We start from the raw sequence: 120,885 nt of genomic DNA, 5'->3' as shown, positions 1-120,885 counted from the left end.
GCTTGGGTTTTTCCCAAGGAGAAATCTCTCAGAGGTGAGATGACTTATATACTAAACCTGCCAAATGAGAAGAGCTGGGTGTGTGTGTAGCTGCTGTATACAAAACCTATTATCTCTCCATCAGCTGTCATCCTCTGTTGCAATCATTGAAAGGATACCAACTCAGTTTCCAAGGGAATGGCATAGGGCAAAGGTATTGGGGCCCTCCTTTTCTTCTTCTTCTTCTTCTCCTCCTTCTCTCTCTTTCTACATGCTCTGCTGTTTCCACATTGTTTCATTGTAAAAATGCAACAAACAAAAGAAGATAGGGATTGCGTACCTGAGAAAGGGTGTGGAAGATGGAGGTTGGGCACACCAACAGAAATAGGTCAATCCTGGGGGCACTTCAAAGGCACCAGCCAGGACTCATTAAAGGCTGATTAAAGATTACCCTACTCTATGGCATTAATTGGTGCTGTAATACCAAGTCACCCAACATTTTAAAAAGGCAGCTATGTGCATAAATGTGATGCAGTTCTCAACAAAGGAGCTGAAAAAGCTTCTTGGATAAGAAGTGAAATGTTTTCAAAGGAAGAAAAAAAAACCAAGAAAGTCCTGTTGTTATTTTGGAAAAAGCACCTTTGGGGGAGAGAGAGACAGGGAGGAAAAGGGAGGGAAGGAGGGGAGGGAGGAAGAGAGAGAGAGAGAGGATGCGTGTGTGTTTTCTCTCACACTCTCACTTTTTCTCACTCAAATAAAAATACTGCAGCTGCTGCTGCCATTAGAAAAGTTGTTCAGTAATCACTTCATATCTAACGACTCCTGAAACCAGCAGTCTCCTGGGTGATAGATTTAAACACAGTTCTGTCAGATTATGATTTTAATTGTTATTTTGAAATATGCTTTTCATGACTTTTCTTTTTTGGGGGGGGGGAAGAAAAAGGGCATTTATTTTATAAACAGGAACCTAAGAAGAACCATACTAGGGAAGACCAAAGGCTAGACTTGTCCAGGATAGTTTGATAAGTTAGGACAGGAGCACAACAGTAATTTCTTTTTCGTTGTCATCAGGAGCTAAACCTACTGATGGCAGTCGAGAACTACCATAACTGACAGTTATTGATAGCCATTACTTCCCCAAAATGTCTTTAATAAATGTCTTTAATAACCTTCAAGGGACCATCTCTACATCATATGGTTAAAAAAAAAGCTGCTATGTGCTTTAGAGGAAGCTTCTGTGAATGCATCTCATTTGACTTCATTGGACAAACTCTTATGGAAAAAAGGATAAAACATAATTTTTCTGCATTGTTTATTTATTTATTTATTTATTTGATTTGTCAATTGTTTACAAGATAATAAGTATAAGTGTATACATAGTTATGAATACATGAAATGGGTACATATAAGAAAAATAAAAGAAAAAGAAAAGAAATTAAAATAAAAGAAAAGAAATAAAAGAAATAAAAGAAAATGATATATGATTGGATATCCCTAGAAAGCAGGATCAAAGGCTTGTGTTCAACTTTCCTGACAGAAACATTCTTTTCCATCTGTTCCAGCAATAACAGAGGTACATGCCGGGACAGAGTTCTTCCAGCATGCCTAATAATTGGGAGAAGGAAAGAATGACTATTTGACTACCTAAGGTTATTCCACAGCTGTTTAAAGAAATGGAGAATTGTGGGAGGAGATAGATTTCCTAAGTTATTATGAGCAAGGCAATCTACATCCAAGCATCTCAGCTCACTACATATCTGAGTCATGACCAACAAGTGGCATCACCCTTAATTTGCTTGCACGTTAAGACATGAGTGTAGAGAGGTGTGTGTTTTTGAAAAAAATCAAAATGAATCATTTTACATTATACAGAAGTACATAAAGCAGAAAGTCTGTAAGTTGCTATTCAGGTGCATTTATTTTTACTGTAATGAAAAAAGGACCTTTCACTGCTGAATTTGTTAAATTTCTATCTTGCCTTAACTCCAGGAGATCTGAGAAATTATATGAGGATTACTGTTTGATTCTCACAACAATCCTCTAAGGTAGTTTAGATAAAAATGAGTGACTAGCCCTAAATTATTCACGGTTTGGGTGAGGTTGAAACTCAGTCACAGTCCAACACTTACACATACAATCCCAAGTAGGCAGAAAACTGCATTGGGGGGGATGTTAACCCAATTATTGATCTTGCCTCTGTTAGTTTTGGGCCCGGTCCTTGCAGTCACTTGATCTTCCTTTAGCAATGGATGATAAAGTTTAATAAATTTCTTAGAAGTCAAGAAAGTCCTTGAATAGTAACCATTACTCTGAAACTGGTATTTTAAAAAGAACTTAAGCCAGACCTGTTCATGTGCTTAAAATCAAAGCAACTTGATGGATGGGACAAGGCACAAAAGGAACATCTCTGAGGTATAATTAAGTAACCTAAGAAAGGCTTCAAATTTAAGTTACATTCATCCCATTCTTTATTTTAAATTATATGAATACTGGCAGTCCTCATTTAGCGACTGATGATAAAAATAATAATTTTCTAAAAAAACGCTCACATATATGACTTTTGCAAATCGATAAAGCCAAGAAAATTTGAAGTAAGATCATAAGCACAGTTTTGGCTTGACTTAGTGACTGCTTTGCTAAATGACCAAGTTGCTCGTCCCAATTGTGGTCCATTAAACAAGGACTACTTGTGTGTGGATAATAAAGTAGAGATTTTTAAATGTAACATATTTAATTTTATATCAATAATTGAAAGAACCTGTATTGAGTTATTGATCAAGCATAAGGCAATTATAAATGTCCCAAACATTCCTGCATCTGTTCAATTATTTATGGGTTTAAGATACTTAAAACTTGCTTTTAGCTTCCAAGCAAAACAGTCTCACAAAGCAGCTTACAAATATAAATCCCTAGAAATTATCCTTGAAATATGTTCACAATAAATAAAAATACCAAAGATAAAATATTCTTTTAAAAAAAAAATCTGCTGCAAGCAAAGCAAAAGTAGTTGAAGTATATATACAGCATAGGCAAATTAGCGGGAAAATATCCACAGTGGGGATAGTTTATATCCAAGGTTTAACGCAATAAGAACAAAGCAAATACTAGGATCAACTCCATTATTGTTTAAACTGTAGAAGCTAAGTTCAGAGAAGTTGCATTGGTGAAATACAGGTGAAACTTGAAAAATTAGAATATCGTGCAAAAGTTCATTTATTTCAGTAATGCAACTTAAAAGGTGAAATTAATATATGAGATAGACTCATTACATGCAAAGCAAGATAGTTCAAGCCATGATTTGTCATAATTGTGATGATGATGGCTTACAGCTCATGAAAACCCCAAATCCACAATCTCAGAAAATTAGAATATTACATGCAATCAATAAAACAAGGATTGTACATAGAACAATATTGGATCTCCGAAAAGTATAAGCATGCATACTCAGTACTTGGTTTGGGTCCCTTTTGTAGCAATTACTCCCTCAATGCAGCGTGGCATGGAAGCTATCAGCCTGTGGCACTGCTGAGGTGTTATGGAAGACCAGGATGCTTCAACAGCGGCCTTCAGCTCTTCTGCATTGTTCGGTCTCATGTCTCTCATCTTTCTCTTGGCAATGCCCCCTAGATTCTCTATGGGGTTCAGGTCAGGCAAGTTTGCTGGCCAATCAAGCACAGTAATTCCATGGTCATTGAACCAGGTTTTGGTGCTTTTGGCAGTGTGGGCAGGTGCCAAGTCCTGCTGGAAAATCAAGTCAGCATCCCCATAAAGCTCGTCTGCGGAAGGAAGCATGAAGTGCTCAAAAATCTCCTGGTAGACGGCTGCATTGACCCTGGACTCAATGAAGCACAGTGGACCAACACCAGCAGATGACATGGCTCCCCAAATCAACACAGACTGTGGAAACTTCACACTGGACTTCAAGCATCTTGCAGTGTGGGCCTCTCCATTCTTCCTCCAGATTCTGGGTCCTTGGTTTCCACATGAGATGCAAAAGTTGCTCTCATCAGAAAAGAAGACTTTGGACCACTGAGCAACAGACCACTTCTGTTTTTCTTTAGCCCAGGTAAGACGCTTCTGACGTTGTTTGTTGTTCAGGAGCAGCTTGGCAAGAGGAATACGACATTTGACGCCCATGTCCAGGATCCGTCTGTGTGTGGTGGCTCTTGATGCACTGACTCCAGCCTCAGTCCACTCCTTGTGAAAATCCCCAACACTTTTGAATGGCCTTTTCCTGACAATCCTCTCCAGGCTGCAGTCATCCCTGCTGCCTGTGCACCTTTTTCTTCCACACTTTTCCCTTCCACATAACTTTCTATTAATGTGCTTTGATACAGCACTTTGGGAACATCCAACTTCTTTTGCAATTACCTTTTGAGGCTTTCCCTCCTTATGGAGGGTGTCAATGGTGGTTTTCTGCACAACTGTCAGCAGTCTTTCCCATGATTGTGATTCCTACTGAACCAGACTGAGAGACCATTTAAAGGCTCAGGAACCCTTTGCAGGTATTATGGCTTAATTAGCTAATTAAAGTGGGACACTTTGAGCCTAGAATATTGAACCTTTTCACAATATTCTAATTTTCTGAGATTGTGGATTTGGGGTTTTCATGAGCTGTAAGACATAATCATCTCAATTATGCCAAATCACGGATTGAACTATCTTGCTTTGCATGTAATGAGTCTATCTCATATATCAGTTTCACCTTTTAAGTTGCATTACTGAAATAAATAAACGTTTGCACGATATTCTAATTTTTCGAGTTTCACCTGTAGTTCCTGTATCACCCATCCCTGCTTCCAAAAACAAAAAAACAACCTCCCCACCCCTACCAGCCATCCAGTGGCCTGCAACAAGGTGTACTGTGTTCAGTAGCATCACTAACCTCTTCCCTTTCACAACTGCTGCTTCACGCTTTCTTGAAACCAGTTCATCCAGTTTGTCTCCTTTACTCTGATTAAAGTGCTGTTTATAAGATTTGATGGGGAAAAAAATACAATGTTCTTAATCCTATCAACCTGCATACTCACTGCATTAATGACAGGGTCAAAATAGCTAACAGGAGGGTACTCGAAGTTAGTATGCATTTATTTTGAGCAATTGTTCTCAGTCATGATGGGGCCATGATTAATTAAACCGTCGATCTTCTGGTTCGTCATTTAATTAATCAAGGATTTTGTTCACCATTGCTAGACTATTATAGTGGAATGATTAAACCAGCAGTGAGAAAAGTGTGGCTTTCAGACGCTGTAGGTCTAAGATTTCAATTAGCATACCCAAACATCTGGGATAATAAGTGCTGCTATCCAACATATATGGAAATCATAAACTCAACTGTTGGTACCTTTAGCTTTCTTCTCCTTGACATAAGCAGAAGGATAACTGAACTTGTATTCGTGTTTTAGTGGTTCCAGAGAAGAATGAGGCTGGGGAGGGAAAAAGCCACCCAATTCCCAATTTGTGGTATTTTATAGTCTATGCCTATAGTCACAACACATCAATTGTTCTTTCTTCTGTACTCACTGTATTATAGGTAAGATCAGAAGTGTAGAACTATGTCAGACTACTAAGCTTTAGGACTATAGCTCCTGCTTCATTAGATTACTGTAATGCATATGAATGCTAGAAATGGCTAGTATTTCCTCTTCTTACAGGATATGATGAAGGAATAAAGCTGTGCAAAGGCACCTGGAGCAAAGAGAAAAGGTATGAAACATAGACCAATATCTGTAATAATTATTGTTTGGGCTCTTTAATCACCATGGATACAGTATATAAATTTAAAAGATTTTTCTATAGTGGATTTAAAAAATAATAATCTCAATAGAAACAAATATGTTTTCCAAAATATAAGCACATATGTACAGATATTTTGTACATATGGGTTTTTTTTCCTACTCTAATAGGCTAACTGGCTAAGGAAGACAAAGAGTAATATCAATGTTTTATGTTGCATTGTCTGCTTGACTGGCGAGGAGGGAAGGAGGAGGAGGAAGAGGAGAGGAAACAGATTTATTACTTTGGATAGTGTGGATGTCAATAGAGTTGGAATACAGAGCAATGGCTTCCAATTCTGTCTTATTGCCCAGCCCAAAACAGAAAACCAGTAAATTCTGCTTCAGATCAAAGCCAACTTCAGTACATTTTAATCTAAATACATGATAAAAAGTATTACTGCTTAATTAAGCATTAATTCTTCTGCCCATCTTTTTTTAATCTGTGATTTAATTCATTTTCTTAACATGAGCTAAACGGTGACTGTTCTGTTTTCAGTGCTAGCAGTTGCAGCCTCTTTTGTATTGTGAATGACCAATATTGTGTGTGAATTGTACACTCCAGTGGCAGTTGGTTTGTAAGTGTGTAGTGTTAAACTTACAAGTCAAACAGCAATCATTTTCTTGGGCTTTCTCCCTTGACACATCAGTTTCTATTTGAGGGGTTGGACTTTAAATTCAGTAGCTGGTAAATTTGATTCTAATAACTGTCACCCTTGTTTAAAAAAAGTTTGTTCTAAAAAGTCTCCCCCTCCCCCTTCCCATCATGGCAGCTCATAAACAGTAGTGGAAAGCAGAAGAGCAGATGAAAGCTGTGCCAAAAAGAGGAAGGAAACTGGTAGTCAGATTGTAGAAATATGGAAAGCTCTTAGAGGGACAAAGGAGGAGAAGAGAGGAAGAGAAGAATAAAGGAGTATTGTTAGATGAAAGGCATGGATTTTGGAGGCTGAAGGAACATATGGGAAGGGTGAAAAGAAAATGTGTTTAAAACATTTATATTAAGGAGATAAAATTTGTTAATGAAGAGAATAAATATAGGCAGGGCAAAAAGCCACAATATGGAAGGATGGGGAAGTAACTGAAATTTACAATATTTTGATATTTAATATTTAACTAATTGCATTTATATCCTGTATTTTTTTTTTTTAAGAAATAGATGGAAAACATAATGTTCTCTCCTCCTATTTTCCCTACAACTCTGAGAAGAGGGTTGGGCTGAGACATACTGACTGGTTCAAAGTCATCAAACTGATTTCTCTGCCTAAGGGAAGAACAGAAATAACTTTTATTAGCCCTTGTGCTTTCAAAAAAGGCAAACCAAAATCTTTCAGCCTATGATTTTAGAAGTTTATCATAAAAACAATAAACAAGTCTTTGTTGAACTGGGATGCAGAACTTTCTTTCAAGACTTGGCACAAGCAATGTTGTTCAGCAACTGACACCGAGTTTGAATGAGCACTTTTGAAGTATTGGAGAACAGGTTTGGTGTTTGCAACCTTCTTGAGAAAAACAGTTCATAGATCTCAAAATGCAGCTTGTTCCCTGCTCTTTCATTTTGTGTATTTATAGTTTGCAAAAGTGTAGTTTCTAATATATCCCTAGAATATGTGATGACCAAAAGTCCTCTGTCATCAAATTAACAGAATTATCTTGGTGATCATCAACTGATGCCTAGAAGGATCTCTAGCATAGCTTAAAGATAACAATTCTCCTCCTCTTTTAACACCTGTCTCTGGAACTAATCAAGCTAAATCAACAATATTTCAATTTGAGACTATCAGTATCTTGACAATAACTTTAAGTTTTGGGAGAGCATGACATTAATGCAGCAAATGCAAAATTATGGAAAAATGTATTATGAAGTGATTAATTTGAGTTATAATTAAATATGTATAATTCAGTGGTTTCTTAGCATAGAAGAAATTAAAGAATTTAATTAATTAAATAGAATATTTAAGTTAATTAAATATTATTCTCTTAAAAGCCAATGTCATTGGGATTTATTACAAATAAATCTTACCAGCACCAGAATTTGATGGCACTGAAAGAGTAACTGGATTATGTTTCCATTAAAGCAAGTGTTGGCCATGCAGCACCATGACATCCCTAAATGGTATGAATGATCACTTTGCAACATCTGCATCTATGTAAAGTTTTCCCTATCCAGTTGTGTCCAACTCTAAGGCACAGTTTTTTGGTCGAGGGAGCCAGCATTGTTCAAAGACATTTTTGTGGTTTTGTGGCCAGCATGGCTATATGTCAAAGGCTCATGGAATGCTGTTACCTTTCCACTGAAATGGTACCTATTAATCTACTCACATTTCCATGCTCTTGAACTGCTAGGTGGACAGGAGCTTGGACAAGTAATGGGAGCTCCACTGCCATGCAGTGGGATCTCGAACACAGGCCATCAGCTTCCCAACAGACAAGCTCAGCATCCTTAACCACTAAGCTATCACCACCATGCTCTCTATGCCATCACTCAATGTATCATGACTAAAATCACAGAAAGGACAAGTGTCAAAAATCTTTGTTTGGAAATAAGAATAATTGGCTACATTTGTGCAATGGCTAGAGTTTACTGGGATTGAAGCAATGTAACAGTTTCATAAATAAAAATTGCATAAAATCAGGACTGACTTATAGTCGAGATGAGATATAGCACGCTAAAGCTGAATCCAAGGAAGTCTGAAGGTTTATTGATTAGCATGGTTCTGTCCAATTGGAGAGAACTTTCTAGTTCCAGATGGGGTTGCATTCTCTGAAAGGTTCCCAGTCTGGGGTATTTATGGATCAGATTTTCATCAGGTTTTGATTTACCAACTTCATCCCCAACTAACCTGGCTTCCTTCAAGACTAGATTACCACAATGGACTTTATTTGGGGATACATTTGAAAGAAATATATAGAAATTGCAACAAATTCAGAATGTATTAGACTTTTGTTGGGTATTCCCTGTCAGAGACATATGAAACTTGTCCTATCTCAGTTGCAATAGCTACATCTCTTTACAGCTTGGTTCTTGCCTATCTGGAGAAACAACTTCCCCGTTATCAACTGAGAGCTTCATTTGTTTGCTTGATTTGGATTTATTATGAGTACTCCTAAGAAAGGAGTATCAGCTGGAAACATGTATGGTAAGGATCTTTTCGGTGGCAGTATTAAAACTGTGGAATTTCCTTTCACCCATGGTGTAGGCTTCATATTCCATCCTTACTGTTGTTTCTCATGTTATCAATATTAATGCTGTTTGGCAAGCTATATTATATATTTATATTTATAATATGTATATATTTTTGGGATGTCCTTTTGATAAAACTCGTCTGGAACTTTTTCAGTTTATGTTTTACAGAAAGAATAAATTATATTTTGGGTTCTCTAGGCAACGAAGAATTAGAATCCTCAAGTTTCAAACTTAAAACTTGGATCTGAACCTGATTTTGATCATATGCATGGAAAGTAACTCACGTACCTTAATTGCTATAATGTTCCCAGTTTCTAGCCACAGGAGTTTCTATCATTCCAAAAGAGCTGCTTGGTTTTGTTATTTGTATGGATGACATCCTAGTCTCAGCCCCATCATCACACTCATGCAAATTTATAAATTGCCTTGCTCAATGGAAACAGAGCATTGTGCTTTTAAATTAGAACAGAAGCATCTATCCACTTCTTTATCTAAACTCTGATGACTAATGCACTGAGCATGCGAAACCAATTAAAAATAAGTCTGTTGTTGGTCCAGTTCAAAACACTGTTAGAAATCTTTGGGGTTCAGATTATCTAATTTCCTGGGTAGGACACCTTTTTAAACCATGCTAACCCTGTCTGGAGTATGTATTTATTCATTCAATTTATGCAGCTGCCTGTCTCAAATAACACAACTCCGGGTGACTAACAACACTTGAAAACAAGATAAAAACATAAAGCAGTACATACTATAGACTGCAGCTGTAAGCTATCTGACACAATTGACACAACTGTAATACAGACTCAACCACACACCCGGGGCCCCAGGTTCAGTAACAAAACTAGCTTCAAGATCTGGCCAGGAGAGTCAGGGGAATGATATACCAGAGGATGGGCACCACAACAGAAAAGTTGCTCTTCCAGAGTTCAAACAGATGACACTCCCTAAGAGAGGAAGGGGATTTAGAGCATACCCCTTCTGTCAGAGTTTAAGTAGGTGGTAAGACAATTTTTTTTTCACGAAAGAAGCTGATTGAGAATTCCTATTTAGTGAGTACCCTTTAGCCTGCATTCTGAATAAATCATTTTGAGTATATATATTTTTACTTGTCTCTAGGCGTGGCTTAAATACGGCCCACTGACATCTTTTTTCTATCCCCATGATGTTGCCTTCATCCTGTGAGCAGGGATTTAAGTCATCCTTACTTATATACAGGGGGTGGGATTCTACCAGTTCTGTCCGGCTCTACAGAACCAGTAGCTCAGAAGAGCAGCAGACACAGAACCGGTTCTGTGTCTGCTGCTGTTTTGGCCCACCCGCCTGCCCGGGCTCTTACCTATCCTTTATTTCCTGCTTCTTCAACCTCAGCTGCTTTGCACGGCATAGCTGCAGTTGAAAAAGCAGAAAAAAGGGCTTTTTCAACCGCTGTGCACATGCGCGTAGTGCTGCCCAGCTGCCTGGGCTGCTCAGCATGCTGTAATGTGGACGCTCGCACAGTGATGCATAGCACCGAACCGGTAGTTACACCGGTCAGATACCACCCCTGGTTATATATTGTTAAATATAGCTATATTGTTAAAGCAGTATTTCCCCCAATTAATTCAGGCATTTAAGCGCACCCTCTACTTATCTAAAATCTTGCTAGGCTTTGTCACCTATTGCCTCAGGGAAGGCAATTGTAAAGAATTGGGACAAAGGTATTAGAACAGGACTGGGTTCAGAAAATTTCACACTAGTGTAGTTTTCTGCCACCTCAAGGATCGGTAATAATGCAAAAAAGCACATTTTAGCTGTTGGGCAAACTCTAAAGAGAGTGGAGAACATGGGAGACTGGTTACTGCGATCCATAGGTTCACAAGGAGTCAGACATGGCTTAGCACATGAACAACAAATATTTTAGCTGATGGAATTAGCATGTAAGAGGAACAGCAATCAAACTCTCTCCTCTTTCCCCACAAGGAACATAAAGAAAACAAGGATAGCTAGCCCATTGTTGTTTGGAGCTTCACATGCAAGCTTTCCCTTACTGAGGAGATGGGAGAAACTGATGGCTCTATTATGCATGACGTTTGCATCCATGACTGCTGATCCACTGTATTCCTATACAGTATTATCTTTCATAGGCAGTTAAGCTAATTTTCTTCCAGTTTAGTTAGTGCCATAGATCAGGGGTCCCCAATCACCGGTCCACGGACCGGTCCCGGTCCGCGGAACAAGTCCTACCGGGCGCTGTGTGGCGCCGCCATCTTTTTGATGAAAAATGCTTCCGGTGAGCTTTTCCGGTAAAAAGCTCACCGGAAGCACTTTTCATCAAAAGATCAAAGAAAGCCATTTTACCGAAAGCTCACGGCGCCGCTTTTTGATGAAAGCTGTGAGGTCACGGAAGCACTTTTCATCAAAAGATGGCGGCGCCCAGCTGATGCCGGTACCGGGCCGCGGCGCCAGCTGATGCGGTCGCGCGGCATAAAAAGGTTGGGGATCACTGCCATAGATGAAGGGGCAAAACCTTGATCTTGTCATGCTGGAATTCCACTAAGCCAAATGGGCCTTTTCTTTTTTTCTCCCTTTCAATTTTTTTTTTTTTTTGGTTTCATCCTGCCTCCCATAGTCTGGACTTGGGAGAACAGAATAGTGATGAGATTTTTTTGCACACTTTTGTTGGATTGGAGAAAATCTCTTTAGCTCATGGGATTTCCTGCCTGTTTCCAACCTTGTCAGATTACCTGGGTGGTAATACAATTGCCAAGCTGACTTCCAGATGTTTTGAAGGGATTACTGAATAAGAAACTCATTGATGAAAGGGCCTGGATAATATTCTTATTAATTTCATTTTTTTAGCCTTTAAGGAAGATCTGCAAGTCCATCAAACTAGCATTTTCCTTTTCCAACCTCAAGCTCAGGAATTAGGAAGAGAGATGAGGTAGCATCCCTTCCATTGAGGAAACAGAGTCACAGCCTTTCGAAGCAAACAAAATCTATCCTAGGAGCAGAATCAACTTTTCTGAACCAGAAATAAGTTGAATAGCATCTTCAGTAGTACCAACATAAGAGAGTTGGAGCTGTTTTCAAGTTGTCACAGAACCTTAATGTGGAAGTACCCTTAATCTCTGGAAAAAAAAGTATGATTTCCTAAATAAAACAGGACAGTGTTTGGTAATATTTGTCACTGTTGCTGGTGGTCTGAAAATCCTCTTTTTATGCATAATTACAGTAAATCACAGTACTGGTATGTTGGGGAAGGCCACTTATATAGCAGCCTCCGTTAAATAGACTGAGAAGCAGTGACAACTTTCACTACAGGGTGTGGCCCTGGTTTTGCCTGGCTTTCCAGTGTCTTCTAAATAGAGCGTCAGGAACAGTTTTAAGGGAAAAGAATATGCAAGATGCTTGATGTTATCTTGCTTAATCTACATCCATAGAGATGTTAAGAGTTAAGCCTTAATCATTTAGTCATATTTCACATAGGTCTCCATAAAAAAATCTTCAAGGGTCCAAGGCAATTTTTCTGAAAACAGAAGACTAAATACTGCTATGTAGACTCAGGATTTGACTGCTGTACAGGATCCAGAAGTTTCAAGGCTTAGCTATTGAAAATCTCTAATTGCATACTTAAGAATTCCCAGCACTGTATTGGCACTTGTACTTGGAAGGATAAAAACAGTGAAATATAAAAAGGCCCATTGTTGAACCTGGGTTATAGTAAGAATTGGCTTGCACACTGTACCAGGCTATGGTTTATTTAACCATTGTTGTTTGAATAAGTCATAAGTGGCTACATTTGCAAACCAAGGTTTGCACATCAGATTGACTGGATTTAAAGAATATGTAAACCAAGCAATTTACTTGATAGCTAATGAAAGCTTTCACAAAGCTTTTTTTTTTTAAAAAATGGGAATTTTTCACAATTTACCTATCATTCAAGATTTTCTAATTTTTATTTACATTTTTAAATTATTTTTTTAAATTGACACCACTATCTATAGGTATGCTTGTAACTCAATTACTTTGAGTGGAAAGTGGGGGGAAACCTATCATGGGTTGAATCAAAGAAGCCCATGACAATACATACCAAAATGGAGATTCTTTATCCTGGAGAACAAAGAAATGTATTTAAATTGACTTTTGCTAATTTAATTTAAGCCAGTTAGAAGTTTTTCAAACGAAGTTCAAAAGAAGTTATTTAAAATAAATGAATGATGCAATCCAGTACTTTCATGTAACACAGTGCAAATGTATAACATATATACTGTATAATATATGATACAGTTTATTTGTCTCACAAATAGTAAAAAGTAAAATCAGCAAAGATTGAGATAGTGAAGAAGATATGTTATATTTAAATTTCATTTCTTTGATGATGAAATGATCTTAATTGCCTACTAGATATTTACTGGCTTATATGTCAGCAACTAAAACCAAGAATATAGTAAACACAGAATATACTTGTGTGAACTGATTTTCACAATTTACCATGAAATCTAATAATCAAAGGTGTAGTAGTGGTGCCATCTTGTGTCTCAAAGCTTGAACATTCATCTTCTGATTAATGATAAAAAGTCTCCTGAGATGCTTAGGAAGATGCTTTCCTTCAATTTTGTAGATAAACCAGCAGCTTACATAAAGAGTAATACATGTTTTTCTCTGCTATATAATTAAATAACATCGTGGAGAAATACATACAGGTAGTCCTTGATTTGTAACTTGTTGCTTAATGACTGTTTAAAGTTATGATGGACCCACCAAAAGGAACTTGTGACCCAGTTTCAAAGTTCTGATGGTCCCTCCCCCATCACATTGCCACTTTTGGGGACCTTGGAAGTGGCCTCCATTTACAACCTTTTGCAGCATAAATGGACACAGGCTCCATTATGACTATAAGTTGAGGATTACCTGTATATGAAAGAAAGCCCAACTTCAACAAACTATTACAAGTATAGGAATCCTGTTTCTTTTTCTGCATTATCACACTATTCTCTAAATAAAGCTTTGCCATTTCAGATTTCCACTTTTGCTTATTGCCATCAATTGAATCCTCAGGGCAAAGACTAGAGAAAGGCAGTAATCCAATTATACCGTGTTTCTCATAAAATAAGGCCGGGCCTTATTTTTTTTTGAGCCCCGAAAAAACGGCTAGGCCGTCTTTTCGGGGGTGACTTAATTCCCCCCCTTTCATCCTCATCTAGAGTGCCCCGCAGTCAGCCTCGCCACCAGCTGCTCCTAATGGGTGATCATGGCAAAGTGCAGAGAGCTCCCTACTCCCACCAAACACCTTTGCTGCAGACCCAAGACCTTTGGCACCTGCCGCTGTTGCTTTCCCTTCTGCCCATTCAGCCGCCATGTTTGGAGCTGCCACTTCCGTGTTTGGAGCTGCTGCCGCCGTTTGGAGTGCCGCCATTTGGAGCACCGCCACGTTTGGAGCTGCCACTTCTGTGTTTGGAGCTGCCGACGCCGTTTGGAGCTGCCACTTCCGCGTTTGGAGCACTGCCGCTGTTTGGAGCACCACTGCCATTTGGAGCGCCGCCACCACTCCAAACAGGGTGGAAGCTCCAAACACGGAAGCGGCAGCTCCAAACGTGGCAGCGGTGCTCCAAATGGCGGTGGCAGCTCCAAACATGGAAGCGGCAGCTCCAAACGTGGCGGCGGAATGGGCAGAAGGGAAAGCAACAGCGGCAGGTGCCAAAGGTCTTGGGTCTGCAGCAAAGGTGTTTGGTGGGAGTAGGGAGCTCTCTGCGCTTCACCATGATCACCCGTTAGGAGCAGCTGGTGGCGAGGAATTGCTGCCCGCGGGGCGCTCCTAACGGCAAGTCCCCCCACCCTCCCCCCCATTTTGCATGTTTTAAACTAGGCCTAAATTTGGGGGGAGGGGCTTAATTTGATTTTATGCCTAGAAAACATGCTGGGTCTTCCTATTGGTGGAGGCCGTATTGTTGGAGAAACACGGTAGTTGGATTTTCTTGTTGATCACATAAAATCATTGTGACCAGTTGCTTGGTGGGGAAGATCCCAAAAGTTGTTTTCGCCTTTACAAATGCATAGCCTTCAACGATATCTTAAAATAGGAAGTGTATTGCAATATTTCCTTTGAATATTCCATAGAACCTTAGATCCAATTGAAAGCCCCACCCCTTCCTCAGATTGCTTCCTTTGTTAGCTGAATAAACTGAAAAGTGAGTTCATAACCAACATACTGCAAACTCCTTTGAATAAGAATTAGAACAGCAGTGAAAATGTGACTTTGGACGATACTGCACCATCCATGATATAAAATCAAAACAAGAATTTTCTTCTATCATAAACTTCTAAAAATCCATTTGTTTGTCTTGTATATGTGTGTGTGTGTATGTGTGTGTTTGGCATCTTTGTATTTTTTAGACAGATATGTGATAGCCAGATAGACAGACAGCTTTTATGAACAGTGCACAGTTCTTTGTAAGCTGAGGGCTGTAGGCAAGTAGGCAAAATCTTGACCAAGCATTTCTTCAAACTGAGAACCATTCCCTGTGATGTGATCTGCTAAGACCACAAATAATTTAAAAAGCAATTTTCTGCTCCCAAGATGCATTATAAATGACTCTCTGCATGAAAAGACAAGTTTTCTCTCTACACAAAATATGTATCTCTTTTTTTTTATCAAGCCTTGAGGAATACCTGGATTAGATCTTTTGACTTTTGAATCCAAAATTCTGCATTGAAAGAGGTACTTGTTTTTCTTAATACAAAAATTTAAACTACATTTTGTATAATATATTGTAAAATAACACATCTTATTGCACAGGCTATATTAGTTATACCCAAATGTTGCTTCATTTGAGGCTTTGTTGTAAGGATTTAAATTATGAAGATTTCAACAGCGCTTGACAATTTTCCAATTGTCCTGTCCTGCCCTAAAATCTGGAATCTCTGAATTTTTTTTAAAAAAAGTTGGGAAAAAATATTTTAAAATACCCAAATGCAAATGATGTGCAAAGGCTAGCCTTGATTGTAGGGAAAACAGCAAAAAGTCTAAAATGAATAGTGTGGTTATTATGACTAGTACTTAGAGAAGTGTAAAACTGCACAACTTAATTAAAATAGCTATGCAGTCACATTATTAATTTTTTCCCTTAAACACAGTGGAGTTTTTAAAATACTTGGGATGATTATTCATACATGTTAATTTTCATACATGTTAATTATAGGCACCTTTGGGTTGGATTTCACCAATTAGTTTGCTAAATTGTTGCCTTCAAGGGAAGTATCATACGCTACACACATTTCTACTCTCTTTATAGAAAACTGCAAGGAAGATGAAATCGGAAACCTCTCTTGTGGACAAAGAATCCTTTTTTCTTTATACTCACGCATATGTGTGATCTTATTACAAGAGCTAACACATTCACTGCAGTTCTTGGCTAAGGTTCAAAGGACCAAGTGATGCATTTCACTTTACCCACAGGGCTGATTCAAGTCCTGCATTCAACAAAGCCCATCTTGATAGTCAAAGAATTTTCCAGAGAAAAGTATTTGATGTATTATGAGGAGAGGGGACTGCAGCTGGAAGGGGAAGAAGTGACTATATACTGAAAGCATTTTGGTTCTTGGAATATTAATTTACCTCAAGTTTAAAGTCAGAAACAAATGAAAGAAAGGTCATTAATTACAGACAAAGCTTGAGGTCATATGTCACACAAATGATTGATTTTGATTTTGGCTTACCATATTGCATCCATATAACATACAATATTTTTTTATTTATGTCCAAACAATATATCTTTTATTATGATTGCTTACTTGAGATCTCACCTTTCTTGGCAATTGGTAGTTTGGAGGTAGGAATTATATCTGGTTATGAAGAGGGCGTGAAATCTTTTTTTTTTTGCCTGGGACCCAGGTACCATAAAATGACAGGAAACACCAATTTTGCCGTTTAGGTTGTCACTAGCTATTGAAGATTATACCTCCCCCAAAGAAATCGATGAATTTGTGCTTCCAATTCTGAAAAAAGAACCCATTGAAAATGTATAACTAAAGCAATAAGCCAATGTATTGATATGAGCAGGTACATTGAAAATATGCCTACTTTTTCTACTTGCTTTTGCCAAAAGCTATAAATTTGCTTCAACTGCTAAGCAGAGATTTCTCTTCAGCTCTTTAGGAATATAATTTATTCCTTTCATACTCTCCAAACCTTCTAAAACTGTTTCACACCAGGCATACTTTCTGCTGCCAATTTTATTCCTCAACCATTCATTGCAGTTTACACTTCATCAAAGGGACAGTGCCAATATTTGTACCCAAGCAATGTCCCACTTCTTTAAACACATTTTCATGTGAAGTATTTATAACTTGGAAAACAAGAATGAACTTTTTCAATGAGGGAGAGATGCCAAACATCCAAGATGCGATTCATCTCTTCAATTGAAAATCAGTTTTGAGGCACTCATAGTGGCTTGACAATACCACTGTTGGGAGTGGGAACAGCATATAAACTGAGAAGTGGAATGAAGTAAGAGTTACTTCCAATGGAAAAGTAGCTTGTCCTCAAACATTACAGAGCTCTAGTGCGTCTATTTGACAATTGGATCCGGAGAAACTCCTGTTATATTGCAATTAAACCAGAAATAATTAAACAAATTGGCTCAACTGCCCAAGAGAGATGAAAGCATGGGATTCTATGAAGATCTGATTGGGGAACAGCAAAAATATCACAGCATAGGTGCCTTGAAGTAACTTTGGAGTATATAAGGGATAGCATAATCTTATAAAGCTATCCACTGAGGTAGGTGGGGGTAAGGCTATCCAGTGAGGCAATGGAGGTTGAAGAAAGCAATGTCAAGTCATAAGCTCCATCACTCTGTACATGTGTCATGATATCCCATGCACATATGAAAGCAATGGACCTTGAATCTGGACATTACAACTCTGCTTTATTATTTCTATGAAAGCAGTTTAATAGATTTTTTTTGGGGGGGGGTGCCTGATCTTTCATGCTGATGAAGTAACAGAACAATTGCAGCATGTACTTCTGGTGCTGTGAAATGATAATGATCTGCAGGCAAAATATATCCAGATGACTCTTTTGGGTTCTGCAAACTATGCCGAGATACTGACAATTTTTATTTATTTATTTATTTGATTTGTCAATCGCTTACAAGATAATAGGTATAAGTATATACATAGTTATGAATACATGAAATGGGTACATATAAGAAAAATAAAAGAAAAAATAGGACAGGGATGGTAGGCATGTTGGTGCGCTTATGCACTCCACTGTGGACATCAAGCTTCTCTATGTGAACCCAATTCTATAAGCAATTTCTTTTCAGAATTAACTCTCTTCAAAATCCGGGTTTATGCCAGGACATTATGATTTAAAATATTTGACTATCTTTAAGAACAAAGATTAACATTTCAAAATCTAGTAAAGTCATACTATATCACTGATCACTACAAAAACGAAATGTCTATAAATGTTTGGGCTAAACTTAACACAGTGTTGGGGGGGGGGGCAGGTTTCTTGATGTTAATCTCTATAGTAATCTTACTACTACAAGAAAGGATGATATTCCCATTCTTAAATAGGGATGCCAGAATGTTGAGTGCTGGCAGAGTAAGAGAATTAAGATTTCTCAACACAAATGGTGGTGTCATAAAAGCTGCTGTGAGAAGGTTCAGAGGTCATGTCAGTTCAGCAGCACAATTAAGAATGGCCATGGAAAACAGAGACCATGACTGGAGGGAAGTCAAGGCATGCAGTCAGAAGTTAATAGGGCCCCAGTTGCTGATTCTGTCATCACTACTATTGCTGCCAAAATGCTAGAACTATTATTATACAGTATACAACAAGGTTTCTAGTGGGAGAAGATAAAAAACTTCATTTCTATATTAGATCAGCTAAGCTGAAATTTGGGGGGCTCTGCTACAGAGATGAGTTGAAAACAGTAACATTAAAACATGTCTTTGAAAAATGGCTAGTGAGGCAATTTTGAATTGCATTTGGGGAGGGGAGGAGACATGTGGATGAGCCATGAATCACATATTAAAACCACATAACTTGGGCTCATTCAACACACGCAACTCCAAATCCAGATATTTAGTTTGTGGTTCAGTGTATAATGCAAACATAGCCAGAGCTTCAGAATTTTCCTAAGCTTGGAAAGGATTGAAAATGTATTGCTGACAATTCCTATAAGACTCCTTGATATTGTTAATAGTTTTTAATTCTCCTATGGGCTTCTAATTTCTCTACATCTTCCCAAACAGGCAGGATCAGGAACTAGATGAGGGATCTTAAATGAGATCTGACTACTATATGTAGTTCTGCAAAACAAAGTGAAATTAATATTGTTCACAATTTGGAAACTATGATTGTATTATTGTATCATTAAATTATATTGATCTTATTTGCATCTCCCTTACGCTGCCAATTTATTTTCAGATGCCAGTTGTGATCCTTGTGTTTTGTTTGTAAAGTATCATATCTCTCCTTATAGTATGCGTTCATATAACAAATAAATCCCAAAAATTGGTTCACAGGCATCTCTCAACTTTCATATCTCCTTTTGTAGGCTGTATTTCAACAAATGTTTGAGGCTAATTGTATGTTAGACACCATTTTGAGTGTATGTATGTCGTACAGTGGCTACAAAGTCTGGTTTGTACAAACCAAAAATGGAGCCATTTCATATTCAAAAGGTACAACACACATCAAACCAGAAAACATTTTAGCAGCTTTCTGCACTGCATTATACCCTGCCCTACAACTTTGAAACCATTTTTATTCAGCACTATTACAATATTTGAAAACCAGAAACATAGATGCTAACAGATTGTCTTGAAGCCTGAAAAACATTCTTCCATTTCTTTGCCAGAGAAGTAGCCCAGGAATAGTCAGATCAGACAAAAAATGGTATTGAACTGGCATTGCTTTTCCATTGTAAATTTGATGCTGTTTCTGGAATTTTTTTGATCATAACCTTACTTTATGAATTTGACTTTTCCTGTTCCTTTTTCCAATCAATCAGGGCTATGGTAATAGTGCTCCATATTTATCACCAGATAGATGCCTGTGAAAGGTGGGGAAGGGTTGCCTTCCATTAACAAGAATCTATTGAAAACAAATAAAACAAGGGCCCAAGGTAAAAAAAAGCAGATACTGCCCTCTGAAAAGCATGAATGTCTTTGAAGATTAGCATAAGAATGGCCTGTTGAATTTTAACCCCCTTTGTTATGCTTTATATATGCTCTATTCTTTTCTTTTCTCCTACCTCTTTCCCTTCCTCTTTCACAAGAGCTACCTGTTTTCCTTGTTCTACCTCCACCGTTTTCTTTTTCTAGTGAAAAATATGCATTTGTACAAGTGGTTTTTACACATACATAGCATACCTTATTTATTCCATTTCTATCCCGAGGCAATTCAGTGATTCTTGAGTAACTGGTATTTTAATTAGTAATTATTAATTCATCATATATGCAGTTTTATCCTGACTTATCCTTTTGTGAAGTGTGGTTTCTTGCATGTATACACACACGCACATACAAGAACAAAGAAGCACTCCCATTTTTGCTGAGAAGTCAAGCCCTTAGAATTAATTTCAGGTTAGGTTGACAAGGATTGAAAAAGCAAGATAGTGTATATTTTTACCTATCTTCCGCTTCATCTTCTTTTGGGAAGAACGACTTATATCCCATTTTTTTTTTATTTGAGATAAACACAGTATCCATAAAAAATGCATGAATCAATGTGGGTGATGAACACAATTGTAAAGTTCCTTGTTTACCAGCGTCTGGCTTACCACACATTAACACTGCAATGTATGCACACATGCCTGGAAATCCTCTAAATATAAACACCAGCAGCTGAGTCAAGGTTGCAAACTGTAGTTCTCCAGAATTTAGCAAATGCCTGTTTTGTTTTGTTTTTTGTGGTGTTTTTTTTTTTTTTTTTGCATGGTCTCTATTGCTAGTCATCTCAAAAGTTTCTGGGCTTTTATGTTCTTGTGGTTGGCCCTAATCAGTGTTACCCAAATCATGAATTTTCTCTTCAAGAACCAACATAACCCCCTTTGTTACTTTATTATGTTTCTAAGTGGGGCCTTCTGTAAAAGATTTTTCCTGTCGTTTTCTCCCCCCCTTCGCCCCTCCAATGGTTTTCTCCTTTGTTGTTTTGGGTCTCACAGGAGTTACAGGAACTCTAGAAGTGTGACTAGTTTGAAGAGCTCGGTGCCCAAGCAAGCAAAATACACCCAACAAAGAAAAATCGCTACCACACATTCAAGAGTCAGGCGGGCGTGCAAAAGGGAACGTTGGTTGTTCAAATGACTTTTGCGCTCTTAAAATTGAGAGAGACGCTTAAGCCGACCTGTTTTTGTTTTTTTAAAATTTCAAAGAGTTCCTTCCCCTTTTCCTCTCAATGTTACTCCCGTCTCCGCCCCGAGGCAAAAGAGGAGAGATGAACTCCTCTTCGAAAAATAGGCCCTCTTTGTTTCGCCGACTGTCGAGATGGCGGAGGAGACGATATCCTTCCGCGGGCGGGCTTGCCTCTTCACTGCCGCGGAGGGAGAAGACGAACGGAGCGCTGATTCGAGGAGGCCAACCCGGCCTGAGGAGATTGTACCGTTTGGAGGGCGGGGAGGAGGAGGGGATGCTGCCGCCGCCGACGTCGCCGAGGCAGCTCCTTTGTCTTTCCCACAATGCACCAGCTTCTCCTCCGCGGGAAAGCAAAATGGCGAAGGGTTGTTGTGGAGCCGGGCTGCCCGTGAGGCTGCCTCGGGCTTGAGCCCCCTTGTTGGCTTCCCTCCCCCCCCCGCGCGGGTTTGCCCTTTCGGAGGGCGGCGAGAAAGCCCGGCCGAAAGGCGGCTTCTCGGGCTAGAGCGCATCGAGCGCCATTGATTTCCCTGCATGAAGCGAGTGGCCCAACTGGAGAGACCGAATGAGGTGAGCGAGAGGAAGGGTCAAGGGAGGAGGAGATCAGCGATCTATTATCGATCGCAGGGTGGGGGTGGGGGCAAGAGGAAGGGAAGGGAAACAGGCTCTCTCCCGTTTCCCGGTTTTTTTTTTTTTTTTGGATCCCGCCATCTATTGATTTTGAAAGGGGAAAGAAAACAGCGTTGCAACATTTCCGCTCTCCCGATCGGTTGATGTTAACGGGAAAGGGGACCGAGAGAATGCAACCTTCCTGAGACGTTTCGGCCCCGCTGGCCGTGTTTTAGGGAGGGAGATGTGGGGTGGGGGTGGGCATCTCTTGCGCTGCAACATGAACAGTAGCTGGGGTTTGCTGTATAAGTGTGTGTATAGACACACACACACACACATATACATATACATATATAGGGGGGCGTCTGGGTGTCCTAGGCAAGCCGAACAAAGGCGAGAATCTTCGCTCGTGATTTTATAGACAGATGTAATGTATATTCGGGAAATTGAGGAAGTTCTGCATTGCCATAATTTCGGTCTGCAAATGGGACTCGAAATCATCTTTTTCGTTTTTGTTTCCAGGGTCGATAAAAAGAGGTCGTTCCAAAAGAAGGGGTTGGTAAATTTGCTGCTATATTAATGCCAGTTTACTAGTTCTTGTTATTTTTATGATTTATTAACTGATTATTATCTTATTAATTATTTACCTAATAATAAAGGGGACCTAGGGCTAAAGATTTTACAGCACTGTTCCCCGAGACAGCATTTTATATTTTTAGTTCAGACAGCTGCTATTCCCTCCCCTCTCCTGCTTTATGTTGTACAACTGCTATATGTAACCCTTTGTGTGTGTTTGCACAGTTTGTTTAACATAATTAATGAATTTACCTTTTTAAGTTTACAAAGTATATTGAACTATGATCCATAAAGTGGGATGACACATCATTTTAAACCATATTTAAAAAATTGACCAAAATTAAAAGAATCAAGCTTTAGCACATTGTACAAAGACAGTTGCTGCCTTTGTAACTGGTCTGGTTAAATGTGTAATGGGGGAAGGGTCTATGAGTCAGAAGAAAAATGGTTTGGTAGTACTGATAAATGAAAAGGCAGCTTTGATCTTGTACAGTTGGGGGAGGGGAACAACCTGAGGCCACCTGCAGCCCCTGAGGCTTTCAGTATAGTCCCTAGCACTCTCTTCAACTGTTTCTGAAAAAATTTAGAATTTTTAATTACACAGGGAATAACCATGTTAACTATATTTTTAAAATGTTAAATTGAATATTATTTTGTTTTCATCCTGGCCACTTGTGCTTTGTACTATAGTCCTCAGCACTTCACACACACACAAAATCAAATGTGGCTTTTGATCTCCCCCTCCCCCAAAAGCTGCATTTCTCTAATGTAATGAGTTGTATATTTTCAATTTGCTTATACACTATACTTTCAAATTGCATTTGAATAGTAGTGTACTGTTAATGTCAACATTAACAATTACAATGATATATTAGGAACCCTAAATCTGTGATAGTCTACTAAAAAATATATATTATAAAGCTGATAAAAGGTGCAAAAAGACATAACTCTCCCCAGAGCAATTACTCTGTGATAAAAGAGTATAATATTTGATGATTCTTAGCTTAAAAATGTTGAGGGAGCACATTATTTATTTGCAGGATGTGTGTGTTGTGTTTATTATTCTATTTCCTATTTTTTCTTGTTTCCTGGCAAAGCTGTTTATACCTTTTAACAGCATTGTTGTTGCTGTTAAAAGAGCTTGTTACCTTTGCTCTTGCTCCTTTCAGTATTTGTGGAGTGTTAGCCAAGTGACATCATTTTTCATATTAGGAAATTGGAGTTCTCACCATTCACAACTATTCCTAGGCAGTCAAAATAGGTCTTGAAATTCCAGTCAAGAAATGTGGATAGAAAGAACTGGAATTCCACAAATGTAAGTAAATAAATTACAATAAGCTTGACCAGAATTTTAATCAATTGTTTAATTGGGACTGAGCTTATAGGGGGAATGGAAGAAGAGGGAAAAAGAAATCTGACTAAATAATTGAGACATATTGGTGATATATTAAAAGTGAATGAAATAATGTATGGCAGCCAGGTATAATTCTGTCATTGCTAACTACCACACTTAATAAAGACATTGCTTTTGCTGCTGTGTAGCCTTGCCTGTCACCTGAGTGTTTCACCTATTTGTCCTTCTTTCTCCCTCTCCCTCTCTCTCTCCCTCTGTGTGTGTGTGTGTGTTTGCTTGGTTATTAAGATGAGTATGCAGCTTCAGACTTCTGTTATATTGAATATGTTCTTGCAGGAAACAAGTTAAAAAACTAACTTGATGTGTTGTGCAACACCCACCCACCCCAAATTATAGTTATAACTTATAGTTCAGTGTTCTGTACAAATCCAGGCAATTAGATTAACTCAGTTAATTGAGATTTAGCATTTTATGCCAACATGATCTACCCCTGATAATATCTCTAAAGGCAAGGTATTGTTTCTCTCAGTTTAATAGCCTGTTTCTATTTTTGTCTAATTTTATATGAATTCTGTGGAATTTTAAAGTAAGCTTATGGAGTATATTTCCTGTGTTGCAAAAAGAATAGAACACTGAACTTCGCAATAACACTTTTGTTTGAATTCTTGCTTTCTGACCCCTCATCCTCAGCAAAATTAAAAAGATTCAGGGCCATGTTTATTTCTCTTCATATGTTTGCAAATGCCTTAGTTATGATGTATTGTTTCATTGTTTGTACAAGGGTTCAATGAACCAAGAGAACCCTGAGTTTGCATAGTGATAGAAATGATTATAGGTTGAATGCTGTGTTGTATATAAAAATATGAAAACCACTTACTAGTAACCAGTTGCTGCTAAATAATTTTACATAATGTATGTTACATAGACAGGTTTTTGATAATAGCCAGAAGTGTTTTTTCTTTTAATGCAATAAGATGTGCAGGTTTAATACAATTGGAAGTATACTGAGACAGTCTGAGAAAACCAAGATGAAAGCACATCTTTAGCCGATCAGATGAACAATGTAGAAATAATAAGCACACAAGTCATAGATTTAATAGTTTTTAGGATTATGGCATATTTCTGCAATGGATATTGAATTGCAATAAATTTCCAGTTTAAAAAATTACATACCGGCTTCATCTTCTTGTCTCAGATATGTCTGGAGGTTAAATATAAGTCTCACTCTCACTTAAATTTGTTGTGGTTTGAACATTAGCTTTTAATGTTTTAGAAGTTGCTCATGTTCATTATATATGTCTGTATTTTAGAGACTCTACGGGGGTGGGTAATTCAGTGGTCCACAAGCGGACTCCTTTGCACCGAAACCAAAAACCGCCAATATCCTTGACCAAACTCTCCTCACGGGATGGACAAAAATCCAAAAAGCCAGTGTGCAAATTTGAAGAAGGTCAAGATGTCCTAGCCAGATGGTCAGATGGCTTGTTTTATCTTGGAACCATCAAAAAGGTAATCCATTTTTAATTAGCCTAGCTTACAATGTCTTACAGCAAAATTACAAATTGGTATTATGGCTGCAAATTTATTTTTATTTCAGATAAACAAACTTAAGCAGAGCTGCTTCGTTATATTTGAAGACAGTTCCAAGTCCTGGGTTCTCTGGAAGGACATACAAACAGGCAAGTACATCATATCATGATGATGATGATTTGATCCTTTAGTAATTGATGTAAAACATGAATTTACTATACTATTTTCAGATTCCTTCCAGTTGTGATTCAGAGTGCAGCAGGGCATGATGAAAGGGTTAACCATTCTTCAGCTGTCACTTATGGTGGTGATTTGCTAAAGAGGACGGGGAGCTAGAAATGTAGTAGAGATGAAAATTATAAGGGAAGGAACAGGCTGAAAGCAAAATATGTGTAGCCCATATGTAGCCCAAAGACAGATGAGTTGCTGAATTTATAGACTACATAGGTCTCTTGTATAACTCTTGATCGCAAATATACTTCTCGAACTCCAGCTGAATTCAAACTGTCCTAAGTCATGGTTCACAGACCAGAGTGGCGGAGTTCACATATTATGCAAAGTAAAACCCAAATCACATTATGTCAGGAGTTAGCAATCAGTGTTCAAAATGTAAAATATAATTCATTTAATATGAAGCCATGCCTTTTTGTTGTTTTAGGAGCTACTGAAACGGGGGAAATGGTCTGTACAATATGTCAGGAGGAATATTCAGAAGCACCCAATGAAATGGTTATATGTGATAAGTGTGGTCAAGGTAATTTAAAAAAATAAGTATGTAGACATTTTAAAAACGTATTAGTATATTGTGTGCAGAGATAGTCCTCAACTTACAACTGTAATTGAGCCCGTAATTACAATCATAAGTTGTGGAAGTCATTAAGCAGGTCATCAATACTTGACTTGGCCCAATTTTGCAATCTTCACAGCAGTTAAGCAAATAGAGCAGTTGTTAAGCAAACCCACCATACCCAATGGGTGCTTTTTGCCATAATCCGGAAGTAAACACATGTTTTCTCACAAAATGCCATAAATCGTCCATAAATATGGATCAGTTGCCAAGTGTCCAAAATACAATCGCATGACCATGCGGGGGGGTGGCCATTGGAACTTCGAAGCTGGATTGTAGGTAGCTCTGGGAAGGTCTGCATAACTTCACATGGCTGCTAAGCGAATGGCTATAAGTCACAGACTACCTGTAAATGTAAGTGCATAGGCATTTCTGTTGATGCTTATTGCATTTATGCCATTCTCAACGTCTCATATTGTGTTTTCTAGCATCACAGGACATTTAATTTAAAATGTTTGGTTATGGGTTTTAATGTAACAGGACATTGCTCTATATCCACTTGCACCAACGTGCCTACCGTCCCTGTCCTATTGTTTCTCTTATTCTTTTATTTTTCTTATATGTACCCATTTCATGTATTCACAACTATGTATACACTTATACTTATTATCTTGTAAACAATTGGCAAATCAAATAAATAAAATAAATAAATAAATAAATAATAAAAGCAGGGCTGTCAAATTCCTGGCCTGTGGGCCGGATGCGCGCATGCTGGCCACACTCACGCCCGGTTTACTGAAGGGGGGGAAAGTCCTGGTATGTCACATGATGCTGCTGTGACGAGTGAGTGACACCCCTGACTTAAAAGAGGTTTTTTTTTTTTCCTTCTTAATTCAGGGTTGTTGTTTTTTTAATTTCAGGTTATCATCAACTGTGTCATACACCAAATATCAGTTCTAATGTGATAGATTCAGATGATAAATGGCTTTGCCGGCAGTGTGTCTTTGCAACAACAACAAAAGTAAGTTGATTACTTAAAGAAGTAATTGCAGTTGAAAATTGATTTTTGTACAGTGTTGGATATTAACATTTTCTGGTTTAATGCATTTTATTGTAGAGAGGTGGCGCGCTTAAGAAAGGACCAAATGCTAAAGCACTGCAGGTCATGAAGCAAACATTGCCTTACAATGTAGCTGACCTTGAATGGGATGCAGGCCATAAAACAAATGCCCAACAATGTTATTGCTACTGTGGAGGTCCTGGAGAGTAAGGAGTCTAGTCTGGGAATTTTTATTTTTATATGATATAGTAATATGTCTGTCTGTCTATCTATCTATCTATCTATCTATCTATCTATCTATCTATCTATCTATCTATCTATCTATATACACTTCTCAAAAAAAAGGAACACTTAAACAACACAATGTAACTCCAAGTCAATCACACTTCTGTGAAATCAAACTGTCCATTTAAGTAGCAACACTGATTGACAATCAATTTCACATGCTGTTGTGCAAATGGAATAGACAACAGGTGGAAAGCATAGGCAGTTAGCAAGACATCCCCAATAAAGGAGTGGTTCTGCAGGTGGTGACCACAGACCACTTCTCAGTTCCTATGCTTTCTGGCTGATGGTTTGGTCACTTTTGAATGCTGGCGGTGCTTTTACACTAGTGGTAGCATGTGACGGAGTCTACAACCCACACAAGTGGCTCAGGTAGTGCAGCTCATCCAGGATGGCATATCAATGCGAGCTGTGGCAAGAAGGTTTGCTGTGTCTGTCAGCGTAGTGTCCAGAGCATGGAAGTGCTACCAGGAGACAGGCCAGTACATCAGGAGACATGGAGGAGGCCGTAGAAGGGCAACAACCCAGCATCAGGACCGCTACCCCCGCTTTTGTGCAAGGAGGGACAGGAGGAGCACTGCCAGAGTCCTGCAAAATGACCTCCAGCGGGCCACAAATGTGCATGTGGCTGCTCAAACGGTCAGAAACAGACTCCATGAGGGCGGTATGAGGGCCCGATGTCTACAGGTGGGGGTTGTGCTTACAGCCAACACTGCAGGACGTTTGGCATTTGCCAGAGAACACCAAGATTGGCAAATTCGCCACTGGTGCCCTGTGCTCTTCGCAGATGAAAGCAGGTTCACACTGGTTTGTCAGACGTGACAAGGTCTGGAGACGCCGAGGAGAATGTTCTGCTGCCTGTAACACCCTCCAGCATGACCAGTTTGGCAGTGGGTCAGTAATGGTGTGGGGTGGCATTTCTTTAGGGGGCTGCACAGCCCTCTATGTGCTCGCCAGAGGTAGCTTGAGTGCCATTAGGTACTGAGATGAGATCCTCATACCCCTTGTGAGATCATATGCTGGTGCAGTTGGCCCTGGGTTCCTCCTAATGCAAGACAGTGCTAGACCTCATGTGGCTGGAGTGTGTCAGCAGTTCCTGCAAGACAAAGGCATTGATGCTATGGACTGGCCCTCCCGTTTCCCAGACCTGAATCCAATTGAGCACATCTGGGACATCATGTCTCGCTCCATCCACCAATGCCATGTTGCACCACAGACTGTCTAGGAATTGGGGGATGCTTTAGTCCAGGTGTGGGAGGAGATCCCTCAGGAGACCACCCGCCACCTCATCAGGAGCATGCCCAGGCATTGTAGGAAGGTCATACAGGCACGTGGAGGCCACACACACACTACTGAGCCTCATTTTGACTTGTTTTAAGGACATTACATCAAAGTTGGATCAGCCTGTAGTGTTTTTTTTCCACTTTAATTTTGAGTGTAACTCCAAATCCAGACCTCCATGGGTTGCTAAATTTGATTTCCATTGATCATTTTTGTGTGATTTTGTTGTCAGCACATTCAACTATGTAATGAACACAGTAATAAGAATATTTCATTCATTCAGATCTAGGATGTCTTATTTTTGTGTTCCCTTTATTTTTTTGAGCAGTGTATATACACACACACAAACACACACACACACACACACACACACATATGAATGATGTAATTTTATTAGTGATTTTATTCTAAAATTCATAATCATGTAACCACATTTAATGCTTTTCTGCTAGATTTACTACCAGGGTATTTTCTGCATAACAATCTTCAATTTTTTCTTACTGTTAATGAAGCTGGTATTTGAAGATGCTACAGTGCTGCAAATGTAAGCAGTGGTTCCATGAGGCTTGTGTGCAATGCCTGCAAAAGCCCATGCTGTATGGTGACAGGTAAGATGTTTTTCTTTTGATCTTCTGTTGTGTGTTATATATCCCATTTGGGAAGGGCTGTATTTAGTCCTGTACTCATACATTCTCTATGTCTGTAACTGTGATACTCTGGACAAGATCTTTTTAATTTGCACATATTTTCATCTTTTATATTTTAAACTTTATGTCCTATGGCCGTGATGGTGAATGCCGGAAGTGGCACGCAGAGCCATTTCCCCCGGCATGCAAGAGCTTGCCCAGAAGAGCTCCACTGCGCATTCACACGCCGCCACCCAACAGTTGATTGTCGGGTATCTGGTGCGGGGGGCGGGGATGCGCAGAGATGCAGAGCACGCGCTGGGGGGTCATGCGCGCATCCGCATGTGGATGGCACGGGATGATCGCGCACATAGGCGCAGACGCGCGACATCTGGTAAGAGGATCACAGGTGCAGATATGCGGCACGCTGCCGGGGGATTGCACATGCATGTGCAGGGGTGGGTGGGCAGGCCCAGCACGGATTGCCTTCTGGGTGCTGGCGTGCAAGCGCATGAGTGCGCGCACAATTATCGGCACGGGAGCCAAAAAGTTTGCCACCACTGTCCTATGGTATACCTTTATTTTAATTGTGATGCTTCTGACACAAACCCTGATATTTACATTGCTGCATTAATAAATAAGTATGCTACTATTTTAGTGCATTGTGGGAATTATTCTATTTATGGTCTTCCCTGAGTCAAGTTTTATCATAGGAGTAAAACATTAAAAAAAATGATAGGAACAAAAATGATAGAAAAATGATAGGATTTTTCACTATTTGAAAACAATCTTTTATTCACCACTTGTTGATGTACTTTAACTGTGAACACAGATTTGTTTTTTGTAGTCTTAAATACCTTGTATTGAATTACTGTCAGTACAATTTAAAAGCAAATATGTTCATATACTGAATATGCCTTTTAAACTTTTTTTTTAAGGTTTTATACATTCATTTGTTCAGTTTGTAGTTCTGGACCAGAATACCTCAAACGTTTACCCTTGCAGTGGTAAGTACAACTTAAATTAATCTTGGGCAAAACAAATATTCAGCATCTCATTGCACATCTCTGTAAAGATAGTTTTGTGGCTCCATTTTTTGAATTGACTTTGCACAAGTAATTAGAATATGGATATATTACTTTTGTTATCCTCTTCCCCTCTGGTTTCAATTGAGAAAATGAAAAACAAAATATTTAGAAAGCAGGATTTTTAGTGAAATAGACCTGCTGATTGTCAGCAGGTTATAGTTGTGCCTGTCACAGTATGGGACAACTTGCTGTGGCTGACTTGCCCTGGCCATCGCGCCACAGTTGTCTCACCGTGGGACAACTCGCTGCAGGACAATTCAACACAAGATAACTCAAGAGAGAACTTACCCCAGCCTCGAGGACTTCTAACCTGAGAAGCTTCAAAGTAAAGCAAGGCAAGGCACACTGCAATTCACTTATCCCTCTCTTGAGTTATTCCACATTGAATTGTCCTGCAGCGAGTTGGTCAGGGCGAGTTGGCTAGGGCGGGTCAGCGGCAGTGAGTTGTCCTAGACCCGTGATGGTGAACCTATGGCAGGCGTGCCAGAAGTGACACGTAGAGCCCTCTTTGTGAGCACACGTGCCGTCACCAGCTGCTCTTCTGGTTTCTGGTGTGCACATGTGTGCCAGCCAGCTGGTCTCCACGGGTGCCAGAGCACCAGAAAAAGGCCTCCAAAAATCCAAAAAAAACCAAGCCATTTTTCGGGCCTTTGGGGGGCTGTTTTCAGGGCCATTTTCAGGCTGTTTTTGGCCTGAAAAAGGACCAAAAAACAGCCTGAAAATGGCCAAAAAAATCAGCCAAAAACAGACATGCAAGCTGTCTTCAGGTTTCCAGTGCTCCAGCACGTGTGCGTGCACACGCATGCACATGTGTTCCGGTTTGGGCACTCTGTGCCGAAAAGGTTTGCCATCTCTGTCCTAGACTCTGTCATCCAGCTCCTTGCCTAACCTATGGTCACAAGCCACAGTCATCCCCATCTTCAAAAAGGGAGACCCAAGCCTAGTTGAAAATTACAGACCAATCTCCTTATGCTGCGTCACCTGTAAAGTCATGGAATCAATTATTAACCAATCCATCATCCTCCACTTAGGGACAAACAACCTACTCTCTAATAAACAATTTGGTTTCAGAAAAAAACTATCCTGTAATCTGCAACTCTTACACTGCAAAAACATATGGACGACACAACTCGACCAGGGCAAAGCAATAGACGCAATCTACATAGACTTCTGTAAAGCCTTTGATTCAGTGGTACACGACAAACTACTCCTAAAAAACAACAAATGGTCAAAATTGGGAGCGTCCTATCAAATTCTATACCTGTCAATAGTGGTGTCCCCCAAGGCAGTGTTCTAGGACCAACTCTCTTCATACTCTACATAAATGACCTCTGTGATCATATTAAGAGCAATTGCGTTCTTTTTGCTGATGATGTAAAGCTGTTCAATACCACAGACAATACTGCTACCCTACAAAAAGATCTTGACTATGTATCAGAATGGTCCAACAAATGGCAACTTCAAATCTCAACAAATAAATGCTCTGTCTTACATATTGGCAAAAAAAACCAGAAAATAAAATACAAGCTGAATAGTCAAGATCTTGTTGATGACCCAAGCTCTGTAAAGGACCTTGGAATACTCACCTCTAATGATCTAAGTGCTAGAGCCCACTGCAACTACATAGCCAAAAAGGCATTAAGAGTTGTTAACCTAATCCTACGTAGCTTTTTCTCTGGTAATATCACACTACTAACTAGAGCATACAAAACATTTGCTAGACCAATACTTGAATACAGTTCATCAGTCTGGAATTGTGATATTAGCACAATTGAGAAAGTCCAGAAATATTTCACAAGAAGAGTTCTCCACTCCTCTACTCGTTGTAGAATACCTTATGCCACCAGACTTGAAATTCTAGAACTAGAAAACCTTGAATTACGCCGTCTTCGGTCTGACTTAAGCATGGTATATAAAATCATACATTGCAATGTCCTACCTGTCAATGAATACTTCAGCTTCAACCATAACAACACAAGAGCAAACAATAGATACAAACTCAAAGTTAACCGCACCAAACTTGATTGCAGGAAATACGACTTCAGCAATAGAGTGGTCAATGTCTGGAATACTCTACCCGACTCTGTAGTTTCTTCCCCAAACCCCAAAAACTTTAACCTTAGACTGTCTACTATTGACCTCACCCCTTTCCTAAGAGGTCTATAGGGGGCGTGCATAAGCGCACCAACGTGCCTACCGTCCCTGTCCTATTGTTTCTCTTATTCTTTTATTTTTCTTATATGTACCCATTTCATGTATTCACAACTATGTATACACTTATACTTATTATCTTGTAAACAATTGGCAAATCAAATAAATAAATAAATAAAATAAATCTAGACCAGCGGTCACCAAACGGTGGGCCGCAGAGAAATGTTACCCCCAGAGCACCCCCAGAGCAATCCAGGCTGTGCAGAAACACAAGGCAGGAACCCTCCCTGCCCACTCACTCTACCTGGCAAACTTGCCTGCTAAATTGCTATTTTTCCTTTTTTTTTTCCTGGCCATCAGCTGTTCTGCTGTGCCAGGAGATTTAGATTAGCTAGGAAGCAGGAAATGGTTGGATTTCTTGCTTTCTAGCTAATTTTTAGATCTTCGGCTCTGCTTTTAAGCACAGCCAAACCTCCCTTAGGACTGAAGGCTCTATTATTCAGTGCAGACTCATGGCAAGCAAATTTTATGTGACAGACTCAGGCAGCCAATGGCAGGTAGATAGATCACTGAATGATTCTGTGAGCAACTCAATCTGCCTGCCTGCTTTGCCTGATTTGGGTAAAAGTTGCTATTTTTTATTTTAAAAAAATCTATTTAAATACATAATGTGTTGTGAGTTAATTTTATGAGTTTGCTTGCAAGCGAATTTTATGTGACTGAGCTAGCTGATGGCAGATAGATAGATCTCTGAATGAATCTGTGATTCTGTGAGCAACTCAATCTGCCTGCCTGCTTTGCCTGATTTTGGGTAAAAGTTGCTCTTTTTTTATAAAAAAATCAATATTTATATAAATATTTATAATATTTACATACAAGCCATGCCCAGCCAGTCACATGACCACCAAGCCACACCCACAAATTAGGCCACGCCCACCGGACCAGTTAGTGGTTCCTGGGATTTAAAATTATGAGCTTGGTGGTCCCTGAGGTCCAAAAAGTTGGTGACCCCTGATCTAGAGAGTTAATGTTCTCATATCTAAAATGTTAAAACTTACTACTTGTTATTTAAACTTCTGAATTCTAGGGTAGATATAGCACATCTATGCCTTTACAACCTAAGTGTTATTCATAAAAAGAAATACTTTGATTCAGAACTTGAACTCATGACATACATTAATGAAAATTGGGATCGACTCCATCCTGGTGAAGTAAGTTTTTGAAATATTGACGTTGTTTGTGTGTTTCTATAGTTCAAAAGATCAAACAGCTAAACTGTGTATAGATATTTTAACAATTGTTCAATCTATAGTAAAACTACTAGGTGTAAAATTTGTTTTCCTAGTTAATGTTTAGTTGCTTGTAAACTCTTTTTGAGATTATTTCTTTTGAGTGTTTCATTTGTATTAAAAAAAATCTTAAGATTTGAAAGTTAATGTCAGATGCAAAAGATCAGGTCTGCACATGAAGGTCCAATTAAACATTTATTGCTACTTATGCTATGCACAGGAATCTTCTCAACTAATGGTTAGCATTTGCTTGGGCCACATAGGGATTCTAGACTGATCCCTCTTTTGATTGTGCCCCAGATTTTGCCACTCCTCCTACAGTTACACATAATCCACATACTTTGGCTACCTTATATGGTCTTGTGGCTGATAGAAGTTTGAATTTGAAAGCAACTTTATTTTTGTTAAATATATTTTTTTCAATAAAAATGTTTATACATGTAGTCTTTACAATATGTTACTTCAAAGTTACAATGGATCTCCCCAGAAAAATTTTATGATGCCATTTTGAAATTCCAGTGGCTACACCCCCAATCATGCGATGACATTTTGGGCGCTTGGAAGCCATCCTGCATTTGCAGCCATTTGCAGCATCCAGTGGTCATTTCCTCAACAAATTCTTCTATTAAAATATTTATTTTATCATACACAGAATGTAGATTTCTCACATTTTACCAAAAAAATAAGTATTTGTATTTCATATAAATATAATATACCCATAAACACAAGTGATGCTTAGCAGTTCAAATAGATACCGAACACTTTATTCAATGCCTTGTTCATAGAATAATGAAGATAACTTAACTTCTCTTATCCCTCTTGTTTATTAATATGCTACAGTAGATATTTTAGAATTTTGCCCTGTTACATAAGAAATTCTAGAATGCTGCTGTGTTTTATATCTCTTTGAACTGTTAAGTTATTAGTGCTTATGGATGTTGCTGCACATTTCAGTAGATTAAATCACTTCTTGATACTTTACAGCTGGCAGACACACCAAAATCTGAAAGATATGAACATGTTCTAGAGGCATTAAATGATTACAAGACCATGTAAGTTGATAAGGGTTTTATACAATTTTCTCTTTTATTTCCTTTAGTTTAATCAGCTAATAGTCTAAAGTTTTTTGAAGTATTATCTAAAACCGTGTGGCTGCAACAGAATGTATTATTGTTTGTCTAAATGTTTAGGTCAGATTTTATTTCTGAGTAGAAGTTATATGAAGGTTTACTTACGTTTTTCCCAATGTTGGCATTTGAACAGACTGAGTAGTGCCATACGTTTATTAATAAATGGAACTGCATATCTAAAGAAATGAGTTTTGTCTTCACGTTCTGCATTTAATATCTTGAAATGCAGGTTTATGTCTGGGAAGGAAATAAAGAAGAAAAAACATTTGTTTGGCTTAAGAATTCGTGTTCCTCCTTGCCCACCAAATACTGCTTTTAAGGCTGAGAAAGAACCTGAGGGAACTTCCCATGAGTTCAAAATTAAAGGCAGAAAATCATCTAAGCCTGTGCCTGATCAGAGGTAAACAGACTAGAATAAAGTGACAGACAGAAGCGGAAAGAATTGTATGTAGATTCCAAACAAAGGCTAACTAGAAATAAGCAGAGTCCTAAAGGCTAGGGAGTCAAAGGTTGATCATGTTAGGCCAGGTTGAGCCTGTGCAGTTAGAGTAGCATAAAGAACCAATTTGGTCTAGTAGTTAAGGCACCAGGGTAGAAACCAGGAGACTTAGTTCTAGTCCTGCTTTAGCCATGAAAGCTAGCCGGGTGACTTTGGGCCAGTTACTCTCTTAGCCCAATTCACCTCATATGGCTGTTGTTATGAGGAAAATAGCAGAAAGGAGTATTATTTATGTCTGCAACCTTATTAAAAAAAATAAGAAAACAAGAAATAATTAGAACATGTAATTCTAACAGCTATTGCTACTTTTGTCCTTACATACAGTACCATAAAAGTGCTCGATCCAAATAGGTACTATATCCAAGTAATGGTACAAAATATATAATATATCTATCCAGATCAAGTTGGTAGTTGGCAAATACAAGCTATGTGTGATCTTAATACAGAATTGGCCAAGAGTTAAATTGAGTACTTTTGTGCAGTAAACTCAAAACCTGTCTTTATGTTTGAGCAAAATGGCTTGCTAAGCTCAGATTAAAGTTTTGACTATCACCAAACGGAAGGAGTATACTGCATAGCTGGGTATCTTCTGTAATAGGAGTGTCAAGCTGGGTTTCTTTGAGGGCTGGATCAGCATTGTAGTTCTCTGCCGGCCGGCCAGGGGCGTGGGGAGATGGGACGGGCGCTTCCTGCAGCACTTTGCCAGCCAAAACAGGGTGAGGGGAGCCTTTTTTGTCTTTGAAGAATTGCCATATTCAGGGAATACACTGCTTTGTTCCATTTCCTTTGGAATAGCACTACAGTCAGTCTGATCAATACTGTTGGCATTTTAGGAAAGTGTTTTAAGACCTGACTGTTTAGTACAATCTTTGGGGGTTTGTGGTGTGGTAGATCATCTCTTTGCAGTTGGCTGTTGGTACAACCTGATATTTTTCCTCTCTGTAGTGACAGATTGGAAAAGTTTTGTGGTTGTAGTGCAGAAATATAAATTGAAAGTGGTTTTCTCTGCTGGTTCTAGTGGGGTGTAGTTTAATTGATATGTTTTTATATTTCACTTCTTGGAGATCTATTTTTTATGAATAGTCAAAAGATAAAGTATAACTAAGACAATTGATAAAGGGAATTTCAGAAGTGAAATTGTAAATACAGACCAATATTACTGTTTAAGATTAAAACTTTTTTCCAGGGAAGTCACTAATGGTGTAGAAAGAAAGGGGAAGAAAAAGTCTGTAGGTCGTCCCCCTGGCCCATATACTAGAAAAATGATTCAAAGAATGTCTGAGCCATCCATTTTGGTAAGTGGCTTTCCAGGTTTACTTTCTTAATAAAATAAAGTATTTTGTTAAAAAACTTAACCTTAGACTGTCTACTATTGACCTCACCCCTTTCCTGGGAGGTCTGTAGGGGCGCAGCATAAGCGCACCAACGTGCCTACCGTCCCTGTCCTATTGTTTCTTTATTCTTTTATTTTTTCTTATATGTAACCATTTCATGTATTCACAACTATGTATACATTTATATTTATTATCTTGTAAACAATTGGCAAATCAAATAAATAAATAAATAAATAAATAAGTACTACTTTATTATTTCCTTAGTTAATAAAAATGAACACGGTAAACTGTCTTCATGTTTACAGTTAGAGAGTTGTATATTTACAGAATCTGAAAAAAAAAAATCTACCTTATTCTTTTAGGAAAAAGAACCTGTTATAGTGCCAGAATCCCCTGTTTTGGATTCTCCTAGCACTACTGGGTATGTATGGGAAAATATTCATTCAGCTTTCTATTCAAACAATCAAAGCAAATACTCCCCCACCCCCCCCCCGTGTATGTGTGATATAGATAGATAGATAGATAGATAGATAGATAGATAGATAGAAAGAATATAGATATATATAGATATACACACACATACACACACACATATGCATCCTCTACATATGTGATGAAATGTAAGGTGTTTGCATTCCACTATGGTAAATAATGTTTTTGCTTATAACGATGTGATGAAAGAGATGACAAAATAAAAAAGGGAAAGGAGACAATCAATATCCAGAAAATAAATTAGTGCCCTTTGATTAAAAAAAAACCAAAAACCTCTCATTCTGTAAATAAACATGGAGTTTTGTACTTTGGAACAGAAACAGATGCTTATGGTCTGTTCATACAGTACTGTATTTTCATTCTACAGCCAGTGCTTTATTAGCTGCCTTGTTTAATGACTATTCACAATTACGATGGTGATGAAAAAAGTAACTTTACAACCGGTCCTCACTTTTATGACCTTTGCAGGTTTGTAAGCAAAGGAAAGCTGAAATAAGATTGTAAGCACAGTTGTGGTTTCACTTGGAAGGCCGCTTTGCTTCACAACCATTTTGCTGGTTCCAGTTGTAGTTGCTAAATGAGGATTACCTACCTAAAACTGGCCTTAAAAAAGATTGTATTGTGATATTCTTCCCTGTGCCTAATAAGGGAGGAGATCATTTCAATTTAAGAACTTGCTTTCATTTCAAGGTTCTGGTAATGAGATTTTAATCGGTATTTATCTTAAAACTAGAAAAACAATAATGCCACTTCTGACTAACTAAATCTGGTTTGGCCAGAATTTAATATTTGTCAATTTGTTTAATGCTAGGTTACATGAAATTTACTTTAATATATATGTCAATTTTTATTCTGTGACACCATGACATCATTCAGAAGATCTGATGGAACTGCACACTCATCCAATACCTCAGATGTGGAATCCACAGGTGCTGCCAGTACAAAAGAAACTACCTCAAACAGTATTTCCAAGCATTACAGGTGCAGTATTTAATGTATTACAAACACACACCTATACATAGATTGGTTGTGCTGTTTTTATTTAAAGATAATTTATACATTGAAGAAAGTGTGTTTCAGCTATACCAGGGGTGTCAAACTCAATTTAATTGAGGGCCGCATCAGGATTGTGTTTGATCTGGGGGGGGGGGGTAAGCCTGGCCAGGGTGGGCATGGTCAGCTTGACATCACTTGTGTTGGGGGCATCTGTGGTGACCAGAGCACTCTGCCAGTGAAAACGGGCTCCCAAGGCCCGTTTTTGGCTGCAACGTCCTCCTGCAACCCTCTGCCAGCGAAAACAGCTTCACTTTCTTTTCTTTTTTTAAAATAAATTTTATTAAGTTTCCAAATTTTAAAAAACATAAAACAAAACTTTATACATTGTTATCAACATCAAGACATCTTTTGCATTTCCTCACATTTTTCAGTATATGTATTTACTTATTCCTTTACCATTGCATCTTACTCTTACTATAAATCGGTATCTTTTATCCCTACATCTCAATCTTCTCCATGGTATATTTACATATTTACATATTCCCTCATTCTTTTCCTAATTGCCATTTTCTTTTCTTTTTATTTCTAAACCACTCATACCAGGCATCCTAGGTCCTATAATAAATTGAATCTTCTCTGTCTTTTATTTTCATCGTTAGCCTGTCCATCTCTATACAATCTATTATTTTTTTAATAACCATGCCTTCCGGTGGAACCCTTTTTTCCTTCCAGAGTTGTGCGTACGAAATCCTTGCAGCTGTTAATATATGTAACATAATATATCTATCTGTTTTATTGCATTTTTGTGTTATTATACCTAATAAAAAAGTTTCCAGATTAAATTCAGTTTTCTAATTCGTGATTTCTTCTATCCATTGTCTAATTATATTCCAATATTTTTTCACTTCCTGGCATGTCCACCAGATAAGAAAATAAGTGCCTTTTTCTTTTCCACATTTCCAACAATTTGGGTCTGAGTTAAGCATTTTTTCCAATCTAGTGGGAGGAAAGTGCCATCTGTAGAACATTTTGTATTGATTTTCCTTGTATGCTGTGGATGTAATTACTTTGTAATTTGATCCCCACATTCTCTCCCAATTTTCCAGGTCTATATTATGGCCAACATTTTTCGCCCATACCACCATCGTCTCTTTGACCACCACCTCCAGACATTTTCATTAAAATCGGATTCGGGGGCCTGTGGGGGGGGGGGGGGGGGGGGGGGGGGGGGGGGGGGGGGGGGGGGGCCGGGCGGGCGGCGGGGGGGGGGGGGGGGGGGGCGGGGGGGGGGGGGGGGGGGGGGGGGTTTCTTGGCGCAGGGGGGGCTTTTGGCGGCCCAGAGGGGGAAACACCGCCCTCTTCCATTTTAAAATCTAGTAGAAAGTTATATATTCTTGAAATCATTTTCTTTTCCATTTTTTGTAGAATTTTATCTAATTGATGCTTTTCCATGCAGAAACCAAATTGTTCTTTGTCCTTCTGATATCTCGTCTGGATTTGCATGTATGGCCACCAATCTATCTTTATATTTTGTTGCTGTAATTCTTGTCTCGTTTTTAATCTTCCTTGTGTGTCTAATAGGTCTTTGTAACTCCTCTTTTTCCCCAGATCCATTGCATTTGGGTATATTTGTGCTTCCATAGTTAACAACCAGTTCGGTATTTTAGTATAATGGTTCTTTTTAATCTTGTTCCATGTCTGAATTAATGAATCTCTAATCGTGTCTCTCTGAAAATATGCATGCTGTTTACATTTCCCATTCCATAGGAAACTATGCCACCCTCTCTGCAAGTCGTGACCCTCTATTGGCAATACTCTTCTATTTTCCAGGTTGATCCAATATTTAATGCATACCATAGCTGCAGCCTGATAATACATTTCCCAGTCAGGGAGTCCAAAGCCACCCCTTTCTTTTGTCCTGTAATAATTTCATTTTTATCCTAGCCTTTTTCCCATCCCAAACAAATTTACTTATTATTCGATCTAATTCTCTAAAAAAAGGTTTTATCCAATCTTATTAGTACAGTTTGAAAAAGATATAGTATTTTTAGTAGGGTAGACATTTTAATTGCCGCAATTTTCCCCAGTAGTGATAGCTGTAATTTCCCCCACGTTTCCAATTCTTTTTTGATTTGTATTATTAATTTGTCATAGTTATCTTTTTTGATTGAAGAGCATCTTGCTGTTAACCAAATGCCTAAATATTTTACCTTTTTCACACTTTGCATTCCCGATTTTCCTTCTAATTCTTTTTTTTTTTTTGCTTATCTTTTAATTTTTTAGTCAATAATTTTGTTTTTATTAATCTTAAGGCCTGCGACCTTGCCAAATTCCTCTATTTCCTTTATTAATTTTACTCCCGTATCCTCTGGATCTTCCAGAAAAAATACTATATCATCAGCAAATGCCTGTACCTTATAATGCTCCTTTTTAATTAAGGTCCCTTTGATTTCTACATTTTTTCGTTTTCCAATAAATTTTCTAAGGTAAGAATAAAGAGAAGGGGTGACAGTGAGTATCCCTGCCTTACTCCCTTGTTGATCTTAAATGTTTCCGTTCTGTCACCATTCATTATTACACTGGCCCTCTGTGTCATATAAATGGTTGAAATCAATTTAATAAATTTATTGCCAAATTGCATGCTTTTTAATTGTATTATGAACTGCCAATTAACATTGTCAAATGCCTTTTGCGCATCGAGGAAGACCATTGCCAATTGTTTTCCTGGGTTTTCTTCATAATATTTTATTCTATTCAATACCATTCTAGTATTATTTTTAATTTGTCTATTTGGTAAGAATCCGTTTTGGTCACTATAAATGATCTGATTAAGGTTTTTTTTTTCAATCTTTCTGCCATTATGGACATAAATATTTTATAATCAACATTTAAAAGGGATGTGGGCCTGTAATTTTGAATTAATTGATAGTCTGAATCTTTTTTTGGGATCAATGTTATGTATGTCTCCCCCATGACTTAGGTAATTTTGCTGTCGTCAGTATAGAGTTCTAATAATTGCATTTCTAATTTTCCTTGGAGCGTTTGATACAGTTCCCCAGGGAGACCATCCGGTCTTATTGTTTTTCTGTTTCAGGATTGCCTCTTGCAGTTCTCTTAATGTTAGTTCCCTGTTTATCTCTTCTTTATCCTCTTCCGGGATTACAAGTAGCCCTTTTCCTTCTAAGTAATGTTGGATATTTCCCTCTGGTACATCTTCCCTACTATATACAGACATGATATTCTTCCGATTAAAATCGAATTCCGATTTTTGGGAATCGCCCCCCTTTCCCCCTCCCTTCTTCTCCTTTCCCTCCCCTCGGAGGCCCCGAGAGGAGTTGCTACCGCTGGCGCGGCTCTGCGTGGCTCCAGTCCCGTTGCCTCGGGAAGGGAAAGGCAGAAAGGAAGAGCCGCGCGGCGCTTTGCAACGGCAGCAGCGGCTCCTGGTTTGCCTTTCCTTCCCGAGGCAACGCGGGACTGGAGCCGCCAGCGTAGCAACTCCTGACAGCCCCAGCCGGATACCTGAGCGGAGCCCGGGCGAGTGGAGGCTGCTGAGCGGCAGGAAAAGGGAGCTGGGCAGCGATTTCTTGGCGCGCGGTGGGGGGTCTCTTTTGGCCAGCCCCAATTTTTTTTTCAGAGGGGAATATCATGCCTGTATATAATTCCTCAAAAAAACCCTTTTAACAATATGTTTTTTCTTTTCTTTTCGTTTGATGTTGTAGCGTATCATCAGTGTCCTTCAATTGTTGGATTGCTCTTTTTTCTTTTTCTTTCTTAAATCTATAGGCTAGCCACCTTCCTGGCTTATTCGTGTGTTCAGAATAATTCTGTTTTATCTTTTTCATGTCCTGTAACCATCTTGTGCTAACATATTCAATTTATGTCTAATCATTATCCTTTCCGTATTTGCTGTCTTATTATGTGGTGTGTTTTCTAACTCCTTAAGAGTATCTAATAGTTTAGATTGTTCTCCTTTTTTTCCCTTATATCTACGTGTATTATATGAAATTGCTAGGCCCCTGATATATGCTTTTGTCATGTCCCATAGGTTTGGAATTGATGTTTGTTGTTTTTTGTTTTCCTTCAGAAAGAACTCCAATTCTTTTTCCATCATCTTAACACATTCTTTTTCTTTTAGGATCTCCTTGTTTAGCATCCATCTTCTGGTTTTTTTTTCCGATCCTTTCCAAATTATTTTAATGGGATTATGGTCCGCCCATATGTTAGATTCAATTTCTATTTCTTTTATATTACGTTCCATTTCCCCATTTGTCCATAACATATCCAATCTTGACCATGATGTGTGAGGTGCTGAATAGTAAGTATACTGTTTTTTGTCTGGATTTCTTTCTCTCCATATATCTTTTATTCCTAATTCTTCCGCTATTTGATAAAATACTTTTGGTAATGTTTTCCTTTTCCCCCCTAGATTTTTGTTATTGTAGTATTTTCCTAAATTTGCTATTGCATTGAAATCACCTAGCAGGCATATGTTCTCATATTCCTGGAAAACAGCTTCATTTTCACTGGTAGAGGCATCACGGGCCGGTCCTTCACTGTTTCCAGGGCAGCCCCGCAGGCCAGATCTAAGTACCCCACGGGTTGGATCCATCCCCCGGGCCTTGAGTTTGATACCCCTGATCTATACCATCTTGAGCTGTTAACATAAGACTATTTCATTTCACATATGACTTTTAAATATTTGAATAGTTTTAAATTTCTGCAATATGCTGACTTGCTAATAACAAAAATTGTGTAGTGGGAGTGTGTGTTTAAATAAGTTTAAACAAATTACAGTCATGAGGTTCTTTATGATAAAATTGCCAATGTTTTTCAGTAGCATCTCCAAAAGTAAGACCATAGAGTGTGCGCTGTATCTGCCAGAGCAGATTTGGTTAGTTAGCTAGAGCTTCCAATTTGTCAAAGAAGATTGAGACTCCCCCCCCACCTTTTACTTCCTTCCATAGAAGTAGTGTAGTAACTGCAAATTATATAATTTCCCGGTTATAGAGATTTTATAACTGGTTCCATTTATGAGATGCACTGGAAGAAGATTCATGTTCTTGGCAAACTTACAAGGAATCTTCTTTTCCTTATTTTAGAAATGCTTGACAAATTTAGGAGCAAAAATCAGTTTTAAAATAGACCGGCTAAATTAGTAAATTATGCATTGATACACTCTTGGTTCCAGTAACGTGGCTGAATGTGTCATGTCTTAAGTAACATAGTTCGCTGTACAGTAGAATTATCTTAACAGAAAGCAAGAATTAGGTTAGTTCCTATCAGGTGTAGTGCAAATATAAAACAAAAGCTCTGGAAAAATTATTCAAGAGTTTATATAGTGTTGTAAAAGATAAAACTTACATAAAACGTCCATATGAAACATAGTCCCCTAGATCCTGAGAGCTAAATTGTCTCTAACAATCCATGAACGAAATGTGGCCACAAATCCCACTAAAATCATACTGCTAGTTTAAGTTTTGTCTCCATTTGATTCAGCATTAATTGAACTTTCCTTTGCTGTATCTAACAAGACATTAAGAGTACAGTAAATTTTGTTGTGATATTACATATTCTAAATTTTTAATTAATATTTTATATGCTCTGCAGTTTATCCGATTCTAGAAAAAGAACACGAACAGGAAGAACTTGGCCATCCACAATACCCCACTTAAGGAGAAGAGGACGTCTTCCACGAAAAGCACTCCAGATTCAGAACCCAGAAATTGTAAAAGAAGATGAAGGCAAAGATGACTATCAATATGAGGAACTGAATACAGAGATTCTGAATAATTTTCCAGATCCACAGTTGCAGTTTAATCATCTCACGAACTCTATTACCAGTTACTTTGGTGCTGCAGGTAGGATAGCTTGTGGTGAAAAATACCGTGTTTTGGCACGTCGGGTTACACTTGAGGGAGAAGTTCAGTATCTTATGGAATGGGAAGGAGCAACTGCTTCCTGACTATAATGCTGAATATTATTTCCTGCACTGCCCTTTTATCTATTTATAGGCAGAGTTTATACATTGGAGTGCAGAAGGGAACCTAAACGGATATTTGTAAAACTGAAAAACCAAGTTAGCCTTAACACTTCTTGAACAGAACAATTTTTTTTCACATAAGAGGCCTATCGATTAAAATAATAAGGCTAGATTCTTAACGTGTTTAAAACGAGGATCTAGACTGTGTTGCGTTGGAAATCTGGGATTTCATTTGCTTTAAAATATTCACAAGTCAAAAAAAAAAAAGCCTTGTCTCTAGTGTACATTCCATGGATGTGTTTTTGTGAGTAGGGACTATTTTCTGTAAGTAGGACAAATTTTGAAAAAGATACTTTATCTTTTCTTATCCAGAAGTTTGCAAGACTATTTCTACTTTGTCAACCCTAGATTTTCATACGGTGCAGTGTATATACTTCCTGCTGAGGATTGTAAAATATTAAAATCTTTCAAGCAAAGTGTATAAAATATATATTGAGCTTGTAAATTGCTCTGTGACTAGACTTTGTTGTCTTTTTAATATATTCTTTGCATGTGTATATATACACATATGTGTGCATGTGTATATATGTGTGATTGTGACCTATGCAATATAAATTATGGGATTGGCAGCTTTTGACTATATATCCCATAATGTCTTTTATCAGGAATAGTTGCAGTATTTACACAGCAGCATTTCTTCTCAGGCTATATTGGGTGCTGTTGTTTGCCACATACTATAGAATATGTGTCAAATGAGTGCTGGGTATTCTGGCAGTAAGTGCAGTCATTAATGTCATAATGCTTTTAGAAAATAATTCAGGCTGCAGTTCTACACATGGCAGCCCAGTGATTTTGGAGTGCCTCTCAGGTTCACATTATCCCTCTCCTGCACAAATACCCACTCCTTTTGAAAAATGGATATCAATTACATCAAACCTAAAGCCAAGGCTTATTATAGTTGCCTCTAATTAAATCAGTTCTAAGCAAAGGGGGAGAAATTAAAAGTACATGCTCTAGTTTTTCTTGTTAAAGATACCTGGAATCAGTGCAGCTACACCAGGCCAGGTTTTTGAGATTGCAGTTCTCAACTCATTTACATTCAAATCAGAAAAATGTCTAAACATGTATAGTATTGCACTGTACAATTCCTTGAAACAGTCTGGCTGTGCACAACCTTGCAGCATCAGTTTATGTTGGCGCGGGGAACCCTAGTTGGTTGAGGCACAGACTTGAACATTTGAGCATGAGCTCTGTGTAAAAAAAAAAAAGAATTCTAATAATTTGTGACAAGTTGATTGTAAAATCATTTTCAGTTGCTAAAAAACAAAAGTCAGCAGGACTCACATTAATAATCCTGTTGGGTGTGATGATAAGTATAGTTGGAAGAAAAGGTTTAATTAGGGTTACATATGTTGCCATTTGAAGTAACAGTACTGATTTTATGACAAAATTACCTCTTCTGTTATTAAAAATGAATCAAATTTAAATGGGTAACTTTATTTTACTTGTAAAATAAGTTTTTTTTTACTGGGGTCAAGGAGGATTTAGGTGGATAAAGTCGCCAACGACTAGTGGAGTAAAATCGCAGGGACTCCTTTACCTTAGTGGCTTTCCTTTACCTGAGTTTTTGATTATTATTTTTAACCAAAGAGTAAATATTTTTACTTTGAAGTTTCTTCCCTTAATTTAGAGACAGTCTATTAGACATGGGTTGCTAACAAAAAAAATTGTCACACAAAAATTAAATAACAATTGGGGAAATAGTTGTCCAATGAAATACTGCTCTGCTCTTACTTACATGATTTGAAGAACAAATATACTGTTAGGATTATCAAGGAAAACATCACCTTTCACATAACCAAAGGAAGAATAGATAAAATGCATTGCCTGGTGCTTGTGGTTTTTCAGAAAATTTAATTGAACAAAGGTGGAAATTAAAATTTACTTCCGCTTGCCTTCACTAAAAATGTGGTGGGTTTTTTCCATTTACTCAATCTCAGCTATTAAGTTGCCTTGCCTATAGCTACAATATTTTCATAAGAACAGGTTACTTTTAAAATGTTGGTCTTTTGAAATAATGCAAAATGTAGTTTTGTTGTAATTCACAACCAGTTTTTAAAATTTCTTTTTCTGCAATTTTTGTAATTCACATTAAACACCAGCAGTATTTGCAGTAGGGCTTCCATGCAAGATCACTATTGGAATCTGGTAGGGGAGAGAATGTGATAAACTATCGGTTGAATTGTGAATGTGTGTTTTCATTTTGTCATGGTGGTTGACATGTTTGTATTGCTGGAACTGTTTTCTAGAATTCAAACTCAACATTAAATGTGTGTATTTTTAAGAACCTGTTTCTTCTTGCATTTGTTAAACATGCAAAAACAAAAGCTCAGCTCTCGTTTTAAGTTTCTTAAAATAAATTCTGTAGATATTTTCAGTAAATGATGGTAAAGTTAAGCTTGTATGCAATTTTTTTAGGATTGTACCGACAATATATACTTATTCCCAAATGTGTTGCTGCTGTTACTACTAAAGTCCTGTCGGAAGTGCCGGAGTGTTTCCAGGTTGAAAGGATTACACAGTGATATCACTGTTGCCTGGAGGATGCCCAGTTGGGGGTTCCTTTTACACTCCCATTAAGTTACCCACCAAAGTGGTACCCATTTATCCACTTAGAGTTGCCTGCTTTTGAATTGCTGGATCAGCAGAAGCTGGAGCATGTGAGGGAGCTTATCCCACCCCATGGTAGCAGCCTGGTCCTGAACGCGAGCCTGCCTATTATCAGCCCAGCATCCTATGCTCATGAGCCACTGTACTCATCCCAAATTGACTGCATCAGTGTTACTTCTTTTTACATAGTAGTGAAATGATAGTCCAGTGCTAGATATTTTAAGACAGTCTAAAAAATTATGTGGGGACAAAAATATTTGAAAAAACAATCTTAATTAGTAAATGATAGAACATTTTAGATCCACTTTGGATTGATAAAAGTTAGAGTGTCTACTTTAGAAACATTTTAGCTTATTATTGAAATCTATCCTGCCAGGTCTCTGTAATGGTAAACGGAAATGACCCTTGGAGAATGAAGGGTTGCAGTCAGGGAATAGTCAGGTAAAAAAGACAATTGAGACTGTAGTACTATGAGCAGGGCAAGCTCAGAAGAGAGCCTTCCTAGTTTCTTGGGCTGTAAAGGAAGACTGGGAAAGATGTATGTTCAGATTTGCAAGTTTATGTTAATGTAAGCATACAATAAAATAGAATTCGCTCATCTGATATATCTTGAGTGGCTGACAGTTTCATTATTTAAATAGGCTTAATCAACACTTTTAGTAATAAAACAGCATGGTTAGATAATCTAAAAGTAGAAACTTGGGTCAAATTCAGTGATATCACCTTGAATTGGTAGCACTGTTGGGTCCATCTCAGAATGGTACCTTATGGTACCCCAACCTTATGGTTAAGTACAAGCACTCCTCACTTACTGATTGCAATTAGGATTGGCAACTCTGTTGCTAAGCAACATGGTCATAAAGTGAATTGCCACTGAACATAGTAGCTCTGGCTGCGATTGTTAAGTGCAGTATTTCATAGACTTGCAAATTCCTGTTGGAAATTACATTTTCGGGGTCTTCAGAGTATTTATGGGACATAAGCATTCAGGCATATTAGTGTCTAGGGTCAAGTTTTACTCTGCTTTTTTTTTTTTTTAGTCTATGACAGTACTGTATATTTTAATAAATTTTTAAAATGTGCTGTACTTTAAATAATATAAAAAAGTTGCCCCCAAGGTGCAAAGATCTTTGAATGTTTCCTTCTATTTTCCTCTGTCATGTTCAATGTTAAGAGACTCTTATCTTGTTCTTGTAAGAGAGAACAAAAGAGCACAGATGGGAGAAACACGAGAGAAAGGGCTACGAGGGGATATCTTTTCCTACATTCCTACACTGCCTCGGGAAGGACCTGCACCCCAAGCATGTAAATGGGAGAATCACAGAAATAAAATGCACAATAGATTTAATATTCCTTTATTGGTTTTTTCTCACAATTACTTTGGCGCCTCAATAAAAATCTATATTTTGTTTGCAGAATGTTTATTCCTGAGCTCTGTTAAATTGTATCATACAAAACATAGACAAAGTAAACTTATCAAAACAACTCAGTTAAGCAATGTTTATGGGTTTAAGGTTGTTGCAACCTTAACACTGCAAAGGACAGTGAGCAAGTTGTAGCTAAATATAGAGGTAGAAAGCTAGTCACAGCTTTGTTTTGTACAAAATGTTATATAATACCTTTACCAGTGCTATAGCTATTAACAGCCATTTTTTTTCCTGAATTCAAAGACCATTGGAAGTACCATGTTTGTTTCAACTGCAAGATTAATATGGAAATAAAATTCAGTTTTCCTCACTTGCATATATGTTTAATAGGTATATATAATGCTTGCATTTTGTTCCTTAAATAATCATTTCTAACATTTATTTGCCCATAGTAGTAGTATGTAGATAAAAATATGAAGTTTTCATGAAATTTGCTATAGCATCAAGACACTTGGGTATAGGTGCCCATGCTCACCAAAATCTAATTATTAATAGATAAACCTGTTGTATGAATGGAAGATTAAATAGTGGAAACATCCATTAAGGCTGTACTGTTTTTCATCAACGGATATGCTTTTGTTTATATAAAAGAAAACCATTTAATTATGAGACAACCTCACAGGATTCTAGAATGTTTCTCAACTCTGATTTAGTCCTCGGCTGTTTCAATTTACCGGATATATTAATGGAATCATTAAACAATGATCTATGGGATATATTGATCATGTGAGTTCAAGTATTATATACATTTTTTTTCCAAAAATTGTATGGCCTGTTACCCAATATATCATAAAGTTCAAGAATAATTTAAGTATTCAAATTGGTAGAATTACTGATACTGAGTTTATGTCTTGCATTCAAATTAGCACTGGGCAGAATACTAATACACAAAGCAATTTGGTAAGCATATACAGGTATTGCTTGACTTACAAGAGTTTGTTTAGTGACCACTTTTCAGTGGCATTGAAAAAAAGTTACTTATGACCAGTTTTGATCATGATCACATGATCAAAATTCAGCTGCTTGGCAACTGACTCATATTTATGACGGTTGCATCAACCTAGGGTCATGTGATCACCTTTTGCAACCTTCTTAATGGAGAAGCCAGATTCATTCTAATAACCGTGTTCCTAACTTAACTGCAGTGAATCACTTTATGACTGTTGCAAGAAAGGCCGTAAAATAGGGCAAAACTCACTTAACTCTCTTGCTTAGCAACAGAAACTTGGGGCTCAAAAATGTTGAGGACTACCTGGACTTTGACTTGCTTTTGAGTTACGTTTTTTAGAATCATTCTTTCAATTGGTATAATGTAGTTCACAAAGTTAAAAATCATTCTGATGTGTATTTACAAGAATAACCCTCACTTTTGGCCTACAACAAATGTGGGAAAGAACTTTAGGAATACCAATTCACCTGAACTGAAGAGTTATTTAAAAAGGCAACATTTCATACCATCCAATAATGTTACTTGGTGTCTGCCCTTGAAAACATGTATGTATACAACAAACATACACATAAAACATACATACATAAATATCCATTTCTATTCTGCTGCTACTCAAATCTTAAAATTAATTAAAATGGCAGTAAATCCCTTAGTTATATTTCATGCTAAAACAGGAGTATTCTATACCCAATTCCTTGGAGACAAATTTGTACCAGAAATGGAAACAGAACACTTGTTAATCATTTACCCATGATCTACAGCAAGGGTCCCTAAACCCCAGGGCTGTGGAGCGGTACCACTCGGTGGCCTATTAGGAACAGGGCCACACAAGCAGTGGGCAGGTGAACGAAGCTTCATTTGCACAGGATCTAGGTTGTGTGTGAAACCATCCCTCTCCTGGTTTGTGGAAAAACTGTCTTCCACAAAACCGGTGCCAGAAAGATTGGGGACCACTGATCTATAGTAATAATTGTGTAGCTTTGTGAATGGACCAATATTTCAGTCCTTACAATGCTCAAAGAATTCAAGAGTAGTACATATGTCTGACAGCATGATAAAGTGAGAACACTGTAATGATAAAGATATCCATGTTTATAATTTCTTAAAATGATAAATTTGCATAGAGAAGCTTCCAAAGTCAACCAATTAAACTAAATAATGAATCCTGATATCCAATATGTATATTAAACCTGTGCACATACTTCAAAAATGATTTTAGTGTTTCACATTTCAATACCATTCTGTTATTTAAAGCAACACACCTTTTTCAGGCTTTCATGGCAGTATGAAAAATGTTTCCATAAACTTTTGTGTGTTTATTTTATTGTGTGATTCTTAAACCAGCAGCATCTTCCAGGATGCTAGTAGTCCTAATGCACATTAATATTATGTTAAGATTAATAATATTAACTCAGCATAGGTTGCTATGTCCAGGCACTCCAGAGTTATGAGGGGTCTTTGATGCTGAGTTTGGTTGTTTTCTTGCAGACATTTCATTATCCAAACTAGGTAATATCATCTGGGCTAGTCACAATCATGACTAGCATTGATGATATTTACCTAATTTGGGTAATGAAACATCTGCAAGAAAACAACCAAACTCAGCATCAAGGACCCCTCAATTAAATCCTGATTGCAAATATTCTTCTTTACTGGGTCTCCAAAATTAAAATTCTATATAAAAATTTGAGAAGAAAAGTTAGTTTTCAATACATAACTAAGTATGGTATTTCAACAAATGTTCCTTTTATGACTTCGATTATAGTTTTCATTTTGAATTATTACAAAGATTGATTCACTATACTGACTTCCAAATTTGAAGTCTAGTAGCTGATACTACTGAACCAATAAAACTTTACTTTATAGGCAGTAACTTGGATTTTATTCCACCTATTGAATATTAATGTCTGTGAACTGCTGGGGTTTGCAACAAGTGCCTTCCAAATATTCATTCATTTTGAAAATGTCTTAGTACAAATAAATCACAAGAAGCTTTACTTTAACAGATGATCTAATAGTAAGCTTATTTTCAGTATTTTTACTCAACTCTGGTCATTAAATACTGAAAATCTTTATAAGGTTATGAAACAAATCATTTACTTTTTTAAAAAAAGCTAGGCAAAAAGTATAGACATATAATTACAAATGTTAAAAATCTGGCATTGCTCCAGTATTGTGCAAGACAAATGGCATCGGAGACAAATTATGCACCAAGTTAGAGAAAAGCCACTCTGTTCATAATTTTAAAAAATCCTATGAAGGTTATCCATTTCAAACAACTGAGAAATAATAGCCATCTCTTTTTCTTAATCATTGTATTGCAAATTCCCTTATTTATTGCTTTAAATGAAACCCTCTTGTGTTAAGTTCTAGTTTTCCTTTTATCTTCAAAAAAATTCCTCAACATGTACACCTGAACAGCTGACACTATAATCATTACTGCCAGGTTGACTATGGACCAGAAGTTTACCCTGTCATAATTGCTTTCTTGTATATTTCTATCACGAGCTTCAAATGCTTTGAGCAGGTTTTGAATCTGAATGCTTTTGCCAAGCCGAGCCTTCACACTGTTAACAGATTCCTAGTAAAAACAAAACAAAACTAGTTTTAAAACCAAATATTTTTAAAGAAAAAAAAAAGAACAAAGACAAATCTGAAATTTACTCCTAGTGTTGACATTGTGAGATCATGCTCCAACCCTCCTTTCCACAGGCCATTGTTCCTAGCTACTTGTTCCTAATGTTCTAGTCAAGAAGTTTGTTATTCACATAGGCAGCTGAAAGGACTCTTCTGCTTTTCATATACTATATACTACTAAAATATTGGAAGATTACAAATCATTCTCTTTCAGCTAGACTTGTTCAGCTAAAAATTCCTTTGATCTCAATGTTCTCTGAAATGTTTTGTTTTTAATTTTAGCACTCAAAATATTCCTGATACGCCAGTTATTATGTTTGTAAGTATTGGTAGTCCTCTACTTATAACAATTGAGCCCAAAATTTATGTTAAGTGAGAAATTTGTTAAGTGAGTTTTGCCTCAATTTATGACTTTTTTGCTTAAGAAATGTCACTGCAGTTGTTAGTAACATGGTGGCTAAAGAGAATCTGGCTTCCCCATTGACTGCTTGTCAGAAGGTTGCAAAAGATGATCACATGAACTCAGGACACTGCAACCATCATAAATAAGAACCAGTTGTCAAACATTTGAATGTAAATCGCATGACTACAGGGATGCTGCAACAGTCATAAATGTTAAAAATGGTCATAAGCAACTTTTTTTAGTGCTGTTGTAACTTTGGTCACTAAATGAACTGTTGTAAGTTGAGGACTACCTGTACACTATTCCAGTGTTACTATTCCAAGCACGTATACCCTCTTTATCTCATTCTTCCATCACAGAGAAAAAGAGAAGTTTTCAAAACATTCTGAATTTGAACCATTTTGAATCCTACTAAAAATGCCAGTACTACGTGTATTGCATGAAGTAAATGTGAAAGTAATCAGTAGGGATAGATGTGCAATAGCTGCTACATTGCCCTATTTGCAATCCAATTTTGATTCAGTGAAAAAGAGAACAAACATGTTTTATGTACCAGCAGTCATATATTCTACAAGAGCTTCTGTGTTACATACCAGAATATCTTCTAACTTCGTATCCAGAAGCTCTGTTCCAGTTGCATATTTTTCCCAATCATCTTCTTCTTCTCCCATGTTATCTAAGATCAGTTCAAAGAAAATCACTTTCTCTGATAGGGTGCTAAATGTGTTGTCAAAGCAGAACATGTAATCACCTTCCTCTGTCTCCACTCTGTTAACATAAGACATTTGCACTTTAATACACTATGCAGGCAGTTATATTACTTTCAAGCCCCTTAATGACAGTACTCTGAAACTTTAAAAGGATACAGCGAATGTTACATCTAAATTGCTGCAGCACCCTGGGTCACTAGAACTTTGCAGGGATGCTGTGCAATACTTTAAATTGTTGAGGAAAAGAGCAATCTTTAACATCTGTTGGACATTGGCTTAATATCGCAGTTTCCCTCAAAAATGTAAAATATTCCATAGCACCTTTGTGCTTTTCTCTTAAACACATGGTTCCCAAACTGTGTCATAACACAGCATGCCATGAAAGAATTATAGAGACATTAAAGATACTGAAGCAAAAAAAAACTTCGGGAACTTCCAACCTAGCATATTTCAGCTGCAGAAAGGACAAGATTTTAAGTAAATTCCCTTTCCATAGCAATTCCCTATACCTTGTTTCATATCCTTCAAAAAGATTTTGCCATCTTTGGGGGGTGGGGGGAATGTATAGCAAAGATCGCTCAATCTTGTGAATTTTCTTTTTCAAAACTCAGGATCTGCCAAGTGAATCTTTTATCATTTTTAAACTTACGTGTGGACACCATCTGATTTTCTCTGTTCAAAAACTAGGGTTTCATGTTTTGGTGAAACGAGGTGAAAATCCACATCTAAACCTGCTCCGTCTAGTACCTAAGAATGCAACAAAGGTAGAAATTAAACAAGTACTCATCAACTTAAAATTGGCAAACGAGGTTTTTATAAACCAGTCTCAAAGTGAACAAAGTGATATAACTCTGTGAACCAGATGTGAAAGCTATTGGGGACATCTAATTTATATAGTAAGGGAGAACTGCAGATATAGTTAATAGTATATCAAAATATTTAATAGATTATATAAACATGGCCCAAGATTTTGTGAAAGCAACAGCATTTTTAGTCTAGCACTTGTTCTTCATGTTACAAAGAACAATAGCAGCATTCTTTTTTTAAAAAAAAAAAACCTGTCATTAAGCAAAGATACTTATCCCATGGTTGGCAACTATGTCAAGCATGTTACTTCGCACCTTCTGTTTGTATTACCCTAGTCACCTTGACATGGATGGCATATAAATTTTATACACACATGTAAAACTAAACCTTCCCAATAATGAAAAGGAAATTTCAAAGAATACTAATATGGCAGAGGTAATTTGAAATTAACTTTCTAGTAACCTTGAGTAGAATTGATCTACAAATTCATTTGTTTTGTCATTAATAAATCATACTCCTTAAAATACAGAATACAACAACAGCACACTAAGTAATAAGTAACAGGTAGTTCCATGACACTGGAGAAGAAACTGTTCATATCCAATGTAGTCAAATTGTCATTTAAACTATTCATCTTAGTTCATTTTAGGGTTATTTCACAATCCAAGTACACTGCAGAATTTTGTTATGCAGACTTGTCAGTCCGAACATCTAAAAACCAGTCTGATCAAGCTGTGTCACTGATATTTAGCTAGTCTGTTTGCTCTGTAAAACAAACACGAACTACCACATTCCCTCAACCTAGACTAGCCATCGCATGGACATGCAGGGCTCTCAGGTTCCTAGCAAACATGGCCAATAGTCAAACTACCGATGGCACATGCAATCTATCCATCTGGAATGTACCAAGTTGGGGAAGGCTAGATGATGGCCAGAGATGTGAATGTTTCATTCTTTAAAGTTTTGATACTGCAAATAATTTTTCCAAAGCATCTGAAAGCCAGACAAGAAATAATGGATGTAAACTGATCAAGGAGAGATTCAACCTAGAAATAAGAAGAAATATTCTGATAGTGAGAACAATCAACCGGTGGAACAGCTTGCCCTCAGAAGTTGTGCGAGCTTTCCATCATTGGAAGCTTTGAAGAAGCGACTGGACTGCCATCTGTCAGAAATGATCTCCTGCTTGGGCAGGAGGGGTGGTTGGACTAAATGACCTATAAGGTCCCTTTCAACTCTTATTCTATCCCAGGGGTCTTCAAATTTTGACAGCTTTAAGACTTGTGGACTTCAACTCCCAGAATTCCTCCTCCAGTCAGGTTAACTCAGGAATTCTGGGAGTTGAAGTCCACAAGTCTTAAATTTGCCAAGTTTGAGGACCTTTGTTCTATTCTGTTATATAATAAAGACGAATAGGTCCCAAACATTTGACTTGCAACTTTTTATATTAAATCCAAGACAAAAACAGAGAAACTGGCAAAAAACGATTCTCTCCACCTAATCGCATTACGTTCCTGCAGTATTAACAGGGTTTGTGCCCTGCCTATTCGCCATGTGAATCTGGGCATCGTGACCCACACTTTACGTCACTTCTTTCTAGAGCCGAAAATAAGCGTGCAGTGTAAGAGGAAACCGCAGATTTGAACTTGGACTTTGAAGAGCATACTTCCTCTTTAACAGGGGGATATATTTTTTTTCCTTTTGTGGCTTGAATCAAAAGTCCGCTCTTGGATAGATCCAGCGATTCTTGGGAAAAACTCGGGCACTGAACTTCAAACTGGGCACCGAGGCGCCTATATAAGACACACACCAGTTGCCCCTCCCTTCTTTTGCTACCACGATTTCATATCCAGGCGATCCCCGATCTTCCACCACCACCACCTTTCCCCTCCTTACCTGGAACTCGATCTCCATCGTGGCCTCCTTCTTCATGGTCTGGAAGAAGCACTCCTTCCGGCCGGCGGGTAAGGTGAACGTGAAGTCGCTGTCTAGAGAAGCAACGAACCCCAAAACTCTAGGCGGTGGGGGAAGCAGCAGCAGCAGCAGCAGCAACGGGACGGAGACCAGCACGCGCTGCCCGGTCGCCGTCCTCATCCTCAAAAAACCTCCGCAAGTGAGGGGAGTCCGGAAACCACAAGCCGCAGATCGCAACTCGCGCCACCTCTAACGAGGGCTGGTCCACGCGTCGGGACGTCAGGGTTAGGAGGCGCGGGGTGGGGGGGGGAGCGGGAAGTGTTAATAAGAAGAAAGAATACCCACAATACACAGCCCGAGGGAGGGCGGGTTGCGTTAAGGAAAGATACACCCCTTTCTTAAAACGTCGGTCGATCTCCTGAAAAAGGAGGCGCTTTTAAAAGGCCGGATTTGCAAGGCACGGTGGGGAATGTAGTCCGCCCTGCGTTAAAAATGAGAGCCGGGAGCGGAAAGAAGGCCAGCCGCAGGACTACCACTCCCGAGGGGCGCCAGGAGCCGAGACAACGAACCAATAGACGGCGACCGCTTCCTTTTTAAGCGTCTTCTATTCGCGGACTTTTTTTTTTTTAAATAAACCTTCGATCCTGCGCAGTTAGAACGAGTTGTTCCCGGGGCCGCGAATTGAAAAGCAAAAAAGTAAAGCGCTGACTCCTTATATATTAAAAAAAAAAAAAACGCGGAGGGAGGGGGTAAAAATAAGGGATTTCGTAGCGGGTTGTTTTGGTGACGTTGTTACCAACTGTCAATCCGAGGGGGGGCCTTTGGAGCTCTTCTTTTATATATATTTGGGCCACTGTAATGCGGCTTTTACTAGAGTTCAATGGGGGCACGAGGAGTGCTCCCTATAGGGGGAGCGGAGAAAGAGTTGCTAAGCAACGGAAAGCTTGTGGCCTGGAACCCGCGTGGTCGAGGCGGTTCAGGAACTGAGGGAAAGAAGGTGGTGGTTCTGACGGGCGCGGGGAGCGATTTATTTATTCGTTTTATTTATTTTCACATTTTTTTGAACCGCCCATTTCCCCGAGGGTTATTCTTTGCGGGACCCGGAGCGCTGAGAGAAACCATGAAATTAGATAGAGGTGAGGGAGGAGGAATATTGAGGGTCTCGGCCGGTTGCTGGTGGCGGAGAAGGAACTGAATTTCGGGTATAAAAATTGAGGCAGTGGAGAAGGCCTCCTGAGGAAAAAAAAAACCGCCATTGTCGAGCAGAGTTTAAGGTGTTTTTTTTCTTCTCACGACCCTTTCTCGGTTTATTATATATATATATATATATAATAAGGAGCCCAAAATAGCTTTTCTTTTTATGGTTTATATGTATAAGTATTTCCCATATTAACAATTAAAATGGATTCATTCATAGAATATTTATTGAATCGTCTAAAAATATTAAAGCCCGTTAGCTTTTAAAAAATTAAATTGGAAAAAACCCTATTAAAAATAATAATAGGAAGAATATCATGGTTTTAATTTTTGCAAATATCCTCAGTGTCTGTCAAATAATTTTGATTCAAGGACCCCTGAAAGGGTCTTGGAGATTCCTAGGAGTCCTAGGAGTATATACTGTAGGAATACTGAGCTAGAGGAATTAGTAACAGCTTCAGGATCCCTTATCTTTGAATGTTATTTTTATGATAATTGTACTAGATTTTTAAAATAGAAATACAAAAACTAATATGAATGAAAATACAAAAGAGTAAAGAGAGAATAAAGCCAAGAGTGCAGAAAGAGAAAAAGAATGCAAAGAAATGATTTCTGAAAAAGTGACTTATGATCATTTTTTACAGTTACAATTGTTGTAGCATGGTCATGTGATCAAAATTTAGATGTTTGGCAACTGACTCATATTTATGACAGTCACAGTGTCCCAGAGTAATGTGACCACCTTTTGCTAACTTTTGCCAACCAAAGTCAATGGGGAAGCTAGATTCACTTAACAACTTACTTAATAACTGCAGTGATTCACTTAAGTGTGGCAAGAAAGGTTGTAAGATGAGTTGTAACCACCATATTCTTGAATTGTTTCATTTGTATATTATAACCAGATATGAGGTCTTAATGGAACCAGGAAGATGGGAGCAGCAGGCAAGTAGGCTCTCTGCTTAACTAAGATTAAATTAACCTGTTATTACCTGCTTTTAAGGCTATTTTTCTATCATATCTTAGTCTTCACATTTTTATTTTTATTTAAACCCTTTACATTTTTTAAATTTTTGCAGTGTGATCACTAATCCACTTTTAGTTATATTTCAGCTATGGTTTAGCTGTATTTTTTAAAAAGCCGGAGCTGGGCCTCAGCTATAGGAGGGCCTTGTTGCTGCTTCTTTGTTGTTATTCTAAAGATCTTGCTTCTTTCGTTGGAAATCTAGCAATGCCTAGCTTTGATGTGATTTCTCTTATCTGATTTATTCTATTTTTATCCACTATTTTTATTATTTTATCATTTTTATTTACTCATGTTCCCTGCTCTGTCGGGAGGGCAGGATCCTTGGTATACTTGCGGGGGGCTCTGCCATTGTTTGCATTAGGACTCATTTCTTCTCAACTCCCGATTCCTTTTCCTCTGGATTTTGGACTTGTTTCAGTGACTAGACTCTATGCTATATTACACAGCTCCCCCTCTATTGTGCTACTTAATATATGACAAGGAAAGACAAGGAAGACAAGGAAAAGGAGTAATCTTTCACTGACCTGGTTCCTCAACCTTCTCTGAAGCAATCCAAGATTGAGGACTTTGTTTTAGCTCGGCTTCTCGGTTTGGAAGCTCCTGCTCCCTTTTGTCTGGCTGCTGCCGGTTGTCACAATCTTCTGACGGTTGAGGGTGTCGCCCCCCGAGTTGAGAACAAAGGCTTATCTAAAACTACGGCCCCCCAACCAATCCTTAAATGAGCCCACCCTTACAGAACTTTTGGCTCAGCAATGTTTCTTGGTTGCAGAAACTACAGAGAGCATTCAGCTCCAGCTTGATAAAATAATAAGTACTTTAAACTACTTAGTTTCCTGGACTACCAGTGGGAGCCCTGGGTTGACCAGTGTAAGCCTGATGCGGCGGCAGGGTTCTCCCTGCCAAACGTCAGCAAAAGCACTGGCCAATGTAATCCTACCAATAGTTTAAACTTTACATCTTTTGATGCAAACAGTCACCTGGTCTTACAGTCAAAACAGGTGGCCCTCATTAATCCCATTAATGGCAACTTACCTCATGGGTTCAACATAGCTGGCGAGGAGCCATATATTACAGCTATTGGGGCTAAAAGCTGATGATTTGAAGAAGGTTTAACTTTTAACCTCTCCTGAATACTGCACTAGAGTGCTACTCAGTTTTGACAATTCCAACACCCAAAAACTATTTTTCAGAAGAGGATCCCTGTTAAGATCCTTCGGCATTCTGCCAAGAAGAGTCTTCAAAGATATGTTAATTAAGCCACTCTTGAGTAATCGACAATTTGTGAGTGACAGGAGATTTATTGCCCCCCAAAGATCCTCAGCAGCACATATTAATGTGCCAACCTTGAATGCCATCTCGAATACTACATCATGTACGAATTATACACCTATTCCCGCAAAACCTCCAGTTGGCGTCCTCTCAGATGGTAGCCTGACTGTTCCTCCTACAACCGGTCAAATTAACCCCCCACAGCAAGTAACATCTTACCAGGAAGCTTCCCTTGATTTGATCAGCTGGGAAGAAATGGCCCCAAAGGAAGCGACACCAGCCCAGGGCACCCAAGGTTCCTTAGTAAATGAGCCCCAGGTCAGTGCATCTGGGATTCCATGTTTTTATGAGACTGACTTATGTCAAGACAATTTCTGGAATCAGGAGGAGACACAGCTCTTCGACTCCTTTTGTGCGCTTCCACAATCAGAAAGGGCCCAAATCATAAAGCGTCTGGATGCAGTCAAATCCAAGCTCTGGAGTCTTTCACCACCTGATAAGGATTCCCTTGGACTCCAGGGAATCTATACTGATTTACCAATGGAAGTTCCCTTGGCGCTCTCTCCAGAATGTCTAATTCGTAAATTTGAAGATCGAGGGCTACTTCAATCTCCGTCTGTTGCTGCTGCTGAATACTTGTCAGCTAAGCAACCAATTAATGCCACAAGTATGAATTGGAGTACGCTTAGAGCGCTACAGCCTCATGAACAAGGCTCGCCTCCCCTCCCTCCTTCTCTGCCTTTGCCTCCTAAGAGGATGACCCTGCCACTTAACAACAGGTGTATCTTTTTGGATCCGAAGGGCGCTCTGGGAAAAATTAATCACACAGAATGACTATTAAATCTGGCAAAAAAAAACAAAAAAACTGCACACTTAAGTGCCTTTCATGGAACATAGCAGGCTGGGGGAGAAGGTGTGATACCACAGAATTCGCCAACTATATTCACTCATTTGATGTGGTCTTGCTTCAGGAGACCTGGGCATGCAATAAAATATCCCTTACAGGGTTTACGGTCATTTCCTTGGCCGCCACTAGACAATCTATGACAGGAAGGCCTAAGGGTGGTCTAGCTTGCTTGGTCTCTACTTCTTTGAAAGTGGAGACAGTGGAGTTGCCCCCCTGTGGCTCTTTAGCTATGGCACTTCTAATTAAGAGAGGATGCAGCAAACTGTTAGTGTTCAACGTTTATCTTCCCCCGACGATGAGGCAAGCTAATACTAAGGCTCAATGGGGCGTGCTGGAGAATTACATTACTTGTATGGAAACTAAATTCCCAGCGCTGTACATCCTTATAGTGGGCGACTTTAATGCCCGATTTGGAGTCCTAATTCCCCCATCGATTGAGGCACTCTACTCCCAAGAAACTCTCCAGGCCATAGGACACCTGATTTCAGCCAGACATTCTAAGGATGAATGAATTAATTTTTCTGGCATTCAGTTAGCCCTTTTAGCAGCCCAACACAACAAGATAATTCTTAATGGGAGTACCCTAGGTGATCTAGCTGGTGAGTTTACTTTTAGTTCCTCACGTGGGAGTAATGTTATTGATTTTGTGCTGGTATCCCAGCTTCTTAGAAAGGCAGTCCGTGCTTTCTATGTGGACTGCCTTACGGAGAGCGACCACTACCCCCTGGTTACAATTATTGGGCTTTCCTCAAATATACATCTCCCTAGGGGTCCCCAGATATTAGATCCCTATGTGGCCTCGTATACAAGGAGGATCAAATGGTCTTCTAATACTGAAAGAAAGTTCCACTCCTTTTATTCATCTCTGGAGTGTCTCAGCCTATACAATCAGGCCCTAACAAGTAGTGGCCCAGGGACAATTTCAGCCTTTGAATCACAAATTAATAGTGTTCAAAGGGAGCTAGGAGCTGTCTGTAGGCCGAGAGGTCCATATTCAAGAAGTAATTCTTGGTTTGACAAAGAGTGTCTGATGCTCAGGAACCAGATTAATCAGGTTTACCTGCTCTATTGTAATTGAGGTGATAAATGCCCACCAGAGGACTACTATCGCTTGAAGTGGGAGTATAAAGGACTAATTGCTAAGAAAAGGAAAGCTAAAGAAAGACAGAAGTGGGATCTACTTCTCCTCTCCATTCAGCAGAACACTCGATTATTTTGGCAAATTGTTGCCAGCTTCTTGCCGAATCATCAAGAACTCCCCCTCTGCTGTATTTCCAACAGAGATTGGGAAAACCATTTCTTGGCAATTTTCAAGGCATCAACAAGTTCGACTGTGCTTGGGCCACAGCTGCCTCCTGCAGTTCCTGACTGGCAACCCGTGACTCATGCTGAGATTACCGAGCTTATCTCCGAACTCAAGTCAGGCAAAGCCCCTGGCCCTGATGCTATACCCCCTGATTTGCTAAAATCCAATCCCGAGTGGTGGATTCCTCTCTTAGCAAGACTCTTCACGCATATCAATACCTCTGGCAGGATCCCTACCTCCTGGAGCTTAGCAATTATTGTTCCAGTTTTTAAACGAGGAAATAGGAACAACCCAGCCGACTATCGCCCCATAAGCCTGCTCTCCATCACTGGAAAATTGTATGCTAAATATCTCCAATGCAGACTCCTCACTTGGGTTGAGGAGTCTAATATTATTGGTGCTGAACAGATTGGGTTTAAAGCGGGCTGTACAACACTGGACCACTCCTTTGTCTTAGCGCACTTGGTCAATAAATATACTACCATACCAGGTGGCAAACTTTTTACTGCTTTTATCAACCTAAAGTCAGCATTTGACTCAGTCCCTAGAGGACTGTTGTGGTCAAAACTGCTCAAAAGTTCTATTGGTAGACGTCTTCTGTTCCTAATTAGATCCTTGTACAACCAGAACTCTAGTCAGGTCAGGTGTGGTTTGCAGGGAGAATTTTCAAATCCTATCCCGATTAAGAACGGAGTAAGGCAGGGTTGTGTTCTGGCTCCTCTTTTGTTTAATTTATTCTTATCTGACTTGGCCCTTCACATTGGACGTATTGAGTCCCACGCCCCAAAGCTGTCAACTATGAAGATCCCGCTTCTCCTTTATGCTGACAATATGGCCCTCCTTTCATTGTCAAGGCCAGGTCTGAAAAGATTGCTTTCTGCATTTGGGTCTTACTGGGCTGAGAACCACTTGTCCATTAATTATAACAAATCCAAAGTATTCGTGTTCTCTAGAGCCCGGAAATTGTATAACTGGGCTATCAATGGTAGTGCTGTTATGCAGGTTTTCCATTTTAAGTATTTAGGTATTCAATTTCAGAACACTGGTGCTTGGACTAGACATCGAACCCAGGTGCTGAATTTGGCCTCCTGTAGTCACCAGCAGATTTTAAGATTTTTTTTAGCCTCCTGTAGTTACCAGCAGATTTTAAGATTTTTTTATACCCAAGTAGGCCAGTTTATTCCTTCTGCTCTGCATATTTACAAAGCCAAAACTTTGCCTCAAACTCTTTACGGAATTTCCATATGGATACAGGACTTCAAGAATTGTATTGAAAGAACCCCGGCTGTCTTTCTTTAAAAACTTCTGGGTCTTCCTCCTTGTGTTGGTTTCGCTCCGATGTACCTGGAACTGGCACTCTATCAGTCGAATGTATGGTGTGGATTAACACCTTTAAATTGTGGTTTCGGGTGCTCTTTCTGGCAGTTCCCGGTAGCTACCTCTCCCTGGCGTTTGCTGACTCTCATATTTCTCATTGGGAGAGGGAGCTGATGAAGAAATTACACCTGCTAGGTTTTACGGGGGATGCCCTGGGAGATTAAGGCCTTAAGGACGCCCAATTAAGGGTAGTCCAATGGCTTGTGGACATTGACTTGCAATATCTACGAGCCAGAGCTAACAAAACTTGCTCCCCTCTGATCTTCAGCCAATTTAATAATTACGGACTGAAGATGGCTTCCTATTTTTACACTCTAACCATTCCCAAGTATAGAAGAGCTTTCTCCCTAGCTCACTTTAATGTCTTGCCCTCAGTACTGCTGGATGGGCGATTTAAGAGGCCCCCCATTTAAGAGGCTCCCTCTGCCCTTGTGACAGAGCTGAGGTTGAAACTGTGGAGCATGTCCTTTTATGTATAACGCAGGCAGATCTAAGTTACTGTCTCCTTGAAATAGACCCTTCTAGACCCAATGTTAGTAATTTGTTCTTATATTGTCTAGGGATGGCTCCTCATACATCACTTCTCAGATTTCCAATTTTTTTTTTAAGAGCTTGTAACCATCAGAGGAGAACGCTGTAATTCCCCTTAGTCAAGTTTTGGTGACCAGTTGTTCATGCCTAATTTTCCCATGTTCTTCTTTTTTGTACTTGTGTTTTGGTCTGTGACCGCAAATAAAGTATTATTATTGTTATTATATTATAACCAAAAGTTTCTCCCATTTTGTCATAAATTCAGTTTTTTCTTGTTTCACATTTTAACAAAAGGTTATACATGTTCATCAATTTGTACATAGTTCTGAAAACAGGTTAATTCAATATAGAGTTAAATAATGTTAACATTCACATGTATAAGAGTGTGATATTAATAGTATAAATACATATTAAAATGAGTGATGCCTACCATTCAGAAAACCTAACCCAGTTAAAACTACTGTAACTTTAAAGAACTTTCAAAGGAAAAAGTGGATTCAATTATTTAAAAAAGTTGTTCAGTAATACCAGATAACAAACAATGTATTTAAATAACATTTGTTGCCTTCCTAATAAAGAGATCTTAGTAAAGCTGAATATGTACTGTAAGTATCAAACTCAATTTTTCTAGAGAGCTACCTCATCTAGGCTGAAATTGTCTTGTATTTCCTTCAGTGGTCTAATCAGGAACATCTTGTCTGGATTAAAGCTCAATTTAGTTGTTATCCAGTTCATCACTACCACAAGTCCCAGATTCAGTACATCAGTATCAAGTACCTTGATGATTCTCCTAATGAAGATTTAGAACGAACCCTGAAGATACAGATGTATCTATGGAATTCTTACATCTGTATCTATGGATATTAATATGCTAACATGAAGGAATATAGCATAAACAGTATTATCTTGATAACCACCTCCATGGCATTCAAATCAGTACAGTATAGGCCATGTGTTGGTTGGATTTCTGTCAACTAAAATATGTGAATTATGCACTCTTTGTATTTATGCAGGGCACTTTCTCCTAGTTATTTCCTTCTATTTATCATTGGTTATTATCATTCAACTTAAAGTTTTTCTAAAATTAAAAAATGTCCATAAATAGAAGTTTGTTTCCAAACAACTAATTGTTTGATGGTTATTAATGTTAAGAAATAGTAGTGTGAAAGTGGCTGAATGTATTTGTGCAGCTAGAGCAGGGGTGGGCAAACTTTTTGGCTCGGGGCCTCATTGACTTTTAAAATTTGACAGACGGGCCGGGTCAGCACAAGATACGATACATATAAAAACTGCAAAATCTCCGCAAAATCAAGTCACTGCGCCTAATGCGCCACCTGGTGTCGAAATGCCTGTCATTACAAGTCAAAATCAAATGAATGCAATCATTCAAATCAAACCTTAATTCTGTACCAATCTTCGGGGGCCGGATTAAAAAGACCAACGGGCCGGATGTGGCCCGCGGGCCGTAGTTTGCCCGCCCCTGAGCTAGAGTTAACATATTTCTGCAATGATGAGAATTAAAAAGCAATATTTCAAACAGTGAATGGTAGTTATATTACAATTCTCTTCTTAGTTATTTATTTCAGACAAATGAATATAAATGGAACCTAACTCATGGGCTTCCAGTGACCAACGGGAAGATGTGGAAGATTTGCTTGCTAACATTGTAGCATTAAGAGGTCATCTAAAGAAAACAGAAAAAACTTTACAAGACTTGGGAGAACAGCTTTACAGGTATAGCTGTGTGGAACTATAGTTGCTGTTACTGATGTGCTTATTTACATTGTGTTTATATCCGAACTTTGAGATTTTCTGTCAGAATAATTAGTGTAAAAAAATGAAGTAATGTCTTTCTTTTATTTTTGTTTTTCCAGTAATAATTCACATAATTCTGAACTTGGTGTTCATGACCGTGAGCTTGAAATTTTAACACTGAAAGATCTGGTTGATTCTTCTGAATTACAGAATAGTACTGTGAGCAAAATGTCTTGGCATAACAGTGATTCTTCAAGGAAACCCAGGAGCAAAGTAATTATTTGAGAATTTGCTCATTTCTAGCAATATGCCTACATTACCTTTGATTTATCCCAAATCCTCATATTGTTGATCCTAAAAATTAACATTTGTGTTTATTACAAATGCTTTTTTTGTAGTCATATTCAGTGGCTTTTGATAAGAGTATGGAAGAGGAAAATGAACTTCTAAGGGACAAACTGAATGTAGTCCGTGAAAACAATGCTTCATTAATTTCTCAGAACCACAAACTAATGAATGAAATTGAAACTTTAAAGTTTGAACTAAACCAGGCAAGAGCACAAGTAGGTATCTTAAAAAGCATGTTTATTACCTGCTATATTGTTAGTTATAATATTATCCTTTATGTTGAATTGTAATGTGTAATGTTTTTATGTTAGCACTTATGAATACTTAGCTGCGGTTTTTAGTATTACCTTCGCTCAGATTTGGAGGAATGAATTTTAAAGTGGCATAATGATGTATCTTTACTTTATTAAAACCATTGTTCCATATTATATAAAGAAAAAAGCTACTTGGTATTACAGACTATAAAACTTGAGAGATACCTTATTTCTCTCTTTCATACATTACATTTTAAGCACCCACAGCAATATTAGATCAGCAAAAATCAGCCCTAATCTTGCAATATTTTATAACTTTGTTTCATGCTATAATTGTCAATGTTTAAGTATATTTCTAAGTGAAAAAAGACAAATAGCCTTCATAGAATAGTTTTATTTCTATTGTGTTATTGACTAAATTAAAGTATAATGCTATGTGCAGATTTAAAATGTTGGAAATTAGTAAAGAAATACTCTATTTATATTGGTAATTATTAAAGTTATTTGCCTACTGGAAATAGCAAAAAAATAGATTGAAAAAAGAAGTGTGTAATCAAATAAGTGTACAAATGATCTATTAAAAAGAACAATAATAGATTCTTCCTTTTTACCTTATTTTTCCAGATTTCTTTCCTGGAATCTACTTTGAGTACATGTTCAGTCCATGTTCCAATATTAGAAGAACAGATAGCAAGCTTGGAAGCAGATGTTCAAGCTCAGGATAGTCTTCTAAAGTAATTATTGTTTAAATTATTATTTTTAATTTGCAAGGTTGGTTCATTCACTATTTTCCACTTGGAGCTTAGTTCACTCATTTCATATTGAGATGAAAGTTTATACACTATATCAAGTTGTGGTTTCCTTTCTGAAAATAAGATATGCTCTAGGCCAGGGCTGTCAAACCTGCGGCCCGTGGGCCAGATGTGTCACACGCTAGCCAGGTCCAGTTTAGCAAAGAGGGGGAAAGATCCCAATATGTCATGCGGCAGTGCCATGATGCTGCAAGTTTGACAGCCCTGCTCTAGGCCATCCAGTTTTGGGAATTCTTTATCTCTTCTTTATCTCTTGTTCTGAATGGGTTGCACTACCCCAAACAGAGCCAGAGTAAATCTGGGGATCTTCCTAAACTTATAGCTCCAGTTTGAGGACGAGGTAGCAATTGTGACCAGGTCAGTCTTTGCAGGGCTTTGTGTTGTGTGCCAGTTTCACCCTTTCCTTGGATGGGAGTCTTTGTTCACTGTCACTCACACCTTGGTCATCTTCTGGATAGACTATTCTGTAGTCCGCTGGAGATATTTGTATTATATCTGTATTGATCGGTTTGTCTGTTTGTTTTAATTTCAATTACCAATTGTTTACTTATTTTCTATTGGGGAGGAGTTGATGTTTTTTTATTATTGTTGTTAGCTGCCAAGTCTTTGGTTTGGTGGGTAATGATAGTGAATGTACAAATGAATGAATGAATGTTCTATCCCTTCCTATCCTCTTAGAAAACTAATTTGAATACTGATAGTCCTTGACTTACCATAGCAATTGGGATTGGAATTTCCATTGGTAACTGATGTCATAAAGTGCAGTAGCATCGCATAGTGATGGCAGTCCCTGAGTCCTGGTTGCTGTCATTAAGTGAATACCTTGATTGTTAGGCGATGCAACTTCCTGCTGGCTTCCCATAATCAAAGCCAATGGTGAAGCCAGCAAGAAATTGCAAGTCCATGCCCACAGGCAGATAAGTGGGAAGGAGTGAGGGGGTACATGGAGGTGCGGGGATGGGTAAGGAATATACATGAGATCCACTGCATGGCAGGTTGAGAGTGTGTGAGTGCACAAGCGGTGTGTAAAAGCCATGGGTCAAGGAAGGTAGGCAAAAGACATAAATCAGGACAGGCATGATTTGAATTAGAGAGTGTGTGAGATGCACACAAGAGTTATGTGAGTTGGGCAGAGTATGCAAGGTTGTGTGCAAGAGGCAAGGCACTGGCACGATTAATGAGAGTACAAGGAGGTATGTAATAGGTGCCACTGAGTTGAGAAGAGTGCACAAAGGTATGTGACAGACATCATGCAGGTCAAGGAGGGTGCCCAGGGATATGGGTTGGGATAGGTGAACAGGGGTGAGTGGGTAATGTAATTGCAGAGGGACTTGGGAGAGTGTGCATGGATAGGAGAAACTTAACCCAGTGACCTGCAAGCACCAGATCATGATCATGTGATCACAGAAAGGAATAGAATAGAATAAAACTTTATTGTCACTTTAAATGGATTCTAATCAGTATACATTAAAATGAAATTTCATTGCATTCAGCTCCCAAAAGATAACCATTATGTACATACCCAATATACAGACATATATGACACAGAAAAACATCATAGTCTAGTTTGAATGTATACATATACATGGCAAAAAAAAAAATGTTGGAATTGGCAGAACTCTGAGGACCACTCATAACCACTATTCATTCAGTGCCATCATAACTTGGAACAATCGCTGACCTAATAGTTGTAGATCAAGGAGTCCTGGTGAATAATGTTCTGATCTTTAGTGCAGGGGTCCCCAATCCCCACAGGCCACTACCAGGCTTTGAGCTGTTTGGAACTTGGCCATGGAAGTGGCGGGTGAGTGCACATGGATCCCCACATGCATCCCTGCAAATGGAGCGGCAATTACTGCTCCATTTGCGCGAGCAGCAGTTGCACATGCCCGCCACTCCCATGGAACCACCCATCCCCCCACCGCGCCAGAAAAGTTGGGAGAGATTGCTTTAGTGTACATTACTCTGGCCATTTATTTCAAATTTCTATACTGAAAATATGATAGGAATGGGCGAGTTGAGAATGCTTTCCGGCTGTTAATATTCATTAGCCAATATCTTTGCTAGAAGTAAACTTACCATATTGTTTTAAAATCTGTGTTTTAGAGATACAGAAGATAAATTAGAAGAAAGCCAGAAAATGCTAATGGAAAAAGAATGTGATTTGCAGAAATTAAAGGAGGATTATAGAAAAATGAAGCATGATTTAATTGGATGGTCCAAACAAGGGAAGAGGTGAGAAATTACATGCATTTTTATATTTAATTCTGAAATCTTGACTACATTTTTGCTGTAAAATAATTTTTAATATGTTGAATATTTTTAAAATAAAGTAGCATTCAGCAGTATTGCTGCATGTTATACATATGTTTGAGTGCATATTGAATATATATAAACAAATCAGGTTGTAATGGTTTTTGAACCAATAAAAATTCCTTGAGGCTGACAAAATCAAGTACATTGAAGTCAAGAAAGTTAGTAGTGATTATATCATGAGAGTGAAGATCTTAAAATCCAAACTCAGTGAAGGAAATGCCATCAAGGAAATTAACATTTGGACAATTCCAGTCATTAGATACATAGGTAGAATAATGGACTGGACTCTGCTTAAGTTTACAGTGATTATGATTGGTGGGACTGGGTATTTTAATGAAATGGCTGCTGCTAAGTAACAATTGGGGAAGGCCAAACTAATCTTTCTGCAGAGACATTGAAATCTGTTTCTCTCTCTCTTGTTTATACTGTAGTTCCAAAGTTGTTATATAAAGAAAGCCATGATGTAAAGCATGTAGAAACAGATTATTCTTATTCAGTCTACATTTTAAATATTATAGGCACTGGCTTAAACATACAGAATGTTAAATAATGGATTCTTTGTTTTCTACATATAACTGTTGCATCTGCAAAGCTGTTATTGGCATGGAAATAAATGTTAGTATCTCACTTATACAATTCTTTAGTTGGAGAGAAGAAATAATATCTAACATTTCCAATTTGCATGCATTTTAGGCTTTACTTTCAGAGTTAAATTTATTGGCTTGAAAATAGATGTAGAAAATTATGAGTCTGTTTACACTGTTGCTCTATTTTAGTGATTGAGCATATTCTATAACTATTCAGATTGAAGTTTGCTGCTGTGCTCTGAGCCACATTCAAAATTTACTTATTTATTTAATTTATATGCAGCCCATCCTGCTATTAAGCAACTTTGGGAGGTTTACAAAATGTTCTTGCTTGCATCAATAGATCTGCTTATGAAGGAATGTTTTGACCAAAGCTAAATTTATTCTTAATTTCTCATGAAAAACATGTAATTTGGATTCCTTGACATTTTGAAGATCTTTATGTAAACATTTTTAAACCGAGGTATGTTTGAATGATATCCAACAAATATGTATTCTCTGTTCAGATTTATCTTTTTGTTGATGAACCATTTTTTTACCTCTTTAAACTGAGCTGCTGTTTTCATTTAAAGAACTGAACAGCAAAGAAATGAAGCACTGTATAATGCTGAGGAGTTGACAAGAACATTTAAACAGTACAAAGAGAAAATAACTAATAAACTGGAAAAGGTAAGAAAAGATTCCCAAGATATTTATTAGAACATTTTATATACCACAAAGCTATGAATTCAACTATTAGTTCTAAAACTAAAGTCACTACTGTTGTTTAATATGTTTTTGCCTGTACCACAATAGCATCTTAGCCAATAAAAATCAGATTTATTGTATATCAGTATTTGAAGAAATATCCATCTGGTTCAGTTCCAAGTGGGGAGAAAGACACTGGAAACATGAAGGCTGATTAGAAAGATGGTTTATTGATGGACAGGACCACATGGGTTTGAGGTCCTGGACCAGCTGACCACATGGAGTAGAGAGCGAGCCTTTGGCCTTGCCCTTGAGCTTCCTATTCTTGTGCAAGAAATGTATTCTATTGGCTGCAGTCAGACTCCCATGCTAGGAGTTTGGCTGAGATAAGTTTGGTTGAAGCCTGGACCATGATGCAATGTCCCCAGGTGATTCTGCAATGCAGTGAGCCCTGCTGCTAGATAATCCTATTATATCCTGGAGCAGTGATCCCCAACCTTTCTTATGCCGCGCCCGGTATCCCCAACCTTTTTATGGCGCGGCCCGGTACCGGCATTAGCTGGGCGCGCGCCTTCTTTTGATGAAAAAGTGCTTCCAGTGACCTCACCGGAAGCACTTTTTCATCAAAAAGATGGCGGCATGCCAGTGCTGATGAAGCTTTCCCGGATAGAAATGGCTTTCTACCCGGAAAAGCTCACGAGCGCTAGCGCCGCCATCTTTTTGATGAAAAGTGCTTCGGTGAGCTTCAACCGGAAAAGCTCACCGGAAGCACTTTTTCCTCAAAAAGATGGCAGCGCCCAGCAAACTCAGCGCCCGGTAGGACTTGTTCCACGGACCGGTGGCCGGTCCGTGGACCGGTGGTTGGGGACCCCCTGTCCTGGAGGATCATGTCTTAATCTCATCACCCTGGAGCTGAAGGTCTTTTGTTTTGTAGATAGGCTGGCCTAGTCCTTCTTAATGGGCATCAACTATCTGCTGGGGGAGGGAGCTGAAGATCTGAGTTTCTGTCTCCCTTAAAATTTCTATTTCTCTTTTAGGGGAAATATAATATTCTGCCTTTTTAATATTTCCTAAAATATTTCATTCTTCTGCATCAGAAATATAATTCCTTGCTGCTAAAAGGTTTGGAGGAGAACAGAATGTAATGCTAGTTTGTAAAAATTTAGAAGGATACAGATTTACCCAGGAAAAAGTCTATTTGTCCTAAATGAACGGATAATTCAATAGACATGCATATGATTGCATTATTTTTATTTTTTGATTTACTTCATTTGCATACTACCCAATCACCAAACTCTAGAAAACTAAGTCATAAAATAATATCTGCAAAGAAAGAAACAAAAATAACTCAAATTATGCGTAGTCCTCAACTTACAATCATTCATTTAGCAAACTGTTCAAAGTTACAGTGGCACTGAAAAAATGACTAACAACTGATCCTTGTACTTCCAACCATTGCATCATTTCAGCAATCACTTGATTTAGGTGCTTGGTAGACTAATGTCTACCTTATTTTATTATTTGATAAATAGTGGGTTGATTGGTTCTGAATATTTTTCTTTTATTCAGGTCCAAGTTGAAGAACAAATTTTAGAAAAAAAGTTAATAAACTGTGTAAATGAAAAGGAGAAGTTGCTCACACAATGTAATGCCTATAAAAGTGAGCTTGAAAACATAAAAGCTCAATTGAGGTAAGGATCTATGCTAGATTTTGGCATTTAACCATAGAATTGCTTTTGTGATCATGAAAATAGTTGTATGTCCCATTCAAGTCTTTTAATGCATATTTGTCTAGATTCTAGAATATAGTTTTAATATTAATGATGACTGGATTCTTCACATTCTTGTGTATTATTTTCTATTCCACAGATGAAGTTTTAGATTTTGAAATATTAATATTAGATCATTAGCAAATAGGTTGTGAGAGCCAGTTTGATTTAGTGGTTAAGGCATCAGGCTAGAAATAGAGAAATTGTGAGTTCTAGTCCTGATTTAGGCACAAAGCCAACTGGATGATCTTGAATCAGCCAGTCTCTCTCAGCCTTTGGGACCAGCCACTTCTGAAATCTTTGGCAAGCCACTTCTGAAATCTTTCCAAGAAAACTACAGGGACTTGTCCAGGCAATAACCAGGAGTTAAGATTGACTTAAAGGCACAAATAGGTATATATGTGTGGTGGCAATAAATATCTTAAGCCAAAAGCTTTTGAAAATGGAAAAATCACTGAACAGTCATTTATAATATAATATGCAATTGGTTTGTTGCAAAGTTTGAAGGAATTGTAATTTTTTTTCTGGATTTCAAGAATGAGGTTTAAATCTTCCTCCATTTTAATTTGAAACTATTTCTTACACACTGACAAATGCTTACAATAATACAGTTGTTCTTAAACAGGTATATGGAGCAATTTTTTTCAGAGGCATGAGAGAGACTTGATGGACTATCTTTATCATTATAAATCTGATTTATTATTGAGTTTATTGGTAGGGGCTCTGTATGTATCTAGAACCACAGGGTACCACTTTGTAGTTGTTCATGGCAGGCTTTGTGTAAAGTGACACCTATATTTTGGAATGTCATCTCCTGAAATTTATGAGGTACCCATTGTTATATCTTACAGGCATCTGTTGGAGATTAATCCCTTTTGTTATATCTTTTTTTATGTGAAAGCTAGCTTAATATTTTTCCAATTTTCCTTTTCGGTTTTTTTTTCTTTTCTCTTTCTTACTGTATATTTTATATTGTTTTAATTCATACTTTTTACAGTGTATTTTATATTTTCTCAATCACATTGGATGCTTTGGTATAAAAAGTGATATATAGTTAACCTCCACACATAAATACACACTGTGGTCACATGACTGTACTTTGTAACTTTCAGAAGAAAGGGTTCATTTAACCATTGCAGATTCACTTAATGACCACTACAAAAATGTCGTAAAATTGGATCTTGCCATGTGGGTGCCTCAACTTACAACTGGAAATCCCAATCCCAATTGTTGTCATAGGTGGAGGACTACCTATAAAATATTCTTAGTAATCATTTTGAAAAGGGGAAAAAAACTGACAGTTAAAATTCAAAACTATCTGGAATTGCTGGATGCCACAAATTAGATGCTGAGAATTAAGCCCTTGATTTATTGTCCATAGACTTTATGGTTTATAAAAGGATATTACGGTATGTGCAAAACAGAGTCTTAATTTCTGTTTTAGCTGTTAGGTGTATTTTCATAAAACACTACAGAAAACCAAAGTATATTATTGCTTGAAGAACTATACTACTATAAAAGACAAATATATCCAAATCCGGTCACCATTTAACCTCTTTCTGGCAGTGGGCATTAGTGCTCAATTTGTTTTGATGCTACAAGTCTCAAAACATAAAATATTTAAAACTGGTTAGCTTCTGAGAAAATATGAACCATTTAATTTTGTTATCTGTTCATATAGATGGATAGACAGATAATGGTATGTGTATATATAGACATAGATATATAAATATCACACATGCACACATATATCAATATTAAAATGATGATGGGCTTGTGCCAATTTATATAATGACTTAACTTGTTTATTTTTGTATCTGTAGATTTCAAGTTGTCAAATATAGATTATTGATACTTAATTGTAATTATTAGTTTTTTATGACAGACTTTAAAAAGTCAAGATGAAGATTTCATATTCCAAATTGTATGTAAATGCACAGCCTGATTTTGAGAATCCACTTTCCAAATAAAACTGAATCAAACAATTATTGTCAAAGAAATCATGCTAACAATAAGATAATCTTGAAAAAACCTGTTTAATTTTGTTTTGCATTTTAGACTGTTAACTGAAGAGAATTGTACTGGAATACAAAACCTTAAAACTATGGAAACAAAAATGTCTGAAGTGGAATTTTTGCTCAAACATTCTCAGCAAAAGAATCAGATCCTTGAAAATAAACTTCAGGAACAAAAAGCAGGACTTCAAGAAAAAAATGCCATAATAAATGAAAATGAAGATTTAAAAGCACTAATTGCACGACAAAAAAATCAGCTTAACTTGCATCGTCAAGAAATTCAACATTCAAAAATTGAACTGAAAACTTTAGAAAATGTTATTTTCCAGTTGACCCAAAGCTCATCAAAAGAGGTACAATTATTTCTCTGATATTTTTTGAAGGATCTATTAATTGTCCATGTGTGTACATTTGTGTGTCTATACTTTCAAGTCAGCCCTGATTTGTAGTAACTTTCTGGACTAGATCCCTGGAGTTTTTTGGCAAGATTTTCAGAAGTTTTGCTATTGCCATCTTTTTTAGGATTGAAAGACTGGCCCAAGGTCACTCACTCATTTTGTTCCTTTTTAAAAAAATAAGTTTTATTTCAGTTTTCCACATTTAAAAAAAAACATATTTTTTTAGTGAACAGCATGATTCCAGGTTTTCACTCTCCATACAGACATGGCTTTGATTACATATTCATCTTTCACATTTAGTTTCATATCTTACCTCTACTTTACATATTTTCTATTATTTTTCTCAAATATTTTCCTTGGGCTTATTTTATAAATTTTCAATTCATTTCTTAACCTATTTCTTTTAACTTTAAATAATTCTCATGTCTTCATATTCATTATACTTATACTTCTATCAGTCATGTTTACAATTTCATCGCATATTCTAATTTCATCATTTCAAAAATTCCACCTCTGTTCAAACATTTCAAAACAAAAATTTCCCCTACAATTACCCATTAGAATGTGCCACCCCTATAGCTTATATATCATTTAATGAACTCCCTTTTAAATCCCAGTAATCATTTAACTTTTGATTATCCCCTTAAACATTTATAACAATCATCTCCTAACAACTACATAACACATATCTATATATATATAAAACTACCCTGTTTCTCCAACAATATGGCCTCCCCCAATAGGAAGTCCCAGCATGTTTTATAGGCATGAAATGAAATTAAGCCCCTCCCCAAATTAAGGCCTATATTAAAACATGCGAAATGGGGGGAATGGTGGGGGCTTGCCATTAGGAAGTACTTTTGTTGCACACCCGGATATGGTGCTGCCTGCGTTGACCCCGATACGAAGTGCTCCACCAACGCCGAGGTCAACATCCAAGCCATCGCCGCCTGCCTGCCTGAAGATGCAAGGGGGGGAATTAAGTCACCCCCAAAAAGACAGCCTAGCCATTTTTTCGGCTCAAAAAAAATAAGACCCGGCCTTATTATATGAAAAACACGGTATATATAAATACACATATATATATAAATACATATATAACTACATAAGTTATATATATAAGTCAGATTCTGCATAGTACTTTCCCCTTCAATTACATCAAAAATATTTACGGTTTCAAAAAGAAAAATTAATCTATTCAATTCATCATAAAAACTGATATTAATCTCATTACAATAATTCTCATAATTCATTTCAACTGTATTCTGTAAATTCATTAAACATATTTAATAAACTTATCATAATTTCTCTTTTTTCACATTCTTCCATTTTTTTCTATTTATAATCTCATTACAACAATCCTCGTAGTTCATTTCAACTATATTCTATAACTTAGTTAATAAATTTATCATAATTTCTCTTTTATCACATTAATTCCATTTATCTCTGTTAGTTTAATAAAAATTGATATTCCAATACAAAAGATATCAGTTCCAATTATTCATTTGAATAATCTATATTTTCCTACTTTCTAAATAGTTTATTACTTCTAATACATTTATACTACACCTTATCACCTTGCAGAATCCTCTTTCTTAATTCTTAGTTAACCATTATCTCTGTGTCTTTTGAATAAACAATTTCTTTTCATTTTTATTCTATTTCCATATTTCTTTATTTCCTGGGTTCTGTTTTTTATTATTTCTTTTCCCCTTCATTTTTTCCCCTCCTTTTCTTACTCCAGTTTCTTAATCCAGTCCCTCTTTAAAGCTTCCTTCTGCAGTTCCCTTTTCTGCTGTTTCCTTTTACTTTGTTTGATTTTCAAAATATTCTCCTTTTTAATTACCTCCTCAAATCTCCAATTTTTAATTCCCATTCTTTTCCCTTTTTGCTTTAACCCTCATTGCTCCAATTGTTCACTAAAAATAGCCTCTTCTTTAATCAGCTCCTCCTCTTCTGGCACTCCTTGTTGTTCTTCATACTATGAAATTGCCATTTCTAAACATTGTAAAGCAAAGCCAAACGATTTGCCTCTTTCTTGTAGCTTTTCTTTTGTGTTTCTTAGTTCCATTTTTAAATCTGAAAATAGTTCTGCCATCTTTAAACGCTTCTATCCAGTGATTTAATTCAGCAATGTCTAAAGAATTTATTTCCAACGATTAGCTTCTATTAATTCCTCTTTAGGTTTTCCAGTTTCATCAAGTAATCCAATATCCATAAGTTTATGTTTATGCCAAGATCACCAAACAATCCCAAAGCAGTTTCTTCCTACTTCTTTCTTTATTTCAAAGTTCAATATTCCACTTTCACTTTCCAGGGGCTCTATTTTATTGTAGCAAGATTTCACTTACTTTATATCTGATCCAACCTTTGGAAAATCCAAGTTATAGAAATTCACAAATAATTTATTTTTCCACTAGATGGCACTCTCTGTTATGTCCAAATTCCACCCTTTTTTCTCCGGTTTCTCTCTATTTAGAGCTTTTAAAATTCAACGTTCCAATAAGTCCAAATATTAATTTTGTTTTTTTCTTTGACACTTTCAAGTTCAGCTTTAGATTTGCCTATTTAGTGTCAAAATAATATATTTTCCAATTTAAACAAATATCTTCTTCAGGCTTCTCTTTCGGAGTTCGAAACCACTTTCAACTGTCAAAAGTTTCCCCCCTCTTTTTATTCACTTTCTTTGTCCGCCTCTTTAATTAACTCTCTTAAAAGATTCTTTAAAATGTAATTCCAGGGTACCTTGTATTTAAATGTTGCGCCTGATTAGCCCAGTTTTTCAAGCTGTCCTCTTCTTCACTGCTCCTGCACAATCTTAACCCAGTTAGGTCTTCCTCTTCAGGGTGGCTATCTTTGACCACCACTACAGCTGTCTTCGGAGGGGAGTGTTTGCCTAGCCAAGGAAGGGAGATGAGGCTCCCCTCAACCCAGCTGGCGGTCTCCCTTCATCACCCCTACAGGATGGTTCTGGCCTCAAATGCAGATGATCGGGGCCCTCAGATGGGAGAGCACAGATCAAAGCTGCAGACGATTGCGGTTTCCGGTCTGTCAGCAAGGAAGACGTCACCGGAAGTCCCCACTCATTTTGTTCCTAAGGCAGGACATATACATTAACAGTGATAAAATGCAAACTTTTCTCTGTATAAATGAAAGAATGCCTTTATCCCTGTACAGAAGTATCCTTCTATATGAAACCCTTATAATAGCTATTGTTTTACTTTATGGTGGGATTTACACATTAATTACACTGGACTGTAACAGAGGTACATGATTGTAGACATGATTCCATATGTTATGGTAAGCAGTCATTGTCTTAGCATATTGCATGAACCAGCTATCACATTAAGCCAGTGGCAAATACATTTTATGAGCTAAGAGTTCATCATATGGTGTAAATCCAGCCTTTGAGATCCAAGTTAGGGACACTCCTAGTCTTAAATGGGATTTATGAGATGACAAATGGGCTATTGCTTAAGGAGGTACATTGTAAAAGCTCCTCTGAAGAAATAGAATAGAATGAATAGAATAGAAACTGCATTTACACATCCTTGACTAATTGCTGACCAACTAAGAAAATATTCAAAATGAATTACTCTAGAAGAGTGGTCACCAATCTTTCCGGCTTTATGGATTGGCAGGGGAGGGAGAGGGAATGGTTCCGCATGAGTGGCAGGCCAGCACGCGCACATACATACAACTCCATTTGCTGCTCACACAAATGGAGCTTCACACATGCACACTCACCCACCCACGCTCGTCCCACTGCTTCTGCAGCCTGGTTCCAAACATGCTGTGGCCTGGTAGTGGGCTGCAACCCAGGGGTTGAGGATCTCTGCTATAGAATGGTCTATCAGTAGCACACTATGAAGATAAAGAAAGCAATTCCAAACAGGAACTGCGGTGCCATTCTTCTTTCCCCTGATAAAATGCTCTTGGAAGCACAGTTGCTCCTAATACAGTTAGTCCATGACTTATCACTACAATTGAGCCCAAAATTTCTGTTGCTAAGAGAGACATTTTTTGAGAGAGTTTTGTCCCATTTTATGATCTTTTTTTTTGCCACAGTTAAGTTCCCCATTGACTGCTTGTCAGAAGGTTGCTAAAGGTGATCACATGACCAGAGGACATATTATTGAGTGTCAAGTGTTTAAATTTTGATCATGTGGCCATGGGGATGCTACAGTGGTCGTAAGTGTGAAAAACGGTCATAAGCCACTTTTTTTGGCGCCTTTGTAACTTTCAACAGTCACCAAACAAACAGTTATAAATTGAGGATTACTTGTAATGGTAGATATTTATAAAATATTAACTATATGAGGGGGGTGGAGCTGCCTTACTACTTACCTTCAGATAGTTGCAGCCAGGCCTCGCACACCTCGGCCCATTCCTTCTGCAGCCGGCAAGACTTTCCTGAAGGCCTCCGTAGCCTGTAACAGAGCGGAGCTTCCTTCAAGACAGGTTTACTTGTGAGGTGGCTCCATTATTGTTAACATCCCTCTATCATTTTTTTTCCTTGTTTAGTTCTGCTTTTATAGTTTTTTATATTTTTAATAATTATTATATAATGGTTTTAAGTAATTTTTGCTTTATGTCTAATTTTAATTGGATTATTGTACACCACCCAGAGTCACTTTCTATGAGATGTATGACCATATAAAGTTGAGAAATAAATTGTATCCATGAATGACTTCTCAATTAATAATTAATTATAACCAGTTTTTTAAAATATTTGTTTCTGTTTTTGCCCATTTTTTAGGATAATCACTCTAATGAAATGTGCAGCAATTGGTCTGAAATAGATGGTCTTCTGAAAGAAGAGCTAAGGTATTCTTTTAACTGTAACTTATTAAGGATCAAATAAATTCATTATGAGTTATTAAAAAGAATCAATTATATACTATTTTTCTTAGACAAAAAATTAACTTTCAAGAAGCAGGAATTCAGAAACTTCAGACAGAATATGTGACCTGTAAGTTAGGTCAAGATTGCTCTGAAGATGATGAGGGACAAGAATTGAATGGTCTAGAAACTGAACCAGTAAAACTCAGTGGAAATCAGGCAGGTATGTATAATGGTTATATGACCTCAGTAATAAAGCACTATATTTCTACAAACTGAAACTGAAACGGAAAAAAATGTAATTTGTTTCTGGAATATTAGATAGTTGTTTCTCCAAAATAATCCACTTAAAAGTACAATAAATGGATCTTGTGACAAGAATATCCATTATGCTTAAATCTAATTAGCACTACAGTGGTTCAGGAAATGATAAAGCTAAACAGGTCACTTTCTAGGCTATGTGGAAATGGTAGGTCATGTTTATGTTTGATATGGCATTTACTGAAGTAATTTCTTTTCTTTGATACACCATCCCCATGATCACACAATCAAAATTTAGGCATTTGGCAATTGACTCAGATATATGATGGTTGCAGTGTCCTCAGGTCATGTGATCACTTTTTGCAACCTTCTTACAAGCAGAGTCAATGGGGAAGCCAGATTCACTTAACAGTTGTGTTACTAACTTAACAACTGCAGTGATTCACTTAACAAGTATAGCGAGAATGGTCACAAAATGGGGCAAAATTCAGTTAAACACAAAAAGCAACTTTTTCACTTGGCAACAGAAATTTTGGATTCAATTGTGGTTGTAAGTCAAGGATTATCTGTATTAACAGTTAAGAGAGAATTCTGCACCAAAATATGAATAATGTATGCATCTAAAATATTAGTGAAGATCTAAAAATGGACTCTCAGATTAACATTACTTAGGTAAAAATGTATAGCTTTACAATATTGTACATTCTAAAAATTTTTTATAAATGGCTAAACATTGTCTCATTTTTAAAGGGACAAAGTGCGAACAACTGGAACTTATTAGTAAACAATTTGAAAAAGAAAAGCAAATATTAAATAGAAATTTAGAAGAACTGCATATTAAACTGGAAAAATCAGAAGAAGAAAGTGCTATTTTAAAAAACAACATTGCCCAGAGAACTAATCAATTTCAAACAATACAGGAAGAGCTATTAGAGAAAGCTGCAAAATCATGTCGCTTGGAAAGAGAAGTAAGTGAAAATTAAGAAGTCTGTTCTTGAAGGCTATCTAGTTTAATTTTATTTTTATATGGTGCCTCGGAAGTTCCAAGAGCATACATTAATTCCTCTGTAATAATATACTATGGCTAGAATTTGTTTCTTGCATCAATACTGAGATCTCCTTTCCTTATGGTTTCTTTCATAGTGATAACTCACATTGGCTTAAGATCATTCTCACTATTGAACCAAAGAATACTTAAGGCCTTTTGGGATAATTTGTCAGTGTCCGAAGTATGCAGTAGTTATTGTAGTATAGTCCCACACGCCAAAATCTAATGTTATATTCTGTCATCATATAAAACAGCAGATGCCTATGTACTTCTTGTCCCAGACATGACTGATATTAGCAATAGCACCTAGACTTATATACCACTTTATAGTGCTTTACAGCTCTCTCTAAGCAGTTTACAGAGACAGCATATTGCCCCCAACAATCTGGGTCCCCCTATTGCTGTTGATTTTAACAAAAATAACAAAAAAGTTACTTTGTGGTAAAATGGGCAGCCAGTAAATTTGATAAATAAAATAAAATAAAAGGAGAAGTGACATAATAGGTAAATGGGATGAACTGTGAATGTGAATGAGTTTATGCTTTACAATTTAGGTATGTATGTATTTTCTTAAATACTCTGAAATACAGCTCATGTTATTTGCCGTTACTAATACCCTAAACCGTGAAAAAACATACTGCCATTGTTTCAACCATCTGCACTATATAGAAGTTGCATTATCTATATAATAAATGTATAAAAGTATATCAACCCTTGTTCATTTCAATTTATGTACATATTCTTTATAGGTAGCAAGAATATCCTCCCAGTTTTCCATCCTTGAAAAACAGTTGGAAGAAAAAACTTTTGCTTATGTAACTGCACTTGCAAGAAATACTGAATTGGAACAGGAATTAATGGTCACAGTCTTTTTTCAATATTTTGAAGTAGAATGAGATGCATTAATCTTACATGATGTTAAACAAATTGTGCTAATATGCTTTGTTTTATTCAGAGCTTGTTTCTAATATAATTTATAAAAAGCAAAATTCTTTTTTATTTTATATAAAATTGTGTATCTGATTTTTACCTGTTAATTTTCTGGCTAATATTTTTAGTTACGCTTCCACAGTGAGATAATGGTTGCCAAAACATCCATATAATTTGTTTCAACTTAATGTCAAATTGTTGCCAAACTGTAAAAAAAAAGTTTTTTCCTAGGCAATGAACTCTGAGCTTCAAAGCATGGAAAGAAACATCACTAAAGAACAAAATCACTTCTCTACAATATTAGAAGAAACAAAGTTAATTAATCATGAGCAACAGAAGGAGATGAAAAACCAAATTGATTTAGTAAGTTTCGAAGTTGTATAATATGAATTATTGGAATTAAAATTTCAATTCCCAAATATTTTGGTGGGCTCTTGCACTTAGAATATGGCAGAGGTATATCTTTTCTATCTGGGTTTGCCTGTGTGTAAACAGCAAACAGCATGGCTCTCTGAAAAGTAATTTACATAGCTATTTCATGCAATAAGTTCTTTGTGGAGGCATACTGCATGGCTTTTTAAAAATCATGCTACTTCAAATCTCAAAGAATAGCTAATGTTCCAATTGATAGAATATTGTACTATCCAATGCTTTTTTCCCCATGAATTTCTTGCTACAAGGAACAATTGCTATGCTATTCTGTTATCAGCAGGCAAACAACAGCTGGCTTCAGGAAATGCATGTTATCTATTAAAAGACAAGAAAGAGTATGTTCACTCTTTTGAATTACATTATTCCCACAATTCGCATGAGAAAGAGTTTGGATGTAATATAAATGTACAATTTGCCACTGATACAGAGTAACTTGAATTGTCATTGCCTCCCAGCAACTATTGTTATCCACTTTCCTCTTTCTTTTCAATTCCTGCATGTATCTTAGGCCTCCAAAGTCAGGAAAAATAATTGGAATAACAATTGTAGGATTTGTTCCCTACATAGAGAACAGGGTAACAATGCAGTTCTATCATATTGTAGGTATTGCTATTTATGGCTTTTTAATGCTGCTGTTGCTGTATTTATTTACTTACTTATTACATTTATGTGCTGCCCATCTCATCAGAGACAACTTGGGGTGGCTTACAAACATTAAAACCTATAATTTACACACATTAGAATAATAAAACAATCAATAAAAATAAACACTGTTAAAGGTGGAAAGGAGTGGTTGATGATATTTCAACCCATGGTGATAGAAGATCTCACCCAGCAGCTTCATGTAGATGTAAAAGAGGAATGGAGAGAGTACCAGTACACCAAAAAGGAGCAGCTGTGGGCTGGATCTCACTACCTATCAATACTGATTGGTACCAGCCTTGTAGAAAGGAGCCAAACCAGCCCAAAACCCTGCAGACAGCCAAAAAGGATACCATAGTCAATGATACCAAAGGCTGCTGTGGGGTCAAGGAGAATAATGATGCTTGCAACACCCCAGAGTACTCTTGACAGAGGTCATCAAATGCAGCCAATACTGTTCCATAACTAGGCCTGAATCTTTTTTTATCCAGAATCCTTTGAAACTACCAAGCAATTACTTTCTCTACCACCTTTCCTAAAAAGGGAAGTTTGGAAACTGGATGAAAATTGTCCAGATAGGTGGGATCAAGAGAGTTCTTTTAGGAGGGGGCAAACCAGAGCCTCCTTAAAAAGCCCTGGGAATATTCTTTCCCACAGTGAGAAATGACTCAATATCTAAATCCCCTGGCAGTCCCCATCCTGGAGGCTTTTATCAGTCAGGAGGGGCAAGGATCTAGTGGACAGGTGGTTGTAATGATAGCATCGAGGAACCTGTCCACTTCATTGGTCCAACAGGATTGAACTATTCACAGATAACTGGATAAGATCTTTCCCCAGGCATCTCATATGGACCAGTACCACTCATGGCTTCCAATTGGGAAAAAATCTGAGTGACTTTGTCAGGTGTTGAATAAATTCCTCTGCACAACCCTGAAGATGATCTTCTGAGCCCCACTGTCCCAGGAAGGATTCTGAACAGGGTCACTAGGAAAAACTGCAGATGCAATACGGGCAGAGAAATAATGTTTCACCACTCTTACCACCACAAGATAGGGCTTAATGTCAGTTTTAAGTTGTTTTCCTCCAACAGTGCTCTAGGCATTTCTCAATTCTTTTCAAAACTTGCAGCTCCCCCATAGGGAAAGGCAGGCACAAAACTCCTCCATAGGGAGGGGCACGTACAAAGGGTCAAGAGAGGCTCCCCAGGAGTGATCCAGTCCAAAGCCTCAGTTGCTCTTTGATTTTAGAACGTTACTAGGTGCAGCAACTCCCCCCTCCCCCAGTTCAGATCCATCAATACTATACCTTATACTAGAAACAGCACTGTTTGGAAGCTACATCTTCAGGCTTTGAAATATCAAAAACTGGTATATAAATGACTACAGTGTTCTTTCCAACTGGGGTAAAAATGCTTCTACAAAACAAGGGTGGTGATGAAAGAATTGGAGCTCAGCAGTGAATAAGAAAATTGTAAACATATTTCTGCAGGTTTCTCAAAGTTCATTAAAAGTCCCCCAGTAGGCCAGAAGCTATAGCAAATGCTCTGGTTTTTTTTTCAGCTCTCAATTTCTGTATCTTTGATTATTTCTTTCAACAGTTGTAATCATATTCTATTGCTGTCTATGTGTCTTTATTAAATATGATAATCTATTTTTAGTTTGCTTTTAAAATATTGGAGGAGGGCATTCTTGTAATATTGATGAATAGGGGAGGTATATGTGGGATATTGGATAGATCAATTAAAACCTTCATTTCTTATATAGCTACAGTCTCAACTAGAAACTAAAAACCAACAATTTCTAGAACAAGAGAAAACAATGTCCATTTTCCAGCAGGATGTTTTATATAAACAACATCAGCTTGAATCATTGGATCGACTATTAATAGAAAGCAAAGAGGTAGCATTTTTGAATAACTGCTTGAAAGTTACTACTTGCAAATTGTTTCCTTGCTTTTTAGCATCTGAAAAGCAATTTGAGAGTCACCATTAATACTAGGAAGCTTTGTACTAACAACCTTCAGATGCAATTTCTAATTAAAAATTATAAAATAGCAGTATCAGAAAAGACCATATTTCTAGATTTGAAATAGTTACTTGTTCAGTATACTGGTTCAAGCTTTCATGATTGGTATTTGTTGGGAAGTGTTTAGCTTCAGAGTTTACTGACAATGCTCTAGACAACCGATTAAGACTGGACTGGGGGGGGGGGGGGTGGTTTTGGGGGGTTTGGGGGGGGGGGGGGGGGGGCGAAGTAGGAGGGGGTGTTGGTTTAAAAGTTGTCAAGGTGGGAAACTGATATTTGATTTTTTTGATGTTTTGCCAGCAACTATGGCTGATCAGCATTCCAAAAACGATCATTAAGAAGCTGGAATGAACAAAGGTCCAATCAGGATACTATGCCACCAGAATGGCCAATCAGAATTGGGCATAAACAGAGACTAGTTCTCATGAACCTGCACCAACCTGGATCCAGCTCATCTAAATTGATCAGTTAACCTAGCTATAAAGTTAGGAGCCTGGTCAGCCCCTACTCAATTGCCTGTGGTCTGCATAGCTAACTACCTTGCCTCTGAAGATGCCAGTCACAGTTGCCCATGAAGTGTCAATATATCTTCTGTTCAGAGTCTAGACCATACTCACAATCCTGAAGTCAATACTGCCCAACAGTCACTTGTTCATTGGATTAGCTAAATATATTGTTCATGTTTTATTTTATGAACTTGCAAACATCTCAACAGATGGCAGAATCTTGCCAAACTTACCTGGGCTCAGAGTTAAATATGATTGTGCCTTAAGGGATCATCAGTTAAAAAAATACATCCTGAAGGAGATCATGGCAAGCCATGTCTGTATAGTGACAAAACTGTGTTCATGTAATTGAGCTCAAATGATGGCAACTTTTAATAGTATCTTGATATAACTAGATGAATTATGATTTCTTACTATCTTCATTCCCGTTGCCCCCATTAAAAAATCTGAGATGCTTCAGTCAAGCAAGCAGTATTTTATAGATAAGGCAGACCCTTTTCTATTGTTTGAAACATTCTTGAATTTATAAGCTGTTGGAGCCCCCATATCCTAATGGCATAACTATTTGATTGGTGCTAGAAATTAGATAGATGCCTGAAGGATGAAAACCTGAAAACAAAAGACTTGGGAGGGGAAATTATACAATTGTGAAAAATGGAAGGAAAGCTTAGAAAATGAACCTAATCCAAATGTCTTAGAACAGCATACCTGCAGATTTTTCTTCTATAGAAAAACATGTGACAGTCAACTTGCTTGAGAATTTGTAATCATATCAAAAATATGATGGAAAACTCCAAGTTTTTAATAACATCAAATATTCTGTTGATTCTGAATAAAAACAGGAAATGAAAAAACAAAGAACAAAAAAAGATGAAGCTTTAAAGAAATTACAAGACCAATTTGCTGATGAAACGGTCAAGGTTTGTTCTTAGAGCTTCAAGTAGCTTTAAAGTCTCCCCTTATTTTTCATTTTCTTTTGAAAAGAAAAGTAGCGGAATGGCAGATGGATCCTTTGCAGTAATTTCAATTTTGGCTTAAATTAATGAGTAATTACTCTTTTAGTCTTTAAAAAATATATCTATGAATGGATTATTTCCTTCAAATCTTTAATATTTATTAAATTACCATTTTATGAATTTATTACTACAACTATTATTATTGTTCAAATAACTTAATACTGAATGTAGCACTCAATTTTTCAGGACTACCAAGGATTCCAGAATCAATTAAAAAAAACCTCCCCTATCATCAGGGCTTACAAAATAGGAAACAGAAGGAAAAAAGAAAAGGGGGGAGGGGGAGCAAATAGCCATCATGTGTTAGTGTGTTTATAATAATCACCTGAGATGAAAACCATTCAAGGATAGCAAGAGCCAAATGTAGTTTTTTTCTTAGTGTAGCTAATAAACTAGACTTGTTTCTAGCAGATAGTCTTTCTTCACAGCTATGTTTTCTTCTGTTTTATTAGGTCAAACATTTACAAAAAGCGTTAGAAAGCTGTAAGCAAGATATAGCTTTGTATTTAGAACATTTAGAAGAAAATAAAGTGTTGTTTGAAAAGCAATTGGAGAAAAAGTCTGAAGAGGTAAACATGCTCTTTTTCATCTTGCTCCCCAGGTAATCTTGCTATGTTATATTTGATATACAAAAAATAGGATTTTATTTTATTAGCTATACTATTGGAAAGAAATTTGAGAGAAACTTCACTGATTTTATAATACAACCAGACCTTAGTAGTCGTTAAAGACAAAGAACGTGTTGTTTAGTTATGTGGAAGTGACTCTGAAAAGCAGGATCCATTCCTAATTTTAAGCTAAAGCTTATCTTCAAATATAGCCTGTATTGTAGATTTTTATTTCAATTTATAATAGACTAATAAAAGTTCAACTTAGTAGTAGCATAGATATATATATTGATAGAGCAGACCATTCTGCTAAAGGTGAAGTAGAAAGCTGAAAAACAAATTGCCTTGTTGCAGTCTCATCATATTATTTATTTTTCAGATACAGAGGTTGCAAAAAGAAATAAAGCATAAAAATGACAATCTTCAGTCAACTAGTGAACAAAATCTTGCTCTACAGCAGAGTCTACAGCAGCAGCAGCAAATGTTACATCAAGAAACCATTAGGAATAGTGAATTAGATGACAGCCAAGTATACCTCCAAAAGCAGGTACATTCTTCATGGTAAATATTTTTAAAATGTATGACAAGCACTTACATAGTTCATATTCTGTGTTTTCTGTTACCAAGTGTATTTGAAATGAAACAATTTCATCTTATGGTGAAGCATTAAGTTGAATCCAGAGTTTAGCTGAAAGAATTGACTATTTTACCTTCAGAATATAACTTGAAAGAGATTTTCTCTATGGCTGAAGTCCCAATATAGTTCTTGAAAGCAAAGCAGTCTCAGCCTCCAGTATTGTTTTTATACGAAATAAAAATGGCTGGTAATTGTAAACCACTTAATGTTTTTATTTGTTTTCTTCTGCCTACCACAGAAGAAAAAATACATTTGGGCATGGGAAAAATCTTTTTTATCATTTTGCTTTTTGGTAAATTATTGTTTTGTTGCTGGTGTTATTAAAACACTTTCCAAATAGAGTTGTGCAAAATATTAGGAGATTGAAATATCCCAACTCAGACATTACTGGAAATTATTCAGTGTGAAAAGACTTGGTCCAATCTTACAGAAATATTCCAATCTGAAACAAGCATTTGATTGCAAAAGGCATTTGATTGACAAGGTTGGAAAAGATGGTTTCAAGGTCAGAATTAAACATTTTAGAGCTAGGACTTTTTGACATTTTTTTTTTGAGTATTTCTACCTCCAAACTTCAAGTTGCCCATCAGTCCAAAAAATTAGCATCCCTATACACTTGTTCACATAAATTTTGGAGATACTCCCAAATGTATATATTTATGCTTATTAGGAATAAACATGAAAACAATTGATTTGGGTATGTATTCTACTGAACCATAGAAGAGAGACTGATTGTTTGAATGCAGCCTGCAGTCCTCCTGATTTTTGCAAGCATAAACTCTAATGCATTGGGACTGTTATGCATGGGATATTAAGAGCATATTACTAAGTGATTGCATTGAGATATGCTACCAAATTGTTTAGAATTACAGTGAAATCTCTATTTCCCCAAAAACAGGTATCAAAACTAGAGCAAGAACTTCAAAAGCAGAAGGATATGTTGGAAGAAGAATTGAGAAGAACAAATGAAAGGCTTCATTTAGCCACTGAAGAAAACAATGTGAAACGGCAAAAAATAGCAGAACTTACTGCTACAATCAGGCATAGTCCCATTTTTTAAAGTTTAAAAATATGCAATTATTTTTATAAATGTATTGTTTTGGGAGAAAAAAAGGTTTTAGAAACAAAAGTTTATTGTACAATTCTATGCATATTCATTTGTTCTATAGATTTTAGTGGAATTTTTCTCAGATTTAAGGGATGCGGTGGCTCAGTGGCTAAGACGCTGAATTTGTCGATCAGAAAGGTTGGCAGATTGAATCCCTAGCACCGCATAACAGAGTGAGCTCCCATTACTTGTCCCAGCTTCTGCCAATTTAGCAGTTCGATAGCATGTAAAAATGCAAGTAGAAAAATAGGAACCACTTTGGTGGGAAGGTAACAGCATTCCGTGCGCCTTCAGCGTTTAGTCATGCCAGCCACATGACCACAGAGATGTCTTCGGACAGCGCTGGCTTTTCGGCTTTGTAACGGAGATGATCACTGCCCCCTAGAGCCAGACTAGCACATATGTGTGAGGGGAAACTTTACCTTTACCTTATTCCCAGATTAATATATGAAGGCATTTCAAATGTACTTATTTGTGTATTTGTTTATTTCTCCATTTATATTGTGCCATTTTTCATGACTCTAAATAGCTTACACTTAAAGTTTCAGATGTAGTTCCCATTTTTTTATTATTGACTCTGGATACTTTGTAGACCTGTAAACATGCTATTGTTTTAATTATTCATTGAGGCATGGTATATTTGCTTCTTTAGGCAGATTAAACAAGAGATGGATCAGTGTAAAGATGAGTTAATAGACATGGAGAAAGAATTAGTGCATTTAAGAAGAGACGGTCATAGTAAAGCGACGCAGCTGAGCCAACTGGAAATTACTTTACAGCAGAGAATCTCAGAATTTAATAAAAAGACACATCAAGGTAAGCTTTTCATTATGCTTTCAATTTTTTTAAAGTAGAATTAAACTTTTGATTTTAAACATGAAGCGGTACTTCATAGAGATAATGGAAATAGAGTATTTCCAATTATTATAATATGGCCAAATAATATTTTTTCCAGAATCCTTTTCTTGGAACCTAGTCTATTAGATTTAAGGATAGGCAAACAGTTTAGTTACTCCCAAATAATATATTTTACTTTTGCTCTTTTGAAAAATGTTTTATGGTAATTGCTGATATTTAAGTTGTGTTCTTCATTTTGGAATAGCCTGAAGGATAGGGTAGAAACTTAAAACTGTATTGTGTGTAAATGCATAGATGCATTGTCTGGCTAAACATTCTTGATTACTTTTTTCTATTTGCACAAAAGTGAAAGAATTAGAAGATAAGCTGCTTATAAGTGAGACCCAGCAAAAAGATTCCATACAGAAAATAGAATCTCTAGATAATGACCTGAAAAACACCACTGGGGAGTTAAAAACTACTTTGAGACAACTGCAAGACCTTCGGGATACATTACAGAATGCACAGATATCCCTAGAGGAGAAGTATACTACTATCCATGATTTAACAGATGAATTAAGGTGTGTTAATAAGCATTCCAAAAGTGGACCAGTGTAACAAACTACCATAGTAGCTTCTGCAGGTGGTGTACCTACTCAAGCTTACCTGAGCTTAAAAACCTAGCATAGTTGGATCTGTTTAGCATTTGGATGGAAGACCTTAACTTAAGGGAATTCCAGGGATGTATGCTCATGTGCAAGGAAGAAAACTCTGTGAAATTATTTTTGTGCTTCTGCCCCAAAAATCTTCAGGGATATTTACCAGAGCTACCAAATTTTTATCTCAAATCAAGAGAGTCTTTATTTTTCACCATTACAAATTAATAAATTAGAATTCTTATTTCAAAATTTATTGCCAGCATTTTGTTTACTGAAATACATCTTGAATTTACTTTTATTTATTAACAATGAATTGCTAACATAACTTGTGTTTTGAATGATTTAGTTGCCTTAAAATCACTGCATTGCTGAATTTTGAAGCAAAATAGCTTTAACTGTCCTTCAAGCTATTTCCCAAATGTAGGAAAGTACAAAGCTAAATATGAAATTAGGATAATAAAATGCAGGTATTATCTACTCCCTCTCATAAAAGGGAATAATATAAAACAAAGAAACAAAATAGCATATAATGTATTGGCTAATTGTGCCTTATTTTGATACATGGAAAGCAACAAAAAAGCCTGTTAGATGTATAATTTATCTGAGACACAAGTGCTCAACAAAAACAAAAGCAAAAATATGCTATTAATCTTCATTATTTAGAAATAATGAATCATTTGATCATTTAATTTAGAATGGGTTAATGCTAAATATGAGAATCCATAGACTCAGTACATGAGTCTGTATATAATGATTTACAAAATGTAGGTCATGTGTAGAATCAGAATACTAAACTTTTATATTTAATTCTCAGCATTTTGTAAGTACCAATAGAAGAGATTGTGTGTAGCTTTAGTGCTTTATAAGTACTAAATATTAAAATATGTATGAGTGGCATGGTGGCCTAGTGGTGAAGATGCTCACCTCCCACTCAGAAGGTTGAGAATTCAGTCCTAGGTAGAGGCAACTATTTCTTTCCTAGGGTGCAAAGAAAAAATATCTGGCTAACTCCATGTAAGCAACAGGAAGGGCATCCAGCCAGTAAATGCTCAGCTCCATCCAGTTGCCCCAATTCTACCCCAAATAGAGAATACAGAGTCATTAAAAAATCAGTTGTATTTATTAATCTTTCATATTAAATATTATGTGGTTTTAATATGATTAACTACTGTGGTTTTTGTACTGTAAGACACTCCAGACCATAAGCTTTGGGGAGGAAAACAAGAAAAAAAATCTGCCTCTGCCTCCCAGCAATTTGCCTCCTTGCAGCAAACAGCCTCGTCAGCTTCAGCATAGCCTGATTTAGCACGAACAGCTCATTGGCAGTTGGATCAGCCTCCCAGAATACCACCAATCAGCTGTTCCAGGCTGCGGGGATCACCGCTGCCACATGCCCCATTTTCAGCCCGTTCCAGGCGGCAGGGATTGCCGCCACCTGTAACGGGCTAAAAAAGGGATGCATGGAGGCCAAAAATGCAGTGAACGGAGGCAGCAATAGGCAGTGGCAGTGATTCCCACAGCCTGGAACAGCTGATTGGTGGTATTCTGGGAGGCTGATCCAGCCACCAGTGCTAGCACCAGCTTGTGCTAAATCAGGCTATGCTGAAACTGACCAGGCTGTTGGCTGTTTGCTTCAAGGAGGCAAATTGCTGGAAAGCAGAGGCGGAAGGGTGGGGGTTGGTGGGTAGGTGGGGCTTCAGCAACATTTGCTCCATAAGATGCACAGAAATTTCCAGCTAGTTTTTTGGGGGTGGGTGGGTGGGGAGTGTGTCTTATACTATGAAAAATTCGGTATATTCACCCAAAATTCAATGTCAACTTAACAAAGCTATGCTACAATTTCTGCTTATAGATTTTGCTGTGTTTTTTCCTTAGTATTTATGAGTAACACAGATTGAATAAGTTACTTCAAAATAAACATAGAATTAGGGTGTAGAAGAATTGGATGAGGATAATTAGAATTTAACTTCCCTAATAAGAGAAAATATTTCTCATTTTAAAATGAAAATTGCAGAGAATGCAAGGATGAACTTGAAGAGAAAAAGCAAGAACTTCTTGACATGGAAAAAGTGCTGAAAGAAAGAAATTGGGATTTGAAACAAAGAGCAGCTCAGGTTAGAAGAATATGTAAATTTAATAAGCTTTTAAGAATGATTGGGACATTATTAGTAAACATATTTGGGGTGCATATTTTCATTAATGTTCCATAATTTTAGTGTGTACAGGTAATCCTCAACATAACCATTTGTTTAATGATGGCTTGAAATTACTACAGCTTTGCAAAAAGAGATTTATAATCCATTGGCTTCCATTTGCAACAGTTGTAGTGTCTTGCAGTCATGTGGTCGCAATTTGCAACCTTCCAGCTGGCTTTTAAAAGTCAACTGGGGAAGCCAGAATCACTTAACAACCATGTGATTTGCTTAGCAGTTGTGGTAAAATGGTCACAAAATTGGGTCTCGTCACATGATGACTCACTTAATGGCTGCATAACTTAGCAATAAAAATTCAAATCTCAATTGTGGTCATGAGTTGAAGTTTACCTATAATATTTGTTTCTGTTTTAATATTTTGTCTTTCCTTTTTTAAAAGGTTACACAGTTGGATATGTCAATTCGTGAATACAGGGGAGAAATGGAACAAAAAATAATTACATTGCAAGGTAGCTTGGAAAAAGCAGAGCTGCAGATAAAAGATTATAATAAACAGGTACTGTTATTGTTCAAAATGCTCTTTAAAATAATTGCTTCTAGTTGCTTACTTTCCACAAATGCCTGCTGTGAAGAATTTTAACTCTTCAAAGGGTCATTCTCTTTATAACTTACTTGCTTACATTTTGCTATCAGATTGAGAGTTTGACAAGCAAGGCACAATGTTCAAAAGAGGAGCTTCAAGAACAAGAGTATAATATTCTTCAACAAGATCAAGAGATAAATCATCTTAGAAAAGAGAATGAACAAAAGCAGCAAAGAATAACAGATACTGAGAAAGTAAGTTTCTCTTGTCTATTGTTTTCTCTGCCTTTTTCAATATTCCAGGTTTCTAATCTAACCAGTTACTTTAAATAATACCTTATCAATAATATATGATAAGGAATAATATTGCCTTATCATAAAAAAGATTATTGTTTGAAGTATGTTCCACTGAAGTCATTGAAGCTTGCTGAAATATAGTTTGTTTACTTTTCCATGAGAACATGCCAGTATTTTTGCATTTAATTTTCTGATATTGCTGATTTTTTCTTTCCCTTTAGAGATGTTTGTATACATATCTGCCAACAAAGAATACTGCTCCATCTGGCTGATTATTTTAACGCAGTCTAGAACTGTTTTTCAGACAGCAGATCTAATTTTAGGATAACAAATAAAAGCTACTAAAAATGAAATAACAGGAAGACATAAGATTCTTAGTATGTAAAAAAAACACTTTTCTCTTTTTAGAAGCTGAAAGATCAAGAAAGGCGTATTGCAGAACAGTATAAAGAAATACTTGATTTGGGGCAACAGTTGAGACTGGAGCGTGAAGCAATGAAACAAGTTCATGTGGATCTATTAGAGAGTCGTCGCCAACAGGCTCAAGCTCAGAGAGATGTGGACAGGATCTCTCTTGAACTGGAAGAAGTGAACCATATCTCACATGAAAAAGTAACCAATTTTACAGATTAACTTTATGAGAAATCAACTATCCCAATGCAAGATTCTTTCCAGTGTCAGTTTAATGCAGGGGTCTTTAAACTTGACAGCTTTAAGACTTGTGGACTTCAACTGCCAGAATTTCTCCTCCAGTCATGTTAGCTCAGGAATTCTGGGAAGTCCACAAGTCTTAAACTTGCCAAGTTTGAAGACCCTTGATTTAATGTGTAGAGCATGGTTCAGAGCAGTTTCAAATGGGGAAAGACAAAAGGTTAAAAGCTAACCAATATTGCTAGGTCAGTTTGAAAATGATGTAAAACAAATATTTCAGACCCCAGGTGAATACTTTTCTTAAACTTGTGGAGAAAACCTGAAAGGGGTCTTGTTATTTTAATGAATAACAGAGAAGTGCTTTAAACATTAATACAAAATGTTTCAAAAATAGCTGTAAATAGGTTTTCTTGATTCGTACTGGAAAATTAGTAGCAATCGTCTATATAAACGAGATATTTTGGTATCGCTTAAAATATTCTTGTTTTTAATAATACTAATGTAATATTTTAATATTTCTAAGAAAATATGGCAAGATATATTGATTTTGTGTTGTGGGGGCATAATTCTCTTTCAGGAAACCCGTGTAAATAATTTGGCAGAACAATTGGGAGCAGCTCAGGTGCGAGAAACTGAGTTAGAAGCAAGGATGCAAACTGAGATTAAAAGGCTCACTGCAGAAATACATTTGCTAAAACAGTCTTTCTTATCAGAGGTGAGAACAAAATTGCTCTTTTCCATACCTTCAAATAATTTATTTTGTACCAAGTGTGTATGAAATAATTTCAAATCAGTTGGTGCCCTTTTTCAAAAGTTATGAACTGAACATTGATAAACTATTTAAGCACCACGGATATGCATAATACCAACAGCTACTATCCTATGGCATACCCTAGCCATGGAATAACTTGCTGCTATGGTTGAGGATCGTTCTCTTTTTGTTAAGTTTTTTTTGTTAAGATTTAATAGTTTAGATTGCATCATATATGGATGCTTGCTAGCTATTTGAAAACATATTTGTATTGAGAATGAATAAGACATCAATTTTTTAAAATTTACATTTATTTGTTGAAATAATAAAGCCATTTATTAAAGGAGCCATTTTGATCTAATGTTAAGGCACCAGGATAGAAACCAGGAGACTGAATTCCAGTCTTGCCTTAGACATGAAAATTGTCTAGGCCAGCCACTCTCTCTCAGCCCAACTCATCTCACAGGGTTGTTGGGATAATAGGAGAAGGAACAAGTATAGTATGATCGCTGCATTGAGTTATTTATAAAAATAATAAAGGCATGATAAAAAACTATTTTAAAAAGTCAATGCAATGGGGACATGTTCATTGATTTAGTGTGGATTTAACAGTAATTAAGAGTATTTGTGAAGTCTTGTGTATCTAATCACATTTGGCCAATAAAGAATTCTAATTCTATTTGCAAACTTTTGCAGTATTTATTTTAAAACATTTAAAAAGTGAAATACAAAGAACTATATCACCAATAAAATATAGTAATGATATGATTAAAATTATTTTATAAAAGAAATAAAACCTAATGGGAAAATTGTATAAAAATCTATATATCTATTTAGTATCAGTAGTTAATTAGTTGCTTCCTTAAGTTTATCATATAGAACTATATGGCTTCATCTTCTCATTTTTAGAATATAAAGACTTTTCAAAAATAGGTAACAAACTCACATCCTGAATCCATTCCTTAATATCAGGAGAACAAGTTATTTTCCACTGATGTAAGGTTATCCTCTTTGCTGAGTGCCAGACATGGAAGAGCCAATCATGTTCTTAAAATGAAAATTTCAAACAGAACTGCTACTTAAATTTGTATTAATTTTGAAATATTGAAAAAAAATGTATTTGAAATATATTTTGTCTTCAGAAACTTTCCCATGAAGAAGAACAGACAAAATGGCAGCAGTCACTATCTAAATCTCATCATGTTAATGGGCAACTACAACAGATCAAAATGGAACTGGATGATGCTCAAGACACTGTTTATAATCTACAACAACAGCTTCAGTCCAGAGATGATACGATTCAAACAACCAATGAAAAGTTGCTTCTTAAAGTGAGTTAAGAAAGGAATATTTGTATTCAATATAAGGTTGTCATCTCAATTCATTTTATTAGGACTTGCAATACATGTCTGTTAACACTGAAATCTGTACTCTGGATGGTACTCATTCCTAGCTATTATGAAAACTTTGGGGGGGGGGGGTTAGGTACTTTGGATTAAGAGAGTGGAGGAAAAAATAAACATTGTAAGGTATTGTTGTTGAAGGAGATTGTTGATAGTATTAATCCTTATGAACTGTGTTTTGGATAGTTATTTTGGAAGGCCAAACTTAACAGAGAACATGATAGCAAAGAAACCTGCATTTATTGTGTTAGGGAATTTAATGGCAAAAAGACATGTGGTTTGCTTCCTTCAGTTTGCTATTTTTAAATACCATATTTTTCGGACTATAAGATGCTCCGAAGTATAAGGCGTACCTAGCTTTTGGGGAGGAAAATAAGGGAAAAAATCTGCCTCTGCCTTTCAACAATTTGCCTTCTTGCAACAAACAGTCTGGTCAGCTTCAGCACAGACTGATTTAGCACAAGCAGCTGTGATTGTAGGTTGGATCAGCCTCCCGACGATCAGCTGTTTCAGGCTGCAGGGATCACCATCGCCTATTGCCGCCTCTGTACACCCCATTTTCAGCCTCTGCATCCCATTTTCAGCCTTGCGCACCCCGTTTTCGGCCCATTCCAGGTGATGGGGATCAGAATGGGCCAAAAATGGGGCACATGGACGCCAAAAACTGGATGCGGAGGCTGAAAATGGAGTGCACAGAGGTGGCAATAGGCGATGGCGATCCCTGCAGCCTGAAACAGGGAGGCTGATCCAACTGACAATCAGCTGCTTGTGCTAATCAGGCTGCGCTGAAGCTGACCAGGCTGTTTGCTGTAAGGAGGCAAATTGCTGGGAGGCAGAGGCCGAAGGGTGGGGGCTGCTGGGTGGGCGGGGCTTCAGCAGCATTTACTGTATAATACACACAGACATTTCCACCCACTTTTGGGGAAGGGAGGTTTTTTTGGGGGGAGTGTATTTTATGCACCGAAAAATACAGTAATACATGGATTTTGAACCACAAAGGAATCAACTTCTCTAAAGTTAAAGGAGAATTGTCATTACATATGTGATGACCCGGGGCGTGGCACAAAGGCAACACAGTCAGATAATCAGTAGGAGTCCCTTTATTAGATCCAACTTTGCCCCCAATGTCCTGGCTACCTTCTGGGCTGGAGAAAAACTCTCCCAGGAACAGCCTTTGGTTGCAGAGAATCAAGTCCAAAACATGGTCAACAGAAACTGTAACTATAAGTCCAATCAAGGCAAGATGAGGTAATTAGTCCGGCAGGGCAAGAGAAGGAATTCCAGATGTGAAGGAATGGCAGTAATTCAACCCAGTTGGGAGGATGCCAGAAACACAAATAACCAAAATCAACACAAGATAAACTCACGTTTGTTCCCAGCCAATGCCGCACTCAAGCTTGCATCTCTTTTAAACTCTCATTCTCAGATGTTGCTAATGAAGGGAATCAGGGCCCTTTCCTTCCCCCTAAGTCAAGCAACCCATGTTGCTCTCTTCTCCATTCCTCCCTGCATGTCCTAGGATGAAGAGAGGGGGTGGGCCTGGGTCTTCCTCTGAACTCCCTCTCCCTTGTTCTATCTCTTCCCTGCTCTGCCCAGCCAGACTTTGCCCTTCCCCAGTTTCCTCCACAGCCAACGGAGCCACACTCCCACTCCCTGTCAGATGTTCGCCTTCCTCCTCAGATTCAGATTCCGACGGGGGCATGACAACTGAGCCCATCTCCTCTCTTTTGAGATCTGAGAGCCTATCTCACTTCATAATATAAAATATCAGTCAGAAATAATTAAACTGGGTAGTGGAAGCCAGTTCTTTCAATTGCAGAGAGTTGCTCAGCATGTCCAACTCAGTGCAGGGATTCAAATTAGTGCACCCTCAGTAGATGGCTACTTAGGCTCTTCTTGAAGACATCCAGTAAACACTTAATTAAATAATTGGTTCTAGTATCAAACAGGTTTCCCTATTTAAAGAATGTTTTCTAAAGTATAATGCTGAGAATTGTCCCCAGCACTTGAAGTGGAATAAGGCAGAATAAAATGGAACTGTGATTTTAAAACTATTATTTTGTCGATGTAGCCTAAAACCAAATGTATCTTTTTTTGCAATTTCATTCTGCTGCTTCAAGTTTAGTTTGGAATTAACTACTATTCAAAAATCTTATGAATACCAATCTAAATGAAGCTTTTAAGATCTTTTGCTGAGCGTATTCTGCAAATAAGCCTTTCTCAACTGGAGTTCCATTGAATCCGAGAGTTCTGCAAGAGGTTAAGGGTTCTTTCAAGATATTGTGATTGAAAAAGACCATTTTTTGAACTTTGCATATTATATAATGCTAGCACTTGCAATGGTGGGAATTTTTACATGTCACAATTTAACAATCTGGTCTGAATTATATTAGGTAGCCTTTATATTTTTTACAATTTTTATGCAAGAGTTTTATGAGACTTGAAGATTGTATGAACTGCTTTTATTGAGTAAAAGGTTTGAGGAAAAACGGCTTATTCTACAGTAAGGCTCCCTGTTAGGAGTAAGGCTCTCAATTTATTTGTTGCCTTTTAATCTCAGTTAGTCACTAGTAAATCTTTTACTTCACTGTGTCATCATTATCTCCTTCTGTTATTCAAATATCATTTCAGATAATTGCTTAATAGCCTGTAGAAATAGTATTGGAATTTTGTCTAACCCGTGTTAAGAGTGATTCTAGGGCAAAAATGAAAAGAAGAGGTGAGAGAGGGCAGCCCTGTCTCACACCTTTTTCTATATTTATTGGACCTGTTTGTTCGCCATTGATTAGTATATTAGCCTGTTGTGTGTTGTAAATTGTTGTTATAATGTTTTCAAATTTAGACAAAATTCTGAAGTTAGAGGAGTGAGGGTCAAATCAGAAGAATATAAACTACAAGCGTTTGCTGACGATATGGTTTTCTTTTTGGAGGAACCCATGGAAAAAGGATATAATCTAATAAAAGAATTAGAACAATTTGGCGCAGTGGCAGGATTAAAAATTAATAGAAAAAAGATGAAATTAATGACCAAAAACTTAACAGAAAACCAGAAGGAAGAATTAGAAGCAATGATGGGGATACAGGTAACAAAAAGGGTCAAATATTTAGGAATATGGTTAACACCACAAGGTAAATCACTCAAAGAGAACAATTATGATAAACTACTTCAACAAACAAAGAAAGATTTAGAATCCTGGAATAAGCTGCAGCTCTCCTTATTGGGCAGGATTGCCTCGATTAAAATGAACATATTACCAAAATTTCTTTATTTATTCCAGACAATTCCAATTAAGTTGCCAAAACATTTTTTTGAAGAATCAAATAAGATCACACTTAAATTTATTTGGCAGGGGAAAAAACCCAGGATCAATGTAAAGGCCTTAAAAGATGCGAAAAGTAGAGGGGGTCTAGCTCTTCCAAATTGGGAATTATATTATTCGGCAGCTATCCTATTATGGTTAAAAGACTGGGTGAACTTACTTAACAAAAGAATTTTAGCATTAGAAGGGCATGACCTCCAGAGAGGGTGGCATGCCTTATGGGAAGTGGGGAAACCCAAGCAGTCTTACTTTCATAGACACCTCATTAGGGACTCATTATTAATTAATTGGAAAAAAATATGCAAAAAACACTATCTAAAAATTCCGATCTGGCTATCAACAATGGAGGCAATGGTACACCCCAATAATTTGGACATAACAAAAATGATTAAATATAAAGATTTATTAGATCCACAAGGAAAATTAAAAACTCGACAAGAATTACAGGAACAGGGATTTAAAATTGATCAGTGGTTATATATACAAATCCATAGCAGATACAAACAAGATATAAACGACTTTGGATTTTATAACAAACTGCAATATTTAGATAAAATTTTACTAGGATCAAACAAAAAGAACATATCCAAATTCTATAAATACTTACTGGAAGTAGAATTAGAACAAGAGATAGTCAAAGGGAACATGATAGCCTGGAGCAGGAATGTCGGAAGAAGTATTACATTATCAGAATGGGAAAAGATTTGGAACAGAAATATTAAGATTACAAAATCGGCAGCATATAAAGAAAATACATACAAAATGTTTTATAGATGGCACTTGCCCCCTTCGAGGTTGGCGAAAATGAACCCAAACACGAGTCCAAAATGCTGGAAATGTAAAAGCATAGAAGGAACCTACTTTCATATGTGGTGGTCTTGCAAAGAAACCCAGAAATATTGGCAAAAAATCAGAAAATGGTTGGAGGAGATAACCAAAGAACAAATCAAATACAAACCAGAGTTCTTCCTACTAGGGATCTCCGATAAACATTTACCCAAAAAGATGAAATATGTAACAATTCATATCCTAACTGCGGCCAGATTAGCGTTCGCCCAGTGTTGGAAATCACCCTATACACCTACAGAACAAATGGTCATCCAGAAAATATGTGATTGTGCAGAAATGGATAAATTAACTATAGCACTTAAAAACAAAGAGCCTTCAACATTTTACGATAATTGGAACTCTTGGTATAATTGGTTAGTCCAGAGATAAACTGCTTAATGGACAATGGGTAATTTAAGCATAGATATCGATGTGTGTATTCAAATAAAGGTAGGAGAATTGGATCTTGCAGGCTGTCAAAAAGGATATTGTCTGTTTTTAAATGTATCCTTTTCTTTTTTTCTTTCTCTTTCTTTGTTTCTTTCTTTCTTTTACATCTCTTCTTCTCTTCTCTTTCCGGTTCGTAAGACCGAGTGTTCTTTTTTTGTTTTTTTTCCCTTTTGTGTATGTAATGTCAATATGTTTTTAATTGTAAATTTAATAAAATTTATTTATAAAAAAAAAGAAAAGAAATAGTATTGGAGATGCTTTGTTTAATAAGAATCAAGCCATGCATATATAACGTATAAAGTATAACATTTTTATTAATCAGAAATACTATCAATATTTTTATTAAAGAAGTAGCTTTTGTTAAGATGATCCCTGATCACTTAATTTCTACAAAGCTTTAAATCTGTGTTGCAATATAGGAATCTGAACTTACAAGATTACAAACAAGAATTGCAGTTCATGAAAGAACAGCAAGCATCAAGCAACTAATAGAACATCATTGGTCTGATGATCAAGGACTTGACTTTGCCAAGCATTCCACTTGCAGAAAACTACGGCGTTCAACAAGCACCAGTGATCTAAATATTAAGGACAATAAAAACATACTAAGTCAAAACCAGACAGTTACACTACACTCTTCAGTGAGTTCTGAAATGTCAAAGTATATATCTCATGCTTCACCAAAGAGTTTGAATGAGTCTTCCTTTGATCCTTTGACATACAATGTAGACGAAGAAGTAACTTGTAACAGTAATGACTTTCAAACACTCAGTGGCATGCTGAAGTATATCAACAAGGAGATAAAGGATTCTGAAAATTCTTCACTATAATTTTTATCTGCTGTAAAGAAAAATCAAGTATGTATTTCTGTATCTAATATTTCCTAGGTAAATAGAGTACCATATACCTTGTCACTGAAGTAACTTTTCATGCAAATATTGTTACCTTTATAAATGTAAACAGAGTAATTTCTAACAAAGAGAAATTAACTAAAGTTAAATCAACAATTTGCTCCCCAAAAGGCCCAGTGCAATAATGAAAATAAAACACAATGAAAAAAAAAACTAAAATGGAGCTGTCATATTTCTAGAATATTTAGTACATTGAAGTCCTTAATATTTTACAGATAGTCCTCAACTTATGACCACAGTTGAGACCATTTTTTTTATTGCTAAGTGAAATATTTGTTAAATGATTTTTGCCCTACTTTATGGCCTTTTGTGCCATAGTTGTTAATTGAATGCCTGCAGTTGTTAAATTAGTAACATGGTTAACTGAATCTTGACTTTGCCCTGTGAGAAGGTCACAAAAGTTGATTACATGACATCAGGACACTGCAACAGTTATAAATATGAGTCAATTGCCAAACATCTGAATTTTGATCATGAGACTGGGGATACTGCAATAGTCAAGTGTGAAAAATGGTCATAAGTCACTTTTTTCAGTGCTGTTGTAACTTTGGTCACTAAAAGTACTGTTATAAGTCGAGGACTACCTGTATTTACTATGTTCAGTGACATCGAATTAAAGATGTAAGAAGATCACCATACGTCTATTTTCTCAGAATTAAATTCTATAATGTTTTGGAGAGCTTTTTTCCCAGGATTAGAAATGCAATGAATGTGAGAAATAAAGGAATGTGCAAAGAATTAGTTTAAATATCAATAGATGTTTATAGCAGTAACTCAAATGTTGACCTCAGTTGTGTCAAAGAATTCTTCAAATCATTTTACTACAGGTAGTCCTTGCCTTATGACAACAAGCCTGGAATTCTGGTTTTAAATTATTAGTCATAAATTGAGTCGCCATGTGGTTGCACTTGATTTTATGACCTTTTTTTGCAATGGTGGCTAACTGTATCACCGTAAAGTGATTCAAACATAGTTGTAAATCTGAATCCAGCTTATCCAATGGGTCTTTTTGCAGGAAAAGGCAAAAAAGTCACAAAACCTGATCATGTGACTGCAGGACATTGCAACCAATCAAATATGAGCCGACTCCCAATGGCATGTCATTTAGAGAGCATGGGTGGGTTATACACTTGGCAAAATTGAATATATTTTGACAACTACAAATTTCTGGAGGTTAGAGACTATAGAAATGATGGATGAAGGATGGGGCCTTGGTTCTATTTTGCAATGGATTTTTTTATTTATAAAGTTACGTTTGATGATATGCTGTGACGCCTTTCATAACTGACTCACTAGAGATGTTCTTTTTTTTTTTTAATCAGTGAGGAGTATTGTAGTATTGTAGCCCCCAGTGTGGTCCTTATGTGGCTCTTATGACATTTTGAATTTGAAATCCTTCCTATTGTCTTGTAGAATCCTGTACAGAGAGTTTATTATATAATTCATGGCTAGCAAAAGACAATCATTCCATAAGATTGCAGTACATACATATAACGATGTCAAAATATTGCATTTCACTGAAATTAATTTGTAAATTCTGAGCTTCTGAGCTGTTTTGATTTTAGAGAAAATACTTTTAAATATGTACAAACAACATCTCCTAAAATCTCAGAAACCAGAGGTATTGCTGAAGTAAAATTTCCATCTAGGAAAATTGTATATCGCACAGTGCTTTCTTTAACAACAATTGAGGTCTGACTGAATTTCATTATACAATATTCATTTTAACTGAAAATATGTTTATTTCAGGAAGAAAGTTTCTGAAGAAATAAGTGTGCTGGCATGCAACTGACCACAGATGGATTTATGGGCACGGCATGGAGTTCATAAGAATAGTTTATAGAAACCACAAATACAATTTTTTTTAGTAACTTTCCACCGAAAATTATTTTCTGTGCTTTTTCAGTATTTATATTATTTCTTACACTAGTAATGTTTTTTGTTATGTTTACTAATAAAGTAAAATCCATAAAAATCCTTTTTTAAAGAAAACTTTTCATTAAACTTTAAAATTTCAGCTAACCCCATAATTTATAACCAAACAGATCCTATAAAATTGTCCTACATTTTAAAAATGCTACTTGTAATGATAAATGGCATAATATGTATAGAATGCATGATTCTGAATGGAAGTTTATAGCCATGTGCATTTGTCTGCACATAAAACTTATACACCATTAGCTCAGAGGTAGGATTTAGCCAGTTTGGACGGGTTCATTTGAACTGGATGTTAATTTTATGTCTAGTTCAGCGAACCTGTTGTTCTGACAACTGGATGGCCCCGTCCCGCCTCTCCCAGAAGTCCCCAGTACAGGGCCCATGTGGAGGCTCAGGGTGGGCAAAAAACGGGCTTCCCAGAGGCTCTGGAAGGTTGGAAACAGGCCTGTTTCTGGGGTCCAGAGCCTGGGGAAGATGTTTTTGCCCTCCCGGAGGCTTGAGGAAAACCTCCGGAGCCTGGAGAGGGCAAAAAACAGCCCTCCCGGAAGTCTGGAAATGGGTACATTTCCAGCTTCCAGAGGGCCTCCAGTGCCCAGGGGAGGTCATTGTCGCCCTCCCAGAGGCTCGAGGAAAGCCTCCAGAGGCTGGGGAAGGCGAGAATGCCCCCCCACACCGCCATGGTGCAGGAGACCAACTAGGTCACACCCACCATGGCCATGCCCACCCAGCAACTAGGCAGAGAACCGGTTGCTAAAATTTTTGAATTCCACTCTTGCATTAATTAGCTCATACACTATTGCATGACTCTGATCAAAAGAGGGACACACACATATCCCTGCTGGGATCATTCATATCTATGGGGGGAAAGCCCACAGGCAGGATCTGGCCGGCGGTGTGCTTAGATCTGGCCTGCAGTGCCGCCCTGGAAACAGTGAAGGACCAGCCCACAGTGCCTCTGCCAGTGAAGCCCCATTTTTGCTGGCAGAGTGCTCGGGTCACCACAGGCACCGCAACATTAGTTATGTCGAGCTGGCCATGCCCACCAGGCCCCCCAAGGTCAAACACAACCCTGATGCGGCCCTCAATGAAATCAAGTTTGACACCTCTGCCTTAGAATTTTTAAGCCAGCTACTTTTCTTTCCGGTTCAGCTTATCTCATATTTTGGGGGTTAAATGAGAGAATGTATTTTGATGTAAAGAAAAGGCATGAAATAAACATGTGATTATGAGGAAATCAAGGCTTCTTATAAAAAGCTGCACATGCACTGTTATATCTTACAGCTGCAGCTAAGAAAGTTGCTTCTAGTTCCCTTTCAGGGACCCTTTTTCCTTGGTGCATTGAAGCAATACCAAAAACTATGTGCTGGGGTACTTGTCTATCCCATGGGCAGGTATAATAGCTTTTATTAAGAGCTCTTTTTAAAAAAGTAACCTGTTTTCTTAATAACTTGACTCTTAAGATTATTTATAAAAGAAATTGCACAAGTGCAATAACGTATCACAGAAAATAACATTCAAGAGTTGTAACAAAACATTTTCCTATTATGTCACCCTTATTTTAACCCCAAAGTCTGCCAAACTCTTATCATATATGCCCCATCTCGACAGAATAGTCCGTGCAGTAGAATCTATCTGTGTACTACCTAGCACTAAAACTCTTCTCTGTAACTCTTTAAATGGGCAAAACGGTGCATCACAGGGCAAAACGTGAGCAAGAATATTTGACTATTTACCTGCTGCTGATCTCCGCTTACATTTTTGCTTTGCTTTGCTATTGTCTTAAGTCTGAATAGTGCTAAGACAATGAGACAGAAAAACATGAAAACTAGCAGGCAGCAAACCCCACATTCACTCGCACTGATGATGCTATCTATTTGGGTAAGGGAAACATCTGCAAACGAACAACTAAGTTGAGGAGGAAGCATCAAGAGCTCAAAAATGACTGCGATCGAGCAACATAGTGTCACTGCGCATGCGTAATGAATCCACCTCTGGGAAATTCGCGGGCTAAATGTTACCTCACTACAAGTCAAGTAAAACAGAAACTGAGCGTTCTCGGGCCACACGCCACACCTTAAAAAAAACAAAAACCTCGCACTGAAGTATATTGCCTTCCCGTTAAAAAAAGGCGCTTCCGTTCTAGACCGGAAGCGGAAGTAGGGTGGGCCACGAGAAGCGCTTCCGGTGGAAGTGGCGTGCGCCGCTGCCGCCGCCGCCACCAACTAGGGCTGGTCGTCTGTCGCAAGTTTTGTCCTCGTTCTTGGTGCTGCGTTGCGTGTCTGGCTGAAAGGAGCCAAAAGAAGCAGGGTGGCCGGCGCTGCGTGACCGGAGAGGTTCCCCGACGGGCCAAGGCCAGGAGGGGTTTCCTTGCGTTGGGCGTGTGGTGGGATAGCGGCAGCGGCTGCAGCAGAAGAGCCCGGAGGGATGTGGCGGAGGCAGCGCTGATGGTTGTCGTTGTTGTGACTCTGGCACTCGAGAAGGAATTCGGCGGCGCCTTCCGCCTGGGCTCGAGGAACGCTTTGTGGCCGCGGAGGGCGACCCTCCCTGCATTGCGCCCTCCCGGCGTCTTGTGGCTTCCCGTTTCCTTTTCTGGGTCGTTCCGGCCGCCTCCCGAACCTGGTAGAGCCGGTGTTGATTTCCCGATCGATCCAGAATGGCTTCTTCTTCGGGCAACGACGACGATTTGACCATCCCGCGGGCGGCGATCAATAAGATGATCAAGGAGACGCTGCCGAGCGTGCGGGTGGCCAACGATGCCCGGGAGCTGGTGGTGAATTGCTGCACCGAATTCATCCACCTCATCTCCTCCGAGGCCAACGAGATCTGCAACAAGTCTGAGAAGAAAACCATCTCTCCCGAGCATGTTATCCAAGGCAAGAACCTTCGTCTGGCCTTGCTCGTTTATACAGCCACCCACCCACCCACCCCTTGATCTATAAAAAGGAGCTTTTCATTTCCCCTCTGTTACGATCTTAGAAACCATGAAGCTATAACTTTTAATTCCCTGAAAGTATTCCCTTCATCTCCCCATCCCTTTTCCCATTAGCCCTGTCAATTGAGGTTGTTTAAAATATACTTGGTGTACAGGTGGTCCTCAACTGAACGACTGCAATGGAGCCCTAACGTTTATGGTGCTAAGTGAGAAATTTGTTCAGTAAGTTTTGCCCCATTTTACGACCTTTCTTGCCACAGTTGTTAAGCACATCACTGCGGTTGATAAGGTGGTAATCTGGTTGTTAAATGAATCTGGCTTCCCCATTGACTTTGCTTGTCAGAAAGTTGCGAAAGGTGACCACATGACCTTAGGAACAGCAACTGTCATAAACACGAACCAGTTGCCAAGCATCTGAATTTTGAATACATGAACATGGGGATGCGGCCAAGGCCATCCTTGTGAAAAGTGGTCATAAATCACATTTCTCAATGCCGTTATAACTTTGAGTAATCATTAAACGAACTCTTGTAAATTGAGAACTACCTGTACTTGCATGAGATGCTCATCTACACTTCAGTGTCTGCCTAATAAAGCTACTTCATTGCACATTCTATCCCTTCAGGCAACTTGGTAACAGTAGAAATCCGACAGGCAGGAGCTGTTTATCTGGAAATGTTTGTACCTCTTAGTTGTATCTGAATATATTTGCATGAGAGGCACTTTGCAGATGTCAGCTTAATTCTAAATAAGCACATTTAAAAATGACGTGCCTATGTAGAATTCTGTAACAATACTAAATTCTGTAATTGGAAAAGGGGAGGCATTACTGATTTTTATGCAAGTCTGTAATATTTATTGCTTTGGGGATGATCTAAAAGGAAAAAAGGCTATATGAGGCTGAACAAATACGTTAAGAAACAGGAAAGTTTTCTATTCGAGAAGATGGCTAATTATAATTTCCTTTCTGTGACTTTCTAAAAACAATTTTGTTCTCTCTTGCTTGCCTTCTAACGAAACCGAAAGTTCCTAGTCAAAGAATGTTAATCATGATTCTTTGCTGATTCTCACAGGACAGCTTTGAGCAGATGATTAATTCTTAATTGTTATTAATTTTTCTAAAAGAAATCATTATGGTGGTTTTTACATTGTATTTAGTGAACAGAAGACAACAGTGAAAGTAACCAAGGTCCTTGTTTCGTTTGGTTGGTTTTTGATAATACTACTTTCAGAATCAAGACATGTTTGCTGCTTTAAGAATAGAAAATGAAAAAGCTGCAAAAAATGAGTGTAGTTTCGCTGTGCTACATTGCGTAGCATTTTTTCTTTTCTTACAGAGATCAGAGATGGAAGGCTTGCAAGGAGACAGACCCTCTCCCATAGCTGGTTCTTGGCTTTCTATATATACTTGTTCTACATCATGTTATTCTAGTATGGCATCAAAACCCTGACTTGGGTAGGTGGCAGCCACGCCTCAAGGATGTTTAGCTGATTTTCCTACACATAGCAAACTATTGGTTTAGGTGATTTTTGTGGTCTCTTCCAATTATATAATTCTGTGAGATGCATGTTGAAAGTTCTGTGCTATAGAAAGTTCTATACTAAAACACTATTTTAAGATTTTTTATTGTTTTATTTTTCACAGCTTTGAATCTTCCTTCTCCCTCAAATAATATGTTCTATAGTACACAAAGTGAATTGTATAAATCACTTTGCTTACAACTGTCAAGAAGCACAAAGAAATGCAAGACATAGAAGTTTTGACTGTTAGAATCACTTAGAATGATTCTAAGGTTAGGACTTCTGCAGTATCTAATTTTTCCAACTGAGACTGGTATATGGTATATGCCCAAATTGAGAAATGGATAAAACATGCACATTTCAGCATCCTTTCTATGGTGTCACAGAATGAGAGGTGTAATTTGGTTAAGCTTGGGCATGTAACAAATAGTAGCTATTCAGTTTTGCTCATAGATTTGCACATAATTACCCAAGGTTGAAACTAACATTTCATTCAATATATGCATGCCTAAGATTTAGCACATTTTGCTGGCCTGACTTGCAAAAGAACTGAATTATATTCTGATTCATCTTAACCCTGTCTGTCTGTTCTTCTGTAGTAATAACTCTTTGGAATTACCTTTGTCCAGTTAATAGCAGTGTGTATATACAGAGGCCTTCTTTACCTCGGAGCCAATGTTTGCATATGCCAAGGCCAATATTAAACTGGCGGTGTCTCTTTTCTCTTTGCCCTCCCATTTCTAGTTAAGGAATATTTTGTTTTATGAGCATTTATGTGGTCCCAAGATTGCTCCCTGTTGTATTAGACTACACCAAAACTCATGCTTTCATGGTATACTGGGGATTCCCATTCTTTTGGCTGTGAGGGACAAGGAAAATGATGTGCCAGGAAGCAAATAGGGATGTAGCAAATGAATTGTGCAACTTAAATATTTGTTTTCCTGAACTAATCAGAATTACTATAAGTTGACGTCTTTTGGGCCACTTTAACTGAGGAACTTATCATATTTACATTTTCTGCGGGTCCTTGAACTTTCTCTTTTATTTTTACTTATCCACTGCATTTGGTTTAAAAAGAAAATTAGGCATGGCACTGCAGGCATAGAAGTTAGTGGTATTTTTCTCATTCAGCAGTTGAGAGCTTTTAGTAGTTTGATAAAATGCGCAGTATTCTCTTGATAAAACGTGCAGTATTCTCTTGCCTAATCAGCTCCAAAATATATATTTATCAATTCTTAAATCTCTGGAAAAGTAAAATGATGTAGAGTTAAAGGAAGTAATTTTTCCCCTTTTCCATTACATTCTGCACAGTGTTATAATTGTGTTTCAAACATTTAATGTAAATTCCATGATACTAAAAGAACAAAAGATAGGACATCATGAACTTTAAATATTTATGTACCATTTAAGAAAATATTTATTCTGGACTTGCAGAGTAGTTTCGCTCTTTGATGTGATCTATACCGTTTTTGTCAGCAGTGCTGCAGCATCAAAACAAAACTCTTGAGAAAGCCAAACAGATCTGAAAAGATTATTGTATGAGACAAGAGATAAATCTTGCTGATATTTAGAGCAATTCTAAGACTCTATATTATTATTTTTTTAATTACAGGAATGGGTTGGAGGATACCACAGATTTAAGTAGTGATTTAATTAAAATATTTCCACTTGGAGAAGTATAGCACATCAAGATTTTTCACTAAACTCAGTTACGCTAAGTTCATATGAAATATTTTTTCCCTTTCTTACTAATTACCCTGATGATGTAGTATTGAATCTTGACAAAGGTGGATTCAACATGTTGATCAAATGTTATGAAACAAGCATGAAAATAGCAAGAGCACTTAGACTTATATACCGCTTTATAATGCTTTACAGCCCTCTCTAAGCGGTTTACAGAGTCAGCCTCTTTCCCCCCAAAATCTGGCTCCTCATTTTACCCACCTTGGAAGGATGGAAGGCTGAGTCAACCTTGAGCCTGGTGGGATTTGAACTGCTAAATTGTAGGCAGCTGGCTGCAGGAGTAGCTTGCAGTACTGCGCTCTAACCACTGCGCCACAGCGGCTCATGTATACCTAATATTGCGTTAGTATTGAATCTACATATATGTCAATGTTATGAGGTACAAGTGATTCAGTGGTCTGATAAGTATTTGAATTAATACTTTGCAAAATATGGGTAGTCCTCTTACAACTATTTGTTTAGTGACCGTTCACAGTTATAATGGCACTGAAAACAGATACAACCAGACCTCCCACTTAACGACCATCATAGCATCTCCATGATCACATGATAAAAATTCAGGGACTGGGCAGCTGACATGTATTTATGACAGTTGCAATGTCCTGGGGTTAATGTAATCACCATTTATAACCTTCCCAGATGATTTCTAACAAGGAAAGACAATGGATAAAGCTAGATTTGTTTAATGACTGCATGATTCACTTTAAAACCTCAGTGATCATTTAACAGGTGCAGTGATTTGATTAACAACTGTCAAAAAAGCTGTAAGATTGGGTGTGACTCACTTAACAATCACCTAGCTTAGCAACAGAAATTCTCGCCTCAATTGTGGTTGTAAGTTGAGGACTACCCATCTATAGAAATGTATGAAGTACATATTTGAATGGCTATATGGAGACAGTTACAGATTAGCTTCAGGTGAAATATTTATGATAGACTGCATTCAGTTGGTGTCCCTTTTTATCAATGGAAGTTGGCGCTCTCCTTATTCAAGTGAAATCCTCCATTTATATCCAAAAGTTTTATATCAATAAAGGGACCTCACCCCAACTTCTCTTTTTGTGATTTCTTAAAAGGCTACCAACATAAAGATTTTGCTTTATGACTTATACTGTGTGAACAATAAAATATGCTAATCATTTTACATTCATTTGCAGACTGCCAGTTATGCTATCATTTTAATCTAAAATTATTTGACTTTATCATGATTTTATTTCTATTCCTAGCATTGGAAAGTTTGGGATTTGGCTCCTATATCAGTGAGGTCAAAGAAGTCTTACAAGAATGCAAAACTGTAGCATTAAAAAGAAGAAAGGCTAATTCCCGTTTGGAAAACAGTGGCATTCCTGAAGAAGAGCTTCTAAGGCAGCAACAAGAGTTGTTTGCAAAAGTAAGTGGGAAAACGGTTATGAAAACTGTGCACCTAACACTTTCTGTTAATTAATTGAAGCAATTAACAACATCCTGCTCTTACTCCAGGAACTCAAAGTACATTGTATTCCCTTCCTCGGTTTTTCTCTGCAACAATACTTTGAAATGCCCTAGGGTAAAAAAGGGAGCTGATTAGCCCAGAGTGACTCAGAGAACCTTCAGTGACTGAAGGTGGAGCAAAATCTGGGTTTCCCCTAATTCCAGTCCAGCTTATTCAGTGCATAGAATAATGACTGCAATTTTGTCTATATTTCTGTAAATAAATGTTACCATAAATGAAAATGAATCTGCTTGCACAAGCTTGACAGCCTTCGGAATTTTTGGAACTTCAGCTCCATGACTACTTGCCAGATTGGCCAAATTTTGCTACTTGCCATTTCAAAACACCCTGGATTTTTTTCTTTTCTTTTGTTGCAATCCTAGACCAGTTGGTGGCTAACCTTTTCGGCACCAAAACAGGAGCATGTGCCGGAAATCAGAAGAGCAGTTCTCAGGCGCGCTGGGGCGGTGGAAACTGGAAGCTTAGCTTCCCAGCACGCGCATGCGCTCTGGGGAGCTGCTCTTCCAGTTTCCTGTGCTCCCGCGCGTGTGAAGACCAGCTAGTGGAGCTGCTGTTCCGATTTCTGGCGCTCCTGCACACATGAAGATCAGCTGGCCAGCACGCACATGCGCTCTGGGGAGCTGTTCTTCCGGTTTCTGGCACTCCCATGTGCTCAAAGATCAGCTGGCCAAGGCACGCATGCGCTCTGGGGAGCTGTTCTTCCGGTTTCTGGCACTCCCATGTGCTCAAAGATCAGCTGGCCAGGGCACGCATGCGCTCTGGGGAGCTGTTCTTCTGGTTTCTGGCACTCCCATGTGCTCAAAGATCAGCTGGCCAGGGCACGCATGCGCTCTGGGGAGCTGTTCTTCCGGTTTCTGGCACTCCCATGTGCTCAAAGATCAGCTGGCCAGGGACGCATGCGCTCTGGGGAGCTGTTCTTCCGGTTTCTGGCACTCCCATGTGCTCAAAGATCAGCTGGCCAGGGCACGCATGCGCTCTGGGGAGCTGTTCTTCCGGTTTCTGGCACTCCCATGTGCTCAAAGATCAGCTGGCCAGGGCACGCATGCGCTCTGGGGAGCTGTTCTTCCGGTTTCTGGCACTCCCATGTGCTCAAAGATCAGCTGGCCAGGGCACGCATGCGCTCTGGGGAGCTGTTCTTCCGGTTTCTGGCACTCCCATGTGCTCAAAGATCAGCTGGCCAGGGCACGCATGCGCTCTGGGAGCTGTTCTTCCGGTTTCTGGCATTCCCATGTGCTCAAAGATCAGCTGGCCAGGGCACGCATGCGCTCTGGGGAGCTGTTCTTCCGGTTTCTGGCACTCCCATGTGCTCAAAGATCAGCTGGCCAGGGCACGCATGCGCTCTGGGGAGCTGTTCTTCCGGTTTCTGGCACTCCCATGTGCTCAAAGATCAGCTGGCCAGGGCACGCATGCGCTCTGGGGAGCTGTTCTTCCGGTTTCTGGCACTCCCATGTGCTCAAAGATCAGCTGGCCAGGGCACGCATGCGCTCTGGGGAGCTGTTCTTCCGGTTTCTGGCACTCCCATGTGCTCAAAGATCAGCTGGCCAGGGCACGCATGCGCTCTGGGGAGCTGTTCTTCCGGTTTCTGGCACTCCCATATGCTCAAAGATCAGCTGGCCAGGGCACGCATGCGCTCTGGGAGCTGTTCTTCCGGTTTCTGGCATTCCCATGTGCTCAAAGATCAGCTGGCCAGGGCACGCATGCGCTCTGGGGAGCTGTTCTTCCGGTTTCTGGCACTCCCATGTGCTCAAAGATCAGCTGGCCAAGGCACGCATGCGCTCTGGGGAGCTGTTCTTTCGGTTTCTGGCACTCCCATGTGCTCAAAGATCAGCTGGCCAAGGCACGCATGCGCTCTGGGGAGCTGCTTTTTCTGTTTCCAGAGCTCCCGTGTGCACAAAGACCAGCTGGCATGCTGGAACCCAGAAGAGCCTTGGGCAACAGCTGGCGTGTCCGGAGAGATGGCTCTGAGTGCCACTTCTAGCACGCCTGGCATTGGTTCGCCATCACGGTCCTAGCTTATGTCTTGGAAATGACTTAGGAATCTTCTGGGCAAGATCTGTTTAATGTATAATAGATGAAAATGGATACGCTTAAGTAAAAGTTTAGTACAAATTGAACTTTCAGTCGAAAGCAAAATATTTTATTGTAAGTACTATTAACAAGACTATTGCACAGCTGACTTTTTCAGATATTGAAGGAAATCTGAAAGCTTGCAATCTCATAACATTAAATCTTATCATTTGTTCCATTTTTCCACCTTGTTAAAGTACCATACAGGTAATACCGAGTTACGGTGGCAATTCGGATCAGAATTTCTGTTGCTAAGTGATGCGGTCGTAAAGCTTAACATCATGTGAGCACATCACTTAGCAATGGCAATCCCAGCATTTTCGATTGCTGTCGTTAACCAGATCCCATCAGCTGTTAGTTGAGGACCCATTCCGATCCAAATATTCCTGGCTTGGTCCCTCCCAATCCCAACCCCTCCCAGCCAGCCTAAATCAGCAGCATGGTGCAAAGCATTCCAAGGCCCCTGTACTCTGCCAGACCAGCCGACCTTCATCAGCTTCTTGTCTTGTGCTGACCAAGCAAACTCAGTCTGGGATTTTGCAAGGCCACTGCTGGCCACGTAACATTCCCCCCCCCCCCAAGCTTCTGTGAAGAAACAACTGTGTGCAATCTTAGGAAAAAGAGTCTGTAGAGATTCTCAGTCATTCAGGTCATGGTTGTCCCAAAGGTGGCTTTTTCAGGAGGCAACGGGACTTTCTTGTTTTTTTTCTTTTCTTTTGAAGACGTTTCGCTTCTCAACCAAGAAGCTTCTTCAGCTCTGACAGAATAGTGGGCAATGAAAGGATTCTGACAGAGCTGAAGAAGCTTCTTGGAAGAGAAGCAAAACGTCTTCAAAAGAAAAAAAATCAAGGAAGTCCAGTTGCCTCCTGAAACAGCACCTTTGGGACTTAGGAAGAAGATTTCATATGGCCAGCAGCTGCCTCATGAAGGACCAGGCCAGATGTGTAGAAGCAAGAAAACAGCAAAGGTTAGCTGGGGCGATAGACTGAAGGGGCCATGGAGTATAGGAGAACAAAAGGGCAGAGATGGAGGAAGGTGGTGATGGAGGAGAGTTGAAGTCCTCCTATGATCATAGGAGAGGGTGGTCTGCCAAGCGCCTAACTTTTTGATCATGTCACTAGCTGAGCAGAACAACAGTATAACTGTGGGGACTGAATGTACCATTCATTCAGCACTGCCATAACTTAGAATGGCTGCTGAACAAATTATTTTTGTTCTAACTTGAGGATTACCTGTACACAAAACGACTTAGGAATAAGCAAGGAGAGTGGGGAAGGAAAAACATAAGCAAGGAGAATGGAAAGTTACAAAACAAGCAATTTTTCTAGGCAGCGTCTGCTTTGCCTGACGATCTGTTGCCAGCAGGATTGCATTGCTCTTGATGTGTAGAAAACAGATTACTCTCTTGAAATCTTTCTCTCCAGTCTCTCTGGTCTGAGATCACATGACAGAGGGACACTGCAAAGTTCGAAAATGGACTCTAAAGTTATTTTTTTAAGTATCATTTCAATATTCACTGAACAAATGATTAGTGAGCAAAGCCTACCTGTATTATGAGTGTGGGAATACAATTTAAGAATTGCATTTTTCCCCTTCAGCTAACATTGGCAATGCTGTTCTTCCTAATGTTCTGTTCCTATGGGAAGGCTTTGCTTTCAATTAACCTCACAATACCTCTTTGTATCTTTTTAAAGGTTGTTTAATTATCTCTTCGAAAACTTCTGCCTCTTTCTTTTCAGGATCTAATTGACTTCATCTCTCCATCTAAACATGACTTTTCTGGTCTTTCTCTTCTTACATTCTCTCTTCCTTCACTTATTTGTTTTGCAATTGACTCCTTATTCACGTTTTCACAGTGTTCATTCACTTTTGTACTTAGTCAGTCAGCACTTATTCCTGCATTTCTTTAGTATTCTGAAGTGGAATTCAACTTGCTTTTATGTTTCTGTTTATATACAGTTCTCACTTCCTTATAATAAGTTGGACCAAAAAGGCTTTTACATACTTACAAGATACAACTTGTAAATGACATTTATAAGATACTCATACCGTTAGCATTTGAACGTCTTAAAATATCTCCCATTTCCCTATCTTTGGTGAACAAAGAAGGTGCCTCCTTACCCATTTCCAAAACATTGCTTTTATTTTCATCCAAATTTTCCTGTCTCTTTGGCTTATGTCATGCTCCAATAATAATTGCGAATGCCTCAATTATTTTTACCATTTTTTGCTCTCAACTTATATTATTTTTTATCTTTTTTCTTTCTATATGCATAACACAATGCCTTTTTGTCATCTTCCCCTTTTGCAGCAGCTATTGTGTTAAACACATCTCTCCCTTATCCACATTACTATGCATGCTTTTTTATACTTCACGTTAGATAACTTCATACAGTTCTGTAGCACTCAGTAACATTATTCTTTGCTTATGGCTCATATGTCATTCATTCTAATTGGAAATTATTCTATTATATAATATTTCTTTAGAACTCATACTGTCTTATTCTGCACTAATTTTCTTTTCAAGTCTCATTTCTTTCCTTTTCTTCCAGGTCCATTTTTTTTCTTAGATCCACTCTTCCCACTGCTGAAAAGTGGCCTGTCCCACATTCAGATCACCCTTGTATATTTTACTGATTCTCTCAATCTCATACATAATTAATTGTGCCCTTAGATTTGGATTAATTCCTTTGTCATGTAAGTAAGCTTAAACTTGAAACAGTCACTTGCTAAGCAGGTGCTCATCCTATCACATGTCATTCATCTTGACAAATGGCCAAATCGCTTCATCTGTTCTTTGTTATTCCCATCCTCCCATTCATATCATCTAATAGAATAATTGTTGCCCTGTATTGCATTCATTATTAAGAATGTTGTACAATTTCCTGGTAAACTCATCTCTGGTTCTTCCATTATCTCCTTCCAGTGAAATATAATATGCAACTACTCCTAATCTGTAGATTACTACTTTTATATTTATCCATGATAACCTATTTAATATGAAATTGTACTTTCTGACATACTATACATTTTAGCCAATACATTCATATTTACATATATACCCTTATTTCCTAACACATATTCAACTCTGTTCCACAAAATCAGAGCAGATTCTGTTCCACAAATTCAGATTTATTACATTCTTCCCCCTTTTCTTAATTTCTTTGACACACAAAATATCTGTTTCTTTTATTTCCTGTTTTAATTCATGCTGTTTGTCATTTTATAGTTTAAGCTACAATCTATATGTCATGGCCATTGTCAGAGATACTGATATTGCGGCCTTCACATAAAGCATTTAATACCTACTTCGAGAAGGAAAGGACTGGTTTACCATCTCTAATTATATCTATGACCCTTGAAACATTTCCTGCTGTCATTAATTGGCAGTACCAGTCAATTTTGGCCAGTATGTCAGAAGTGCAACAAAAGTCTAGTTCTGCCTCAAGTTTGTTGACACTATTCTCTGAGACTCTTAAGATTCCTAATTAGAGTCTATCTTATAAGCCAACATAGTTATCTACAGCTCCACAGCTTAGAGGTATGGACAATGTGTTGACATGTAGAGTGCATTGTCATCTACAGCAGGGGTCCCCAACCACCGGTCCGCGGACCGGTACCGGTCGGTGGAACAAGTCCTACCGGGCCGCTGGTTTGCTGGCGCCGCCATCTTGTTTTGATGAAAAAGTGCTTCGGTGAGCTTTTCCGGGTAGAAAGCTCACCGGAAGCACTTTTTCATCAAAACAAGATGGCGGCGCCCATCTGATGCCGGTACCGGGCCGCGCCATAAAAAAGGTTGGGGATACCGGGCCGCGGCATAAAAAAGGTTGGGGATCACTGATCTACAGGTAGACCTTGATGAAAAACTGTGTCAGTTTGAAGTTATGATAGTGCTGAAAAAGTAAATTTGTGACAAATGCCCACATGTACAGCCTTTGCAGTCTCTCTTTTCTCTCCCCCTTCCCCCCCTCTCTGCCATGTATTTACTATCACAGTCAGTTAGTATTCATGCTGCACTTGACTCACTTTTATTTTCCTTTTCCCCCATTGCAGAGCAAGCAATTGCCTAAGCAGACTAGGTCTTTTTGAGTTGTTTTTCTCTGCAGTGAGCATGCCTCTAAAAAGCACTAACTGCAAGTTAACAAGCTCAGCTCTATGACCTTAATTAGCCTGCTTGCAGCTGCCGCCTGTAACTGACAAGACTTTAATTGCTTTCACACTTCCAACTTGGTTTGTCCCAAGGGGCTTGGGACTCAGCACGCTAGACAAACAGCACTAGTGCAATCCTTTCGATGTGTTTTCCACATTGTGTGCCTGCTAACTCTTGCGATCCCATTTTCTCCAATCAGTATAAATAAAACATTAATTCTCTTTGTGCTAAGTATGCCAGTACCAGGATGAACATTCAAAAGGGTGGAGGAATGAGGAGTGTCTCCCATTTGATCCCAGTGATAACTACCTTGATAGTGTTCAGGAAGTTACTGTGAAGACCTGGTTATTCTCCCACACCTTGCAGTAGATTGAAGGTGAAACACCCATTGATGGGTTTCTGTTTCTATGTCGATCTTCAGGCTGCATATGAATCTTTTTTCTTTTTTGATATCATTCTAATGTTTCTTTACTGTAGACCACCCAAGAGTCATCAGGAGTGGGAGAGCCTCCAAATTGTAATGCATAAGTAGGTAGACAAGCAAAACAGGCTTGATGCCCCCAAGTTATTGTTTTAAAGGAAAAGCTTCTATAATTGCTTGCTAAAAGCTATGTAATCCCCCCTCACAGCTGGCAGGTGAATAGTGGTATACCAGGGCCGTCAAACTCACGGCCCACGGGCCAGATGCGTCATGTGTCTGGCTGGCCCTGTCCCCACCCGGTTTAGCAAAGGTTGAAAAAAGTCCCAATACGTCACGTGACACTGCCTTGGCGATGCGAGTTTGACACCCCGGTGATATACAGTGCACTGCATCAATTCTCTCTCAACTTCTTGCTTTACCTTCCTAGGCTAGACAACAGCAGGCAGAGCTTGCCCAGCAGGAATGGCTTCAAATGCAACAAGCTGCCCAACAAGCCCAGCTTGCTGCTGCCTCTGCCAGTGCAATCAACCAAGCAGGATCTTCTCAAGATGAAGATGACGAAGATGACATCTGAAATGTTTCTAGGCGGAGCTTTCAGTCCTCACCAAGAAATAGTTTTCCTGCACAACAAACCCAGTGAAAATGAATGCTTGCCTGTAACTTTGTCTTCACCTTGGACCAGCCATTGGTATTTTAAGGACGTCCGCTGTTGTGTGCTGTACATGTCAAAACTGTCTTTTTTGAACTTTTGAGGACATAAGGTTCAGTATCATATCAACTTTGGATTTTTAATGGTGTTTATGGAAATTTTAGACAGCTGTGCGTCATTTATTTGATCAACAGTGTTACAATAACGTTTATAAAATATAGCAGAATTTATACAGAAAACTCTAAATTCCCACTTGCATTTCTCTTCCCTTTTAACCATAGAATCTTGTGTAAACATTTTTAATTTGTGTTTTTGAAATAGAGAAGGCATTTAATCTGCTTTGGGGAGAAAAAAAAAAAGCCAAGGGTTCAGTGTACTTTGAATTCTTTGTCTTTTAAGTAAGGAAAGAGATACATGGCAATGAGTAACATTGCTTAATATCACCAATCTGAGAAATTATACGTTTTTGCCAAACTAGAAAAATGTATGTTTAATAGCCGTTGTACAGCTACATGATTTTTTGGGTTGTATGGGTTAAAAAAAATTAAAAAATAAAACCCAGAACTTTATTATGATATTGATTCAGTGTTCTCAGCAAAACAGGTATTTCATTTCAAACGTTCCCTAATTTGGAGAATTAAAATGGTTCTTGTTTAAAAGCTGTTTAATTTTAACAATAGATGGGAATACAAGCAGAGTCTAAGCATGTTATAATGCACATGCTATTTGAAGGAAAACTGAATTTGGAACAACAGATTTGTTTTTAATTCTGTTTGATGAGGAATGTTTAAATAGGACTGCAAAAGCAAACATCGGAATTAATGAGCATGCTCACTGTAAAAGGAATTTTTATTTAATTCTGATTACGCAAGTGTTGTCAGCAACACAATGTTAACAGTTTTTCAGGCCAATATAGAGAAGCTTTATCTTATCAAACTGACAGCTTCTACGTTCAGATAGAGGACTAAGTAACAATTTAATTGCAAAGTTTAGTTTGGTGGCTTGAAAGTCTAGGCTGGCCAATAAAACCTGAATGAGGAATATCTGTTAGGGTGTGATTTAAAAAAAAAAAAACAGTACTCAACATAGCTATTTACAATTTGATGATATACTTGAAAGAAAAAAAATCATATTTTTCTGGTACTTTTTTGTAGAGGAAAGGTGCAGTCTCAGGTCTTGCATATGTATACATCAAACATTTTAAAGCGATAAGATTTTCATGGTTACAGAAATATGTAACTGAAAGGCAAGAGCATCCTATCTGTGAAGCAGAAGACTAAAATAGACGTGGAATTAAAGGCCTGACTGCAATTTAAGTTTTAAGGGGCTTCCCATGAATTAACTTGCATACACTGGTTATTGAGAAATATGTTAGTTTGAATGTTAAGCTGAAAAAAAAAAGATGGGTTCAACTTGTTAAGTATTGGGACAAGATCTAGTTGTCATGAAGGTTGATGTACCAAAGGTAGAAATCCTAGGCTAATGAAACTATGTTAATGTGCAGTGTTGGCTTTCCTAATCTGTACTACGATACCCTTACTCTTCCTGTTTCGAATGAAACATTTTTTTAAGCGAGAACTTTTTCTTTTCTGATGCAGAGTTCAGGTTAACATTTTACTGCATCTGGCATGTATCATAATTTTGAATCCCTGCAACTTTTTTCCTTTGGACATTCTTGTGCTTTTTCATATGCTGTATTCCTCAAGCAATAAAATTCAAATGTGTTTTTATATTTAATGCTTGAATGTTCAGCTTTTGGGGGTTCAGCTTTTGGGGGTAATTCACATTTGGGTGAATTATGCACCTTTTTTTATAGCCAGGAGGAAGTAACCAAAGAGATGTTCAGAAGAGGTCTGTTATTCGGGCCATTCCTTCACTGGTCATGTCATTTTCTCTTAATCACTCTTCCCTCCAAATGTACAGGTGGTCCTCAACTGACAACAGTTCATTTAGTGACCGTTCCAAGTTAAAATTGTCAGAAGATCGAAAAAAGTGGATCACATAACCCTGTGACACACAGCAACTGTCAAAAATACAATTGCCAAGCGTTTGAATTTTGATCATGCGACCGTGGGAATGCACAACGGTTGTACATGTGAAAAAATAATGTCACTTTTTTCAGTGCCATCACTAAACGAATGGTTGTAAGCAAGAGGACTACCTGTACTTAAGGCACCTGATCTACGTAACATAAGTATAGCTAATTGGTCATATATAAAAATATTTCTGTTTGTTTGAATTTGTTAGTCGCCCACCTTCCAATAAACAGCATTCTTGATCTATGGAAGTATTGCAGATCATTTTCAGGTCCATTTTTTTTTAATCCTTTTCCTTCCAACACTAGTAGGAGCTTGCTTTTGCATAATTCAGTTTTTCAGTTCCCATTTGGGAAGAAATTGTTTTTATACGAAGCCCAAAGAATATCTGCAATACAATTCTGGTGCTATTTTGTACCTTAATTTCTTAATTTAAATTTTAGTTTCCTGGAATTCTGATTGAAAGAGGAAAATCAGTTTCCTTCTAATAAAACCAGGGGTACAGTAGTCAAATTTTAGGAACAGTTTAGATCTTTACAGTGGAGGCATTTCCTAATGTCTAGGGGATTGTCAGCAAAATAGGATAATTCTTAACACTGAAATCTTTGGGGGGTGAAGT

General features: G+C 37.8%; 4 protein-coding genes across 12 annotated transcripts; 3 read left to right on the top strand and 1 right to left on the bottom strand.

The window, feature by feature from the left end:
• Nucleotides 1-21,624: 21,624 nt before the first annotated feature.
• Nucleotides 21,625-46,696, top strand: MTF2 (metal response element binding transcription factor 2). 6 transcript variants are annotated; one of them, XM_087960686.1, is made up of 17 exons: nt 21,625-21,855; nt 22,417-22,449; nt 23,719-23,785; nt 25,135-25,333; nt 25,422-25,503; nt 26,013-26,108; nt 27,062-27,162; nt 27,259-27,407; nt 29,280-29,375; nt 30,332-30,400; nt 33,720-33,843; nt 34,906-34,973; nt 35,281-35,451; nt 36,737-36,845; nt 37,247-37,305; nt 38,253-38,357; nt 43,980-46,696. In XM_087960686.1, exons 3-17 carry the CDS (start codon nt 23,754-23,756, stop codon nt 44,332-44,334), a joined length of 1,815 nt encoding a protein of 604 aa, XP_087816812.1. In that variant the 5' UTR covers nt 21,625-21,855; nt 22,417-22,449; nt 23,719-23,753; the 3' UTR covers nt 44,335-46,696. The 6 variants fall into 6 exon arrangements, with proteins under 6 accessions (XP_087816812.1, XP_087816811.1, XP_087816814.1 ...); XM_087960685.1 differs by having other exon boundaries at nt 23,683-23,785; XM_087960688.1 differs by lacking the exon at nt 22,417-22,449.
• A 1,665-nt stretch (nt 46,697-48,361) lies between these two features.
• Nucleotides 48,362-56,246, bottom strand: TMED5 (transmembrane p24 trafficking protein 5). The gene is made up of 4 exons (XM_026671819.2): nt 55,852-56,246; nt 53,798-53,895; nt 53,032-53,206; nt 48,362-51,979 (listed from the first exon to the last, which is right to left on the bottom strand). Exons 1-4 carry the CDS (start codon nt 56,047-56,049, stop codon nt 51,761-51,763), a joined length of 690 nt encoding a protein of 229 aa, XP_026527604.2. The 5' UTR covers nt 56,050-56,246; the 3' UTR covers nt 48,362-51,760.
• Nucleotides 56,247-56,505: 259 nt separating this feature from the next.
• CCDC18 (coiled-coil domain containing 18) lies at nt 56,506-103,287 on the top strand. 4 transcript variants are annotated; one of them, XM_087960680.1, is made up of 29 exons: nt 56,506-56,565; nt 65,054-65,214; nt 65,355-65,508; nt 65,634-65,798; nt 66,462-66,571; nt 68,756-68,884; nt 70,125-70,221; nt 71,809-71,930; nt 74,067-74,376; nt 79,181-79,248; nt 79,335-79,486; nt 80,275-80,492; nt 81,322-81,432; nt 81,734-81,865; nt 84,340-84,474; nt 85,949-86,026; nt 86,575-86,691; nt 87,110-87,277; nt 88,266-88,408; nt 89,128-89,291; nt 89,680-89,893; nt 91,986-92,085; nt 92,564-92,680; nt 92,818-92,961; nt 93,412-93,615; nt 94,232-94,369; nt 95,548-95,736; nt 100,826-101,263; nt 103,067-103,287. In XM_087960680.1, exons 2-28 carry the CDS (start codon nt 65,081-65,083, stop codon nt 101,234-101,236), a joined length of 4,224 nt encoding a protein of 1,407 aa, XP_087816806.1. In that variant the 5' UTR covers nt 56,506-56,565; nt 65,054-65,080; the 3' UTR covers nt 101,237-101,263; nt 103,067-103,287. The 4 variants fall into 4 exon arrangements, with proteins under 4 accessions (XP_087816806.1, XP_087816809.1, XP_087816808.1 ...); XM_087960681.1 differs by lacking the exon at nt 56,506-56,565 and adding an exon at nt 56,893-57,005; XM_087960683.1 differs by lacking the exon at nt 84,340-84,474.
• A 2,120-nt stretch (nt 103,288-105,407) lies between these two features.
• DR1 (down-regulator of transcription 1) lies at nt 105,408-119,962 on the top strand. Its single transcript, XM_026671825.2, has 3 exons — nt 105,408-106,128; nt 110,678-110,841; nt 118,009-119,962. Exons 1-3 carry the CDS (start codon nt 105,909-105,911, stop codon nt 118,153-118,155), a joined length of 531 nt encoding a protein of 176 aa, XP_026527610.1. The 5' UTR covers nt 105,408-105,908; the 3' UTR covers nt 118,156-119,962.
• Nucleotides 119,963-120,885: the final 923 nt, after the last annotated feature.

The sequence above is a fragment of the Notechis scutatus genome, chromosome 3 (genome assembly GCF_049901735.1).
Source record: "Notechis scutatus isolate UNSWTSFEM ecotype Mainland chromosome 3, rNotScu1.2, whole genome shotgun sequence".
NCBI lineage: Eukaryota > Metazoa > Chordata > Lepidosauria > Squamata > Elapidae > Notechis > Notechis scutatus.
This window is presented reverse-complemented; position numbering and strand designations above follow the sequence as displayed.

Excerpts from the sequence above, each read along its gene's own strand:
- CCDC18 (XM_087960680.1), top strand. The coding sequence starts at position 65,081 with ATGGAACCTAACTCATGGGCTTCCAGTGACCAACGGGAAGATGTGGAA. Across the intron at positions 86,027-86,574 it reads TTGCTGATGAAACGGTCAAG|GTCAAACATTTACAAAAAGC; the intron begins GTTTGTTCTTAG and ends CTGTTTTATTAG. Across the intron at positions 92,962-93,411 it reads GAATAACAGATACTGAGAAA|AAGCTGAAAGATCAAGAAAG; the intron begins GTAAGTTTCTCT and ends TTCTCTTTTTAG.
- TMED5 (XM_026671819.2), bottom strand. The coding sequence starts at position 56,049 with ATGAGGACGGCGACCGGGCAGCGCGTGCTGGTCTCCGTCCCGTTGCTG. Across the intron at positions 53,896-55,851 it reads CGATGGAGATCGAGTTCCAG|GTACTAGACGGAGCAGGTTT; the intron begins GTAAGGAGGGGA and ends TTGCATTCTTAG. Across the intron at positions 51,980-53,031 it reads CGAAGTTAGAAGATATTCTG|GAATCTGTTAACAGTGTGAA; the intron begins GTATGTAACACA and ends TGTTTTTACTAG.
- DR1 (XM_026671825.2), top strand. The coding sequence starts at position 105,909 with ATGGCTTCTTCTTCGGGCAACGACGACGATTTGACCATCCCGCGGGCG. Across the intron at positions 106,129-110,677 it reads TCCCGAGCATGTTATCCAAG|CATTGGAAAGTTTGGGATTT; the intron begins GCAAGAACCTTC and ends TTCTATTCCTAG. Across the intron at positions 110,842-118,008 it reads AACAAGAGTTGTTTGCAAAA|GCTAGACAACAGCAGGCAGA; the intron begins GTAAGTGGGAAA and ends TTACCTTCCTAG.
- MTF2 (XM_026671815.2), top strand. Across the intron at positions 27,163-27,258 it reads TCTTTGCAACAACAACAAAA|AGAGGTGGCGCGCTTAAGAA; the intron begins GTAAGTTGATTA and ends ATTTTATTGTAG. Across the intron at positions 37,306-38,252 it reads GATTCTCCTAGCACTACTGG|AAGATCTGATGGAACTGCAC; the intron begins GTATGTATGGGA and ends GACATCATTCAG.